Genomic DNA, 144,179 nt, shown 5'->3' with positions numbered 1-144,179 from the left:
TTGTGATTGAATAAATGAGCTAATTAAGAAGGGCAGTAACGGGAAACACACCCATATGTTGCAGTCCTGCATACCATTAGCCTCATTAAATCCCATTAAATCCCATGAGATTAAAGCAGTCTCCCAGTGTGAGGACTGCAGCCAGTGCGTAGCACTTATGGGGCGGGAGAGGGCACGACGCCCTGGGCAGAGCCACGGCGGAGGCACGGCCCCCACAGCGGAGCCACAGCGGAGGCATGGCCCGGCTGTGGACAGGGCATGGAGAGGGCATTCCATAACATTCCGGGGGCATTCTGGGGTGGGGCGGGCCCAGGCTGCACTTTCCCCTTGTTCCGCCTCTGATGGCAGCAATTGTGCTTTTTGAGAGTCGATCTCAGAGGTCTTCAAACTATGGCCCTCCAGATGTTCATGGACTACAATTCCCATCAGCCCCTGCCAGCATGGCAGGGCTGAAGGGAATTGTAGTCCATGAACATCTGGAGGGCCATAGTTTGAAGACCCCTGGTCTATCTGATGGGAAGTGCTGAATATCCCAGCTTTTTGCTCCCAGCTCACAAACAGCCAGGCCGGCACTATTTTGATTTCTCCCAAAGGATCCATCATTTTTCATTGTGAATTTTGTTATTATTGTGGTAGCATCACTGCATTTAACAGCTGCGTTTTACTGTGTCTGAAAATCTTTTGATCAGAAAAAAATGTATTCACTATTTTCCCATAAAATAATAAAAAATGCCAGAACTACACAAAAGCCGCTCCAGAAAGAAACCGTGCACATGTCAGAAGGATCTCAAACAACTTGGCTGGGCATGAATTCTGGCTGCTGCTGTACAGAGTAAAGGCACTGCTAAACTTAGCAGGTCTACTCAGAGGGGCTTATCCCGTGGAAAGTGTCCTTGAAATAACAAAGCGGAAGGGATTTTGGGGTTGCTATTTTATCTTTTATTTTAGCTGGAGATTTTTTAAACTATTATAAACTGTTTTAAATCAAGAGGAAAAGTGGCAAAGACGCATCTTAACAGATCAATTAAAATAATGAACCTGGGACTTACTTCTGAGCAGACCACTTAGGATTGCTGTAAGGAAATTAATAATCTGATTCAGTATGAAACAGCCCCATATGTTTCCAAGTTCACCGCATTATTATAAGACTTCCCAAACCAAATATACATCAGGACCTATCATCTATCAGGACTTGCCCCACCTCCCCTGGGGAGAATTTTGAAAAACGGGGTTGGCCGGACGCCTCTATTATTATTATTATTGTTATCGCTGTTTTAAAGGTTTTAGTAATCTATTTATAAGTATATTTTATGCTGTACACCGCTCAGAGCCCCTCGGGGATGGGGCGGTATAAAAGTCCAAATAATGAATGAATGAATGAATGAATGAATGAATGAATGAATGAATGAATGAATGAATGAATGAATGAATGTACAGGGGTGGGGCGAGGGGGAACTGAGTCCTGGGCACACATGCGTCCTGCGCCCCTGCCACACTCCCATCCAGCCCACCCCAAAATGCCCCTGGAATGCCCCCACCACACCCCCGTAGGGACGCGTTCCCGGTGTGTCATGCACCCCACCCACCCCCATCTCCTTGGCATTACGCCATTGTACATGTATAAGAATGTTCTCACAGTTCTGTGCAAGGGTTTTCCCACTCTAGGTATGGACTTTATTCAAAATGTCATTATTATTTTTTTAGAAAGGCAGAGGTTTTTTTAAATGCCTCCAGCTGATCTTTCATCAACCTGATTATAACAACTGAAAGGATACTAAAGGTTAAAGCCACCTGCACACAATCATAATACAACACACACACACACACACACACACACACACACCCGTTTCAGTTTGACTGCAAGAATGTAGCAGTCAAAGGACTGCTCCTTTGGAAAAAGGGTGGGCTAAAAAAAAATCTAAAAAAGCAGAGGCAGACAAAAGCAGAAGACTGGGAGCAAATGATGTGTGACCCAGGATTTCTATAGATAAGGAGGAAGAGAGGAGTAGCTTGAAACAGTTAGGTTCAAACTGAGGTTAGTCCTGTTAGCACAAAATATTTAAAAGTGACATTCATTTCAAACATCATATTATTGGCCACATATAGCAGTCAAAGGCACTGCCTCACTACTGGGTAATTAATCATAAACCACTAGTCCAAAGCCAAATTAAGAGTTTCTGGTTTCAGAAAGAACTCTCTACACCACTCCTTTCAAGATCTCCTGGAATTACAATCTCCTTAAGTACATATTATGTTTAACAACGGAATTACTGGAACAGTTACAGTCCATGATCATTTTTCCTCTCCCACTTATGAGAACGAGATTAGAAGCTGAAATTTCCACTCCTGCCCCTCTGTCAGAATCCCAAAAACTGCAACAAACTCATGTAGAAGAACAGTAGTTTATTGGCAATGAGGATCTTCCCTGGCTAAAGCCAGAACTGAGATTTGCCCTCACAAACCCCTATAGTTAAAGCAGGGTGCACCCCCCCCCCACATCGTGGGAAGGCCCGCCAAAAGAACTGCAAATGAGATAACAGTGAAGACAGCCAGGCATTGTCCTTGAGCAGCACCTGGTACAGTATAGCATCACACAAAAGACAGAGGGAAGTCAGTTAGAAATGCAATTAACCCATTCCACCACCCTCAGCACCCAGAAAGCAGCAAAAGCAAACCTCATAATAAACAGGCCTCCAGACACCCCCAAAACAGGGGCATCTTAACATCTGGGCATGCTGGCCAGTTCGCAGCGGCCCCTCAAGCATGGGGGTCCCACGCTAATCTATACGTATTGGTGACTTGCTGTCAATAAATAAATGAATACTGTACAAATACAAATAACTGTATGTACTGTCTTAGAGCAGCAATTAAGAAATTAGCATTACTTCAGCAATAAAATTTCTGCATGAAATTCTGAAACAATCAAGATACACACAATGCATGAAGAACAGCCTCGGATCGTAGATGGGTGTATATATATTTACTTAATTATCTGAATTGCATCTATAGTACTATACCATACTAAGCTAAAAATAGTTGTTATTGGAAAATGCATGCTAATTTTTATAACAAGTAGACATTGGTATTTGCTTGATTTAGTATCATGTTCACCTCTGCAACCACATGTGCAAGTATGTGTACATATCTCACACACAACATAATGTAAAAGTGTTTATGTTAGTGTCACTTCTTTTTATATATAACCATTTTTAAAAAACAGCTACACATTATAACTAAAACAATACATTCAACTCTACGGTGGTCCCCTAACACAGTGATGGCGAACCTTTTCAAGACCGAGTGCCCAAATTGCCACCCAAACCCCACTTATATATCGCAAAGTGCCAACCCGGCAATTTAACCTGAATACTGAGGTTTTAGTTTAGAAAAACCGGTTGGCTTCAAGACGCGCGTTACTCGGAAGTAAGCTTGGTGAAGCAACTGTGCACGCTTCGAATGTGTGAATCATGACCCTAGGAGGGTTTACTCAGAAGCAAGCCCCATTGCCAGCAACCGAGCTTACTCCCAGGTAAAGGATCGTGCCCAGGCCAGCCTAGGGGTGTGTGTGGGGAATCGTTCCCCACCCCCCACATGATGAACTCTGTGCACGAGTGCCCACAGAAAAGGCTCTGAGTGCCACCTCTGGCACCCGTGCCATAGGTTTGCCACCACTGCCCTAACACTTTAAAACTACTTACAGAACAACACCAGAAAGAGAAACAAAACAAAACTACTTGACTTTCCACCCAGAACCCCTTGCAGAATTAACCATTAATAGCGTACTGCTACCATAGATATCTAGACCAGCAATTACCATTTTTAAAAATTACTCATATTCAGTGGTGGGATTCAGCCGGTTCGCACCACTTCGGCAGAACCGGTTGTTAAAATGGTGCTTGTAAACAACCAGTTGTTAAATTATTTGAATCCCACCACTGGAACCAGTTGTTAAATTATTTGAATCCCACCACTGGAACCAGTTGTTAAATTATTTGAATCCCACCACCGGAACCAGTTGTTAAATTATTTGAATCCCACCACCGGAACCAGTTGTTAAATTATTTGAATCCCACCACCGGAACCAGTTGTTAAATTATTTGAATCCCACCACCGGAACCGGTTGTTAAATTATTTCAATCCCAGCACTGCTCATATTTCTGTCCTTTTCATATAAACAACATACATGGTATAACCTTATCTCTCTAACTTATTTCTTGGATTTAAAGGCAATTAACGTATAAATTCTTCTTAAACATTTTAACCCACTAGATAAATTCGTGAGACTGCTGCCTAACATTCTTTTCCCAAGGACCTATAATGCTGCTAAGATGGCCCTGTTCTAGGAGAGAAACTGTTATTTCCCTAGGAGACTCATACCTAAATCTTTTCGTCTGGCTTCCCACACTCCTACATTCCTGCTGGGTGATCCTGGGCTAGTCACAGTTCTTCGGGACTCTCTCAAGGTGTCCGTTGTGGGAAGAGAAAGGGAAAGGAGCTTGTAAGCCACCTTGACTCTCCTTATAAGAGAGAAAGGTGGGAGATAAATCCAAACTCTTCTCTTCTTCTGACTTACACAAATGGTTGCCATTTGGAAGAGGAAGAAATCAATGTCCTTAGTTAAAAACACATGTGTGAAAAACACCAAACTCAAACAACCTGATTCTGAATGGGAGGGAGGGAATGGAAGACTTAAAGCCCCTTATGCATATCTTACCATCAGTGTGCCACCCTGCAGCTGTGGGTTTCCTTGTGATTTTCTGGCTACATGCGAGGAAGCTTCACTGGTTGCCCTGAACTCAGCCAGCATTTTTGTTGAAACAATTTTTTAAAAAATAAGAAGGGGCAAAACCAAGTGTAAACCACTGCCACAGCCAGGGATCACAGAAGAAATGCTCTTCTGTGAGCAGGGGAAGGCAGGCCAACGTGAAGCAAGTCAGATAGATGTCTGGCTGCTTCACTATCCCTGCACAGGCAAGGAAAAGATCAGACATTCCCAGCTCTTTGCAGACCCAGGAAACATGCAATCTGTAAGGAGGTTAGTGCAAATGCGGGAAAAACACATTGGTCAGTAAAACTCTGCCCTGAAGGGAATGTAAGCTCACTGCAGGCAGGGCAGACGTGTAGTCCATAATAGGCAAAGAGACGGTACTTTGGTTCATTGAAGGCTTTAGTAGCCAAACAATTTCTCCATCTTGTTCAAATATTCTTCCTCTTCTCTCCTCCATGGGGAAGACGCAGAGGTGGGATCCAGCAGGTTCTCACAGGTTCCCGAGAGTAGGTTACTAATTAGTTGTGTGTGCGCAGAGGAGGTTACTAATTGGTGATTTTGCCACATGATTTTTGCCTTAGTTACACCTCTCTTCTCAGCAGTAGCGTGGAAACTTGAAGCAGTGTAGCAGGAGGTGCACGGGCGTGCGTGGCAGCCTGTGCCTGCGTGCACTGGTTTCCCACCCAAGGACCGGCACAGTGTCTGCGTCCTTGCCACAGCCCCGCCCAGGAATGCCCCGCCCCGGAATGCCCGGCCACGTCCCCATCGTGCCCCGCCCAGACCCATTGGCGCTACACCACAGTTTGAATCCCACCACCATGGGAACCTGTTACTAAAATTTTTGGATCCCACCCCTGGGAAGAAGATAAATTGACAGGCCAGCGCAATGGATTCCTATGTGTCAACAGACCAATCAAGAATGGCTTCCTAGTCAGAGAGCTCAAGGTGTGGCTCAAACGGAAGAAAAAGTCCTCTACAGGGGTGGACTGGGTTAAGCAAAGACAAGGCAGAGACTAAGCGCGTAGCTGGCAGCCTCGTGCCACAGGGCTGTGATGAGGAGAACAGGGGAGGAGAACAGGGGTGGGGTAACCTGAGCTGGTGGGCAGGACCCCATTCACCCTAGGGCCCCAGCCTCCCCTGCCAGAAGCTGGACAGGCAAGTTCACCAAGCCAGACTTAAAGGAGCAAAGTTCTTTCTTCAAAACTCTCTCTTCCCAAACAGTTGCAAAAACCAGTGTCTCCGAATGGCTGCAAGCTTTCAAATGCTAACTAGCTTCTTTCAACAGCCCCCCCCCCTTCTCTCCCTGAAAAGCCAGTGCGGTACTTATCAGACGTTGAAGCTAACAACTGCCAGCTATTAAAACCTGTTAATGCTCATTTGAGCAGGTTTCTTGCAGCAGTCAGCACCCATTCACTGAACGTCTTTAGTCATTAGCTATGCAAAGTAGATAAAACATAATTCTCTCTCGGCAACCATAATGATACTATTAGTCATTGATCCTTACACTGCAAAGGGGCTTATAACACATTCACTCAGCCTTAGCAAACAAACAGTCCCCTCGTTTTACTGGGAGGGGTCGTCAGTCTTATTGGTCTTGTGCATTTTAGTCCATCCTCTAAGAAAATTTTAGTCCATCTTCTAAGAAAATCCGCGGGGTGGGGGCGAACCAACAGTACCGGCTCCACTTCTTTTGCACGTGGCCCTTTAAGAACCCAGGGAGCTGGCCTCGATCTGAGTGCCTCACCACCCTGCCTCTGCTGCCTGACTGGGATAGCCTGCTTGCCCCAGTTCTGCCTTACCCAAGCCAGGAATGTGCGTGTCAACCTCATGGACAGCGGGATTCGCACTCTGGACAGTTCCGTTGTGGAATGGAAAGGGTTACCTTATACCAGTGATGGAGAACCTTTTCAAGACCGAGTGTCCAATTTGCAACTCAAAACCGACTTATTTATCGCAAAGTGCCAACACAGCAATTTAACCTGAATACTGAGGTTTTAGTTCAGGAAAACGGTTGGCTCCGATGCGTGCGTTACTTGGGAGTAAGCTTGGTGGTAGTCAATGTCTTTGCTTTGAAGCAACCATGCAACTCTTCCAACAGGTGAATCACTACCCTAGGAGGGTTTACTCAGAAGCAAGTCCCATTGCCAGCAACTGAGCTTACTCCCAGGTAAAGGATCGTGCTTTAGTTCTTTGCATGAAAATCAGTGGGGTTTAACAGCGTTTAACAGGGTTACCTTCACTTCTTCCCCAAAACTAGGTCTTAGGTTTAATGCTAATAATCGAGCCCAGCGGACCAGGCCAGCCTAGATGTGTTTGGGGGGGGACAACTCTGTTTGCACGTGCCCACAGAGAGGGCTCTGAGTGCCACCTCTGGCACCCGTGCCATAGGTTCGCCATCACTGCCTTATACTAAAAGAACAAGACAGCACCATATAACGATGTGCATTGAAAAGGGAAAGAGGGATTCCATTTGACCAGCCCAAAAGGCTATGCTGGGGATCATTGGAGCTGCATGCACATCTGTGTGGGTTGCGGACTGTGATGAGAAGGACAATTGCCACAGCAACGCGTGGCCAGGCCTGCTAATTTCAAATAAATCTATAAATACACATTACAACCAGCAAGACAACAGTCGACAGTATTCCGCGCCCTTGAGGGATGGGTGATGGAACTCAGTAAAAAAGAGGAGGAGTAGAGAGGGCCAGAGGGTATCATAGCTGTCTCAACTATATGCCGGGTGCATCCATCTGCAGGCCCTGAGAGCTGCTTAAGGTCTCACAGGGCTCTGGTCTCACTGGACAGAGAGTTCCACCAGCCGGGGGTCAGGACTGAAAAAGAGTTCAGGCTTGATTTGATCTACGACCCACTTATTTGTCTTAGATTTTTAACATACCAGGAGTCATGCAGGGAGAAGCCTTTATGGGAGACAATATATGAGGAGGTTCCATTTCCGATAACAAGTTATTCACATTATTTTCTCTTCATTCCTATGTAATGCTCAGAGTTGCCCTTGGGAACAACGTCCGGATCCAACCAGAGAAAATTGCTCAGGTAAGCGGTGGGTTTCTCTTTTCCTGGGCTGAGAAGAACCATCTAAAAGTCTCTCCAGCAGGAGTGGTCTTCTGTTTGGGGGCAGGTCTGTACAATGACCGGATCCACAACTCTTTCCCTAATGTTGCCAACTGCTGGGTTGGGGGGGGAATGTCCTGTCCCTTTAACAGAGGCCTAATAGGCCCTTTCCCCACTTACCCTTGTCGGAGGGTTGCTGCGCATAATTCACAGCGCGCGCAATTCCTGGCGCACGCCCCGGCTTCCCCATGACCCCGCTCTCTGTGCGGGGTCATCAAAAGGCACCATTTGAAAAGGCGCCAGGAATTACGCGTGCTGAGGGGGCGCAAGAGAGGCAGTGTCGGGGTGGCTGCATACTCGCCGCCCCTGCAGTGGGGAGTGCAGCTGGACCCCACGCTACTTTAGGAGAGTAGCGCGGGGCTTAAGGTAAGTGGGGAAAGGGCCATAGAATGGAATGTCATTTACCTCCATGCCATGAACAGCTTCACCTGCTCATTTCTATACCTTAAGCCTCCATTAAAGGGACAGAACATTTTTCTCTGCCTTCCTCCTACCATTATAATACTAGGGTTTCCAGCCCTGTGGTGGGCCCTGGAGACCTCCCAGAATTGCAGTGAATAGCCGGGCTACAGAGACCAGTTCTCCTGGAGGAAAAAGGCTGATTTGGAGGATGGACACTGTCTTTACACCCCTCTGAGGTCCTTGCCCTCCCCAACTCCCACCCCTAAATCTCTAGGAATTTCCCAGCCCAGAATTGGCAGCCCTGTCATCTGCACCCTTGACAATAATATCAAAAGCTCAGGCACGTTCCCGGATTAGCCCCAGGAGTACACACACTGTCCTTCCTGTTGGGTTGCAAAATAGGGGTTTGTAGCTAGTCTTGGATGAAAGAAAGGCCCAATCAGGGATGGGCTATGTCAGAATATTAATCCCTGCTCCTCCATTTTTGAGGAGCTAGTTGCTATGAAAAGGTCACTCTGGATCCCAGGCCAAAATCCTCTGCTGCATATTCTTGGCCCATTTTGCGGGTGCTGAACCCTGTCCCTGCGGCCATGTGGGCTGGCCAGCACTGCCCATTCGTTTCCTATTGTCCCCTCAGAGGAGTTCACATGGCTACCGTTGCCAAAATTATACAGTTTTCTACATCATTATTAAATCACTCTAACATTTAATGGTCTGTAGTTCCCCAGTAATTTCCCCAGAGCACTGCAGAAGGGCGAGTGGTGCTTTTAAACAGTTTAAAATGTTCACAGGAGGGAAGAAGCTCAAACAAAGAGAACACTGGGATGTACCTGAACGAAGAGCAGACACTTAACAACAGAGGCAATATACGAATTGATTTATGCTTCTCCAAGTGGTCGGATGGCTTCAGGTCTGGCTTTGTCAAAAGAGATCATTGGAGACTACAAGTATCCCACATTTTACACATAACGTCACTTGAGCACAGATCAGCCAAGACATTCTTAAGGTAGCATCTGCTCCCTCAGAGCAACCACATGCCTTTGGAAGCTCTCTATGGTTGCTTTTGGCCAGCTGGCTACAATTCTCCACCTTCTTTTCAGGGTTGTCCCACCTCCAGATGAGGCCTGGAGATCTCTCAACTGATCACCAGATGACTGTGATTGGTTACTCTGGAGTAAATGCTTTGGACATTGAGCACTATGCCATTATACCCCACCTTCAGTCTGACTGAAAAGCCTCAGTTAATTGCAGGGTTGCCAGTTTCCAGGAAATTTACAACAGATCTCCCAGTGATAGAGATCAATTTCCCTGAAGAAAATGGCTGCTTTGGCTGGTGGTCTCTCTACAGTGGTGGGATCCAAAAATTTTAGTAACAGGTTCCCATGGTGGTGGGATTCAAACAGTGGCGTAGCACCAATGGGGCTGGGCGGGGCACAATGGGCGTGGCCAGGCATTCCAGGGGCGGGGCATTAATAATTTCTCTGTTACTGTAAAAAACTCTTACTGTAAAAAGAAAGTTCCTAATTTCCAGCTGGTATCTTTCTGTCCATAATTTAAACTCATTATAGCAAGTTCTATCGTCTACTGCCAACAGAAAAAAACTGTCAAATACTTAATACTTTCAAATACTTCATTTTGTTTCTAGAAATCAAAAGAAGGATACTTTCCTTAAACAAGGAACTTTACCATATTTCTAAAACATGTTTTCAAAACAGCCCAACAGGGAGAATTATCCCGTTTTCTACCTTCGCTAACCAGCCACATAGGAAACAACAGGACTTTATGATTTTTGGACCTAATGGAATTTCTAACAGAAAAGCAGACCCAATTAGTAGCCCCCTCTCGGCACACACAAATAATTAGTAACCCACTCTCGGGAACTGGTGAGAACCTGCTGGATCCCACCTCTGTCTCTCTAGCAATATAAAGCTCTGATGTCCTGGAGAGTGTTGAGTGCTCTGGTGAGGGCTGTGTGTGTCCTGATTAATTAACTGTTGTGTTTCCACAATGGGGCAAAAAGCCCTGTCCCAGGGCCCTTACAGGTTGAGAAAACAAATTTGGAGACAAGGTCTAAGCTCCTTCTCTTTACATGTTGTGGTCTCGATCCTAATCAGGCCCATGCACACTTGGGGAGCATGGACTTCAGAACATGCCTCATATATGACCTGGAGATGTCCCTGGAGGAAAGCAGAGGTCCTTGAAAGCCACTTGAAAGCAGCGTCTCCTTGTTACAGGCAGCCTCTTTACTGATCGTTTGGCTCAATGTTTTACCACAGTTCTGATCTAGCAAATGGCAAGAGACCTGCCAGCCAATGTCCCTGTGAACATGATTGATATGATTGAAGTCTAATATGAATTGATTGAAGTCTAATATGATTGAAGTCTATAAAATTATGCATGGGGTTGAAAATGTTGACAGAGAGAAATTTTCTCTCTCTTTCTCACAATACTAGAACCAGGGAGCATTCATTGAAAATGCTGGGGGGAAGAATTAGGAGTAATAAAAGGAAACACTTCTTCACGCGACGTGTGATTGGTGTTTGGAATATGCTGCCCCAGGAGGTGGTGATGGCCACTAACCTGGATAGCTTTAAAAAGGGCTTGGACAGATTTATGGAGGAGAAGTCTATCTATGGCTACCAATCTTGATCCTCCTTGATCTCAGATTGCAAATGCCTTAGCAAACCAGGTGCTCGGGAGCAGGAGCAGCAGAAGGCCATTGCTTTCGCATCCTGCACGTGAGCTCCCAAAGGCACCTGGTGGGCCACTGCGAGTAGCAGAGTGCTGGACTAGATGGACTCTGGTCTGATCCAGCAGGCTAGTTCTTTAAAAAAAACAGAAAGGGGTTTGGGGTGATAACCCCGCCCCCCCCCCCGGCATTTTCTCAATTTCAATCCTTCTGTCCTACAGCTGATGTTTAATCTATGAGAAGATAGATGCTGATTTAATATGGGAACTCTATGTTTTCCCCTATGAGACAAACAGCAGTTCCAGAGGGGAAAATAAAAATGTGGGGTGTGTGAACCCATGAGCTGAAATTCAAATGGCTCCTCCTGAGCAATCGTCGATCTCTCATCGTCTCGTCTAGGGGCACCTCGTGTGTTTGTAGTGTTGCTGTGATTGAAGAGAGATAGCACGATGCAGTAGTTAGAGTGCTGGACTAGGGCCAGGGAAAACCAGGTTCGAATTCCCATTCTGGAGGATAATGAAGAAGAAGAAGAAGAAGAAGAAGAAGAAGAAGAAGAAGAAGAAGAAGAAGAAGAAGAAGAAGAAGAAGAAGAAGAGGAGGAGGAGGAGGAGGAGGAGGAGGAGGAGGAGGAGGAGTTTGGATTTATATCCCCCCTTTCTCTCCTGTAGGAGACTCAAAGGGGCTTACAATCCCCTTGCCCTTCCCCCCTTATGACAAACACCCTGTGAGGTAGGTGGGGCTGAGAGAGCTCTGAGAAGCTGTGACTAGCCCAAGGTCACCCAGCTGGCGTGTGTGGGAGTGTACAGGCTAATCTGAATTCCCCAGATAAGCCTCCACAGCTCAGGCGGCAGAGCTGGGAATCAAACCCGGTAATGAGTGATTTGGGGGCCAGTTACACACTGTCAGCCTAACCTGCCCCACAGAGTTGCGATGAGTACAAACTGAGGAGAATGATGCAAGCCACCTTGGGTCCTGATAGAGGAGAAAGGTGGGGTGTAAATGAAGTAAATAAATATTCCATTACATCCAGAAAGCTCTCCTTGTATCCTTCTATGAAAAACAGCCATAGCCTTGTTTTTTAAATTGTTATTATTATTAATTGGCTCTAGGCAGCTCCTGCCCTTTCGGTCTCAGGACGGCTTACAACCGTAATACAATTAAAATTCTGATCAACTATCAAGCATTAAAATACCAATTATAAAACTCCAATGATAGAGTTGGCCTCTACCCATGCCAGAGCTTTTATGGTGGAACGCTCTGGTGGAACTCTCTTTCTCCAGCTGTGAGGGCCCTGCGGGACCTTAGTGAGTTCCGCAGGGCCTGAAAGACTGAGCTGTTCCACGGGGCTTTCAAGGGGCTAGTCACTGAGTTACCGCCCCTTTAGGATGCTCCATGTTTCACCTGTTTGCTTTTGGCTTCTTGCCGGTCCCCTCCCAGGGTTAAAACCGGATGCCCTCTGTTAAATTGTGGGTGGGATGTACTGTATTGTATTGCTGCTACCATTTTAACTTATTTTATAGATTTTAATGTTGTATTCAATTGGTCTTTGCACACTGTTGTTTTATTTGCCTTGTACACAGCCCTGAGCCCTTTGGGGGAGAGCGGTCTAGTGAATCAAATAAACTAACTAACTTACTGTAGTTAAAACACGTAATGATTTTTCATTACTTCTCCACCAAACCATGATGGAACTCTTTGGTTCTTACCATGAGACACTCAACATTACATGGCACCCTTTGGCTAAACAACCATTTTTTTGTCTGATTGTCTGAACTGTCTTTTAAAAAAAAAAACAGTTCAGTGAATTAAAATATGTGCTTTTCTCAGACTTTCAGAGTATAATCTGCACCAAGAGAAACATGGCAGACTTCGCCTTGGCCAAAATATCTCACAATGGTTTCTATCGCCCGAGAACAGCCAATTGAAATAAAATGGCATTTATGGTCCTTTATATTAGTAACATTAGAGAGGAATGTTTTATTATGGTGCACTAGTCCAATTGCTAAGAGATATTGGTTTGACGTTAGCAGAACGGTTTACTGAATTACTGGAATCTTTGTTCAGAGCAGGGCCTTTGACATTTCTGTTATGGAAACCATACACAGAAGCTATCAAAAAGTACTCAAGTGTCTCAGCCACGGGAATCTTACATGCCAAACATTGGACAACAAGAAAGATGCTCATAATACTGGAAAAACAAGATATACAAGCATGCCACTTTAGAGAGACAAATACAGGTAAAGAACTAAAGTAGATAGAAATGAAACCAATCTACAGTGAACTAGCAGCTGTTCATTTTGGTAGAAGTATAACAAAGCACATGCATCCACAGACGTTCATCAGACACTGAATATAAATAAGTTTAAAAACTTCCTTGAAAACAGATGATCAAAGGCACCCGGTAGTTCTTAAACATGTATTATTAAATGTATTTGTCAGCTCTCTGTGTTAAGCATTCACAAGCACTTCAGAGCACAGAGTAATGGCTTTAGATATTTTTATTTTTCCTACAGTGCATTAACTGACCAGCGTTCAACAGGCTCAGATACCTTCGGGACTAAAGTTGCGTGGGAAGAGAACTGGCAAAAATTACCGTGCTGATGAGCCAGCATGGAGTTGTGCAATGCTTTTGAACAACATTGGGAAGGTTATTAAATTCCCCCGGAAAATGCTGAGCATGGAGGTTTCCTGGTTTATATTTTTAGGGGGTACATACAGTCATGAACTGAAACTTTTTCATAATGTGAATGAAAGAATCAGGTCACACAGATATGCTTTAGTTCAAGTTATATGTTGAACAGGCCATGATCTCTAAAACAGACATATTTGGCTGGGGAGTTCTGCTCACCTTCTGTCTTTGAGAGTGATGTGGCTATATGGAGGAGTCAGTTTCCAGATAGTGGTGGTTATGCGTCAAGCATGCACTGAGTTGTGACTAGGGAATAACGCAACCAGGCCCGTATCTGGCTCGAAGAGATCTCCTAAAAACATTTGTAACACATTTGCAAAACATTTTCAATCCTCTCTTCTTTTGTTTGCACTCACTCCCCAAAATGATTCCTGGCCACCATTACATAACACCCCCCCCCCTTGACGTTTTTTAAAGTTCTGTATTGAATCAGTGCTTCACAGCCAGTGCTGCACTCTGTACTCCTCGTATGCTCGATGCTTTGAAGACTGCCCCCACTTCAAAATAAAAGAACAAGCAGAGATATGCTGCTAATAAACAGGTGAGGGGGAACAGAGAGAGCTCAGAAAATGGCACAGTGGAGGGAGTCCAGGGAAGCTATTCTCGACTTACCCAAAAGCCACCGATGGTTTCAGGAGAAGCCGGAGATGTTAAAGCAGCTGGGAAACTACCTGAACCAGTGATGGCGAACCTTTTCCAGACCGAGTGCCCAAATTGCAGCCCAAAACCCACTTATTTTTCACAAAGTGCCAACATGGCAATTTAACCTGAATACTGAGGTTTTAGGTGGTTGTTGTTGTTGTTGTTGTTGTTGTTGTTGTTGTTGTTGTTATTATTATTAGGCTTAATAGACCACCCAACCCCCGAAGGGCTCTGGGCAGTATACAATGAGACATAAAACAAATACAATATAAGATCTCATAAATACAATAGCCATAAAACATTAAAATTCATTAAAATACATTATAGCAGCAATTCCAAAAATTACAGATAAAAATACAAGCACAGATGCATGCACAGATGGCGCCCAACCCAAAGGCCAGGAGGGCCAGCATTGCCCCAAAATTTAGAAGTTTAGAAAAAAACAGTTGGCTCCAAGGCACATGTTACTCGGGAGTAAGCTTGGTGAAGCAACTGTGCAACACTTCGAATGGATGAATCACGACCCTAGGAGAGTTTACTCAGAAGCAAGCCCCATTGCCAGCAACTGAGCTTACTCCCAGGTAAAGGATCATGCCAAGGCCAGCCTAGGGGTGTGTGTGTGTGTGTGGGGGCGTGATTTTCCACCCCCCAACATAATGAACTCTGTGCACATGTGCCCATAGAAAGGGCTCTGAGTGCCACCTCTGGCACCCGTGCCATAGGTTCGCCATCACTGACCTAAACCTAAAGGTTGTTGCCCTGATAGCAGTATGCGAGGCCACCATAGTGAGTCCACCATAGTGCACCAAAAGATTAACCTAATTGCTTGGCACCCATCACTTTAGGTCCCGACAAAACCAAATAGTCTTATCACTAATAATTATTTATAGACATACAAGAAGTATATATAATTTAGCACACTATTTCTATTGCTCTCTGTTTTTCCCCCACAGGTTCAAAAGAAAAACCAAAAGTTTACAATACAGAGCTCGTCAACATCCAGACTCTAGACTACAATGTCAATAAATTTCAACATAAACCATAATATGGTGTGTGAGTCATTTTTTTTAACAGCTTATCAGGTTATACACCACAAAAACATCCTTTTGGGGCAATTAACCTTCGCTAAGGTTTAGTTTCGTAAATGCTTCTTCCAGCCCACTTAAAAGGAGCTCTGTAGTGTGCTACTCAAAGCTTTATCTACACATCCTCTGATTCACTTAGATCAGTGGTGGCGAACCTTTGGCATGGGTGCCAGAGGTGGCACTCAGAGCCCTCTCTGTGGGCACGCACAAACAGAGCCCCCCCCCCGCCCCCACACATCTAGGCTGGCCTGGGCCGCTGGGCTCAATTATTAGTATTAAACCTAGTTTTGGGGAAGCAGTGTAGGTAACCCTGTTAAGCGCTGTTAAACCCCACTGATTTTCATGCAAAGAACTAAAGCACGATCCTTTACCTAGGAGTAAGCTCGGTTGCTGGCAATGGGGCTTGCTTCTGAGTAAACCCTCCTAGGGTCGTGATTCTCCCATTGGAAGAGTTGCACGGTTGCTTCAAAGCAAAGCCACCGACTACCACCAAGCTTACTCCCGAGTAACGCATGCCTCAGAGCCAACTGTTTTTTTCTAAACTTAAACCTCAGTATTCAGGTTAAATTGCCGGCACTCTGCGATAAATAAATGGGTTTTGGGTTGCAATTTGGGCACTCGGTCTCAAAAAGGTTCGCCATCACTGACTTAGATAGAGCCATAGCATGTACTAAGTTGCAGCGCTTCTGCATTTTCTAAATACTTCCAGGCTTCACCCTCCGGCTTTCTGGGACTGTGTTTTTCTCTCGTGCTTCGCTAGTGTCCTCAAAGGAAAGCACCAACATGGATAGTTGCCACAGTGGCCTGGGTTGTATGCCAATAAAGGTTTCTGAATTCTGGCCTGGCTGTTCAAGTGTTGCTCATATTCTGGACCTGCCAGTGACGTAGGTATAGATTTTTTATGGGGTGGGTTTTTGTGACTGTTCCATTCCATGCATTGTTTCAAGCAAGCCAGACATGTAATGGGAGAGTTTGACCCTGAAACCCCCCCTTACCTACGTCCCTGTGGCTGCCACCTTAATATAGCCATTTAGGCTATCCTTTAACTATTAACTTAGTCCCATGCCATAGGAAGAAGAAGAAGAAGAGTTTGGATTTATATCCCCCCTTTCTCTCCTGCAGGAGACTGAAAGGGGCTTACAATCTCCTTGCCCTTCCCCCCTCACAACAGACACCCTGTGAGGTGGGTGGGGCTGAGAGAGCTCAGAAGAGCTGTGACTAGCCCAAGATCACCCAGCTGGCGTGTGTGGGATTGTACAGGCTAATCTGAATTCCCCAGATAAGCCTCCACAGCTCAGGCAGCAGAGCTGGGAATCAAACCCGGTTCCTCTAGATTAGATACATGAGCTCTTAACCTCCTACACCACTGCTGCTCCTAGGGTGGAGGGTGGAGCCAAAGGTACCAGGCAAAATGTGTTGGCAGTATTTGGGCCCGTTTTTCATCAGATGCCTTCCCCTTTCCATGGTTCCATCCAATGTCAGAAGTTCCAGGCTCAATCAGCATTGCTTGGTATGTTTCCTCCCGCAAGCTTCGCTGCTTTGTGAGAAGAAATTCTTCACTCTTTTTACCAACTTTTTGTGGAGTGAGAATTTTCCATTCCAGCGAGAATTTGATCAGGTATTTGTAAATGTGCAGTTTCGAAACACACACACACACACACACACACACACACGCACGCACGCAAACACACACACACCTCTGTTCAGAGAGACATTCAAGTCACATAAGATATCACGTGCAAACAACTGTGGTGATAAACAGCTCAAAAGTAAACTATTACCTTCCCTGTGTTCAAGAGAAAAGAGCCGGGGCGAATAAGCCTGGTGTCAAGTCCCACGGTCCAAAAGTCTTTGTTGTGTTTTTCCTCTCCCCTCAAAGTTTCTCTGCAAAGAAACATGATAGGGGGCTGTAGTGCTTTGGCCAGGAAGTCATGCTTGTTGAGAGCCTTTGGACAAAGTACCGGCCAGCTACTTCTGGAGTTGCCATGTTGACCACTCTCTCTCGAGAACAGTGGCTTCTGTCACTTCCAGCAATAACAAGAAATAAAACCCAGACCTCTTTCCTTGGTTATTCCCCACTAACAGGTCAATTGCAGGGTGGGTCTCAGTGGGTGAGATGTGGGCCAGTTCTCCAAGCCTATGCTGTGCCAAAACCTGAGGAAACTGTGATCGACAGAAGTATGACCTATTTTCTCCCAGTTCAGAGTCACTGTGTCCTCCCTTCCTTCCGGGGTCATCTGTACAAGAATGAGAATGCCAATTCATGTTGAACGTTGTGTTCTACTCATGCCACAAAAATACAGAAATCCACCCTGGTCACCCTCAGAAAAGATCTTTGGAAATGGCAGATCTGAAGGATGGTGGCTTCAAAGTCAACATTTTTTTCCACCCCTGATAGAATTGCAGCTGGATTTGGAGAATGTTATGTTATGGCACTTTTCCCTACACTTACGAAATTCATCTGGTTCTTGGTTTTTCTGTGGATCCCAGATAGATTCTTCCTGGTAAGATGGTCCTCTGGAGGCTAAGGGATTGTCCCTTTTCTTAAAAAAAACAAAACAAAACTAACGGCCTTATTTGCTCCCGCAACTATGACTCAGATGCAGAAACAGTGTTAACACAATAAAAACAAATTCACCCTCTAACGTTAACTGAGCAAGATGCTTCAGTGATGGAAACTGCTTTAGACAAGTTTAGATCAGTGGTGGGATCCAAAAATTTTAGTAACAGGTTCCCATGGTGGTGGGATTCAAGCTGTGGCATAGCGCCAATGGGGCTGGGCAGGGCACGATGGGGGCGTGGCTGGGCATTCCAGGGGCGTGGCATTCCTGGGTGGGGCTGTGGCAAGGATGCAGCCGCTGTGCCGGTTCTTGGGTGGGAAACGAGTGCACGCAGGCGCAGGCTGCCACGCATGCCGGTTCACCTCCTGCTAGACTGCTTCAAGTTCTGCGCGCTACTGGTGAGAAGAGGGGCGTAACTAAGGCAAAAATCACGTGGCAAAATGACCAATTAGTAACCCCCTCTCGGCACACACAAATAATTAGTAACCTACTCTCGGGAACCTGTGAGAACCTGCTGGATCCCACCTCTGGTTTAGATAATGTGCTGCCTGTTATGTGTGGAGAAATTCTGAAGAACTGAGCACCATGATCAGCGAAAATCGCAGGGGTCCAGAGCCCACCTGCGAACTGAATACCTGTCTACCTCTAGACTCTATCGAGTCCTGTTACATTAAAAGTTAGCTTGTCTTACCCAGCAAGGCCTTTCGCTTTAACATACCGATTTCCACATAGAAGAAGTTTTTATATACTGGGAGAGCTTTCAAACTCATTTGATTCCTCATCAACAGAGATGTGTACTTGCTGAATTTTCCTTCACAGAACTATTAAGAGACATCTCATGTGTGGGAGGCCCAATCAGGGAACACAACTTGGCCTGAATATTCAAGAGGCTGCAGCATTAAACAACAGTTGCAATTCCCCCTATCCAGAGGTGGGATCCAGCAGGTTCTCACAGGTTCCCAAGAGTAGGTTACTAATTATTTGTGTGTGCCGAGAGGGGGTTACTAATTGGTGATTTTGCCACGTGATTTTTGCCTTAGTTACGCCCCTCCTCTCAGCAGTAGCGCGCAGAACTTGAAGCAGTCTAGCAGGAGGTGCACCGGCGTGCGTGGCAGCCTGCGCCTGCGTGCATTCGTTTCCCGCCCAAGGACTGGCGCAGCAGCAGCGTCCTTGCCACAGCCCCACCCAGGAATGCCCCGCCCCAGAATGCCCCACCGAGCCCCATTGGCGCTACGCCACAGTTTGAACCCTACCACCATGGGAACCTGTTACTAAAATTTTTGGATCCCACCACTGCCCCTATCCACAGGTGGGGATGGGGTAAGATAGGGATGGAGATTTGGGGATGGGGCTTCGGGAGGAGAGGAGTCTCAGTGGGATCCAGTGCCCCAGGGGGCACTTCCGCACATTTAGAATAATGCACTTCCAATCCACTTCCAATGCACTTTGCAGCTGGATTTTACTGTGCGAAATAGCAAAATCCACTTGCAAACGATTGTGAAAGTGGATTGAAAGCATATTATTCTGCAGGTGCAGAAGTGCCCTGAGTCCATCCTCCAAATCCTCCAGTTTCTCTAGGGGAATGGATCTCTATGGTCCAGAGATGAGCTGTAATTCCAGGAAATCCCCAGGTCCCACCTGGAGGCTCGAATCCCTAGCATGACAACACCAAGTAGGAGCACAAGTCCTTGAATGCAGTCCTCACATTCCCCCTCCCCCCCCCATGCTGGAGCTCTCTTACCCTTCTCTTCAAAGAGTGCCTTGGGGGGTAATTGTATATACAGCTATTTGACAATAAAGCATAAGATAGACTTGCGTTTGAATAAATGGACAGCAAGTCGGCCACTTTTCTTAGCTCTTGGTAGGTGCCTACTATGCTCTTGGGGAGGTTTTCTGCTCAGTCCTGCTCAGCGCTTATTAAAGATGCATAGGCCAACTGGCCAGTCATCAAAGGCAGCCCCCTGCCTGACATACCATTACAGTGCCGCGGCCTCCTTTCTGGCCAACACTTCCATCTGCTGCCACAGCAGGGGGAATGGAAGAATCTCCGCTTTGCTCTCGCAGCAGCTCCTGTGGAAACAGCCTGCCATCTGGTGTCGCCTGCAAGTGCAGTCACTCTCCGAAATGGTTTTAAAACAGCTCAGTGTTGACTGTCATTTTAGCTTGCAGATGCAAGGGATTTGTGAGAGTCGGGGAGTGTAGAAACCAAGTAGCATTGTGATAATTTTTAGTTCTGTAGGGCTGCTATGCAATCGATATTCCAGAATATCGCAGCAAATGTAAATGTTTTGTGTTTTTTTAAATCTCAGAGTGATGTTCATTTTATTAAAAAAAATACTTCTGCAGCTCATGGTAGCAAAGATTCAGCGCATGCGTTGTCCATGTTCAAACAAGGCCCCCGAAGTCGGCTTCTTGGCAGACACAAACATACATTCCTTAAAGTTAAAATTCTCTCTTCCACTCAAACTCATGTTGATTGGGTTATTTATTTATTTATTTATTTATTTATTTCTCAGTCTTATAGACCCCCCAACCCCCGATGGGCTCTGGGCGGTGAACAACATAAAATAACAGTTACATAATAGACTGTAAATAATTTAAGTTAAAATGCAGCAATTAAGAACGACTAATAACAGCAATGCCCGCAACAATCCCTGTTAAACTCTCCCAGAAGGGGAGAAAAAGAGTGGGCCCATAGATGGTAATGGGCCCAAAATGTAGGAGGAGGCGGGGGCACTTATATCAGCAGCTGGACACTCCAAAGGCCCGGTGGAACAACTCCGTCTTGCAGGCCCTGCGGAACTCACCAAGATCCCGCAGGGCCCGGACAGCTGGAGGAAGAGTGTTCCACCAGGCAGGGGCCAGGGCTGTAAAAGTCCTGGCCCGCGTGGAGGCCAGCCGCATCATTGAGGGGCCAGGGACTACCAGCAAATTGGCCTCTGCTGAACGTAGAGGCCTAGTAGGGACATATGGGGTAATGCGGTCCCTAAGGTATGAGGGTCCCAGGCCGCGTAAGGCCTTAAAGGTAAGTACCCATACCTTGAAGATGATCCAGAATTCAACCGGGAGCCAATGCAGGGTTGCAAAGACCTGAATGGTCACCATCTTTGTTAGCACATGCACATAATTTTTTTTGAAAAACATAGCTTATTTGGGTTGAAATGCTCATCAATTGCTTTGAATTTTGCATCTACACCATCCACTCACGGAGAGACAGTGTGGTGTAGTGGTTAAGACAGAGGTGGGATCCAGCAGGTTCTCACCAGTTCCCGAGAGTGGGTTACTAATTATTTGTGTGTGCCGAGAGGGGGTTACTAATTGGGTCTGCTTTTCCATTAGAAATTCCATTAGGTCCAAAAATCATAAAGTCCTGTTGTTTCCTATGTGGCTGGTTAGCGAAGGTAGAAAACGGGATAATTCTCCCTGTTGGGCTGTTTTAAAAACATGTTTTAGAAATATGGTCAAGTTCCTTGTTTAAGGAAAGTATCCTTCTTTTGATTTCTAGAAACAAAATTAAGTATTTGAAAGTATTAAGTATTTGACAGGCAGTCAATTAGAGGAGAAGTAGTTGTTTCTGTTGGCAGTAGACGATAGGACTTGCTATAATGAGTTTAAAATATGGACAGAAAGATAGCAGCTGAAAATCAGGAACTTTTTTTACAGTAACAGAGAAATTATTAACGGCCCGCCCCCTGAATGCCACACCCCCATCGTGCCCCGCCCAGCCCCATTGGCGCTACATCACTGTTTGAATCCCACCACCATGGGAACCTGTTACTAAAATTTTTGGATCCCACCACTGGGTTAAGAGCAGTAGACTCTAATCTGGAGAACCGTGTTTGATTCCCCACTCCTCCCACTGAGTGGATTCTTATCTGGTAAACAGGGTTCGATTCCCCACACCTGCACATGAAACCTTGGGTCAGTCACCCTTCTTTGAGAACTTTTTCAGCCCCACCTACCTCACAAGGTGTCTGTTGTGGGGAGAGGAAGGGAAAGCGTTTGTAAGTTGCTTTGAGATGCCTTCCAGGAGAGGAAAGTGGGGTGTACATCCAAACTCTTCTTTTTGAGCAAGATTTTGTTTAGCGTGTATCTTTTTCATTGGAGCAAATCCTCCAGATTATTCCTTGCAAGCGTTTCATGCAACTGTTCTCCACACAGATTCAAATTCCATTCTCGTTCCAGGAGGGTTTGGGGAAGTGGGGGGGACCTTTGGATTCCTAAGAGGCCCTAAAGCCACGGCTGGTGCTAGAAGGTACATTTCTGAGGGAGAAGCACCGTAAGCTACATGCACATAGCAGCACCGGCATCCACGAACCAGAATTACAAGCTGGAAAAGAATTCTTGGAAAGCCGACAACCCCCCCCCCCACCAAAAAACCCAAACAAACAAACAAACTGCTGTCTGAGAAAGTTTTGAATGAGCTCAACTAATATGAGTTATTCTTGGGGGACAGGCCAGATTTTTTTTTCTTGGAAAAAGAAAACTTCAAGGGGTTTTTAAGGGCAATGCTTACCATGGGATTAAGAGGATGGAAGTTTTTGTTATTTTTTTTCTATTCTTTTTGACACTTTCTTTATTATGACCCAAGCCCAAAGCTGGCTGATCTGCTGGTTCTAGTGGAGCCCTATTTTAAAAACTCAGAAAATAAGGAAATCAGACTAGAGGGATATGACCCAAGCCTCAGCACACTACCCCAGACCTCCTCCTGTATACTGAATTGTTGACTAGCGAGTCAGACTTTCCTAAAGGTGCAAGCACAGGAGGAAGACCGTTGGTCTCCCAAGATGTCTACTTTGATTGGCAACAGGTCTCCAAGGCCTCAATAGAAGGCTTTCACATCACTATGAGACCCTTTTAACTAGAGTTGCTAGGGCCTTTTTTAGGGTTGCTGCCTCAAGGTTGGGGGATCCCTGGAGATTTAGGGTGGGGCCTAGGAAGGGTGAGGTTTGGGAAGGAGAGTGACCTCTACACTTCAATCACTGGAGTCTGGAGATCAGCTATAATTCTGGGAAATCCCCAGGCCTGCCCCAGAGGTTGGCCAATCCTAGACCTTCTGCATATAAATCAGATGCTCTGGAACTGACACATGAGCCTTCTCTGAAAATGTTCGTTGTGAAAGAAGACAGTTGAGTCTGGTTTTGAACCAGTTTGTGGGGCAAGAAGTTTGGGGTCGATTCCCCACTGACAGAGTCGACCTAGGTTCGACCTAGGTTCAACCTAGGTATTCCCCACAGCCGCTGAGTTCAACGCAGTTCCGTCCCAGTTTTGCCCCCTCTAACTGTCAAATTTCCGACTCCACCAGGGAGGTACAACTTTTTCAGCGAACCTAGGTCGAACTCAGGTTGAAACCGGTAAAGTGGGGAATCGTCGAGGAACTGTTCCCTCCGGTCAGCCAATAACAGTTCAGAGTTTTGGGCATGTGCAGAATGGGTGATTTGTGGCAGGGAAAAGTGCGCCTTAAATTTTTTTCCTTCTTGTATACAAAACGATGGCCATACATATAAACAGCACACGTTTACACGCTACTTTTAGCTACATAGAGCACTGCTTTGTGGCTACGTTGCTGTTGTGTAAAAAAACAAAAAAAAGGGACGCCCGTTCCCGTTCCCATAGTAACACGACAGCCAATCGGGGACAAAGAGCAGAAGAGGTGCTGAGGTGATCCCGCCCTCTGAGCTTAGCTCTGGTGTGACGAACTCAGTTGCTGTGGGGTATAACAATGGAGTCGACTTAGGTCAGTTCCTTTTTAGGGAACCGTGTCAAACCTAGTCGACTCTGCAGTGAGAAATCGACTTGGGAGAAACATCTGGCCTCTAAGGGGTCGACCGCTACTCTTCTCCAATTGCAGAGTTTCACTTACATACCGCGAAAGGCTTAAGACTATGGGATCCTTTCTTTTCTGAGGTGATTAATCCTGGATTCTGGACATTTTAGCTCTTGCTGAGCTGACTGAGTAAAACAGAAGTAAACACCGCAGACAAAGAGGGTGCATTTACCTAGCAGAGAAAGCCACCCCAGCGCTTGCTGCCTCACTTCCATTCTAGAATTACTTGGTTTCCGCTTGCCCTCACGTAACACAGCTTTGTCCTGTAAATGTTCCTTTTTCTGTTTCTTGAAGATTTGGAAATCTTCCACATTCATCACTTTAAATAAAGACCAGGCACCACTGTGTTTGTGTAACTACAAAGTCCACAAAGCTATGCGTGGTTCCAAAAACTGTTCTGGGCCTCTAATATTCAAAGGTCGGAGACAGGATATGATGAAGAAATCATTAAACAAAAACTGGGAAATCTGCAGCCAATTTCCATAAAGGAGGGCCATGATTCACCCCTAGCATCCAAGACCCAGGATTTTATGTATACCAGATGCAGAAAGCCTCTCCTCAGTTTGCCATTTTTAGCATTCTATAGTAATCCAAAGTCATAAGAACTTCATAGTTAACATAACTTTCTATGTTATAGAGGTAATGTGATAGCTTCCTGCCCTTATTTAGCTGTGAGGTAAACAGTTTGTGAGAAAGAGAGAGCCTACATTTACTGAGACCGTGAAGTTAACAAAGACCTTCCAAGGTTTTTGTTTTCAGGCTCAGAGAGGCCTTATGTTTGAGATTCTTGTAACTAAACGGACTACATTGTAAGGCTTTTTACTCAACATTATTCCAAGTATCGATTAGACAAGATCTTTTCTCCATAGCCCATTCTCTAATGATGGGCTTACAGTGTAATTTCCTAACAGAAAACATTAGTGCTATTACTGAGGAGTGAAGAAGAAGAAGAGTTTGGATTTATATCCCCCCTTTCTCTTCTGTAGGAGACTCAAAGGGGCTCACAATCTCCTTGCCCTTCCCCCCTCACAACAAACACCCTGTGAGGTAGGTGGGGCTGAGAGCCAACCCCTAGTTCAGTATCTCCATCTCCATTGGTGGACAAGGTGACTGCAGAAGTCAAAGGACTGTGTGGAATGCTTCAGCCGAGCCCCTGGCATTCTTAGATTTATGTATTCTCAGTCTTGAAGCCATAGCAGCACGTTATACTGACTGAAAAATTTGGATGCAATTTTGTACAGGGCTAACTCGCAGCGCTTCAAGTCTGATCGCCAGCTTACAAGGAAAACCTCAGCTATCTCGACCATTGAAGAATGGTGGGTGAAAAAATTAGAATAGCCAAACTGAGATCATATATATATATATATATATATATATATAAATAAATAAACTGCTGACTAGTGGTTTTGAAAGTTAATGAACTTTTAAAATTGAGAATAGAGAAAAGTGTGACGCTTCTCAATTTGCAGAAATGTTTATAAAGATATAACTTTGTTTAGGCTACTAAGGACCACAAAGTATACCTATTTACAATAAATACTTGATGCAGACGAAGATGGAAGTTACTACCATAAATGTATCTATTTGTATTTGTAATCTTTGTGACTTTGTTTGGTTGTCAAAGTGTTTTTAGGCATGAATAAAATTTTTGAAATATAAGTTTGAATCCTCCACCCATTTCTCAAAGGGTTAAGAGCTTGACAGTGTTCATGGACTGAGATTTGGAACCCAAAAGAAGCCGGCACAGTGGCCAAGAGGGCTCTCCATCTGCACCCTTCTGCTAGCCAACTCTCCTCCTTTCTTACATGTGGATGGCCTGTCCATACAGATGTATACTGCTGGAACATGCTCTGCAGGGCCACCATTGAAAACAACCCAGAAATTGCAACTTGTTCAGAAAACAGCAATCCAATCACTGCAAGGGGCTAACTGATTTTGCCTCTTTGAAAAAACATCTGCATGGCTGGACGGTTTGCTTCAGAACCTTTGAAGCCTTTTGGGATCTAACCACATTATCAGAAGGAGGCATCCTCCCTCTGTCCTCAAGCACCAACTGCAATCCTCTGTCATGTTCCAATTGGGAAGAATGGCTGCATTGTATAGCCCCGTCTCGTCAGATCTCAGAAGCTGAGCAATGGTTGTACTTAGTGTAAGGTAATGGCAAATCACGTCTGTATTTCAATTGCCTAGAAAGCCCTTTGCTGGGGTCACTGTGAGTCATTTGTGACTTGACAACACTTATGAAAGCATCACGTTCTGCTTGTTCCTCTGCTTAAGGTTGTCAGTCACCCATCAAAGGTAGTCCCTGTTCAATAGTGACTTCTACCCAGTGGTGCCTGCTTCCCAGGGAAGGAAGGACATCATTCTCAGAAGTTTTTAAAGATGTTTTTATTTGCTCTGGTTTTTAATAGGGTTTGATTTACAGGCATTTTTGCAGGGGGTGTTATGGGCTCCAGGCATTTTTAAAAGTTATGAGCTACAGGTTTTATGGCGTCATGAATGGTTCTAATTTAGGATTGGAAGCCACTTTGGAGTCACAAGAGAAAGGTATTTTAATAAACAAATGTATAATACAACACGATGCCATAATTCTCAAGGAGACCAAGACTGTGTTGTAGGTGGAGGCCCATTCAAAACGATGTACTACATTTCTAACATCAATCATAACTTGACCCTTGAGCCGGTTTTTAGAACGGACAGAGAAAACGTCATACACAACACAACGCGTTTCTCCTCAAGGCAGAAGTAGAGGTCAACATGTGAGGAAAACGTTTGGCACATCAAGAATAAACCCATTTGACCCCTGCTTCTGAGGAGCCCATGAAACACAGGACACTTACTTTCAGAAATGAGACAGCAAAACAAAAGGCATTTCATGTTCAAAATCCAACATGATCCTTTCCCTCGTTGTCAAGAGAGGCCTGGAGCAAGTGAAGTCTGTCGAACAATGTGCCTGCTTCGTCCATGTGTTCATCTCCATGTGGTTGCAACAGCCTTTGAAGCCCATTGAGCAATTTCCATTATTTAGGCCTAACCAAAATAATGCCTGGAATTATTTAGCATCTCCGTCAAGGCAGCATTTTCACGCCCCGCAAGCAAGAAGGAATTGTGAACACGCACAACTCTGTTGCCCAGCAAGAGATGCTTTGGGTGCCTTCAGTTTATCGACCCCAAAGTAGCTTGAAAAGCAAACTCCAGTTCTGCTTAACTAAGGGCCTTTCCCCACTTACCTTAAGCCCCGCGCGTCCCCCGGCACTCCCCATGGCAGGAGCCGCGACAGCGCAGCCGCCCCGACGCTGCCGCTGTCGCGCCCCCTCAGCGCGCAGCATCCCTGGTGCTCTTGCAAACGGTGCCTTTTGATGACCCCGTGTGGGGTCGTGGGGACTCCCGGGCGCGTGCCAGGGATGCCGCGTGCTGAGAGCAGCGCGTGGCATAGGGGGGATCACGGTGAGCAGGGAAACGCCCTAGGAAATGTTTGAGAATTATGATTGTTATAACTTTACTCACACTGGACGTGGTGTTTCCCGGGGTTGTTGTAAAGAGTGGCTTCACAGCATCGAACCTGGAACTTCAACAGGCAAAATACACTCAGTGCAACATTGTGACTACTGACAAGAAAGGCTCTTCAGGGGGCACAAGGGAATCTGCCTTCTGCAGCTTCCCATTCATTTCAGGGAGAAGGGGAGGAAATAAAACATCCAAAAGTATTTTGCCCAAGAGAAGACAAATAATTGCAAGGGAGGATAGAGCTTTTTCTAGACCTTCTCTAAGACAGGAGTCCCTGGCATGGTACCTACCATGTCATCCTCCAATACTTCTTCTGGTGCCCACCAAGAGTTTTTAGGAAGTGAGTGGGACCAGGTAGGGCTTTTGCCCAGCAAAGCTCCTGATTGTCTGAATGGCTGTGCAGAATTTTTTTTAACAAAACATTACTTCGGCAGAAGCTGTCCCTACAGCACAAGGACCTACAATGTGTTATAGGAGTTAAGCTGTGGCAATTAATTTGTAGCTCTGCCTCCTGCTACAGCCATTCCAGGGTAGCCATCTTGTTGCTGCGCTCACCATGTGGTGTCTGAATTCCAAAAGTGCCCACAGATCCAAAGCCCACCCCCCCAGTGGTGGGATCCAAAAATTTTAGTAACCGGTTCCCATGGTGGTGGGATTCAAACTGTGGCATAGCGCCAATGAGGCTGGGCGGGGCACGACAGGGGTGTGGCCGGGCATTCCAGGGGCGGGGCATTCCTGGGCAGGGCTGTGGCAAGGACACAGCCACTGCGCCGGTCCTTGGGCAGGAAACGAATGTATGCTGCCACGCACGCCGGTGAACCTCCTGCTAGAGTAGACTACTTCAAGTTCTGCGCGCTACTGCTGAGAGGAGGGGCTTAACTAAGGCAAAAATCACGTGGCAAAATCACCAATTAGTAACCCCCTCTCGGCACACACAAATAATTAGTAACCTACTCTCGGGAACCTGTGAGAACCTGCTGGATCCCACCTGTGGACACCCCCCCCCCCTTAAGCCTACTGAATGTTCTTTTCAAATGAAAATGTGAAGACTTATCTTATTGGAGTAAACATTTATATAGATTCAGGTGGACAGCCCTGTTAGTCTGTGGCGGAAGAGCCGGATTTGAGTGCAGTATTACTTTCAGATTTCCAGGGTATAAATTGTCAAGAGTGAAAGCTCCCTCTACCAGACTGGAATCTTGCATTTATATAGCATATCACATATTCAAAACCTTTTGTGAACATCGCTTCAATGGGCACACCAGTTCTGTACAGCAGGACAACGGTCACATCAAGTTGCAGTATGTGGATGAAAGAACCATGTCTTTCTTCAGGTCCCCTATTGACTTCCTGGATTAAAACTCCCACCAGTATTGCAATACTGCAAGGTGTATTGATATCCCTTCTATTTTGAGACCCAGTGGACTCATATATTTGGCAGGGTGGCTCACACAACAAAATGAGCACAGCACTGCCGGATTAGACCAGTGGTCTGTCTGATGCAGCATTCTGATTCACAGTGAGCTGAAACTTCATGTCAACTAACAGAAGCTTCTATTGGTGGGAGGAATGTCTGATCCAGGAAATGGGATATCTCCTATTCTGGCTGGAGTTGCACTACCCCTAAAGGAGAAAGCTCCTAGTTTGAGAACAGGCCTATTGGATAAACAGATGCCAGGGGTAGCTAGGAGAGCCTTTCACCAGCTTTGGCTGAGTGGGCCTTCTTACAGGAACCCGATTTACATACTGCTGAATGAACTCTCCCTGGATGGCTAAAACTCTCCTTAGAAGCTAAAAGAAGAGTTTGGATTTATTCCCCCCTTTCTCTCCTGTGAGGAGTCTCACGGCAGCTTACAACTCCTTTTCCCTTCCTCTCCCCACAACAGACACCTTGTAAGGTTGGTGGGGCTGAAAGAAATCTGAACAAACTGTGACTAGCCAAGGTCACCCAGCAGGCATCATGTGTAGCAGCAGGGAAACAAATCCAGTTCGCCAAGTGAGAATTCGCAGTGCATGAGGAGGAGTAGGGAATCAAACCCGTTTCTCCAGCAATCCACCTGCTCTTAACCACTACACCATACTGACTTTTCTCATGATGTGACCAAAGTATGATAACCTTAGTCCACAAAGATAGGAAAAGTGGAAGGTTGAAGGAAAAGAGGAAGACCCAGGATGAGATGGATTGTCTCTATCAAAGAAACCCTGGCCCTCAATTTCCAAGACCCAAGCAAGGCTATCAACATGTTAGTCAGAGGTGACTTGATGGCACTTAGCACACAACGCGGTGGGGACTCTTGGCATGGAGACATGCTCCAGCTGCTGCCTCTTTTCAAAAAGTCAGCCAGCACCATCTTTATAGACCTTCTAGCATCATCTGAAGACATTTTCTGGAAGGTCCTTGAATAAGAATTGTTTGTTACTACCCTGACATGTCAACTCTGTTTTATTCATGTTTCAATTTGCAAGGACTACTTTCTGAATTGCTAGTCACTGAGGGTGTCCATTGAACATAAAGAGGGTATAAATCAACCAAATAAAAGGTTGAGGCATAAAAAATTAAGGCAGAATTCACAGGAGTGCAGGCACAATTCTTTCCATGCTAAGTAGCAGGGGGGCTGCTACTTTCAAGAGAAGCTACAAGCAATTATCTGCCAATTTCCATATTCACCGAAAGAAAGAATTTAGAGCTTAAAAGTACAAAAGACATGTGTGATTTTTACCTTTCTGGCTTGCAGGCAGCACTGCATTTCTCGGTCAGCAACTGATGCTCAGGAAGGCCGCTTTAGTATGAAGGGTGTTGAATGTCACCTTTGGATTAGCTACTGGGAAGCCAGCAGGCTGGTATTGTCTGAACCAAGCTAGATCTATATCTTGGAACCACCAGTTGTTCTCTTCTATAAGTGTGTCTTCTATAACTAACACCTACTCAATTTTATTTATTTGGTTTATAGCCTGCATTTCCCCAAAATGGGCCAAAGGCAGCTAGCAACAGTGTGTCATAATAAACACAATAAAATCAATAAATGGTAAATTCCAATTCAACACCTTGGCACCATATACTGATATCAATGAGAGAAGAATAAAATCATAATCAAAGATCTAATAGGCTGTAGTGAGTTTCTGGGCTGTGTGGCTAGTAGTTTTTGGTCCTAATGTTTCTCCTGCATCTATGTTTGGCATCTTCTCTTCATGGTACAGTGTGGAGAGACTGTATGATGGGGTGTATATTCTGTCCACTTCAGGGGCACATTTTATGGCCAGAATGTGTCCGGTTGGAGTTCATTTACAGTTGCACAAGGGTGAAACATTAGGAGCAAATACCACACTACAGTCACACAGCCCAGACAAACTGAAACAGACAGTTGATTCCAGCTGTGAAAGCCTTTGGCAATACAAAAATCTAATAAATAGTCAAGGGAGAATCTCGAGAGATTAATCTTGTTCAACTGAAGAAGTTTTATCTAAACACTTTCAAATGTGTGGTTCCAGTGTATACGGAATTCATTCCCAATAACAATTGGCTTGCAGCGTGGGTGGGATGTGTGGAACGGGGGCTTCTAGTCTTGCATGGCGACTTTCAGCATGGGTGCTCTTCACATACAGAAGGACCAGATATAACAAGCCAGAGTTCTTTGTTTAGTTCTCAATCTTTGTAAACTTCTCTACTCTTAAACGTTAAAAAAAATTCTGGGAGATCACAGTGATCACCTTCCCTCAGCAGAGAATGCTATACCTGGCCCCTCATGGTTTCCCACCTCCGGTCAGCAATTGTTGGCTCCTGAACTGGACAGAAAGTCAGCATCATTGAAGTCCCCAGGGCCTCTGAACTGTAATTTCCAACAATGCAAAGAGGCTGAAAAATATAATTTCACTTCTTGTTCCTTCTAACAGCAGCTACTACTCATTCATGTGCTTTGCTCCTGATTTCACTTATTCTTCAGTATTTATCACATGTCCCTCATGGCTGGGTACATTTCCAACCAAATTTTCCTTTTTTTGTTTCTATCCCATCTACAGACCTTTTGGGGACCTCACATCTACCCCAGCGATCTTCCTTCCCTCCTGATTCCTTGCCCAACGGCTACCCTTTCCTCAGCCTGGTTATTTGAACCCCCCGCCCCCCCAGTCCGTGGTTTCTCTTCCCCCTCCTTTTGTACATAAGCTGCTGCCACAGACAGGTATGAATCAGCCTTTGGATACATCTTGGAATGGACTAGGAATGAGTCCAACCCACAAGACATGTCCCTCCATGTTCCAAAGGATGATCAATGCTCTTTGAAGCTAAGTTCCATTTAGGATAGGATAAGCTAGACCTGCAAAATTACAATATTACAGTGCTGTCAACACTCATTGGCTACAGCCTAGGAGCAGTTTTTCCATATTGTGAGTTGACATGAAAAGACAACAAGACTATGTTCAGTAAGCAGTGTACCAAGGGGGTTATATAAATTTATTCTTTCATGTAACATTTGATTAGTTTCAGAAATTCCCATTTGTAAATGCTTTATTCCATCTTTCATTTATTTATTTTTTAAAAAAAGAATCATTAAAAAAGGACCCCTTTTCTCCCCAAATACAATCTGTATCTGCTCTATATTTACAGATAACTGGTCACTATAAAGGCACAAATTTAAAACTAATGTTTCAACAATTTTGTGCATTAATACCAGATTGACAATACAGAATACTGCACTGCCATATTCCCTTTTGTGGAATCAAAAGGAGTGAGAAAAAAAATGAAATTTTCCAGTGTGGTGTGTGAGATTGTGTGAGAGAATGTGCAGTTCTATCTTTATTCTTATACCTGGAAAATTCTTCACTTCAGCATAGATCACAGTAGTTTAATTGCAGTTTCTGGAATAATACTGTCGTAACACATGACATTTTAAATAGAAAAAACAATGAAAAATGCAATATCCACAGTTCTTAGGAGGAAAAGAATGTTTACTTGGGAAGTGGGGCAATATAAGTCTAGAAGAGACTATTGGTGCTCTTATAAGTAACCGCCCCATCCGAAACCCAAGTTTCATTTTGGTTAACAATAACTTACACGGGCAAGCAGAGATTCTGATCTGTTAACACAAGTGCTTAACTTTACAACACAGGAACAGACTCATACCGAAGTGAGTACTCGTGATTAAAAATTTAGTGTTTTTAGTATCAGGATCTCTACGTTAACTGCAAATGCAGAAGTACCTGCTACGTTACAAAACGGGAGTTTGGGTTACCAGTTTGAACGAATGAGTTCACACATACCCCCGAAGTCTCTCTGCGGCCCTGCAAGCGCTCACTTGGCCTGTGGAAGGCAATGGACAGTTGTTTCAGAAGCAGAAACAAACTGCTCTGTTGTACGGCCACTGGCAAAATTGGATAACAGATTACTACTGCATCTATGCTCTCGCTTTAAAAAAAAAATCCCTTTTGTGTGTATGTTTTTCCTCACCCTAGAAAAGAATTATCTGAAGAACGTGTCACAGCTATCTCTCCCCACCAGGTGTTGCATTTTTTTTTTAAAAAAACACTATGATAAACCAATTTAAGTCTAATGCCTTCAGTTGTGAGTGGTTTACATCCACTTTAAAGGGTCTGTACATTGTACATAAATAAGACATTACAGTACAAGTTAATTCACAATACTTGCTATGGGAACGTTTTCCTTTCATAAATTCATGTTTGGACAATATTGCATCGCAGAGAGGCACTCCACACTATCCCTTTCACTTTATAAATCTGTACCTGGTCGTCTTGCAAAAAATGACAGAAATAGCATAAACCAGATTTCTTGACCTTTCACAGTATAGAACACAATGGTTAATTCTAGCCATGCGTAACATGGACTCTTTCCAGGGATAGTCAACACAGGGTTTTGGAAGCTGCTCATTTCAAAACTCCCATAGCTGACAATAATGTCTTTGAATTGACTAATACAACTGGATGTCTGGCAGCTGTTGGGAATGTGTTCTTCTATCGCCCGAGGAAGAGCCATGCAAGCAATATCCTTCTCCACCTAAATGCAACAGGTCTGTCTTGTCCCTTGAAATAAATGCTCTGTTTAAGCACAGTGATGGCTCAGAGCTCTGGTTTGATGAAAATCCCCTCCCCGTTCTCTAGGATCAACTTTTTAGTTGACTGAATCTCCGATGCATGCTACGTGTACAGATTCTAAAAAATAAGACGTTTGCTATAAATAAAGTGTCATTTAGTGGCAGTATATACTAAAAATAGTCCTTTGCGTTGAGACAACCATTAAAATCAGTTTTAGCATTACTGGCAGCAGTTAAATAGGGTTAAATGGATGGCAATAAGGTCCATTTTGGTCTTTCGTTGCGTCTTTTTGCAGTGCGCTTGCTCAGCTGCAAAAATCTGCTTTCCCAAAAGTGAGAAAACAGGGTAGGCTCCAAGTACCAAGGCATCTGATTATGGAAGACTTCTTTACACTTAAGGAGTGGGGGAGAAATGAAGAAATAATCAAAATTTGATTTTGCCTGTACCGTTTATGGGTAAAGATTTTTCCATCTGATGTGGGAACACACGTGACAAACGTCGATTAGTGCCAGACAATAATTGTTTTTTTCCCCCCTCTCCATGGAAATTAGAGGGAAACCAAATTTCCACAGGACAAGAAATCAGAAGACATAAAGTGCAGAAAGACCTCAATTAATTAATTATTAAGCAGTACCAGAAATACCTTCTTGCTAAAAAAAACCGCATGCTATGCCCCTCTGGTATCCCAGCCCTTCACTCTTCGTTCAAAGAAGTAAAAAAAAAAATTTCAGTGCATACAATAAGGTTATTATAAGTAATAAAATACTAAGGAACCCTATATTATATTGCAAATTCTGTCCGATCTACATGAGTAAAACAATCCACATTTTGGTGCTTGGAAAGAGAAAACAAGTGATTGCTCTCTCTCTATTTTTTTGGCACAAGGATTTGTGCAGACAACGAAAGGCTTTGGTCCTCGGTACCTAGACTCCCAAAGTGCAGAAGGTGTGTGCGGTGATGGCTGTCCACAGGATCGCCATGTCAGGTTGCGCAGTCAACGGCAAGAGCTTCCCTTTCCTGCTACCAGCGGCCGCTCACACTAGCAATGTCCGAGTGATACTGACGGGGCAGCCGTCCGCTGGCGCCGCCTTCCAGGAACGAGGCACGGATGCTGGAAGGCTCAAACAGTTTTCTCCGGTTTTTGTTCAGTTCTGTGTGAGGAAAAGGCCGAAGGCTCCCGTGAAACAAACAAGCAAAACCAGCAGCTGAACACGGACAAGACAGGCATGGTTTAATTAAACAAGTTAACAAATGCGGTTCATTAAACAAATGCAGAGGTGCACGGGCAGATTTGGCAACGCAAACTTGTTTCTGGTTGTTTAAAGTATTCTTTTGCATATACGCAGCTCTATTCGAGGCTGCGAGGGAGCGCACGGACGACAGTCCCTCCCTTTGCTGTTGCCGGCATCGAAAGAGGGTGGTCCCTGCCGACGCAGCTCTTATAGGCTGCCTGGCCCCAGTCACGTGCTGGTACCCGGCCACGTGACTGCTTCGGCCGGCTGGCATGGAAGGGAGGCTTTCACTCCTTTTTCCCCTGCTGCGACGGCGCCGCCAGGCTGAAGCCTGGGGCGCGATTTCTGGTTGTTTACATATATGCAGCTTACCTTTAGTAGTGACAATCCTTGCACAGGGTGGTAGCTGCTGCTGAAACGATGTTTCTTTTTTAAAATCTGTGCAGCCAATCAGAAGCCCAGCTGAGCAAAAGTCCTATCTAGCCCCACCCACTTTCTAAAGCCAGCAAAGGTGTCAGCAGGGACAATGGTGCCTCCTGGAATCACGTTGGGGAACCCCAATTTAAGTCTTCAATTTGTTGAACTACATTACAGGGTTTTACATGTCCTTGGCCCCCAAACCATCTAAGACCATTAGTGTGTTGAAGAGGTTACAGTATATGACCAGGACAGTGATGGTGAACTTTTGGGGCTTGGCGGGTCAACAATTCAGAAAATGCCTGAGTTGACTCTGCTGGTGTTTCACCCTCCTTCCCCTCAGAACAAAAGAGAAACAATTCTTCACGTATTCATTTGTTTTTAAAATACAGTCTGGTCACTTACAGAGCTATGTATTAAATAAAGAAATCTGAAATAATTACAAACAGGGATTCAAACAGGGAGAATAGTTAATGTTGACTGTTGGTGAACGTCACCCAAATTGTCATGGCATGCCATCATTGATATACATGTCATAGATTTGCCATCACTGGCCTAGGACTATGAGGCCTTGGTTCCAGTCCCCACTTGGCTACAGAACTCTCTGTCCTCACTTGGCCTATCACTCTCTCCTCAATCTCACCTACCTCATAGAGTTATTCTCAAGACACAGCTGGTGAAAATCACAAACACCACTCTGTTCCATGCAGGAAGGGTGAGACAAAAGTAGTATTAATGGATAAGCTCAACGCAGTGTAGCATAGTTGCTAGGAGAGCTCTGTGGACGTTCCAGTCAAATGTTATTTCATCTGTGAACCTTTTAGTGGGCCTTTGGCCAGCCTCAGGTTTTCATGTTCAGTGTGAGAATGATCATATTATGGACCAGCTTTTCACAGAGTGGTCAGAATTAGTGGGTTAACATATCAGAAGTTCCCAACATGGTGCCTGTGGCTGCCATGATGCCTGCAGACACCTTTCCTGGTGGCAGCCAAGTGGTTTCAGAGAGTGGGCGGGGCCAGAAAGAGCTTTTGCGCAGCAAGGCTTCTGATTGGCCACTAGACACTTGATTGGCTGTGCAGATATTTAAAAACATTGCTTTAGTGGCAGCTGCCAGTGCAGTGCAAGGATCTTCCCTGTGTGATTGAAGGAAAGCTGCAGGGGCCATTTTGTGACTGGCTCCACCTCCCGCAGCAGCCATTTTGTACTGTATTAGAATTCCAGAGGTGCCTGCAGACTAAGAAAGGTTGGGGACCCCTGCACTACATCAACACGAAGCACTATCACCGTTATTGTAGCACCCTGACAGACCAAGAAATGAAGAGCTCTTGTATGAGATATATAAGAACTGCTAGGCTTATTTACCTGAGATTGCAAGCAGCATTTTCCTTCGTGCTCCAAAAGTAGTAATCCCAAGCTCTTTCAGATCCTGATCTGTGAGAGTTAGGAACGTCTGAAGATCAATCTAGGGGGGAAAAAACCAGAAAGAATATATTGTCTGGTAATTTAAGACTAATCCTTAAAAGGGACTTTTGCTATTTTGCAATGAAACTATTCACATGTGGTCTTGATAACTTTATTGAAGAAAAGTGCATTTCCTAACAAGAGAGAACACAGCAAAGTAGGAGACTGAAGACCCATAAGCTGAAGCATGATTCACAGCGGCAAACAGAAATGTAATAGAACCAGGGGGGAAACATTGAAAATGCTGGGGGGAAGAATTAGGACTAATAAAAGGAAACACTTCTTCACGCAACGTGTGATTGGTGTTTGGAATATGCTGCCACAGGAGGTGGTGATGGCCACTAATCTGGATAGCTTTAAAAGGGGCTTGGACAGATTTATGGAGGAGAAGTCGATCGATGGCTACCAATCTTGATCCTCTTTGATCTCAGATTGCAAATGCCTTAGCAGACCAGGTGCTCGGGAGCAGCATCAGCAGAAGGCCATTGCTTTCACCTCCTGCATGTGAGCTCCCAAAGGCACCTGGTGGGCCACTGAAAGTAGCAGAGTGCTGGACTAGATGGACTCTGGTCTGATCCAGCAGGCTCGTTCTTATGTTCTTATGTTCTTAAATGCAAGCTTGTTTGCTGTTAGGATTTTTATATTTACAAAAATAGAGGTAAAGAGGTTGCCTTACTGTCCACCTCAAACATGGTTTGTGGGGTATTATAACTAGGTGATAGTTAAAGAATACAAGATCTAGCAAATTTGCTAATGCTAAGCAGGTGTCAGAATCCCATGTGTGTGTTCTACTGATGGAAAGCCCTTCTGTCTAAGGAACATCTCTATAGGACACAAATCAAGAAGTGGAAGAGTCCATACAAGATTATGTCAGGCCTTGACAAACTTTTTCTGACTTTATGAGCCACATGAAACATTTAGGAATCTCAGAAAGAAGTTTTCAAGTGAATTGGCACTTCAAAAATCCTGAACCATTTCACACCCACTCTACTTGCTTTGGCATTGTCTTTCTGGAGGGCAAGAGTTGAGCACCCCTGCTTTATGAGAAGCATGGTGTTCTGAACCCATGGGATCTGAAGCTGGATCTTCCTACTTTCAAAGAACATAATGGATGGTCTTCTAAGACTAGTCAGGGGAAGAACAACAGCTAGTAGCCATTTTGAATGGTTTGGTTTGGAAAGTAATCAAAACACTCCAGCAAATCAACAATAGAAAAGATTCCTTGACACTGACCTAAGGGACAAGATCTAACTTCAACATGAAATTACAGACTAACACTGTTACTGAATAATAATTACAATAATAATTATAATAATTACAAATTATTTACAATGATCTCAGCTGAAAGACGTTTTGCAAGAATTTATTGATGAGATCGGTGTTGGTTTTTACCTAAAAGACAACTGAGGGACAATGTTACAACTGTGTTAGATATTTTAGAATATCTGGAAGAACATGATGAAAAACAAGCTGTACTGATCTTCTCAGGTGTGAAGAAGGCATTTGACAACCTGAACTGGAATTTTCTGTTTATAATTTTGGAAGATATTAATTCCTTTGGGTCTACTGGACAAACAGCTAAAAGAGCCACGAAACTTTGCTTTTTATATATTTCTATGGCAGTGAGATTATTATATGCTCATTACTTAGAGTAATAGTTGATGAAGATGATGGAATTTGCAGAGATGGCTAAACTTACTTCAATGACCAGAGAAAAGGTCAATACTTACTGGAAAACCCTTATCCATTTTTTTGCATGAAACAGAAAAAAAAATGAACTGATGATTTGTGGATTTGATGATTAAGAACAAAAAATAATTTGATAATCCAAAAAAGAGCTTGTTTCTTTTTGTAATTATAGAGAAGTGTTAAGTTTGTAAATAACTGTCATAGAGAAAACTGGAAACAAAACAAACAGGGTACACGGCAAAGAACAGCAAACAAATCACCAAACTGTGTGTAAACAACATATAATTTATGTGCATAAATGACACACAATGTAAATCAGTTCTTGCACATGACCCAATTATGTACAGCGTATATTTCTTTGCAATTCAATGTATTTATTTGTAAGACATTGAATTGCAAAGAACTATATACCATACATAATTGGGTCATGTGCAAGAACTGATTGACATTGTGTGTCTTTTAACAATGTGCATTTTGCTTTGGTGTCTTGTTTGCTGTAGAGAAAATAGGAGGCGTCCTTCCATATATCTTCTGTTTTGTTTTATTTCCCCACCCATCTTTTACCTTTTTTTCTTCTTAGTTCTTGTGAATTTTTCTTTTTCCCCCATATGTAAAAAAATCTTGCAATTAACAATAAAATACAATGGAGATACTGACCTCTTGTTGCTGGAATATGTCTGTGTATTTGCCCAAGCCCAGTTTGCTAAAAAGCTCAGGCAGGTCTGATCCTTTAAATAGACTGTTCAAGTTACAGCCGTTGCTTCCGGTCAGCGAAGAGATGCAGTCCATGTAATTGCTGCTGCTGAGATAATGTTCAGCTGGAAGTTCAGAGAGGAAGGACCTTTGAGTTTCCAATCAGTTTGCACTTCTCTTTAGAGAAACAGCCCATTGAACTTCCTTAATGGCGCATAAGACACTTTAAGGGGCAGCCATAGTTAGTACGGGAGGATCCTCCAAAAATCTGCATTTATTGTATTTAGTTTATGGTCTATAACTCCAGTATCTGAAACCATGGTTTGGAATCAGAGACGGGGGGAGGGGGGGGCGGCGGCAGGGAGAATGGTGCCCAGGGCAACACCTGCTCCAGGTACCCCCCACTGCCCCCGCACCCCACTTACTTTAGCTGGCAGGAGCCTGCCACGGGCTGCCCCTCAACCTGGCCCTGCCAGGCTGCTCCTTCAGCTGCCGGAGCCTCCGCTGGCTGAAGGATCAGCCTGGCGGGGCTGGGTCGAGTGGAGGGGTGTGGGGGCGATCCTCTGCCCCCCATGTGACCAGCTGGCGTGCGCCCAGGGACATGTGACCCCACATGTCCCCATGAGCGCTCCACTCATCACAGTTTGTCCACTCAGCAGAGTTAGGCCTTGGCTACCCTTATGCATGATGTATGGACATGTTCTGCCTTAACACCACTGCACTCCCCTGGGCTAGTGGGAGGCCTAGCCAGGAATGATGGCCTTAAAACCAACATTTGTGGCATGACTGAAGACCTACTAGAGCCACTCAAATACTAGTGCCAGAAATTGAGGAACTAGATAGTAGAAAACCAAGACTGCTGATGAAAACGGCAGTCCTGTATCAAGGTCTCTCCCCTTCCCTTCCCTTTACAATATATGCTGCAATATCACACCAAATATTTCTCCACCCAAACCACAGTGGTCCAAGATGTGGTACAGAAACACTCAACTAAGTATTTAGACCCTAGAGAAGATTTGCAACCTGCGGCTCTCCAGATGTTCATGAACTACAATTCCCATCAGCCCCTGCCAGCATGTGGCCATGCTGGCAGGGGCTATAGTATGGATTCATGAGCACACATCTGAAGAGCTCCCACGAATTCTCTAGAAGATTGTGCTGGATACTTCATCTGGTCCGGCATCCTGTTTCCTAGAGTTGCCAACCAGGTACCCCAGAAGGCCCACAAGGAAAACTTCAAAGCCTCCTCACTATCCTCAGTGGTACATTGTTTCCAGAGATCCCATCCAGTCATTGCTGGTGTAGTGTGGATAACAGCGGTGGGCTCTAATCTGGAAAACCGGGTTTGATCCCCCACTCCTCCCCAAGAGTGGCGAACTCTAACCTGGTGAACTGGATTTGTTTCCCCATTCCCCCACGTGAAGCCTGTTGGGTGACCTTGGGCTAGTTAGTATTTGTTGAGAGCTCTCTCAACCCCACCTACCTCACTCTGTTGTGGGAAGAGGAAAGGAAAGGAATTTGTATGCTGCCCTGAATCTGCTTACCGGAGAGAAAGGCAACATATAAATCCAAACTCTTCTTGACTGCAGCTGATAGCTATTGACATAAATAAAACTGAACTACGTATTGTGACGGAGAGAGCGCTCAACAAACTGCTGGCATTCCAGGAGCTTTGCGTTTCTAACATTCTACTCTGTCCCAGTATCCCAGCACAGTATCATTCATAAGGCATATTTTGTGCTTCCAGGCTTGGAACAAAATTTGATCTAATCCAACATTATTGTATTAGTTCAGCCGTACCCCAATTTTTTTTAGAAAAGAAGATGTCATAAGTCATTACTTGATTTGTTTTGTTTCCGTTTCGGGCTGCCAATGGATGAGACAAAATTGTTGGGAGCCACAGGGCCAATGCCATTATGATCCCTCCAGTTGCCAGAGTCGTTACTGCTTCCCAGGTGCTCCCGGCTATTGGACCGCGAGAGGGACATTGATGAGCCCTGTAAGAAAGGCCAGAAGGGGGAAAAAAGGTGAGGTGAAAACTGACAGGCAAAGCTGCTATAACCAGCGTTTGATAAAGTCACACAAATAATGACTCTTGATGCAGGAGGGGCTCAGTAGTAGAGTATCTAGTCCCAGGTTCAATCCCAGGCATCTCCAGCTAAAAGAATCCGGTAGGAGATGATATGGAAGACCTCTGCCTCAGACGCTCAAGAGCTGCTGCCGGTTGAGTAGACAATTTTGACCAGCAGTGGCATAGGAGGTTAAGAGCTCGTGTATCTAGTCTGGAGGAACCGGGTTTTGATTCCCTGCTCTGCCACCTGAGCTGTGGAGGCTTAAGAACATAAGAACAAGCCAGCTGGATCAGACCAGAGTCCATCTAGTCCAGCTCTCTGCTACTCGCAGTGGCCCACCAGGTGCCATTGGGAGCTCAAATGCAGGATGTGAAAGCAAGGGCCTTCTGGGGAATTCAGATGAGCCTGTACACTCCCACACACGCCAGCTGGGTGACCTTGGGCTAGTCACAGCTTTTCAGAGCTCTCTCAGCCCCACCTACCTCACAGGGTGTTTGTTGTGAGGGGGGAAGGGCAAGGAGATTGTCAGCCCCTTTGAGTCTCCTGCAGGAGAGAAAGGGGAGATATAAATCCAAACACTTTTTTTTCTTCTTCTTCTTGATGGACCAACTGTCTCATCTGACCAACAATAAAGCGCGAAGAGATGGAACGTCCAACTACAAACCCTCCACCAATAAGGGAGAAGGAGTGAGTCCTGCTGTCTTATTGGTAGAGGATTTGTCATCAGACATTCCATCCCTGCCCTGGAGCAGTGGCACTCTGGCGCTGCTCCTTGGGGGCTGCAACAAGCCTTCTCGCCTCCCCCTCACCCCCAGCAAGCCCTCCTGGCCTTCTCCACACCCATAGCGACCACCCCAGCCCCAAACAAGTTCCCCCCCCGCCCAGCCTCTCCCACCTCCAAAAGACAAGGCATACTGAGGCTGCCATGAGCCTTTCCATCCCTCTGCCCACCCTCTCCCACCTCCCAAAGACAAGCTGGGAAAACCCAGTCCCCTACCTGTCCTTACCCCCTGCCCTATCTAGGCCTGCTGTAATCCTTACTGTTGAGCAGGCTTTACTGCTAGTTTCAATACAAGCCTCTTCATGAATGTGTTTCAAAGCAGGCTTCCAAATAGGTCCGTGGTGGCGAACCTTTGGCACTCCAGATGTTATGGACTACAATTCCCATCACCTGCCAGTAGGGCCGAGTGGCCTTGCTGGCGAGGCTGTCAGAGGTAGCCAGTCCACTGGAAACAGAACCGCCACCACTGATATAGGTCAATAAAGCAAACATGCATAGAAAAAAATAGGGTGGGATAACCCCACTTCCGGCTGCACGGCTCAACACTTCTCCAAATCAAAACTACACATGTGACTTCAAGGAGAAGGCTGAGCAGCAATCCTTCTCCCTGACACCACCTTCAGACGTGGTTGGAGGCAAAATAAAGCTTGTTAACAACAGACACTTTTACCCGTACAGTGGTCAGTTGCCACCTCATTTATTTCTATAGAGCACAGTAAACCAGTCCTGCACCCAATATGGATGGGCATTGATATTTGCTCCTGCATAGCATAATCCACATGACTGACTGGAAGAGTAACTATTATATTATTTGGATGCTGTTTGGCCCTCTTGTTCCCCTAACTGGTGCTTCTTGGAATCATTATTTAACCTCAACTACCCCAGCTTCCTTCACACGCTCACTCTGCCATTTAAAAGGTAACCCTCATGTTTTTGCTGATGGCACTACAGATGGCCATTAAGCAGACCACAGTGGCTACCCCAACCTGGCTCAGTAAAGTGGGAGTAAGGGCAGAGAGTGGTAAAGGCAAGGGAAGGCACCCAGCACCAAGGAACAGCTGCTGTCCAAGGAACAAGAGGTAACAGAACTGTATTAACCAGTGCACATGTGCTTGAAAACTACTAAATGGGGGTGGGGGAAGACATCACAGACACATGAATGAGATTAGGGTGAAGTCCTCAGTAACCAAATTAAGTCCCAATGCACACATGTCCTGAATGGATACATTCCACAGACCCCTCCTGCTTTACAAGCAGGTCCTGTGGAGTATACTTGGTGCTAATTAATACTTAATTTTAAAGGGCAGCCCGCTGAAGAACAGAGCTCTCCATCCCTGGACCAGCTTCCACAAGGCAGAAGAAGAGGAAGAAGAAGAAGAGGAAGAAGAAGGAGGAGGAGGAGGAGGAGGAGGAGGAGTTTGGATTTATATCTTCCTTTTCTCAACTGTAAGGAGACTCAAAGGGGCTTCAGACTCCTTTCCCTTCCTTCCCCCCACAACAAACACCCTGAGAGGTAGGTGGGGCTGAGAGCGCTCCATAGAAGAAGAAGCAGCAGCAGCAGCAGAAGAAAAAGAAGCAGCAGCAGCAGCAGAAGAAAAAGAAGCAGCAGCAGCAGCAGAAGAAAAAGAAGCAGCAGCAGCAGCAGCAGCAGAAGAGTTGGGTTTATATCCCCCCTTTCTCTCCTGTAAGGAGACTCAAAGGGGCTTACAGTCTCCTTTCCCTTCGTCCCCCCACAACAAACACCCTGAGAGGTAGGTGGGGCTGAGAGCGCTCCATAAAGCTGTGACTAGCCCAGGGGTAGGGAACCTGCGGCTCTCCAGATGTTCAGGAACTACAATTCCCATCAGCCCCTACCAGCATGGCCAATTGGCCATGCTGACGAAACTGATAAGGTGTAGTTCTATCTGGAAAACGCAAATTCTGAACTAACAAGGTCACCCAGCTGGCATGTGTTGGGAGTGCACAAGTTAATCTAGTTCTCCAGATAAGCCTCCACAGCTCAAGTGGCAGAGCGGGGAATCAAACCCGGTTCTCCAGATTAGAGCACACCTGCTCTTAACCACTACGCCACTGCTGCTCTCACATAATACATATGGAGAAAAGACCTAAAGACTCAGAGCATGAGTCAGATTGGGGAGGGGGGGGGGCGCTTAACAATGGTTGGAACATATGACTGCAGGCTTCCATAAACGGCATTTCATAGGCAATAAGGTTTGCACTCAAAGTACTGGAAAACAAAACGTGGAGCAAACAGACAGCGTCAAAGAAAGTCTCCAGTGAGTGAAAATTAAAATACTCACGAGACAGCCTCACCAAAAAACACAAAAACACAGCTGCGAATAAAAGGCACTTGTCTGGCCTCTGTAAAACTAAGCTTGTATGACAGTGTTTTGCTTTCTGCAATACTTAAAAAAAAGCAGGAGGGAAAGTCTTATCAACACCATGGAACTTTTTGTGTGCTCAGTGTTAACACAGGCTTGAAAGTGAATCAACTCTCCAGTAATAGTTTCTTTCGCCACCCTGTGCCCCCAAATCAGCAACCTGGTGACCTCACCCACAAGCACCTCTCGGCTTATTGATAAACCTTGCTTTATCAATCTGGGAAATGACGCAAGGTACCACAACGGAGTGCTTTCTAAGACCATCAGGAGCACAGGAAATCGCCCAAGACATGGAGAAAAACAAAGGGACCTATGGTGTTTTTGTAAAGCATTATTTTCCCCACATGTCCTAAAGCTTGGCGCAAACAATAAGTGCTGGAGTCTCTGAAGAAATCGTCTACAGAGCAAAGAAGCCCGCGGCTGTGGTTTGCTTCTGGGCTACAGCCAAATGACTCAGACACAGAAAACATTTTTAGTCTCTTAATAAACTGCAACCAAAAGGGGGGAAAAAGGAAGCTGGAGTAAAATGGCTGGAAGATAATGGAAAACACACGGAACGCGATATCTAAACTTGTTCCTAAGGAAAAACCTACTTTGTTTTATCACTGACAACTCATTCAAAGATTTGCAGATGGTGTACATCCCATTTAATGCAATGTTTTGACTTGGCAAGAGTGAAGGAATCCATAAGAGTATACAGCGTCTGCCATGGTTTGAACTAAACAAAGAGTAAGTCACCCTCCGACCAATGGTCTGTGTGCCTGTGGTCTCTAGAGACAAATGACCCCTCCCTCAGCCAAATGGCAGCCGGTCTTGGGATGAGTAAATAACATGGGATACTGGGTATATTGGGTAAGGATTGCTTTTTCACAAGGTGAAGGCTCATTCCGCACACGCAAAATAATGCACTTTCAAGCTGCTTTCACAACTGTTTTTGCCATTCCGCACAGCTTCAAAGAGCCCTGAAAGCAGCTTGAAAGTGCATTATTCTGCGTGTGCGGAATGAGCCGAAGAGAATTTTGCAATGCTAAAGGGAGAGAGGCGACTGGAAGAGAACAGGGTATGCTATTCTGACCACAAAGGCCAAAGCAGAGTCCTGAAAGAATATTCCTAGTTCTCCTCAGTGCTACACACCAAAAAACACCACGGTCTCACTGTCACAGTAGGCCACAACAGGAGGAAGTCAAGAAACGCAAACAAGATTGTGGTATCCTGTGTGAAAGTGAGGCGCTGCATGAATCGTGGGATGACATTCCTTCATACAGCAAATTGTGGAGGAATGGGTAGAGAAGATAGGTAGCATGACACTTAGGGCAGTGAAGCCTCTTTGTCCTGGAAGGGGGGACGACTGAAGACCGTCCCCCCAACCCAAACAGTTATCATCCTAGCATCAGAGACAGCTAAGCCTCCCTCGGTTTTTAGAACATTAAGTACCTTTCATTCTGGGAGAAAGGTTTAAAATATTTACTCAGTAAGGGAGATGAATAAATTGAAGAGAGACTGTTAATGAATTCTTAAAGCAAGATAAAGTTGTTTTGAAAACTGTGCTTTATTTTATTTATTCACTGGATTTCCATGCCACCTTTTCCCCGCTCACATCATGATAGAACAGGATAAACATCTAAAACAAAATAAACCTTCACAATAAAATAGAATAGCAATAAATGCATCTAGTAATTACAACAAGATGGCCATCTTCTGATATTCAACCCTGTAAGAGTTAATGGTGGTAAAACACTGGAAAGAGGGAGGAATAGAGAAGAGGGAAGCATATCATAGCTGCCTCAATTGTACGCCTGGTGGAACAGCTTTGTCTTGCAAGTCCTGGGATACCGCCCTAAGGTCCTGCAGGGCTCTGGTCTCGTTGGACAGAGCATTCCACCAGACTGGGGCCAGGTACGAAAATATGAATTCAGTAAATAAGCCTTACCTTGTCTGAGGTTGGCACATTTTTTATTTATTTATTTATTTATTTAGTTTTTATTTGTTTGTTTGTTTATTTGTTTGTTTATTTATTTATTTGTTCAACTTGTTATACCGCCCACCCCCGAAGAGCTCTGGGTGGTGCACAGAAGATAAAATGATTAAAATAGTCACACTCTAGCACTGAAAACTAAATTAATTTAAATACAGCATCAACAAAAACAGAAAAACCTAACGTTAGATGGCAACCCGAAGAAACCTCCTATCCCCGTGGGAGGGACCGGGCACAGCACGTGGCGGCCAATTATGATGGTATGTGGGGGATGGCCGACATCCCCTAAAATTTCTCTGTACACATTAGTGAAGGATGGAGTATGGTTTGTACTGTGGGTATTCCATGCAAGTTAGCTAATTACATGAAGCATGTTCCTGCCACGGGCAGTTGCCAGCAGAGAGAAAGATCTCTCCCTCATTCTTCCAGTTCAGAAATCACAAAGCCTTGAGCCTTTGCAAGAACACTTCACTTCTGAGTTGCAGTTGAGGGAAGGGGCAGGAAGAAGATAGAGTATGTCGGTCAGAGAATTCCGCCCCCCTCCAGATTCATTCCTATGGCATCAAATAATGGCTTGCCATTGTGGGGAACGATGACCATGCCCCACTATCTGTGGCAAAAAACATGGGACATGCATAAAGCTGCTTTATACTGAACCAGATCCTTGGTCGATCAAAGTTAGTACCGTCTTTTCAAGAGGTGTCCAACTCTGGCGCTTCAGATGTTCATAGACTACAATTCCCATCCATCCCAACTGGCCATGCCAGCAGGGGCTGATGGGAATTCTAATCCAGTGGCCATGCCAGCAGGGGCTGATGGAAATTCTAGTCCATGAACATCTGAAGTGCCAGAGTTGGAAACCCCTGGTCTACTACGATTGAGAACAGCTCTCCAGGGTCTCAGGCAGAGGTATTTCACATAGCCGACTACCTGCTCCTTTCAACTAGAGATGCCAGGGATTGAATCTGGCACCTTCTGTATGCCAAGCAGATGCTCTACAACTAAGCCACAGCTCATATGCAAATTGATCACCACTACCTACGTTGGGGCATTTGACAGGCCACAGGAATTGGCTAGAAGCAGTTTGGAAGTGGTCCACCACAGACACACTCACTCTTTATATTTCTTGCACATTCTTTCTGTTGTATAAAGCCCAGAATCTGCAAAACGTCCATCAAACAAGTTTCGAATACCCACTGGTATTAAGGAGGACCTCAGCTGCTAATGACAGGTAAGGCAAACCCACAGAGTTCAGAGGCCTAATCTTCCCTGCATCTTAATGTCCTGAAAGACCTTGTGTTTTACTCCTCAGATGGGCAAGCAGCAGGAGCAAGTGGAGGTGGATCTTCTCCACCTTTGTCGAAAAACAGGAGATCCTTGTAAACACTCGCAGAATAGAGGCTAAGGGAGGAGCAAGGAAACAGGCAATACCATTGGTACAGAACGAGGCAGGAAGAGGCGAATTTCCTCACTTCCTGTTTCTCACTACAATTCTCATGTGGAAATATATTTCGTTTAAGAGAGATCCCCTCCTGCTCTGGTACGACCCACTCCCTCGACCACTGAAACCTCTCCACCGTCCAGATCTGCACACATGCAAAATTAAAACGTCTCCTTTGAAACCACTTGCCTTTCTCTCGGCTTTCTCTCCCCCAATATGATGGTCAATGATTATACTGATGTGGACATGATAACAACTGGATGGATGTATTTACGGAAATTACAAGATTTTACAGATTTTACAAATTTTGATAATGTCAATTGCTTTGCAGTGTTACTGGTCTTCGTGCTGCTCTGAGCCCTGCTTGGGGGAGGGGAGTCCAGAAGACCAATGAACAAACAACTAAATAAACATATCAGTACTTCGCACGCACATTTTACCTTCTCAAGAAACCTTTCCTAATGGTTCAACATACCTCATAAGTTATCGTCATAGATGGCTTGTATGACACGTGGTTAGCTCGTCTTAGTTCCTTAATTGTTTCAGCTGGCATCGATTTGGAGAAGCCCAGGCCACTCCAAGTGTTGGTGGGCGTCCTCACCTCTGTGACAACGGGCTTCTTCAACATAGCTTGAGAAAAGACAAAACAAACAATGCTTATTAGTAAGCCTTAATCCCGTAAGCTGTTGGATAAAAGGAACCGCATGCTACCGACTAGCTAACGTACCACATGCAGGACATTAGGTGCTCATAGAAATCTACAGTTCCCTTTCAGTGTTTGCCTTCTCCATCCCAACCTCCCTGAAAAAAGGGTCCAAGAGACCTGCACTTTTCCAAGAATCAGTTCACACTTCAGCTGGGGATGCTGTATGTGTGGTGTGAGATTCTGAGACCTATGCTACACAATGCCAGTTTATCTAACTCAGTGGTTCTCAACTTTCCTAATGCCAAGACCCTTTAATACATAGAATAGAATAGAATAGAATAGAATAGAATAGAATAGAATAGAATAGAATAGAATAGAATAGAATAGAATAGAATAGAATCTTTATTGGCCAAGTGTGATTGGACACACAAGGAATTTGTCTCCGGTGCATATGCTCTCAGTGTACATAAAGAAAAATACATTTGTCAAGAATCATAAGGTACAACACTTAATGATTGTATAGGTCTAGTAAGCAATCAAAAAACAATCAGTAGTACTAAAAACATAAAATGTAAAGTCATAAAATAAATAAAATGAAATGTCAGCACAATCATAAGTGGGAGGAGATGGGTAATAGGAATGATGAAAAAAGTAGTGCAGTAATTATATAATAAATATATAATAAATAGTTTGACATTATCGAGGGAATTATTTGTTTAGCAGAGTGATGGCATTCGGGAAAAAACCTTGTTCTTATGTCTAGTTGTCTTGGTGTGCAGTGCTCTGTAGCGGCGTTTAGAATTAGAAGTTGAAACAGTTTATGTCCAGGATCTGAGGGGTCAGCCAACTATTTTCACAGCCCTTTTTTTGACCCACGTGCAGTATACAGATCCTCAATGGAAGGCAGGTTAGCAGCAATTGTTTTTTCTGCAGTTCTGATTATTCTCTGAAGTCTGTGTCGATCTTGGGTTGCAGAACCAAACCACACAGTTATAGAGGTACAGATGACAGACTCAATGATTCCTCTGTAGAACTGTATCAGCAGCTCCTTGGGCAATTTGAGCTTCCTGAGTTGGCGCAGAAAGAACATTCTTTGTTGTGCTTTTTTGATGACATTTTTGATGTTAGGTGACCATTTTAGGTCATGAGATATGATGGAGCCTAGAAATTTAAAGGTCTCTACTGTTGATACTGTGTTGTCTAGTATTGTGAGAGGAGGTAGGATGGGAGGATTTCTCCTGAAATCTACCACCATTTCTACGGTTTTAAGTGTGTTCGGAATAGCCACGAGGCTAGTTGTTCAACCTCCCGTCTGTATGCGGTTTCATCGTTGTCTCGAATGAGACCAATCACTGTTGTATCATCCTCATTTTGTGGTGACCCCCAACCCTAACATTTATCCATTTTACAGATGGAGAACACTGATGCAGAGAGTCTTTGGCAACCCCTGTGAAAGTGTAATTCGACCCCCAAAGGGGACGCGACCCCCAGGTTGAGAACCACTGATCTAACTTCTGGAGATTTTCCTCTATGCGCTAGGGAAGGTTCCCCCACTTGCATGGAGCAGCAGTGATGTAGTGGTTAAGTGCAGGTGTACTCTAATCTGGAGTAACCAGGTTTGATTCCCCTCTCTGCCGCCTGAGCTGTGGAGGCTTATCTGGGGAATTCAGATTAGCCTGTACACTCCAACACATACCAGCTGGGTGACCTTGGGCTAGTCACAGATCTTCTGAGCTTTCTCAGCCCCACCTATCTCAAAGGGTGTTTGTTGTGAGGGGGGAAGGAAAAGGAGTTTGTCAGCCCCTTTGAGTCTCCTTACAGGAGAGAAAGGGGGATATAAATCCAACTCTTCTTCTTCTTCTTCTTCATATTATGCCCCCACTTTAACTGTCATGCTCTGTGGTGTGGGACGTATGAACTTACGACTCCACCTCTGTGCAATCAGGACGCCTGGCATGGGACTCTGAACTGGGTGCTCAAACAGTCACAAAAAGTGGATGAATGTTTTAAGCCTAATTATGCTTGAGGAAAGCACAATGACTTCGTCTCCTGAAAACCCAGTGGCAAAAACGAAGCACTAGAGCTGGAAACGAACCAGGAGACGGTTTATCCTAAACACCTGCCCCAAGAAAGAACATCGCAGGCCAACTGAACAGCCCTTTATGCTAAGATGTTTCAAGTTTACAGGGTTCCCTTGTCATATAAAATGTAGCGGCAGATCCAGGGTTTTTTACACAGATGCACGCTTGGAGTGCAAAACCTGTTGTCCTAAGATACAGTTTCTCCATTTTAGCAACCAAACAAACCAAATTGGTGGTTGGGGGTGGGGGGAAGAGCAAGCACAAAGGCAGAAACCCTTTTTCACAACACTATTAACAAGCAGATATAAGCTAGAAGTCATGAGCTGTCCCACATACCTTTGGTTGCCAATAGCTTCTTCTGTTCATAGTCAAATGCCTAAAAATGAAAGCACACAGAAGGCAGCTCAATCACGGCCCCAGCTAAATGTCATGCCAGGCTCTCTGCTTTCCAAGCCACAAAGATTTTGAACACAATCCATGCAGGAGTGCTAAGTAGTAAACAACAATGTGCCAGCAGGCCCACAAACTTCCAATCTTCTCTAAATTTTTCACCAAAAGTTAGCTAATTGGGGCAGGAACGGTTTTTCAGTGAGTTCAGGTTTAGCAATAACCCAGATCTGGAATGTTCAAACACAACTTTTCTCCCAAAACCATTTAAGATTTTAGATGAAAGTTCTGTTAGAACAGCAGTGCCCCAAACTTTGATCGTCTTTACACACACGTACAGTCATTGCCCCTGTGGTTTCTCCCACACTGGCCCAGGAACGATGAAAAAATCCTGCGTGCTGAGCTTTGCTTTATAGCATGCCTATATAACTTGCAAGTTAACACCCACCCTCTTCAAAGGAGATGCTTGTGAGTTAGGAAAACACGTCCTAAACCAAAATCGCATGGAGCTATTGGAGACACCCGTATATCCCTGTGTTTATTTAAAAGGGGGGCTCTTGTGTTATGGGACGTCCTAAACCAAAATCGCATGGAGCTATCGGAGACACCCGTATATCCCTGTGTTTATTTAAAAGGGGGGCTCTTGTGTTATGGGACGTCCTAAACCAAAATCGCATGGAGCTATCGGAGACACCCGTATATCCCTGTGTTTATTTAAAAGGGGGGCTCTTGTGTTATGGGACAGTATGGTTTCTGGACCTCCCCATTTTCATAGATCACTGTTATACATAAAAACCTTTATTAGGCATAGAATAGATCACTGTTATGAAACAGCCAACTGCTTAAGGTAGAACTCTTTCAACTCTCTGCTGTATCTGTGCTGAACTTAGGGAGAAGAGCTGTCAGGCCCAAGCAATAAAAATCCCGTAATTCCCCCTGCGTCCTGAAATGTGACAGGCTGGGAAAAGACTTGCCACTTTTCTTCTGCTTGTGTTCACTGGCTCCTAATTTGGCGTACGCATGATGTCCTTTTGACACACGGAAAATATTGGCTGCATACACTTTTCTACCCTGTTCATAACGAGGAAAGGGAATTTGCATCCACCCACGTTTCTGAAACTCTGTCAAACAGCCATGAATCTTTAAGATGACTGAAATCTTCTTGATTCTTCAGACTCCCATTGTAGGCTGGCTTCAGGCCTCTAAATCATAGGTGTCAAACTTGCGGCCCTCCAGATGTTATGGACTACAGTTCCCATCATCCCCTGCCAGCACCATGCTGGCAGGGGATGATGGGAACTGTAGTCCATAACATCTGGAGGGCCGCAAGTTTGACACCTGTGCTCTAAATCATTGAGATGGGCACCCAAGCAAGGCACCCAAGTGTAGCCCCCACAATTAGGTGACAGTAATGTAAGGGGAAATATCCTGAATTTATCACAGGCCTTCACGAGTTTCAGATCTTAACAATGTGTGTCATCATGCTTGAGATGCAGCTTCCAGCCAGAAACCCGTCCTTTGCTTTTCATTAGTTATATTTGCAGATGCCTGAGAAGTGAATAATGCCTACAGGGAGGAGGGCCCGAAGTCACAGAACATCAAGTCAGCCACTGTGACCAGATGTTTCTAGCCAGTCCCTTGCGGCCGTCAGTAAGTTTATACCAGGAATAGCTAACATCTGAATTCTTGGAGGCCACCTTATTCCCCAGATGGTGGGCCTGGCAGACAGAAGAGGATTTTGTCACCCAAAACTGACTCACACATTCCACACAGATACACACAAGTTGGCCACGAGTTGGAATCACAAAAGAATTATCTGGTGGTTTCAGCACAAGCAGAGGTGGGATATCATAAGCGCCACCCAAAGAAACGTTACATTTCAGGCGTGGATTTCTCCCCGCTGTTCAGAAAACAGTTTTCTTCCGTTCACCAGAGCAACTGTAAAACGATTTAAAATTCGCAAAGGCAGCTGGGGAGAGATTAAATTGCTCTGAGAGACGCCTGTGGGGCCACCCCTGATTTATGGGCCACTGTAGGAACGAGCGGCTGGCTCAGTCCACACCCAATACCTGCATGTTCACATACGACGTCCGTGGAGCGAGACGTGCCCTTTCGGAATTCTGCTGGGCGGCTGCAGCCCTCTCAGCCGCTCGCTCGCTTCCAGGGGCTTTTTTATCTGCCACAGGGCCCTCCGAAGCACTCAGCTCGGAATCTGACAGCAACCTCTCTGCAGTGCTGTAAAAAATTAAATATATATATATATATCACAAACTTAAAGGAAAACAGAATGTAAGGGCAAGGTGGATTAAGCACGTATCTTTAGGAAATGGGCTATCAATCCTTCGGTGCATATCCCTCCAGAGCTTAAGTTTGCTTTTTAAGCAGATGACGTAGCAGGCAATCTGCTAATGTTTTGCTCCGGTGTCCATGGCCACCGCAATTGCATGCATTCACTTCCAGTAAATTCAGATCAAAGAACAGACGGAGTTGGGAGTCATTCTCCACAATCAGCATTTCCTTCCCCGGATAAATAAATACATGCTACAAAAATCACTGAGGAACAACCGAAGTGCAATGGTAAGAAGCAACGAAAGCTTAGCTTCTTTTGCAAGCAGAGACTTCTTTTGCACTTTTTTTTTAAAGTGCTCGGAACAGCTGCAATCGATTACAAAGGCGAACACAATATAAAAATAAAAGAAGCGTGCATCGTCGGCAAAGAGCAAAATGCAAAACTTAAATTTAAAAAAGAGTAGCATCCAAAGCTTAAGCAGTCCTTCAGGTATCTGAATCCTACGCTATTTTGACTCCTATAGCATCATCATCAACCTTTTATTGGCATGAGTTTAAAATACAACAGAGAGGTTGAGGAGAATCAAGTTAAAATAAGTAGGTTCAGACATTTCCAGCAGTTAAAACAATAAATAAATAAATAAACTAAAATCTGTGGCGAATCTGTTGTGCCAGCGCCAGGAATTTGGCAACGTCTAGGGATCTCTGAGGAGACTGATCACAAAGCAGATAGAAAGATTTGACCTTGTCTGATGAGTAGGCATAGTTCTCAGTATATGGGTCTATATATTGTCTTCTAGATGAAGCATATAGTTCGCAATCTAGGAGGATGTGCTCGATTGTTTCGATGGCTTTTTGTGAGCAGGGACATGTTCTTTGTTGGTATGGGATCTCTGGAGAAATCTGCCGCTCAGGACTGCTGAGGGTAGGACGTTCAGTCGGGCTAGCATTAAGGTACGTTGGAGGTGTGGCGAAGAAATATTATAGAAATACCTTGGTAGCCCTTTACTGAAGTGGGGAAGGTAGGAGCCCTCTGGTAAAATGCCCTTCATGTGCTGAGTAGAAAGCAATTGGTTTTCAGCGTCAAGTAGCCTTAGCGACAGAAGTTTGACTATTTGCGCTTCGTCCATGTTTATGAAGAAATCTAATATCTACACACACTGAATTTCTGAATATTCTTTGAAGCAGCCCCATGTCCAACAGTTTTACAGAGATGATAAGATAAGCCTGAATGGCTGCATACAAGATCTCTAATTTGTAAGAGGATTCTCATGTTACTTCAGCAAGATGGCTGCCACTTCAGTCCAATTGCTTCCCATGCCATTCTGGGTTTAACATGGGACATAAAGATCATCTCTGAGGGTCGTATGACAGGGCTGAATCCCACAATGCCACTTTGACCTCTTTACATTGTAGACTGCTTCCCACATAGTTTCCCAAGCTCATGTTTTGCCAGAGCAACAGCCACATGGAAGCAGCAACCTCAGATGTGAGGCGACATAAAAGTAACACAAGTTACATAAAAGTCAGCCCTCGTAGTTTCACACGGTTGCTTTCCTGGCTAAGAACACCTTTGAAAACATATTTCCTCTAAAGAGTTAAAGTAGCGGGTAACACAGCAAATCAGAAAGTCCTTGATTTCAACCTCGCCTCAGGCATGAATTCACAGCAGGAGTCTTTTATTTATCCCCATTGGCAATATTGGGATAATATCTGGGTTGTTAGGATTACCAGGTAGCATTTGAAATTTCTGTTTGTTTTCAGATTTCTGCCGTGCAGACCGTATCGTATTGCTCCCATCCTGTTGACTGCACTTGATTTAGACTTTATAATCCGCCCTGCAACTCAGAGGGAAAGGGGGATGCTAAATAACCAAACAACTACGTACATGAACCACTTTGAGCACAGAGTTCTACATAAGTAGAACTCTGTGCTCAAACAATATTCGACAATACATTCTACATAAGTGTTAAGCACCAGGACACAGAGCTTCAACTAGGACAGTGATGGCGAACCTTTTCGAGACCAAGTGCCCAAATTGCAACCCAAACCCCACTTATTAATCGCAAAGTGCCAACCTGGCAATTCAACCTGAATGCTGAGGTTTTAGTTTTGAAAAAACAGTTGGCTCCCTCTTCCTCTGCCCCACCCGCTCAAGCAGGGGCCAGCCTGCTCTAGCCTCCACAAGTCCCACGAGCACTGCTCTGTGCCTCTCTAGCATCTCTGCCTCCTCTGCCCACCCCCCCCCAGGCAGCAGTCACCCGGAGCACAGGCACCAAGCCTGCCAGCCGAGTCCTCCCTGCTCACTGCGGTGCGCGCACATCATGCTCGGTGGCCCAGGGCAGCCTAGGTGTGTGTGGGTGTGATTTTTTGCCCTCCACAGAACAAACTCTGTGTTCGCATGCCCACAGAGAGGGCTCCGAGTGCTACCTCTGGCACCCGTGCCATAGGTTCGCCATCGATGAACTAGGAGTACCTCACTCAGGGGTATCACATATGTAGCCATTCCACCCCACGCAGAACTGGCAAACAAGCGGGTGGGCAGGAAGATGTGAGAGTAAAGAGCCTGGTGGCAAGCAGGGGCGCTTTTGCCAGCCCCTCCCCCCCCCAAAAAAAAACAAAAAAACCTGGGACCAGGCCAGGGCCCATGGGTGGAACACAAGGATGAACATTTGAGGATCATTAATGACTGAGCGGCAAATCAGGCAACTTAATGCCCCCCTGTGTTTCCTGTGGTCGTATACTTATGAACGCAACGTACTGTAAGTGCGAGTTTTTGGTGCCTTGCAGCAATTCGACCGTCTGCCTCTTGGCACAGGGCGGCTTGGAGGAACTGATCATTTGCTTCAGATCACTGGAACTTGCGGAATGCGACGGGCTCCTTGGCATGCCCACTTCCACAAAAGCGTCATTGCAACCTGCAGAGAACAATGAAAAACAAGGCACATGCGTATCGCAATGGGGATCCCATCACAGATGATCGAAGCCTAAGGAAAATCCTACCTCTAACAGGGGCAGGGGCACAGCTGAGTGAAACAGTGCCTGGGGCTCATCCTGGGTGCCGTGGTCCCCCCAGCTACACTCTACCCCCTCACAACTGCACCCCACACATGACCATAGAGTCACCATAGAGTCATGCCACCTAGCTATGCCACTGAACACAAGAGACTAGTTCTTTCTATACTACTGAAGCCATGAAGCTTAGGTAAACTGTTCATAAATGAATTAATGTTCTACCTACGATCAGGGCAATTGACAGTATGATTACAGCATGCATAAAGAGCGAAATTTCAGAGAAGAGCTATCATTAGCGAAAAGGAAGTTGACAGCATTTAAGACTCTGAGAAATGGTATGTCTGACTAACTGAGGTGGCAAAAGGGACTGGGGAGGCATCTAGCCATTACCTAAGCCAGTGTTTCCCAACCTTTTCGAGGTCAGGGTACCCTTGTCCTCACTCTTCATATCTCACGGTACCCCTGCTGCCACCCTCCACCTTCCCCTCCCATTGCCCCTGCTTGCCACACCCCCCACCTTCCCCTCCCAGGGTGAAGGGTAGCACTGGGGGTGGTGGTGGCTGCTGACATGGCAGGCCTGCGGGCAGCTTTCCCATGTCCTTACTTTTCGCACCAGTGGGAGACACCACAAAATGAGAGTGTTGGTGTTCTGCTTTGCTTGTTGCCCTGGGACATGCTCCACGGCATCCCGATTTTCCACCGGAACCCTGGTTGAGAATGGCTGACCTAAGCAATGCATTTTGCTAGAAGTAGCAGAACTATGTAGAGTTCGATATACGAACATACTTGATTGGTATCATTTACACACAGTCGCAAGAATTCACCTTCCCTTCATGTCGACCATGTTAGCTAGATCTTTTTTTTAACCCTCTAAGACAAAAGGCTCTCCAGCCATGAATATAAACCTATGGAATCGGCAACATGCATTTACTTGAAGTGGTTTATAATCCATGAGGATTATAATCCATGGGGATTATGGTCTTCTGATTTATGGCTACTTTCCCATCATTCTTACATTGGGAAATTAACAGAACGTGAATTTCTAAGCTCAGGATAAAGACTTCCAGAGACTCATGTGGATCTAATCTGAAAGAACATCATACTGACCTTCTATGGCTCCCGCACACAAAAAAAATTGATCTTGGATCCTCAAATCAATTTCCCAAGACCATAGAGTCTCAATTTAGTAGGCAGCTCATCCTTAATTTCTAGGATGCCACTTTCTCAGCTAGAGTTTAGACTCCCTCGTCACCTGTTCGAGCATATCACCTATCCTGAATTTCCTAAGAGGGAAAGCTGACTCTCCAAAAGAAAAGGCGAAACATCACTGAGAACACATAATGCTTATTTTTGATTCTACCTTCTCCGGAGTTCGCCTTGGTGGTCACTTGTTCGGAGGCATTATGGCTACTCGACTGCCGAGATGGATCATTGTGGTTTGAACTTAATACGTTTTCACCAAGTGATGCAGCAGACAGAGCCGAATACTTAATAGCTGAGGTCTGGAAGCGGTGTAAGAATGTTTAAATCATCATCTTGGATTTCAAAATATTTTTATTGAAACAACTGATTAAAAACCAAAAAAAAAAAAAAATCCCCACCGCCAAACCATGTATCACTTTATCCCATTTTTATTTTTCAACTAGCAAAACTCCTGTAACAATACATGCTAAGGCTAAAAGTTGATATGGTTTAGCACCTTGGCAGCTACACCAAGTTGTTGGAGAAGGGAGGCCTGCCAGTAATGGAACTGAGGAGCAGATTTTGTTCTAAGACAACAGTGTGTCACAATACCTCATTTTTATACACACACACACACACCCACACACACCCACACACACACACCGCAGATAGGAGTGGATTGCAGCAATTCACTTAGAAGGGAGTGTTTGCTCTCTGTAACTGGTGATGCAGGCGTTGACACTCCCAATTAGTCACAGCTAACTGCAGCTTGCTCACATTCTCTTGAACCAAATGGAAACCCCCCAAGAATCAAGCCTGACCCCATCTCTGAAGCAGGTTTTGTTTCCCAGTACACAGCCTACAATGCCTACCAGAACAAGCACATATTGATCATGGTTTTAAAATATTTAATTATTGTGCAATGGAAAACAAACAAAATAGCTGAAGCTGTTTGAAAGAAATGACCACTCATGGGAGTTTGAGATTTCAAAGGGGCTCTGGCATAACTATATTTTGGAGAGGGGGGGGGATCAGAACTGCAGTAAGAACCACCCAATCTTTTTTACCCATAGCCCGCAGTGCACGAAGGAAAATGTACAGACTGAAGTAGACTCAGCACTGTTTCTTCTCGAGTGGGTTTCCTCATTCACTGAAAGCATGAAAGACACCATCCTTGGCAGTTGTTCTGCTTTCCATGTTTCACATCATACCTTCCTAGATTAGACATAGGCCCTTTCCGCATGGACTGAAATCCTGGTAAAAGACAGTTTTGGCAGGGGCTCTTCGCACAGGCGCTGCTGCCAAATCGATGCAGCGGCGCTCTGTTCCCACCAAAATGGTGTTTTCAAACCTCACTCGGGGAGCGAGGTTTTTAGCAAATGCCGGCTTTCATTCGGTGCCATGCGAACGGCACCAAGTGGAAGCCGGCATTTCTCCCTGGGCCCTCCCAAACGTTGCGTACCTCCGGTCTCCGTCACGTTGTGGAGGCCAGGAGACACACCTCCTGGCCTCTGACTCCAGCGTTGTTGCTCTGACCAGGGGGGGGGGCATGTCCCCTGGCCTCCACAATGCGACGGAAGGAGACCGGAGGTAAGCAACATTTGGGAGCGGCGCAGCCTGTGCAAAGGCTGCGCCGCAGGCAGTGCTCCCAGCGGGACCGTCTGTGCGAACGGTCCCATGGGGGTGCATCGGCATAAACTATGCTGATGCACCCCCGCAAGCTGGCCGTGCAGAAAGGACCTTTGTGTTTATACTACTCTGCCCTCTTCTACAGTTAGAAATGGGATCCTTACTCACCTACCACAGTAGCTGGCTATTGTTTCAAACTGGTGTTTCTTTCTAACATCTCCCCAAAGCGGCCTGTTGCTTGCAACCCCAAGAATAATTGTTAGGGATACTCCCTCCATGACTGAGCCACGGCACACAAAGACTTCCATTGGAATACACTTCATAGACTTCAAGGTGCCAAAGACTAAGATGGCTGCTTCTTGGTTATTATGCTCAAGTAGTCTGACCCCAACCTTTCACATACCCAGATACTCATATTTCGTAATTATTAGGTTAAAATCTCAAAATATTTTTGAAAACTAGTACAGTCTGCTGCCTTAACCATGGAACTTCTCAAACCAGTGTTTTTGATGAATTAATCTAAACTAGCTGTCATTTTTCAGGCTGAGTGACCAGACAACCCATAACAGCTAGCAGATTCTACCAGTGAAAGTCTCTGACAAGTACAATTCACCTAAACTTTGCAAGGCTTGATTTTGATCGCTCACAAAATAAATTCACGATATTCACCTTTACGTGGCCATTCAAAGAAGTTTGGCTTTTCTTGCTCTCCGTTTGAATGCCGTTGACGTGGATATCGACAGGGGTTAAGCCGGGAGGGGGAGATGGAGTGTTCTGGCTATAGTTTGGCACTCCTGACAAAAGTATACTAGTTAATGTGGCCTGAGCCGTAGACGGTATCATCAGATGGGGAATAGCAGAGAACCCTGTGAGGAAGAAACAGAAGACCCTCTAGTTCAAGACAAGGGCATCTTTTGGTATTTGAAACAAACAAAAAAATCACACTGCAGATATTTTTACTGCATACTTTTTAATAGTGTGAATAGATATGTACTTGCCTGTGGCACTTGTATTGGCAATGGAAGAAGCCCATAATGTTGGGCTGGGCGTGCCTGAACTGGGGCTTTGCAAAGGACTAACAGAACTGTTAAGGGCATTTAGGAGAGAATTTGGAGTAGTGGATGTGTTGACAGACAAGGCAGTTGGACCCAGGAGACCTGAATCAAAAACAAACAACAACAACCAGTTACAAATGCCTGTGAAGAAAAGGCTGAATATTGTTTTGAAATTTTAAAAAAGTAATGTATTCAATTTATTTCTGTTTTGGTAGGAAGCCAGTGCAATGTAGTGCTTAAGAGCGGTGGACTCTAATCTGAAGAACTGGGTTCGATTCCCCACTCCTCCACCTGCAGCCTGCTGGGTTACCTTAAGAACATAAGAACTAGCCTGCTGGATCAGACCAGAGTCCGTCTGGTCGGCGCTCTGCTATCATAATCTGGCCCCACCAGGTGCCAGGGAGCTCACGTGCAGGATGTTAGAAAGCAATGGAGCCTTCTGCTGCTGCTGTCACAGAGCAGCCTGGTGCTGAGGCGGTACACATCTGAGGGTCAGGGAGGATCAAGGTGACCTTGGGCCAGGTCAACTTCTCCTCCGCCAAAATCTGTCCAAGCCCTTTTAAAGAAACTACCTCACAGGGTGTTAGTTGTGAGGGGCCATCACCACGCATATTGTAAACACCAATGCGTTGTGTGAAGAAGTGTTTGTATTGTGAGAAAGAGATCCAAAATCCTTCTAGTGGCGAAAGAAACCTCTTCTTCTTCTAGTCACAGTTCTCTCAGAATTCTGCCAGTCACCCCTACTTTACAAAGTGCCTGTTGTGCGAAGGGGATGACTGCAAGCTACTTTAAGACTCTTTGAAGGGAGATAAAAATCAGGTATAAAACTCAACTCTTCTTCTTTTGATACCACATGGAAGGATACCCAATATTCTTGAAGTGTTCTCCGCCAAAATCCACTCCTCTCAGAGTAGTGGATCCTCCCACTGAGTACTAGAACTCAGAGAAGTGGTAGCCAAGCGGTAGACCAACTGGTTAGCACACAGAAGGCCCCAGGGTCATGCTCAGGCATCTCCAATTGAAAGGGTCAGATAGTATGTGATGTGAAACATCTCAACCCAACGCCCCAGAGAGCTGCTGCCACTCTGAGAAGATACAGACTGTGAGGGACTGATGGTTTGTCATGCCCTTATATAAAGCAGTGGTGCGACCGCACTTGGGAGTCCTGTGTCCAGTTCTGGTCGCCATACCAAAAAAGGATATTGAGGAGATAGAAAAAGTGCAGAGAAGGGCAACAAGGATGATTGAGGGACTGGAGCACCTTCCCTATGAGGAGAGGCTGCAGTGTTTGGGACTCTTAAGTTTGGAGGGCGGCTGAGGGGATATGATTGAAGTCTATAAAATTATGCATGGGAGGGTAAAAAATGTTGACAGAGAGAAATTTTTCTCTCTTTCTCACAATACTAGAACCAGGGCATTCATTGAAAATGCTGGGGGGGGAAGAATTAGGACTAATAGGAAACACTTCTTCACGCAACGTGTGATTGGTGTTTGGAATATGCTGCCACAGGAGGTGGTGACGGCCACTCACCTGGACAGCTTTAAAAGGGGCTTGGACAGATTTATGGGGGAGAAGTCGATTTATGGCTACCAATCTTGATCCTCTTTGATCTGAGATTACAAATGCCCTAACAGACCAGGTGATCAGGAGCAACAGCTGCAGAAGGCCATTGCGTTCACATCCTGCATGTGAGCTCCCAAAGGCACCTGGTGGGCCACTGCGAGTAGCAGAGAGCTGGACTAGATGGACTCTGGTCTGATCCAGCTGGCTTGTTCTTATGTTTGATTACTGTATAAGGCAGTGGTTCTCAACCTTCCTAATGCCGTGACCCTTTAATACAATTCCTCATGTTGTGGTGACCCCCAACCATAAAATGATTTGCGTCTCGGTTCCTAATACCATCGGAAATATGTGTTTTCCGATGGTCTTAGGAGACCTCTGTGAAAGGGGTTGCGACCCACAGGCTGAGAACCGCTGGTATAAGGCAACTTTATATGTACCTCATAAGAAATGGGTTGAGAGCTGTGGTCCGTCTCCCTGTCCTCCTTGCTGCACATTTTATTTCGACAATTCCAATCTTAACTGCTGACCTGCCAACATATGCCTTTAGGTCCTGTTATTTCCCATGTCTAAGATGAACAGAATTACTTCAATTTCCCCTGTTGGGTCTCCTGCACATAGCTCATTTTTTGCAACTCATTAGGCTATGTTTTGAAATATTATGAACACAAGTATAATGGTTTGTACCGAGTCCAGTGAGTCCGAGCCCAGCTGAGGATACGATATCCAAGCCAGGACATGAGAGGCCAACAGGACAGGAGACTGTGGACGGGCTCGTTGCTATGGCAACTCCACTACTTTCAAGGCCCAGGAGACATTTCCGTGCCTCGTACATGTTTAAGGCATTTCGCTCGACACTTTTTACAATTACAGACTGTAAAAGAGGGAAAAAAAGAAATATACAATCATGAGAGTGTAATAAATATTTCAAACAATTTGATTCAGTTGGCAACAAAGAACGAGGGGAACTGCTTACGAACCTGCTCTTAAATCAAAGTCAACCTCGGGCATGCAGGAAAAAGGACACCTACCCTCTAACACATCTGACTTTTCTATATATTTTTTCATCAAACTTTTAGAACATGGAAACACTAAAATGCAGCTAGCTTCTTCCAACAGTTACAGGATAAAATATACAGTTATTGAATCAGAGTTTACGTTTCGTAAGACTTCAAAAGGAGGGAGTAAATTGACATTTAAACAAAAATCCATTTCTTCTGTAAATATCACTTAGAATTATGTTCAGTTATCTGATATCTGGCCAATTCTTGGCGAGCAGAGCCAAGTGAACCGCCTCCTCCTTGAATGGTCTGTCCTTGATACTCCACAACACAAGACTGTCTGTCAACCTTTTCTATATTTGTTCCTCATTCATAAAGCAAGATTAACCAACAAGATGCTCTAGAGATGCTCAATATGATGCACCTGTCCCCCTGCATCTTGAAAAGACAGTGGCATCAATTGCCATCTTATGATGAACGGTTGTTAAAGGCTCAAGATTACAGAACAGCGGACAAACTGACAATAATACACAAAAAATGGCTTGATCCTTTTTATAAAGTGTGGGATCCTTTATTACATTACCTATACAATTCTGGCCCTCAAAATAGAATCCTATCTGCATAGCTTAAGATTGCTATTAACCTACTTATTATTATTTTGTATCCACGTAGGTGTGTGGGTGAGTGTGTGTATGTATATATTTCGTACTGTATTTATGTACTAGAATCTTAAATCACTTTTTAAAATGTAACTATCACTTGCAAATGTTACGTACATTGTTTATAATTCATGTGGCAGATCATGTTCTGTTATTTCTGGAACCACTTTAAGTCACATTGTTTGACAATATGTATTCCTAAATGGTGAAATAATTAAAAGATATTCTTTAAAAAGACAGTGGCATCATACAAATGCAGGAGCAGCAGTGGCGAAGGAGGTTAAGAGCTCGTGTATCTAATCTGGAGGAACCGGGTTTGATTCCCAGCTCTGCCGCCTGAGCTGTGGAGGCTTATCTGGGGAATTCAGATTAGCCTGTACACTCCCACACACACCAGCTGGGTGACCTTGGGCTAGTCACAGTTCTTCAGAGCTCTCTCAGCCCCACCCACCTCACAGGGTGTTTGTTGTGAGGGGGGAAGGGCGAGGAGATTGTAAGCCCCTTTGAGTCTCCTGCAGGAGAGTAAGGGGGATATAAATCCAAACTCCTGCTGCTGCTCCTCCTCCTTCTAATGATTCCATTTCCAAGTTGAAGGATTTCCAAATTCTATATCCCACATCAGGAATGTTTATTTACAGTTTATTCTCTTTTAGTTAACCATGGTGTCATACTGCAATGTACGACAACACAAACCATGGCTTCCTTGTAAACTACCTATTGATTCTATGGTTCAAAAAAACTGGGTTTGTGCAGCGAAGAACCAAAGTTAACATTGAGAATGGAAAAGATGTGAAGGGGGTTGCTCCAACAGGAGGAAAGGGAGCTCATTTTCTAAGCACATCCCTGATTTCTAAACCACGGTTTGCAGGGGGAAGGGGTTAAATCCACACAGCCCCGTTGCCCCTGAAGGGGGCAAGGACGGGAAGTACTATTCCAAGTCTTCACACATACTGTGGATATTCTGTAAACTTAACATGAGTACACATTTCGTTCTCTGAGACTGTTAGTACTCTGGAGGATAAGTGCCAATTCACAACAGCCATTTCCAAGATTACATTCAAATTCACGCTAGCCTGAACTGAAAGTACACACAACTGAGCAGTGTCCAAGTGCTGTATCACAGGGCCTGCTTCACCTTACCACTGCAATGCTTTTGGAAGATCAGCATCGTGGAGAGAAACACAGGTTCTGGGCACATGGGGGAGGACTCAAATAATATTTCTGCCATACAAACTTATAACCCACAGGAGCGAAATAAATCTCCCGGCACCATTTGTAGGCTGTGAGTAAACCAGGCCAAAGTTTAGTAAAGATGCCTGCTATCGTTTACGGGACTGTTAAAACATCTGGCTCATTTTTTAAAATCCTTTTAACTTGGGATTTTGTATTTGCATTTTTTGCATCTCTAAAACCACATTAAAAAGAATTACGGGCTCTGCATTTGCTTTCCTTGGAAGCCTTTATTACTAAAAGTTTTACTGGGAGATCAAGAAAATAAATATTGACTTTTGGGGGGCTTTAGGGCAGGTAATGAGACTGAAACCACAGTATAGTACAGCCAGTTCGAATAAAGCCAGATACAAATTTGGTAATATTGTAAGTTAAAAGCTGGATAATAGTAGATATTATCTGATTGTAACTGGATAGGATGCTGCCATATTGAACTCTTGTTCCTACTAATGTCTCCAAAATTCTGCAAAATGTTAATTTTATTTTCCTTTCCTTAAGACAGATTGGCAGAAGAGCTGCAAAGTTGTGGAATCAAGTATCAAATGCTCAGAATCCAAACAAACGATGAGCCACCTGTTTAGATATGTACACCTTTTGCAGAAGCACTGAAACGGCAAGCAATTCCTTGTGTTTTTCAGATCTCAACCAGTGAGTTTTTGCACCTGACACATCAAAGTAAAAGGTATGTTTTGTCCCCATGAGAGAAGTAGATGCATTCCCTGCTAGTATGGATGACATCCACCATAGGAGAGGAAACGCAAGTCACTCACGCTTCCTTTCATCACTTCTGTTCAAGGCACCTAAATATGTTCAGACAAATGTCAACCAAATCAACAGCTTCTTTGTTGTGGAGAGATGAACACTAATTTCAACCTAAGAAACTCTTTTCAAAAGAGAGGAAAGTCACTCAGGAAATATTTAAAGGTTCATTTTCTTACCAAACACTTTAAAGCAACAAGGACCGGGGAAGATACTTAATGCGTTACAAGCTCTTATTGCACAGTGAACTTAACCCACTTAAACCTTGACAAAGGCCAAGGGCATGCTAAGTTCATGGACAATGAATTGTGGAATTTACACATGTAACAGACTTCCCTTTGTGACACACCTCTGAAGATGCCAGCCACAGGCAGGCAAAATGTTAGGAACGAGATCCACCAGACCACGGCCCCACAGCCCAGAAAACCCACCACAACCAGTCGAATCCGGCCATGAAGGCCTTCAACAATACATTAATCCACTTTGTACTGATCTCTTTATCCAGAACCTAGGTCTAAATTCTTGAATAATATACCAGCTGATTACAGTGGGTATATATTGGCCTGCTTCTGTCAAATACTGACCATTCTATTATGCATAAAATATCGCTTTTTGCTCTGCAAAAAAAAAGTTAGGGCTAGATTTGCAAGCAAAGAAGGTACTTCTTTTTAAGAGTTTTAGAAAGCAATTTTATCTCTGTGTTGTTTGCTATGTTGCTCTAAGTTTGTATACAATTTCTTTTCTTTTCACTAAGATTTGCACAGCTATATATATATATATGCAATTATCTGTTTTACATGGATTTCTTTTTTCTTTATGCAGGCATACACACACGTGCATTTTGTTTTTATATTACAATGGCTTGCAGCTACATGCAGTAAACAATGACGGACTAAAGAATCCACAGTGAACTTGGATGGTACTATTTAATTGCACTTCTGCAGCAATTAAGGAAACAGACTGGGAGTAATGTCACCGTGACCGACTGAAGATGCAACGATTACCCATAGTTGGGGATCAAGAGTTGACCACAGGAATACCACTCTCTTTGACCTTGGTACCCACTTAGTTTCCTGACTGTGTGAGAAGCTCAGGGTGGGATGGCACAGAACTTCTGAATTACTGAGAAGTATAGTTCTCAGAAATTCAAACTAGATCGATCCCTTAAAAATACAGATTGTATTACTCTGCTGAAGCAGAAAACATGAGGTACTGTTGCTAAAAAGCAAAATGTTCCAGTTATATACACAAGAGTTTGTATATTTCAGAGATACAGAGATAAAGCAAACCTCCTGGAGGAAAAAAGAAAAATCACATTTCTAACCAACCTTGCTGGGTTGCTTTGGCTTTGGTTTAATGCTAATGAAGACATCCAGCTGTTCCATTAGCTGAGTTATAAAGTGTGGTTCTACATCAATTTCTTCCTTCATATCGAACATCAGCACAAGAGGAAGGCAACCCTGAAAGATTCATTACAAAATCCAATTTCAAAAAAGCTAGATGGTAAATATCCTAAAACACATTTCAGGCCACCTGGACAGCAACACGCACACTGGAGTTTGCCATCAATAGGAAACATTTGTGTTGATTTCCACTTTCATATATTGTACACAAGTGAGGATCCCACAACTTGGACCTGGACTGCAAACAACATCAGCTTTGGAAAATGTCAATAGCTCAGTAGGTCCAAATGAAAATGTATGTGTCCCATCCCCCCGCCTCGCCTAGGATTTCTTGCATTACAAAATTGCAGGTGAACAGAAATCCTGCAAATAAGACTTGAGAGGCGGGAACCACTTTTCCTTCTGTTTGTACTGAGCAGCAGTGGCGTAGTTGGTTAAAAGCAGGTGCATTCTAATCTGGAGGAACCGGGTTTCATTCCCCGCTCTGCCGCTTGAGCTGTGGAGGCTTATCTGGAGAATTCAGGTTAGCCTGTGCACTCCCACACACGCCAGCTGGGAGACCTTGGGCTAGTCACAGTTCTTCTGAGCTTTCTCAGCCCCACCCCCCTCACAGGGTGTTTGTTGTGAGGGGGGAAGGGCGAGGAGATTGTAAGCCCCTTTGAGTGTCCTGGGGCACCAGCCACGGCACCCACTGTGTGAAAGCCCGAGTGAGAACCAACTATAGTTTGCTCCACCCAAGAACACCTTAGCCCAGGGGTAGGGAACCTGCGGCTCTCCAGATGTTCAGGAACTACAATTCCCATCAGCCCCTACCAGCATGGCCAATTGGCCATGCTGACGAAACTGATAGAGGTGCTCAGGCTGAAAGAACACGTTCTACTAGCTAACCATGCCCCCCTGCAGAGTGGCGACTATTTCCGGGTTTTGCCGCTGCAGAGCTGAGGGGCGGGCAGATGCCAGTGAGTTTGCTCCTGTACTAGAGGGGATGCTCCTTATTCACTGGAGGGGCAACCGTGCTGGTACAAGGATGTGCCACTCCCTGAAGCTCTCCCCACCGCCCAATGGGGCTGCCAGAAACAAACTTCTGGCCATAAAAACTAATGGGATTAAAATGCTAGAATCTGACCTCCCTAGACTTCAATAGCATGGCAATTAAAGCATAGTCATTAACAAACTTATCAGGCTAGTTCATCTTTGTCAATCTGCCGCCAGGTCTACAATGGCACAGTTAGTGAAACGACCAGCATTCAGATATAGCTAGCTTAACCATTAAACCACAGTTTTGTACCATGTCTGATCTCAGGCTCACCAAAATCATCCTTTATCAATAATGGTAAATGTTTAAATGCTAACTAAAAGACTTAGGTGGATATAACGAAAAATGAAAACTATGAACAGACAGCTTCTCTCAAATGCAGATGCTGAATGAAACAAAAATGGAAAAGGGCAACTGAACTTTGGAAGAACGACAAACTCTTTAATAACACCAAGAATTTTACTGGGATGGATCCCACCTAACAATTTCCACAGGCAGACAAGGAAGATAATTTTTTCCCAATTCCCATCTCCCATGGCAGAACGCCAATTTCCTCTCTGTGCCGTTTCTGGAGGTCCCCCTTCCTCAAGGAACAGTCATTTGGGAGGAATTTGGGGCTATAGGAGAGAAAGTCATATTCCGCTGACACAAACACTTTCATTAGAGATTATTTTGGGTGGGATCAAAAACATTTCGCATGTTTGTTAGAATACACACAAGTGAAAACATTTCCATTATTTCCTGTGCTTGAGGTGAAAGAAAACAAATCAATGGGTTATGATGGACTTCAGATTTTAAATTAGTTCTCTTCTATTGTATTTTAACCACCTTTACATGTACTCAAGATTTAAGGAGAGCTCAGTATCATCTGCAAAACAGTGCTAGGTCTTTATCTGCTTGCTATTGTTCAGTATATTTAAGGAATATCAATTCCTTGCAATGCAAACAAAATTAGTTTTTTTTCAACAACTCTAAAAAGAAATCTACTGTGTCCATTTTATCATGGACACAGGATTAAAAGACCATGGTTCTAGATTAATTTCTTCCTCCACACTGAATGCTACTAGGTGGATTGTTAATAATCACAAATTATAGAGATAAAACGGAACCATGTCTTACCATTCCATTATATGTACACTTCCCTGCAGCATTGAGAGAAAGAACGGCCATGTTAGATACTATCAGAAGATACATGTGAGAAATTACTGTGACACAAATTAAGAGTAACTTTTGTTTTCAGGACTGCAAGAACAGAAAACTCAATTATTCTCTGTAGATTGACGGCTCAGAAGACATTTTAAAGATTTTACTAGCTTACTCCAAAATTAGGGGCTAAAATAAGCAGATTTTTTGCAAAATTTTGAACTGGGACATGAAATCCCAATATTTTTAGAATTGCTTCAGATTTAAAGCATGCACTTTTCAGTCTCATTGATTTTAATGGGAAAGATTCAATTCTCCCATAGAAATAAATGGTACTTGGAAGTACTTTAAAGCTCACTGGATCACACTCACATACTTTAGATGTTTTATATGCCCAAAGAAGAAATGTGTGAATGAAACACAGAATCATGTACCACCATATGTTCTTAAAAAGGTATGATTGGGGTCAATGACAAACTAGCACTTCACAGACAAAACCTCCCTTTATGTACAGTCCTAGATTTTGGAGCCATCTCCTAGGAGCAGCAGTGGCGTAGTGGTTAAGAGCAGGTGCATTCTAATCTGGAGGAACCGGGTTTGATTCCCCGCTCTGCCTCCTGAGTTGTGGAGGCTTATCTGGGGAATTCAGATTAGCCTGTGGACTCCCACACATACCAGCTGGGTGACCTTGGGCTAGTCACAGCTTCTCGGAGCTCTCTTAGCCCCACCTTCCTTACAGGGTGTTTGTTGTGAGGGGGGAAGGGCGAGGAGATTGTAAGCCCCTTTGAGTCTCCTACAGGAGAGAAAGGGGGGATATAAATCCAAACTCCTCCCCCTCTTCTCAACATGTTAACTTTTTTAATGGGTAATGTTGCACAGATGAGTATTCCGTTATGGGAGGGCCTACAGTGTAGCCAAGATTTAGGATGACTGTCTCATACATCTAGTAAAAGCAGTAGTGTCATGCCAAGGGTACAACTGATGGTCAAAACAGAGCCCAACCTATCATCACTGTGATCACACGAACACCCCTCCTCCTTGTCTGATATTTTCTTGCCGCTTTCATTTAAATTATTTACCATGAGATACTGTCTGGCGAGACAAACTGACTCAATAGTGCCCTGGAGGTAGACTGTAGATTTCTTCTGCGGGTTATTGGGATCGGGGAAATGGATCTGAGCACCAGTTCTCTGCATAATGTGCTTGATGTTGCTGCCGTTTCGACCCATCATAAAGAGATGATGCTGAGCTGCTATATCGAGTTGTGTGCTCACAGGGATCGCGGAAGCCAAGCTGCCAGCCAGATGCTCCAAAAGCATAGCTGTACCTTCCTGGTTTTCCAAAAAAAAGAAGTTAAATGTTTACAATCAGGGAATTCACTGGACAGCCTGCAAGACAAAAGTAATTCAATTCATTCGAACTAAAAGCAATGTGATACAAAAATGCTGTCCCCCAAAAGGGGGCATTAATAGGCATTTCCAGAACATGTGCTGTATAGCCATGTTTTCCGTACAACCTGAATAGCCCAGCTTAGCCCAGAACTGTTAGACCTTGGGAGCTAAAAAGCCTTAGCTATGGCCAGTCCTTGGATGAGAGACCACCAAGGAACACTGGGGTTACCTGAAGGAGGAAGGCAATAGCAAGTCACAAACACTCATCTAGTGCTTGGAATGCCCATGGATGGGTTTCACCATAGGTCCGTTGCGACTCGACTGCATGTTCTCAGAGTCCAGCATCTTATACTATCTGCACTATCACAATCACAAATGCATTTCAAGCTCAAGTGAAATTAACAATAGCATCACATTTCTGGAAATGTTTTCCCAACTCTAGTCCCTTTCCTGATGTAAAGGGGGACAACCAATACATTTCCACCATTGTCCCTTAATCTGGAGATTAAACAAGAGTTGGCATATTCTTCCAACTTGTCCTTTTAATAGCGATCCAATAACAATTCATATTCTTTTGACTCAACAATCCCTACTTAATGCTGTTTGTTCCATAGGTCTCGGATGGAAAGTACTGAAGGAAAAAAATGGATGGTACCTCATTTTATCTGACCCTTACAGGATAAAATTCCATCTTCCAATCAGGAAGTCATTAACTGGTATTAATTTTTGCTAAGATTAACAGGTTAATTCTCCGAATAAAATTCTTCGCTATAAAATATCAGTGCTAAGTCATGGACTCAAAACATCTGTTTCTTCCAAACTGTACAGTTGCTTGGTTTTAGGCAGGTTTAAACTGAATGTGGTTGGATCCAGCCAACTTTTCAACATAATCCTGCCGATTCTCCCACTTACTACAGCCCCTGACACACAGCTTTTGTCCATACATGAGCTACATCAAGGGGGATTCTCTTTCCTTTTTCACCAGCTGGAAAGGTGGTTGGAATCAACCTAATACATGAAGGTTATCTAACTGAAAACTTATCTGTACAAGATTACTACACAGCTGCAAACTGAAGAAAACCTCCAACTGGGCTATTTCTATTACGTATGTTGCATATTCTTGAAAAAACCTGTTGTATAAATTTATACCTCCCTCTTGTTCAAAAGTCACCCAGGGGAACCTGCGAAATGAATCTTATCAGTTATGATGCAAGATTTAGGATAGTAACAATACTAGTTGGGATCAACTACCAGTCAGACACAGCCAAGCAGAGATTGCCAGACACCAGCCAAAGACACCTGACAACTTTACAACAATTACAATGATTTCAGATATTACCTTCACAGCACTAGCATTATTCTGAGATCCTCTGATGATGACTGTAGCACCATAAGTCCGAGAACGTTGTTTAAAAGACACTGAAATGTTATATGTCTGAGATATATGTTGAATGGTGGGAGAATTGGGATCGGGGATGGGTTGAAGGATTCCAGCTATAGGTAATTCAAACATCAGGACCAGCGGGAGTAGCTCCTAGAACACGATCAAATCAAACACACACAAAAAACCACTCAGCACAAATAATAACATATTTAGCCTATCACAAAGTTGTACATTTTGGAATTCTAGGTGGAAAGGGCTATTTTCCATGGTATACAAACTTGCTTCCTAGAATCATGTTGCATAATCATTGCTAGAACAGAGCAGGATTGTTACTCTTCTAAAAGCAAACTTACCCATTGGAATGAAAACTCAGCTCTAAAACTGTTATGCACATAGTTCTAATGATCGCAATACACTAACATTAAATGTTAAGGTATAATCAAGATCAGCTTCAATCAGAGGTTCAAAAATAAAGCAAAGGTAAAATATTACAAATGGACATGAACAATTACTGAAGGCAAACTAGACAGCAACACAAAGCTTTTATCAATCCCGCATGCTTACGTATTTGGTGGACTTCCCCAGATAAGCTGTTACATAAAACCAAAGTTGTAGATAGGAAAGCTCAGGAACACCTTTCCTCTGCTCCCTGGCATGGAAAGAAGACTTAAATTGGGCAAGTGACTTTAAGCATACCGTGTTTCCCCGAATATAAGACATTAATTATATTATATAATTATATAATATTATATTAATATTTGCTCTGTACAACCTGTACAACCTTATATTAATTTTTGCTCCCAAAGATGCGCTATGTCTTATTTTCAGGGGATGTCTTATTTTTCTGTGTTCTGTTCGTCGGGCATGTTTCCAAACAAAAACTTTGCTATGCCTTACTTTTGGGGGATGCCTTATATTTCACACTTCAGCAAAACCTCTACTACGTCTTATTTTCTGGGGATGTCTTCTATTCGGGGAAACGGGGTAGCGAACATGTGTACTAGGGCTGGCAATTAGGTAAAGCCCAACAGGGAAAAAATTGCCCCAAAAGGTATTTCAATTTTTTTTTGTGTGTGTGGGTTTTGCTCTGAAAAAAACTCAGGCTATTTGGTGTCGAAAAAACCAAATAGATTTCGGCTTTTTCAGCTTTTGTAGTACCTGGGCAGTTGAGTGACCTGAGATCCGCCAGCCGCTCTCCCTAGAGCACAGGTGTCAAACTCGCAGCCCTCCAGATGTTATGGACTACAGTTCCCAGCATGATGCTGGCAGGGGATGATGGGAACTGTAATCCATAACATCTGGAGGGCCGCGAGTTTGACACCTATGCCCTGTAGCCTGCGAAGGCGATTGTAGCTTTGCAAGTGGTAAGGCAGCCAGCAGGCCTACAGGGGAGTTGGGGTAGGATCCCCCCACAGGCAAGCCTCCCTCGCTGCTTGCGAAGGCTTTGCAAGCAGCAAGGTGGCCAGCAGGGCTGCCGGGGGGTGAAATTCCCGATCTCCCCAGGAAACCCTACTTTGCCATTTGTGAAGTTGGTCACAGCTGTACAAATAGTGAGGAAACCCCGCACAGCAAAATGTGGGCATCAATTCAGCCGATCCCTGTATTCATCTGTGCAGGGTTGGTATTTTTTTCTGGTTTAGTTTTAAATGTTTAATAGGTGGTATATTACACCAAAAGATACAGCAAAAGCTAATAAAGATTATAACAGTAAGTGCTGGAAATGCCAAAATACAGATGCAGCATTTTATCACATGTGGTAGACGTGTAAGAAAGCAAGAAAACATCTCACAGTGAGATGCAGAAGATATTCAAAATCAAATTAGTATAAGAAAAGTATGTTATTAAAATACGTTGCCAAGTAATGCACCAAAAAGATACAATATAAGGTGACTGCTATCAGAGTACTATATGCCTCAAAAGCAGGGGTGGGCAATTATTTTTTCCATGGGGCGGCATAAGAAACAGAAAATATTGTGGAGGGCTAGGCCAACAGTGGGTGGCATCTTAAAGCTCACAGAAGTCGTGTCAAGGCAACCGGGTTTCATGGGTTTCAAAGGCTTCCAGAGGCCGAGGCACTTTTGAAAGCCCGCCCAAGCCGGCAGCCCAGGCAACGGCTTCTCTTGAGGGCACAAGCACCGCTTTCCAACTACGGCAGGGGCACGCAGGGGCCAGTCAGGGTCATCCGGTGGGCCAGATGTGGCCCACGGGCCATATAATGCCCAGGTCTGCTCAAAAGCAAACAAATTCCTTACTTGAATGAATGGAGAAGTAAACAGAATATCCAACAATGGAAAATTAATGTATTCAGTGCATAATAGACCAATTATAGAATTTCAAAATAAATAGAATATGTTATTAACTTACATAAATTTGCGATAAGAAATTATAGAATTAGAAACTTACAAATAAATGATTAGTGGGCACAAATAAAAGCATATGGTAGATACATATTAGATGGCTAAAATGAGGTAAAAAAGTTTCTTAAACTTGTGAATATATCAAAAATTTAATAAATATGAATTATAATAGTTGAAAAAAATGTAAGATGGCAAGTTCCATGTAATTTTTTTGTTTAATAGATGTATGATTTGTATTGTTGGTTTGGGTTTTGTTTTTGAAAATTAATCAAAAAATAGAACCAGCCCTAAACTTTCAGGGATGCCAAAAAAGCCGAACCCAAAAAATACCAAAAAAGGTGGCCATCCCTAGTACGTACCCTTTAATTAAAGGAAAATCCACAAGGACCCATCATCATATTTCTCCAAACTGAGAAATGAAATCTGGGAAGGTGGGAGGAATATTGCAAAAACATGTTTGGTAGACAGATCTGAAATGTTCTCCTCAAATCAAAATGCTTCACCGTATTATTATTTTAATAACACTGTACTATTATTGGACAATATGCTTGAATAATATTGAGTAGGCATCTGATATCCTGGAATCCCAGGGAATGTAATTGTGTATTGCACTGGAAACAAAACAAACAAAAGTGAAGATGTGCAATCTGTAAAAAAAAACCTGTAGCTTTGAAGAATCCCACATAAAGCTGAACTACGGAAGGCCCTGGCTTGTTCAAATATCCTTTATTCAACCCTTTTCACTTATAGGGATACCATCCTGAATTCTCTGGTCTATGCAGGGAGCAAAATAGAACACGTTCAGCTACAATGGTGATTTTAATGATCCAGTTTGTAGAATGTGTGACCAATATTGTTTTTGTTACATGCAAGCAACACTATTGGGGAAAAAAATGAGGGCTTGAAATGCATTTCCTTCAACCACAAGCCTCCAAGTAATTAGAATTAGCAGATACAATTAGAATTGGCGCAAAATTATGATGCATTTCAAGTGTCTTACAGAAGATTGTGTCAAATTTGAATCTCATAGTTACCCGTATTCTAACTCTGGCAGACTCAACTCCAGCTGGCTGTCCTGCAATAGACACCTGTGGAAATCAGAAAATTTAATTCTAAATATGAATATGTTGTTCTGGTTCAAGCTGCAACTTTATTGGCACCCTTAACATTTCAAAACATGATTAAAATGCAGTTGACCCTCTTGAAGCCCCAATATCTTGCAGAACAAATTTATAATGATAACATTTCTCATATGATTAATAAGCATTCAATATTAACCCACACAAAGGACATGAACACAGGACATGAAAACAGAAAGAAAAGTACTGGAAGAATGTGCTTATATTGAAGTATCAAAACTATTTTATGTGCAAAAACAAACTAGGTCCTAAGCAGTTTTGGAAGAATTTAGAGAGCTTCATTCATTTTTATTTATATTTTATTACAGTGATTCCCCCACCCTCCACTGCTCACAGCTATGGTAGGTAATGGGATCCCCAGCCCCAACCTTGACAGCCCTGCAGTTTACACTGTGTAAGTCACTGCAATCAACAGAACAAAACAACATCTAGAACAGGAATAGGGAACCTGCGGCTCTCCAGATGTTCAGGAACTACAATTCCCATCAGCCCCTACCAGCATGGCCAACTGCCCATGCTGACAGAGGCTGATGGGAATTGTAGTTCCTGAACATCCGGAGAGCCGCAGGTTCCCTACCCCTGATCTAGAAGAAGAAGAAGTAGAAGAGTTTGGATTTATATCCCCCCTTCTTCTCCTGTAGGAGACTCAAAGGGGCTTACAATCTCCTTGCCCTTCCCCCCTCACAACAAACACCCTGTGAGGTAGGTGGGGCTGAGAGAGCTCCGAGAAGCTGTGACTAGCCCAAGGTCTCCCAGCTGGCGTGTGTGGGAGTGTACAGGCTAATCTGAATTCCCCAGATAAGCCTCCACAGCTCAGGCGGCAGAACTGGGAATCAAACCCGGTTCCTCCAGATTAGATACACGAGCTCTTAACCTCCTACGCCACTGCTGCTCCTAATAAGCAATGTAATAGGACTGCAAAGATCTGAAACACAGCTTAAGTATTAAACTTTAAATGTTAAAAAAAATGCCAGAAGAGATATTATATAAGTGGAGAAAGATAAAAATGTAGAGCAAGGGATAACACACATTAGCAATACAGTTCTATATTCTCGTTCCTCTACTGAAGCTTCTTCCTGAATCCTTCCATTATAACGCAGACTTATTTCCTTTATAAAAATGTCCTTCTGGAACAGTTTTGTTTTACATAATTTGTACCCCTCTGATGGTCAATCGACACATTTGGAAAAGGCACCAGAGATGGCCCTCTAGAGGTGATACCAGTCCAAAAATGCAAGTGAGTGTGTTTAATGTGCTTGAAACGGCTAAAGTTATTTTTGCCATGCAGTGGAAATTGAACACAATCCCAGAAGATGGAGAAATTGGATAACTACAATTCTGGCGAACAGCCACCATAGAAAAGTGAGAGTATGCGCATATATAGTCCAATTCAGGAGAGAGAAGCTATGGAAGACAACAAGAACCGGATAAAATGTGCTATATTCTGTAAAACCGCATCTGGCTCCCAAAAATGTTGACCACGTTTTTTTAATATTCTGTAACATTTTGTATGTTCTTGTTTAGAAATACAAATATAGAAACTCTAAAATAAACAGTTAGACACGCAGATGAATAATGACACAATAAAATAATCCAATAGATCCAAAAAATGTCTGTGGAAAGCCGGTATATCAGAGAACAAAAAGCTTTAAAGTCAACTGCCTGACCTGTTCTTGTTTTTTAAATGCAAGGAAAACTTACAGGAAAGTATCCAAACCAGCCATTCTCAACCAGGGTTCCCTGGTACCCTGGGGTGCCGTGAGCATGTCCCAGGGGTACCGCAGCAACACTACCGCCGGCCCCCCTCATTTTTGTGGTGTCTCCCACCGGCGCCAGCAAGGACATGGAGCTGGCCCATGGGGCAGGGCCTGCCACAAGGTCAGCAGCCGCCACCACCCCCAGAGGGGAAGGTGGAGGGTGGCGGCAGGGGTACCGTGAGATATGAAGAGTGAGGTCAAGGGTACCCTGACCTCGAAAAGGTTGGGAAACACTGATCCAAACAATGATAACTCTCTTAAAACACCATCTCAGGAGGACTGGACGACACTTGCCTCAGTCCTATTTGAGGACCACTTCTGAATAGGATATAAAACAAATCCTGACTTATGATCGTGGATATGATGGATAGTAAGTCATGAAGAACACTCACCTGATTGCTCTTCTCTGCTTGGTTATTTCTATTAGAGTCTGGAAAATGGATGTGGCAGCCCGTTTCCTCCATCACTTTCTTAATATTATTTCCTCCTTTGCCAATCACGTGAGAGTGCTCTGTGTGAGACACATCCATCTTCAGGGTGACTCGATTACTCTGCAGAAGGGTTAAAGCATCCCACCGATATAAAGTAAATATTAAAGTTACCTTTGCCTCATACTTCATAAAACAGCGGGATTATATACAAAAGGGTTCATTTTCAATACCGTCCTCCTGGGCCCCAGTTTCTCATTTCCCCTTTTCGGAACAGCGTGAATTTAAGCCAGCGAAGCTTATGAAGCCAAATGAAAGTTTAGTAAGAAACAAAAAACCTGCGGCACCATAAACATGGTAAAGGAAGTTTCTTGGGTTCTTTGTCAAATCCTCCCTGATGGAAATCTGAAACGCGCACTCAAGATTTTCACTCCGGAAACCTATGCATTTCCTGTGCTCCTTAGCAAAATACTAGATATGCAAACGTGGAAGAATAAATAAGCTTTTAGGAAAACTACAAGCTCTGAGCTCTTGAAATATTGCTGATTTTTCCCAGTGAGCAGCATTACAAGTGAACCTTGAAATTACTAATCAATACCCTGAGGGAAGAATTTGGGAGAAGATAGGACATGAGAACCAATTTTAGATTGTACTATGAAACTAATTCTGTCATTTTTCCTATTAACGTGATGGTATCAATTCCTTAAAGAAAAACCCTTTGACAAATTCATGGAGCACAGCAAGACTATTAACTGTGATAAGATAACTAAACTAAATCTCTGTTTATAGAGGCAGTATACCTTCGGATGCCACCAAGGCTAGGACAAACATGAAACGGCCGAGGCCATCTCAGCCACCGCTGTGGGGGGAAAAATGGACTGAATCGACTTTGGTTTGGTAATTCTCATGTTTGGTTTGGTAATTCTCATGTCATGTAATTCTCATGAGACGTCTGAGGGGGGATATGATTGAAGTCTATAAAATTATGCATGGGGTAGAAAATGTTGACAGAGAGAAATTTCTCTCTCTTTCTCACAATACTAGAACCAGGGGGCATTCATTGAAAATGCTGGGGGGAAGAATTAGGACTAATAAAAGGAAACACTTCTTCACGCAACGTGTGATTGGTGTTTGGCATATACTGCCACAGGAGGTGGTGATGGCCACTAACCTGGATAGCTTTAAAAAGGGCTTGGACAGATTTATGGAGGAGAAGTTGATCTATGGCTACCAATCTTGATCCTCCTTGATCTCAGATTGCAAATGCCTTAGCAGACCAGGTGCTCAGGAGCAGCAGCAGCAGAAGGCCATTGCTTTCACATCCTGCATGGGAGCTCCCAAAGGTACCTGGTGGGCCACTGCGAGTAGCCGAGTGCTGGACTAGATGGACTCTGGTCTGATCCAGCTGGCTTGTTCTTATGTTCTTATGTGTGCACCCACGTTGCGCGAGTGTCCAGCTTCTTTTCCCTCACTGAACCAGTGATGCCTTTAATAGCATCCAGAAAGAGGAAAAACACTTTACATACTAAATTTATATTCACCTAACTGCTGTTCAAGATGCTGAGGCAGCATCAGAAAAAAAGCAGTAATCACACATTTCCCATAAAAGTTGGTGACTACCTCTATTTATCAGAAGCCAGAGATTTAAGCATAATCCACACAAAACAAACCACAGTCCTGGGAATGGCATGTGGAAATCTTGAAGCCTGTCCTCTTCGCTTCCTGCCATGGCTCAGAAATTCACCTCTTCATGGCAAACTATCGCTTGTTGTTATGCTTCAGTCACAAGTTACTGGTTTGTTCTTTTGGCTCCAGAAGTATCACACTAGCTTGCTATGGAAGTAGAAATGATTGGCTTCCAAGTTCCACATGAAGAACAGGAGGAAGATCAAGTAATTCTAGTACATGTTCCCCAGTATAATCTGCGGTTTGGTGTTACACTGTGATCAGGCTATTAAATGGATTACTCTGGGATTGGAGTTTTCACTCTGACCAGGTTGAAGCGTCCACCCTACCCTTCCTTGGTTACACTTCTTGAGTCTACCAATTCCTGCTGCACCTCTATAGCCATGGCAACCTGCTCTTCCAAATTCAGGTCACAATTCTTAGATTTCTGGGTGTCATTGGCCAAATTTTAGAGGTGTAAATTAGAACTAATCTATTGTTAATGGTTAAAATAACTCCAAAAAGACCACACTTCTCTTGAAAATCCACCAATCACGGAATCAGCCAAACAGACTAAAGTACATCCATGATAGGGTGCTGTGTGGTTTCCGGGCTGTATGGCTGTGTTCTAGCAGCATTCTCTCCTGACGTTTCGCAGTGATTCCGGGTGTGAAAGCCTTCGACAATACATCCATGACACTTCAAGGTCAAGCCACACTAATGGATTTAAAAATTTTTTTTACAGATTCTTTACTAAGTTCAATGACATTCAGATAACTAGCATGCATCCAGTGATGTTTTGGTTAAAATTATATCTGCCCTAGCATTTTATGCTCTATATCTGCCTCCTGATTTCTGCTGTTAACAGAGGAATTATTTCATACTTCTTTTTTTACTATGTATATATGCCATCTGATGTTCACATACTATTGTCACCACACTATGGCCAGCTATTCTCACACTTTACCCTTCCACCTGGCTTTTCTACTGGCATCCCCGAAATGTGGTCAAATTACCGTATATACTCGTGTATAAGCTGACCCGTGTATAAGCCGAGGCACCTAATTTTACTGCCCAAACCTGGGAAAACTTACTGACTCGGGTATAAGCCAAGGGTGGGAAGCCGGCAGAGGGAGCTCCTTATTTGGGCAGTGACATCAGGGGGAGTCACTGCCCAAATAAGGAGTTCCCTTTGTCTGCAGGCTAGCTGGGCTTTGTCAAATCCAGTTGGCAGGCAGAGGGAGCTCCTAATTTGGGCAGTGCTGGGCTTGGTCAAACCCAGCCTGCCAGCAGGCAGAGGGAGCTCCTTATTTGGGCAGTGACATCAGGGGGAGTCACTGCCCAAATAAAGAGCTCCCTCTGCCTCCCGGGGTTTGACCAAGCCCAGCCAGCCAGGGTGCCTCGGGGTTCCCCCTTCACCCTCCCAGGAGGGAAGCAACAAGCAGCTTCCCGGGGGCAGGGAGGTTGTCCCGCCCCCGCCCCCAGCCTCCTTGTGATGGATAGAAAATGGTGATTCTCGTATAAGCCGAGGGGGCTTTTCTCAGCCTTTAAACAGGGCTGAAAAACTCAGCTTATATGCGAGTAAATACGGTACTCCAAAATAATAACAATGCATAATTTAGCATTTGAATACCTACCAAAATATTATATGATCTTTTGAAATGGTTCTGCTTTTACCAAAGATGCACTTGTCTGCCCCACCCTGATTCACACCACAGACGAGAGCGACTGGGTTAGCACATTTGTGTGATTTTGTTTTGACAAAACTTAGTGGTGTTCCCTCACCTCCCCCCACCCCCACTTCTTCTATGCAAATGTAACCAAATAGGACGTAGATTTCTACTTTAGCTGTAGCAAAGCTGTCTGTGGTTTGAGGTTTGCACCAAAGCAGTAAAAAGAGGCTAAATAGGATCAGGGTGCCCATGATAAAAATGCGGTGATATTCTCATATTACAAAACCCCAAGATCTCCAAAGTACTTGCAGAGGTTCTGTAAGATGCTGTCAGTGATTTGATTTATGGCATGTAAAGGTGAACTACTTGAAAGTGTATTGAATTTAACATGGAAATAACCACTGGTGCATTTCAATGTTAATACTGGAATTCAGTGAAAATGTTTGCTTTGTAATGCAACCTGAGATGGTCCAGGAACTCCAATATGCTGACACATTCAATACTGCTGTGTCTCAAAAATCAAAAGCCCAAGACTTGGGATTCTAGGCTTGAACGAGGTATCTGATTTTCATCTTACTTTTGTGTCCAAGACAGACATGATCCTCTCCTTTGCTTCTTTAACATTTTCCTTTTTCCCAGAGACTTTAATATGGGGATCTTGAAAAGAAACAGAAAGATTGAGTCAGCTATACAAACAGCTTAGCAAGTTACTGATATTTTGAACACAAGATACAAACCTGCACAGTCTTGGACACATTTCAGCCATCTATCGCTTTACGTAGACTGCAAATTCACAGTAAAAACTGAAAGTATGCGCACGCTCCATTAGGGGCTATAGCTTCTTGACAAGGAGTTTGTTTGCTACTTTACAAGCACCCTTCCCAAAGGTCAGCAACTCAATTTAATTAGAGAATGTTATGAGACTCTGCTTTAATGAAGCAGAATTTCCAGGTTACATATTAACGCTAGGAAAATGCAAAACTGACTTCACCAGGCAAAGAACAGCTTTGGTAAGGATCAGAGATACTCTCAAATTAGCTGAAGTCACGAGAAAATTATTTGCTATAAGGAAAACTTCCTAGCCCACACAATGCTAGCAGTGCGTCGCTGGGGGCAGTTCTTACAACATATAATCAGACAACTTGGTGCTGAGAAGTTGGCTTGAAGTTCAGTGATATCTACCATCACTAGATGGTCAAGCTAAGGTCCAATGAAACCTACAGGAAAGAAGTACTTCAATCAAACTTCGGGATTAGACTTGACATGCCAGTCAGCTAGCTGACGGATCAGCTGGGGTGAAACAGTCTATAAAGTAAGGAATAACCTTGTGAGTACTGTGGTCGCCTTTTTCAAAAAACACTTTATAGTATTTATGTAATAGCAAAGGAGAAGCTCTTTTTATCCTGCAGGTCTGTACGTGCCCTTCCCATTAAGGAAATCATATCCCATTGGTGGCGAACCTATGGCATGGGTGCCAGAGGTGGCACTCAGAGCCCTTTCTGTGGGCACGTGCAAACAGAGTGCCCCCCCCCCCCACATCTAGGCTGGCCTGGGCCGCTGAGTTTGATTATCAGCATTAAACCTAAGACCAGGTTTTGGGGAAGCAGTGTAGGCAACCCTGTTAAGCGCTGGTAAACCCCACTGATTTTCATGCAAAGAACTAAAGCGCAATCCTTCACCTGGGAGTAAGCTCGGTTGCTGGCAATAGGGCTTGCTTCTGAGAAAACCTTCCTAGGGTCATGATTCACCCGTTGGAAGAGTTGCAAGGTTGCTTCAAAGCAAAGCCACTGACTACCACCAAGCTTACTCCCGAGTAACGCACGCCTCAGAGTCAACCGTTTTTTCTAAACTAAAACCTCAGTATTCAGGTTAAATTGCCGTGTTGGCACTTTGCAATAAATAAGTGGGTTTTGGGTTGCAATCTGGGCACTCGGTTTCAAAAAGGTTCGCCATCGCTGTCATTTCCCATCTGTCCAACACTATAGCCATGCAGAAACACAGATTGTGGTCTATTACACTGGATGTGTGTGTTTTGTTTAATTTCAAAATAGGGTTTTAAGGCTTTGGGCTTTTGGTGCCAGGATTAAAAAATCAACACCATCGTATTGGGACAACTGTTCATAAATAACTTTTCATAGATAATGTTTTATGATCCTTTGGGTTTGTTCCACTAACGTGAAGATCATAATTCTGGCGCAAGGAGTCTTCCCTCAATGCAAGAAGCTCTTCCGTCAACATCAGAGGGCAGGCAGCTTATATTGGATAAAAGGGCGGAAGTGAATGGAAAAGGCTCATGGGAACCAATACAATGGCTTAGAATTAAGAACATAAGAACAAGCCAGCTGGATCAGACCAGAGTCCATCTAGTCCAGCTCTCTGCTACTTGCAGTGGCCCACCAGGTGCCATTGGGAGCTCACAGGCAGGATGTGAAAGCAATTCCACTATTCCCTCTCCAAGAGTTATTTAAGCCCCCCTTTCACTATAACCAAACATTTGATCCTATCTGACCAATTCGTTTACCGGGTATTTTAGTGGCAGTGGGTCACCACTACACAACACATACACCGTATTCTAGTCTAGGCTATGTCCCACCACACATGCGCAGTCTGAAGGATCGTGGCAGTCTCAGGTTAGATTAAATATGGTGCTCTGTGAAAAGGCTGTCTCACTCCCTGCTCAGTTGAAGCAACACTCTGTACACTGCCAAAGCCAAAAGGAGGGAAGAACTGAGAAAGCAACATTAACAAATAGGGGCTTAATTAGAACACTTCCTTGGCAGCTCCTACTCCACAAAGAAAATGCACCCTGCTCCCCAAAGAACATGGCAACGGTCTGAAAGCATGGGACCATTTCTTCAAAAGGCTGCTTTAGTTCAAGCTCTTCTGGCAGTGTTTTTGCCTGGCGAACTGGATGTGGAAGAAACTTAAGCAAAATAGAATGTGGAAGAAACTTAAGCAAAACTGGATGAGGAAGAAACTTAAGCAAAATAGAAAAATGCAGGAATGGGACATGAGACTTCAAAGGACGGCACCATCTGGTGTTTCTGCTCAGCTCCCTCCCACATAACTATCCAGGTATTCTACATTTTGAGTGAAGCTTTGTTGTCCCGGCACTATCTTTTGCATTGAAGCTGTGCATTTGTGCAACAGATTTTCCACTCATGTGGCAGATGATTTCATGACATGGTAATGTCTAGAGCCGGGATTTTGCGGCTGAACTCCATCCCACAACACAACCAAGAATTCTTCCTTAGCCAACTGAAAGATGCTTATTAGCACCATCCCCCTGAAGTCCCGCCTTTCCACCAGTTGCCCCACCAATCGTTCACAAGATTTTTTAAAAAAAATGCTTCAGCTTGCTTACAGAACACTCTTCGACAACCTCCACATGAGTCTAACAAAGTGATATCCAATTATGACAGAGATAACATAAGGTGTCTTATTGGTGTCAAGGGATTCCAAAGAAGAGCAGTTCACACAATCAGTTGCCTAGTTTGACATACAGTGCAATTGTATTTAAGAAGCACTGTTAGATGCTAAGGATGAAGAATACAAATGTATAAATTTTTTAAAAAAATGAGACAAGAAGCTCACTTACATTGAATCTGATCACTGGTCAACCAAGTCAGTACTGTCTACTCAGGTGGGCAGTAACTCTTGAACGTCTTAGGTTGAGGAGTTTAACCTCAACTGCACCCTTTAAGCTGGAGTAGTTGGGGATTGAACTAGATCCAGTGGTGGGATCCAAAAATTTTAGTAACAGGTTCCCATGGTGGTGGGATTCAAACAGTGGCGTAGTGCCAATGGGGATGGGCGGGGCACGACGGGGGCGTGGCCGGGCATTCTGGGGGCGGGGCATTAATAATTTCTCTGTTACTGTAAAAAACCCTTACTGTAAAAAAAAAGTTCCTAATTTCCAGCTGGTATCTTTCTGCCCATAATTTAAACTCATTATAGCAAGTCCTATCGTCTACTGCCAACAGAAACAACTACTTCTCCTCTAATTGACTGCCTGTCAAATACTTAATACTTTCAAATACTTAATTTTGTTTCTAGAAATCAAAAGAAGGATACTTTCCTTAAACAAAGAACTTTACCATATTACTAAAACATGTTTTTAAAACAGCCCAACAGGGAGAATTATCCTGTTTTCTACCTTCGCTAACCAGCCACATAGGAAACAACAGGACTTTATGATTTTTGGACCTAATGGAATTTCTAACGGAAAAGCAGACCCAATTAGTGACCCCCTCTCGGCACACACAAATAATTAGTAACCCACTCTCGGGAACTGGTGAGAACCTGCTGGATCCCACCTCTGACTAGATCCCCAAATATGCGCTGTTCTCAGAGCTAATATCCATTTTATGCAGGTTTAACAGCTCATAAGGCATGCACCAGGAAAATATTTCAGAATTAAAAACAGAAAGGAAGAATTCTGCCTCATCAACCACACATGTTTTACAAAAGCCACTAGAAACAACAATAATTTATGGATATTAGAAGTGGCAGAATTTTTAACGATTTCGCAAGAAATTTCTCCCTGGCAAAAGCGTATTTGGAACAATAAAAGAAATATGTGACAGTGAAGCAATATTTGACAAAGAACAATAACAACAAAGTTGTTCGAAGGAATCGCAGCAAGATGCTCCTTCATTCGGGCTGTAGGTAATGCATTACAGTGGGCAAGAACAGATGGAGAAAAGAAGAGTTTGGATTTACATTTTCTCAAACATAAGGAGTCTCAAAAGCAGCTTACAAACTTCTTTCCCTTCCTCTCCCCACAACAGACACCTTGTGAGGTAGGTGGGGCTGAGAGAGTTCCAAAGAACTGTATCTAAACAAAGGTCACACTGCTGGAATGTAGGAGTGGGGAAACAGATCTGGTTCACCAGATAGGAGTCTGCCACTCATGTGGAGGAATGGGAAATCAAACCCAGTTCTCCAGATTAGATTCCACCTGCTCTTAACCACTACCCCACGCTGGCTCTCATGACTGTCTTAATTTGGGTATCCTCAGCACATAAAGATAGGATGTTAATTCTGATATGGCTAAAGTATTGGATTTTCAGATGGAGCAGGGAACATTTCTGTCTGGCATCTTTATTGAATACGTTCCAGTCTTGATCGAAATGCTTCTTAATAATTAACATTCTTTCCTTCTCTACCAAAGGAATCCAAGACTTTAAAGGGGCCAGTTGTGCGATTTAAAAACCACAATTGTATTTCACCAGGACCAACGTCCTCTCCATCTGCCAATCTAGCAAGAGCCGCAAGGTTTCCAGCACTAAAGAGCCTATATTTAAAATGGACTACGGCTTTGCAAAGTAGAAATTTTGGAAAGACTCAGTTCCAAGCACACAACTTACAATGCTACACATGGAGTTAAGGCAAGAATTTCACAAGGGGAAAAAAGAAATCTGAAGCTTGTCACATAAATCAACTGGGCTTGAAAACCAGATTTGAGCGCCATATAGCATGCAAGTTAAACTAGTCGCCAATACGCTCTCAACAATGCTCGTATAAATTGAGCACCTCGGATTTAAAAAAACATATTTCTTAAGTGCTAACAATTGCTGTTCAATTTTATATTTAACATACTGAATATGTTTTGGGTGCTGTATGATTTCCGGGCTGTATGGCCGTGTTCTAGCAGCATTCTCTCCTGATGTTTCGCCTGCATCTGTGGCTGGCATCTTCAGAGGATCCTCTGCCAGCCACAGATGGCAGGCGGTGAAGCGCCGAGTGAGATACTTTCGCTAGATAACGGCCAAGCTTCAGACACCACAGCACCCGCGATTCCGGCCGTGAAAGCCTTCGACAATATACTGAATATGCTTAAGCAGGATAAATCTGATCTGCAGACAATCCCCAAACTCATTGCATCTAATGCATGCCACTTATCCAGCTTGATGGATCACTTTTTAGGTTGTGCAAAAATCATAATTTTAGATTTGTCGTAATGGATCTCCAAAAATTCGTCACTGCAGCACTTCAGAAAAGCTTTTCCAACCACACTCCTCTCTGGACCGAAATTTGGTTAGATACAGAGCCTAGATTGTCTATGCTGAATATACAATGAATTCCCAGAATAAAGGTTCATAATTAATTTCAGCAGTCTAGCACGCAAACAGGCAGCATAAAGCTTGTTCCATAAACATGAGTGAGAGACAGAGTCAAAGCAGATGAATGTCGAATGTAAAGAGCCAAGCGCAGCTACAGAATATTTATATAGTTTTTTAATTCATAAAAACATAATAAGAATATGAAACAAGTTAAACAAACATTGAAACAGCAACAGTGAAACCTGGCTTAATTACAATTCTAAATATAAATATGAAGGGCCAGTGTGCTTATAAAATGATGTCTCTCCACAGGCATATAATGTTCAACTGATATTAAGTCAATTATTGTATTCGAAACATTTTCTCCCAAATGATGGAATATACTGAGTTATGAGCTTCCTCTGTCCTTATACACGACTGTAGAAGTAGATATTTGCAGCATCTGAATGTTTCTGTCTGAACAGCCTATAACTGTATTTTGGCCTTCCTGCACCCAGAATTGAACCAGCTCTTATTACGGCTGAGAGATACCAGATTTTCAAACTGGCAAGCTGCTTAAAAAAAAGCCTGAATCGAACAGATGAATGCTGTCTTTCGCTCTGACAATTATTTCCTTTAAAGGGCTTCCGTGCAAGTAAATATTTGTGCAGCAGCTTAACTGGATTCCCACGTTATCTTCACCTAGGTCAGGGGTCTGCAACCTGCGGCTCTCCAGATGTTCATGGACTACAAATCCCATCAGCCCCTGCCATCATGGCCAATTGGCCATGCTGGCAGGGGCTCATGGGATTTGTAGTCCATGAACATCTGGAGAGCCGCAGGTTGCAGACCCCTGACCTAGGTGGATGCATCTTGAGCTTGGGCTGATCAATATCCTGCTCAATTTCAGTTCCAATATTTATCTTGAAAGAAATAAATTGTTGTTTACTGAGTGGCCAAACAACTTACTCAAGCACTTTGGAAAAGTGAGAATCATCAATTAACAGGTAGTCAAAGGCACCTCTAGGCGGTTGATGGTGCAATTCCCATTATTAATTGATAACATAGCAATAATTTAGAGGTCAAGTTATCGAATTGATCCCAGCATTATCAATACTCTTATCTCTGAATCGATGAGTCCCTGGCCTGCTTTTCAGAGCTCAATATTTCAGTTAGCCAATGGCCGCTTTCTCACAGCAGAACGAATTAGAAATGTGAAGGCCCGGACTCAGAAGTCAAAGGTAATTCCATTCCTCCGTCCCACATAGTTATTTTTCAAATGGGGGGGGGGGGAGGAGGATATTTTCTTTACTTTATTTTCTATACTTTCAAGCCCCTCCAAACTCTTTCTTGGAAAAAGAGTGGCTAAATTTTTCTGTGGGCCAAATTTGGATACTGTGTGGAGTATCCATTAGGAAAGATATGCTAACATCTGTACTAAGATATGTCACTTGCTGGGAAAGTTTTCCCACTTCAGGCACAGGGAAAACCTAGATTGATAATTCAGCTATTCTGATAGCAGCATGCTGGTTAGCTGACTAAAATTCTGAGAGAAGAGATAATTCTAGGAGACAGAATCCAGATGGGATCCTGACGAGGATTAGAGACTGGGCAACAAAGTTACATAATGAAGTGGTTTCCAAAAAAAACCTTTTGCGTTGCCAGATCTACATTTAACCAGGAGTGCCATTTTCGAGCTGAATAGGAGTTGGGAAGGAAAACCACCAACAAGGTAAGCATTCATTATAGTAGTAGTAGTAGTAGTAGTAGTAGAAGAGGAGGAGGAGGAGGAGGAGGAGGAGGAGGAGGAGGAGGAGGATTTTGGATTTATACCCCACCTTTCTCTCAAGGTGGTTTACAAGCTCCTTTCCCTTCCTCTCCCCACAACAGACACTCTGTGAGGTAGGTGGGGCTGAGAGAGCTCTGAAGAACTGTGACTAGCCCAAGGTCACCCAGCAGGAATGTAGGAGTGCGGAAACACATCTGGCTCACACGTATCTGAAGATGCCAGCCATAGATGTGGGCGAAATGTTAGGAGCAAACACTACCAGACCACAGTCACACAGGCCAGAAAACCCACAGCAACCACTAAGGTAGAGTTTGAATGCCTCATGTAGACAAAAATGCTGAAGCTAAATCAGCTGGTTCTTTGGCCGATTCAAAAATGTACACCTTATTTTCTTTGGAGGGCAGGAGGGTGAGATGTAGGTATGAACTGTTAATGTTATGAAGTGACTGGGAGAAAAAAACAACAACAACTGCAGTTGGTGTACAGAAAATAACCAAAAAATTTAAAAAAGCGTGATATCAGGCAGTCACTCAATGAGATTGCTTTCAGGTCGGTTGAAGTTCAATGAACAACTTTTGGCAAGTTGCACACAGTAAAAACACTTATGCCGGATGCCTGAAAAACACATCGCGACCGAAACAAAACAAGAGCAGTAATCCTACTGTTCCTCCTTTGCAACGAGCCCACCTTCCCCTTCACAGGACAGATTTTCAAATAAAGCAACATATCTGTGTACATTATCTGGAGTTTTGATTGCACTCTATGGAACTGGTACTTGCCAACATTGTAGCAGCCGTTAGAATCAAGTAATGGGATTTTCCCAATGCAGGCAAACACCGACCTTTTCCTCTAATTTGCCAGGAATCCGAACCAGAATGAGGGCACCATGTTTGCCTTGGGTTCTTTTCCCCTCCCACAGAGCAGTGCATTCCTCCTTTTCTTCACTCACTCATTACCCATTCTGCTGCCGGCTCCCTCGTTTTCGTCTCAGCATTCCCTGTTTCGTTGCTGCTATGGGTTGGTCTGGATTGTGGATCCCACCTTTGCAAAAAAGGGGGGGAGTCAGCAGGGTGCCTGTGAAGGAACTCTCCCCATCTCTATAGGCACCCCCTTCAATTTTGGAAAGCTGGATCCTGGCTTTGCAAAGTGGGGGAGCTGGCAGGATATCTCTGAAGCTGGGAAGTGTTCTCTCCATCTCCGTAGGCACCCTCCACATTTGCAAAGCTGGACCCCAGTTTTGTGGGGGGGGGGGGAAGAGCCAGCAGTGTGTTCTGGATAGCCTTTGGGATAAAAGTGTTGAGTGTGTCTCAGAAAGATCACAGGACAGTAGAACCTAGAAGATTTGATACAAAAATTCCCTTTTCCAAAGACACAGTTGATGCAGGAGGACTTGGAACACTGGTGAGAGGAGACTCTGTGGATGGCCCAGGACCAGCGCAAGATCCTCTAACCCTCCGGTGGTAAAATAGTAAGGGTGCTACTCAACTCTCCATGCGCACATGTGCCTGTAACCAAGGTAAGAGTGTTGGTTCAGGATCATGCTTAAGCACTGCTTCAACTGCATAAAATTAAAAAAAAACAAAATCCATGATCAACGTCACAGAAGAAAATTATGCATGGGATAGAAAATGGGATAGAAATTTTTCTCTCTTTCTCACAATACTAGAACCAGGGGGCATTCATTGAAAATGCTGGGGGGAAGAATTAGGACTAATAAAAGGAAACACTTCTTCGCATAGCGTGTGATTGGTGTTTGGAATATGCTACCACAGGAGGTGGTGATAGCCACTAACCTGGATAGCTTTAAAGAAGGGCTTGGACAGATTTATGGAAGAGATAGATCTATGATGATTACCAATGTTGATCCTCTCTTTGATCTCCAGATTGCAAATGCCTTAGCAGACCAGGTGCTCAGTGAGCAGCAGCAGCAAAGGCCGTGGGCGCTTTCATCCTACATGTGAGCTCCTAAAGGCACCTGGTGAGCCCTCACTGCGAGTAGCAGAGTGCTGGATAGATCAGGGGTAGGGCATAGGCTCTCCAGATAAATTCAGGAACTACAATCTCCCATCAGCCCCTACCAGCATGGCCAATTGGGCCATGCTGACAGAGGCTGGTGTGAATTGTAGTTCCAGGCTATCTGAGAGCTGCAGGTTCCTACCCTGGACTAGATGGACTCTGGTCTGATCCAGCAGGCTAGTTCTTATGTTATTATATTCTTAAGAAGTTGGAGACTAGGGGCATCAAAAGCCAAATCCTCTGTTGAGAGAAACTGATGCCCGCAACGGATTCAAGGATAAAAGCGAGGAAAAGAGAAGTGCAAAATTAATCCAGATGCCCTGGGGAAAAAATAATCAGATCAACTGAATGTGGAACTCGCAGGGAGTCATAAGTAGGCAGATGGCCACAGATTCATGTAAAAATACAGGTTAGATACACCAACCTGATATTCAGCTCATCTTGACTACAGGGGTTCAACGTTCAGTTGGTAAAGGAAAGTGTCATGTGAAGGCAAGAGGGTTGGAGTAGAATGAGTGATCTTCATCTAGTCACTCTCAAATAGGGTCACCAGCTCTGGGTAGGGAAAATACCTGGAGAGGATGAGGAGGGTGTGGTTTCGGGAAAGGAGGAACTTCGATAGGCTATAGTGCCATACAGTCCACCTTCCAAAGCAGACACACTGATCTCTATCACCTGGAGATCAGGTGTAATCCCAGAAGATCTCCTGCCATCACCTAGAGCAGTGGTTCTTAACCTGTGGGTTGCGACCCCTTTGGGGGTTGAACGACCCTTTCACAGGGGTCACCTAAGACTCTCTGCATCAGTGGTCTCCATCTGTAAAAGGGGTAAATGTTAGGGTTGGGGGTCACCACAAATTGAGGAACTGTATTAAGGGGTCGCGGCATTAGGAAGGTTGAGAACCACTGACCTAGATGTTGTCATCCCTACATTTGTGGCACCCAGACTTTCGAACTCCATCCTCAGAGAGATTGTGTCTGTCTTCTTTTATTGTTTTCCATCAGTGGATGAAGACTTTTTTGTTTGGTTTGGTATTCCCCTGTTAACCCCCCTCCCTGCTGGTGTGTTCATTTTTATGCATTCACATTATATTTTATTGAATCATTTTAAATATTACACGTTTTGTTTTAATGTTTTATAGTTTACTACCTTGAGGACCCTGAATTAGGTAAAAGACAATATATAATATTTAAAATAAACAAAATAAACCTCTGTAGCCAAGCGGCTACTGATTTTATATGGGGCTTACAATTTCCATTGTGAGTACAGGGACTGCAAGAAAATTCTGATCGGTGGACACGAACTCTACCAACAGTGACCGATTTCAGTGTTGCTTATGTTTTGAACAGGATGGGAGCAAAGCAGTTTGTCCTATTACATAAACCGTTAGCAGAAGAAAAAAGTGTTATGTGAACATGATACGCACAGCATCTTTCAACCTATCAGAGTTTATTATGCTGCTTATAAAGCATTCCACTAGAAACATTCAGTTGTGTTTCTAAAGAGTTTTGGCAAATGCTGTTACCAGCTAGCAGCCAAATACCTTAACATCTTTGTTCCAAGAGATTTATTACTTTTTGGCTCAACAAGTTTAAGATCGTCCAGTAACTGCAGAAGACAAAAACTGTTGTAGCAATTACACTAGAAGTCCTGAGGCATGGAAGCAAAACTCTTTCCACACAAAGAATCATGAGTGTTAAACAATTTATTGGACACAGACAAACAAACTCAGAAGGGTCTCAAAAATATCCTTCCTGTGTCCACAGTAGGGATCCTAGCATCCAGAGTGAAGTACAGACCTTTAATAAAACAACATTAAGTGTGGATTTAACATTTTTACAAAATGGCTTCCACTATACTCATATGGAGGTAAGGAACATGCCAGATAAAAATGAACCCCCAGTTAATTTTTCCAACCCAAATCAACACAACTCAAACCTAGAACAGGATATGTGCACAGAAATGTGGTTAGTTTTAACAGCAGCCTGGTATCTTCTAGATTTTTGCTTAGTAGACCTATTAGCCAGTTTTTCTAGTGACTGACTGATCAGTATTTCCGTTTCCACGCCTTTTCTGCAAAAAAAATATTGATGCATATAATTGGTGAGAATGAAGCTTTCTACACTTTTCTCAAAACAGAGTTGGTAAGTTAGCAGAACTTCAAAGACAGGTGATCAGCATCAAAAATCAGAATTCTGAAGGGCAAAGAATAAAATATGCTAGATCGCATAATCGGCTATGTAGTTTCATTACTTGAAAAATTACTCTGAAACTATCCAAAAGAATCACTCGTGAGCATTCTAAGTGCTCCAGAGGAATGAAATATTTATCTAAAGTTTTATGACACTAGAGCACCTAGATGAGCCATATGCCACCAGTGGAGTAGAGAAATGTGCTGAAAGAGTAACTTTTCTGGTAAAAACATAAAGCGAAATCAGATCCCTCACATAATTCCTTGTAACTGGTATAAGATATTAAAGATTAAACTAATTGGTTGAATCAAGTCTCTTTCTCCCCCTCCCCTAATTCAATTATGCCCAGCCTTTCTCTCAGTGGGGACCTAAAACACCATTCTGCTACCCTGTCCTCCATTTTATCCTTACAAACCCTTTTGTGAGATAAGTTAGGGCTGAGAGTATGTGTGATTTGTGCAAAGGCACGGAAAGGATGAAAAGGAAGATGCAATATGGCAGAACTTTGGAAATAAGCTCAAACTTGAAAGCATTCAGACAGGTTCAAGAGAAATGGAGGGAAAATGGAGGATAAATTTGCTGGAGAGATCTAACTTGGCTGCTCTCGCTATGCGAGGCAGGAATAAAAGTGAGACACAAGTTCCCACCTGGGAGACAGAAAGTGGAAAGTTTTAGTTCTGCCTCCCTTAGCAGCCAGTGGGAAACATCTTTACTTCAAGATGCCCTCCTAACTCAGAGCAAGAAGAGAACTCACCACCCAACCCTGCACAATTCTCTAGTTTGTTATTTTACTTCCTAAACAACTTTATGTTTGGTACTGCTGTTATTTCATTTTGGTGTTTGGTTCTTGGGTTTTTATTTTGTTCCTCCTGTTTTCAAAAAGTGACAACCACAAGTGCTGAAAAGACTGGAATCTCTTTAATGTTAGCACACATCAGCAAGGGTGTACCATAGGGTTTTTGAAGAGGTGTGCAAATCCATGCTCACTGTAACAGAAGCAGTAAAGTATAGAACATGATAGCACATCAAGATTACGCAACATAGCGTACAGTCAGAGCAGGATCTGGAGATTCAAGTTCAAATCCCCACTCTGATGTGGAAGCTTGGTGGGTAACCATGTAGCAGTCACATTTCGTCTAACCTACCTTGCAGGGTTGTTGTGAGGATAAAATGGAGAACAGAATAATGTAAGCTGCTTTTTGCTCCCCCCCTTCCCCCCAGTAGAAAGGCGAGAAAGGTGAGGCATAAATAATGTAATACATAGTTAACAAGTTTCAGGTGGACAGTTAACCGCAAAGAACAAATTTGAATACAATCTCTTACAAATGAACGAAAGAGTGTTCAAACAATACAGCACAAATGTTAGTACCAAGACCCTCCCATATTGAATAATATCCAAACCACAAAATGTATAATGGAAACTGTAATTAAGAAGTGGAGTTATACTTGTTGCATAGATGACAACTGGCACAATGGCTCATAAAGAGGCTTTGCTTGAAACTGAAGTCCGAGAGAACACATATGCTTCAGATCAGCAATGTCAGACACAATGCCTCTGGCCAGATTCACAGGGCAGTCCTAAACAGAGTCACTCCCTCCTCAGCCCGCTGACTTCCATTGGTTTAGGAGTGTGCAACTCTACTTAGGACTGAGATGTTAGTCTGAAGACCAAGTCAGTGCTCCGCTTTTTAGCTAAGCTCGTCTCCCACATTCCTGGCAAGTCTGCAAGCATCAGGCTGACTCTTGGCCAGACTATCCTCCTACTGGGTCAGGAGACAAGAACAACCTGGTGCAACCACCTCTGTCCACAGCTGCCTTCTATGCAGGCCTCACTGATCTCATTGACACCCAGGGCACCCACTGCAACACATTCTGCAATATCCAGCTTCTGGTGATTAGTATTTGTGCCATCTCAAAAGGAGTTCTGCATGCTTGAGACCCAGTTCTTGAAATCAGCAGTACTGTCAACCTGTATAACAAGAGCATTTTTAACCATAGCACATCAAAAACCCTCGGCTACTGTCAGCACATGGTAAGTCATGTCATCTTCCCTTTTGTGGTGTAACTCATCCAGACAGTAAGTACGTCATAGTTTAATGGACATAACCAGTCAGCTAGTCATAGTGGCGTAGGAGGTTAAGAGCTCATGTATCTAATCTGGAGGAACCGGGTTTGATTCCCAGCTCTGCCGCCTGAGCTGTGGAGGCTTATCTGGGGAATTCAGATTAGCCTGTGCACTCCCACACCGCCAGCTGGGTGACCTTGGAGGCTAGTCACGGCTTCACCGAGGAATACTCTCAGCCCCACCCACCTCACAGGGTGTTTGTTGTGAGGGCAAGGTGAGATGAGAGCCTTGAGTCTCCTGCAGGAGAAAGGGGATATAAAATCAAGCTCTTCTTCTTCTTGGCTTAATAAGCATAACCAGTCAAGCTCTGATCCAAATCAGCTCCAAAGCAGAATCTGGCAAATGCAATTCTAATTCTGGCTGAGGATCACCTAATTTATTGAGGAGAACAGAAGGGAGAGAAGCAGACATCCATCTGGGATGAGTGGGGGAAGAACGGCTTCCCACATGTTTACGTTTTCCTTTACTACCTTAGTAAAAGTATTCCCTTCTTCACAAACGCTGAGATATGCTGTTCCAGAAATAGAACCTTGACTTGTTAAAAAGTGGCATGGGCTGTAAGGTGTCATAAGAAGCTGGGAATCTCACAAGCTTTTGTTCAGTTGAGCTTTCAAATTTTGTTTTCTTTAACCCAAGGATCCCAATGATGTGCTTGGGGGCACTACGGCACCCTCCAACCCCTTACCGGCCCCTCCCCCAATGTTTTAGAAAGTGGGTGAAGTCACATGGCGTCTGATTGCCCACTGGAGTTCTGATTGGCTGTGCAAACGAAAAATAACATTTCAACGACAGCTGCTGCTGCAGTGCTGGTTTCATTCTTTCCCTAACTCCCCTTTCCTAGTGTATTTTTAAAATGCACTCCCTTGTCCCCTGTACTTGGGTTCCTTTGTGTGGGTTTCACCTCCCACCATGGCTATTTTTGGAATTTTGTGGCTATTTTGTGGCCTATCTCAAAAAGGCTGGAATCCCTGCTTTAATTCCTCCTATTCTGACTATCTTACAAGGTCTATTTGATGATGATGATGATGATGATGATGATGATGATGATGATGATGATGATGATGATGATGATGATATAGTCAAGGACAGCTACAATAATTAACTGTACAATCATTTTTGTCTTCCCCAATCAGCCATGTGTTTGATGCAGATTGGAGTCTCTTAAAAAACCAAATTCTGGATTTGGGATTATATAACCCTCCTAAGCAAATCAACTTCATGGGTTAAAACATAACTGAAAATTCTGCTGTAAGTTAAATAAGTCGTTTCCAGTTCCTCCAGTTCCTGTGTGGGGCATTAGAAAGACTCTCATCTCCACTAGCTTCAGACACTAGCTCATCTCTCTTGGGTCATCTCTAATGCATATCTGACCTGTTCGGTTTGCACTACCACATGGAAATGGATGTAGGCATACTGAAGCATGATGCTGGCCCAGCACTGAGAATCAAAGGGTAAACGTCAGTGCTTTGCATTGCTGTGTAAAGCCTGATTTGAATGTGAAGATTTTTGTACACGCCCAATGTTTGGTTCTGCATGCACAACGTGTTCAAAGTACTGTGTTGGCATGCAAGTGAAAAGCCAATCCGAACTACCTTATTGCGATTTAAGACATTGGGTGCATACAACACCACACTAGTAAATTTCTCTTACTCCTCGGCATTGTTTTTAAATCTGGCCTTACACTTTGGTGAATGGATGGAAATATTAACTGTCCACTCAAGAGTTTAGTACTCGTTACTATTCTTCTGAAAGGGAATGGTTCCCCACGTCTAGCACAGATTTGGCTTTGATGACCTGGAAGGAGTTGTGGACACAGGGAGAACAGAAACTAAGACACGAGCAGAGTGCTGAGCGAGTCCAGTTCCTCAGAATAAGCTGATATAGATGTATTTCTAATATGGAAGCGCTGATCTAAGCAGACAACAAGAAACAGATGTGTTGTAAAAGGCAATGGAAAGCATCAATGGATCAACCATGATTTAACTTTTGGTACGACATCCAGCAATATACTGGCAACAATTCTGATATTCAGCTTTGTCTTTTCTTTATGTACGCTATAGTAAGATATGATGCAGTACAGGATTTCTGGAGGTAGTTTGCTGTTCATTTTTCAATGGTACTGGTTTCCTACAGAAGTCTGACTCCAGTACATCCCAAACACATTCCTCCAATGAATGATCAACAGACTGTCCCTTGGGGACCTAGTAAACACTCCCCACTCCCCACCTGCTGCAAATTGGGCTTTCCAATCTCAACGGATTCACCATCGCTCATTCAGTGTCATGCAAACTTTCCTGCCAGAGTTGTACATTAAGTTAAACATGATCCATTCTCCTCCTCCCCCAACAGTTCAACTTCTGCTGGTAGCTCGTTCCTTGGATAACCACGGAGAATTTACTGCAAGTCTCACCTATGCATATCGAAGGTCCCATCTGCTGTGCAGTGAAGGAAACTGGCAGACGTACCTATTCGCTCATCTGCTGTTGCCGCTGGCTATCGTTCCAACTCATCCTGCTCCATCCCCCACCATAATTTGTTTTGGAAATGTTGCCGGAATTGCCCAAAGGGCAATCCAGCTCTTAATTATCACAACAAACCAGATGATAGCATGTACCTTATTAGAAGTTGCTAGTTCAGCAAAGGTTCCTTGGAGAGGTGCCTATAGTTAAAAATACCAGACCAGTTTTATTTCCTGTTGAGGAATTTCCTAACATGTCAAGCAATCCCCCAAGCAGCAGGTTTGGCAACGCCGAATAATGTAAACAAATTATGCACAATTAGCTGCAACTAACTTGAATGTTTCTTTGAGAAAGCGATTACTCGACACTATTTATTTACCCTGCCTTTCTCCCCAACAAGGATCCAAAATAGCTGGCATCACTCTCTGCTCCCTCATTTTGTCCTCACAACCACCCTGTGAGGTAGGTTAGGCTGAAGGTATGTGTGACTGGCCCAAGGTCACACAGAAAGTTTCCACAGCACAGCTGGGATTTGAACCAGAGTTCTAGATCCCAGTCTGACATGCTAATCTAGGGGTGGCCAACCTATGGTGCTCCAGATGTTCATGGACTACAATTCCCATCAGCCCCTGCCAGCACGGCCAATTGACCATGCTGGCAGGGGCTGATGGGAATTGTAGTCCATGAACATCTGGTGCACCATAGGTTGGCCACCCCTGTTCTAATCACTTCAATCAATCAATCAATCAATCAATCGATCGATCAATCAATCAATCAATCAACCTTTATCACGGTCATAGATAAGCATAAGGTAGATAAGATACAAATACTTCACAGGATAAAGTATATTAAACAATAAATATGTATTTCCAACATAGTTCACTCTGGTTTCAGGATTAGGACCATTTATCAGTGCCTTCTGCCAGCATACAATTGGCCATGCTGACAGGGGCTGATGGGAATTGTAGTTCCTGAACATCTGGAGAGCCGCAGGTTGCAGACCCATGTTCTAAAAGAATCTGTGGGGGGAAAATGGGAACACAAGAAAGATATAGGGACATAAAGGAAATGGGATAAGAACATATTAAAGGAAACTTGGGGCCTGGCAGATAGAAGACTATAACTATCAAATCACAGTACACTCTGGTAGGACAACCTCAATATTCATTAAGCCTGATTTATGGCACAGACCATCCTACAACGTATTTCAAAGGCTGCTACACAAAACCTGGAAACACTGTATGTTATATCAGGATTCTTTATGCCTAATAAAGGTTTACTGTACTGTACTATATCAGGATTCAAATCTGTAAAGAGCAAGGAAGAATAAAATTGTCTGGTGCAACGTGAAAATCTGTGGTGGTGGTGAAATAAAACTAGCATGTATATTTTTTATAATACTGACATTGGAGAAGCACCTGTGCTATTGTTTCTATGTGTTAAGCAAGGATGTATACTGGTCCCACTTTTATTTAACTTCCATATTAATGATAGGGTGGGCTATCTTCGGAACATGGACTTTCACCTCCCCAAACTTGCCGGAAGGGCACATTTCAATCCTGCTTTATGAGGAAGATGCAATAATCCTTTCAAGAATGCCTACTGGTCTCAAAAGAGCACTGAAAGCACTAGCATTGCATTGTAAGGAGGGCAAATTAGAACTTAATTATCAGAAAACCAACATCATGGTGTTTGCCAAAAGGTCCAAGAACCATCCATGGAACTCTGATTGTCATAAGATTGAGCAGGCAGTTTAGGGGGGAAATAGTGCACTTTGAAGTGTTTTTTAAAAAGGTCTTGAGCAGAAATAAGGCATCCTAAGGACATCCTTCCCGGGATGCCTTTTTTTGCTTCCTCAGGATGTCTTATTTCAGCTGTGCGGAATGGACCGCTGTTGTTTTTTTTTTAACAAAAATATTGCAACACATAGATGCACTCTTCCCAGAATCCCCAATTCTCCTTTGTGAAAGTATGCAGAATCTTCACAGATACTGAGGGGAGAGAGAGAGAGATGTAGCTTAATAAGTTTAAGAATATAAGCCCAGAGCAAAGCAATACTCGTTCTCATCATACAAAAAAGCAAACATAGGCATGAACTGGCAAATGAACCTGTGCAGAGCTTGCTCGTGCATATGAGTCAAAGAGAAATCAGCTAAGTTTAGGGGAACCCATGCCCAAAAGTCCAAAAAAGTTTGTGTTCCTATTTCATTAAAGGGTAGTGTTTTTGCGCAACATTTTACAAAAACACACATATTTTTCTAACAGATGAACAACATGTTTCTTAATTAGAGAGAATGTCCTAACAAAAAGCAGATGTTGTTTCTAACATACGGCTCCAAACATACTGTAATTCATGCGGCATTCTAAACAATAAACACGTTGGCAGGAAAACAGTACTCTACAAATCTCGATCAGACCAGCGAGAAGAACTAATGGTCTTAATGACACTAAGCAAAATATTTAAGGTTTACAAGGGATTCTTAAAGTCATGACTCTAAAAAAATATATCGTGCTGTCTGTATTTTGTAGTCTTTCTTTCTTAAAACAAAATCTGTCAAAAAGCAACTGTCTGGAGCCACAATAGCTAGAACTAGAGTGCAGATTCTTTCTGTTTACCCACAAGCCAATAATCAAATACAAACCACATTGTTATTGACCCTCCCACACCATGATGCTGTAGCCATGATGGGAGGGACCACCCATTCACAAGAGAATCTCCTCATTCCCAGTTCTTCGGGGCACACACCAAGCAGAGGCATCCGTTATTGGCAAGTAAGAAAGTCAAGCAATAAACATCTCAGATGCTTGAGGATTTGGATAGGACAGAAAACACAAGTCAGCATTACAAACATGGCTGCAAAACAAATGAGATCGAGATGAATTTGATTTTTTTTGCTCTGAATGTGGTTTCTCAGGGGCAGCATCTCATCAGATTAAAAAAATATTCAGGAGACAAATGGAACGGAGTTGGCAGGGAAATTGATTTTTTAAAAGAGAGGGTTTTTTGTTATAAAACTTTGCTTCCTGTTCATGCTAGATGATTTGACAGAGCCTACTTGGTACCCTGTTTCCCTGAATATAAGACATCCCCGGAAAATAAGACGTAGTAGAGGTTTTGCTGAAGTGCGAAATATAAGACATCCCCCGAAAGTAAGACATAGCAAAGTTTTTGTTTGGAAGCATGTCCGACGAACAGAACACAGAAAAATAAGACATCCCCTGAAAATAAGACATAGCGCATCTTCGGGAGCAAAAATTAATATAAGACACTGTCTTATATTTGGGGAAACACGCTATTTCCCAGATAACTCAATCAACAGGAGTACAGTGGAACCTCGGTTTTCATTGCCTTCGGTTTCCATCGGTTTTGGTTTTCATCGATTTTTTCAGTGAAAAATTTGTCTCGGTTTTCATCAATTTGCCTCGGTTTTCATCGATTTGCAATAAGGGGCAGGGGTTTGTGGAGAAAAGTCACCCGGACAAAGCTGTTGCAGGCTGTGTCTGCAACTTGTTTAATGACATTGTCTTGCCTCATTTCAGACAAATCTTAAACAGGCGTCAGAAACAGACACTCTTTAGACAGCTTTCTGGTGCAACATTGGTCCACTGGCTCTGAAGCTGGTCCTAGTGTTATTGTTTGTTACTGTTTTCAGCATTAAACACTATGTTTATTCACCAAAAATGTGTTTTTGGTATGTTTTTTGGAGTGCCTAGAACGGATTAATTGGATTTACATTGATTCCTACGGAAAAGTTTGCCTCGGTTTTCATCGGTTTCGGTTTTCATCGATTCTTTTTGGATGGATTACCAATGAAAACCGAGGTTCCACTGTAGTGTGGCAGTTGTTGATCAGGTTTGTAATCAGTGTTTCCAGATAAAATATGGATTATTCTCGCCGCTACGGGCCAATTGGCCATGCTGGCAAGGACTGATGGGATTTGTAGTCTATGAACATCTGGAGAGCCGCAGGTTGCAGGCCCCTGGGCTTGACTCTGGAGCATTTGGGAGTCAATATCCTCAGGTCAAATCCACACTCTGCCACGAAGCTTGCTTGGTGACCTTGGACCAGTCCCGCTCAGTTGAATTTATCTCATGAGAAGAGTTCCCAAGATGGGGCCTGGATCTTCCTGAAATTATGACTGATCTCTAGACTACAGACTGATCTCTAGAGATCAGTTTCCCTGAGAAAATGGCTGCTCTGGTTGGCATTACACCCTGTAGAAGTCACTCCGCTCCTCAAACCCCACTGCCCAGGCTACGTTTCGAAATCTCCACGAATTATCCAAACCACAGTCAGCAATCTTACTCACAGGGCTGTTGTACGGCTAAAAGGAAAATCAGAGCACAACAAAAAAATATACTGACCCCAGCCTCCTGTTTCGTGGTGATTTAGGAAGAATTCCAACTCAGCATCTTATAAATTCTATATATTTTAGAAACGAGCACCAAGAGAACTGCTGTTAAAGCCAAATTCCAACTGCCTTTCAGCCAAGATCCCAACATCTCAAACAAACTTGTTTTCAAGTTGCTTTACGATTTAGGGAAAGCCATTTCTGGAGTCACTGGGAGTTAGCAGATGCTGCTGGCATTTCCATAAAGGCAGCTTGTTCCAGTAATATATTTTAATACGCAACATAAATGCAAGCCCTTCTGCAGATTTATTTCTCCCTCTCCCCCACTCCACAGCACGGCTGCGCTGTAAAAAAGATTATTAATTAAACCAAGAAGAACCACAGAGTGTTTCCTCATCTCCTAGAGCATGTGCATTTGCTAATATCTGTGGTATTCAAGGTCTATTGGCCCTTTCCAGAAGGGTCTTCGCTGAATAGGCACGGCTCCAATGTAGCTGCAGGCCATCCCGGATCAACTATTTATGACCCCAGAAGACAGTACATGATGTCAATGAAAACAGCTAGTCGAACTCAGTTACTGTGGCAGTGGAATGTGCCCCCAAAACAAGAATGGCTTGTTGTCTCGAACTCAAACAGTGAGGCAGCAAAGAATCACTCCCCTTCCCCTAATCTTTGACTCGCAAGAGAAGTCCAGTAGCGTTCTGCCAAAACACCCAGATAGCTTTAGAAGAGCTAACAAAAAATAACAATTGAGGTGCTGTGCCACACAATAGCGCAAAGTGTATGTTCAGATTTTTCCCTGCACTGTATTAGGCCTAAGTGGCAATGTCTGGAACAGTGTTTCCCAACCCATTCGAGGTCAGGATACCCTTGACCTCACTCTTCATATCTCACGGTACCCCTGCCGCCACCCTTCACCTTCCCCTCCCATTGCCCCTGCTTGCCACACACCCCACCTTCCCCTCCCAGGGTGAAGGGAAGCACTAGGGGTGGTGGTGGCTGCTGACCTTGTGGCAGGCCCTGCCCCATGGGCCAGCTCCATGTCCTTGCTGGCGCCGGTGGGAGACACTACAAAAACAAGGGAGAGGGCGCGGTAGTGTTACTGCAGTACCCCTGGGACATGCTCACGGCACCCCAGCGTACCAGGGAACCCTGGTTGAGAATGGCTGGTCTGGAAGATGCAATCTTCACAAAGGACTTCTTCAGACCTTACTCACTAGACATCTAAAACAGTTATATCAGATTCATGCACACAGTATTCTTCACCGCAGAGGAACAGCCACCATCTGTTTCAAAGTTGCTCTAAGTTTATTTAAAGGCCTGGCCTGAAATATGTGCTCTAGATCTTCCCTAATTCTTTCTGGGAAAAGACAAAAGTACAAAGAAGCCACATCGCGACACAGGCGTCAAGGCTCTTCTAAATCCAGTGCCTGCGAGCACAAGTGTTGCAATCTAAACAGGTTAACAGCAAAAGGTAAGCATTTCCTCAAACTGAATATTAAGGACGTGAATATTTATCAAGGGGAGAAATGAAAAAAGTAAACATCGTGGTCTTTCAACCATCAACGCTAGCAAGAAGCTACTGGGATATTACTATCTGGTGCAAACTTCTTTTTTTGGAAGTGGTTGGAAATTCGGTTTATAGATTTATGAATCACTCAAATGGGGAATCAAAGAGTCATCTTTACATGCAAAACTGACTTTTAGCAGGCAGAGATACTATTTTCTCCTGCATATGTAACAGCACTGCATCAGGATAATTGGGGGGGGGGGGGAAGAGATCCTAAAGATCTGTTGTCCAAGTGCAAAATGTTTTTGCCTGGTTAACTATTCCCCTGCATGCCTAACATTGCACAACTGCTTGGGCAGATGCATCTGTGGCACAGAGAAACCAGAAGAGCTTCATGCAATGCAGACATCTGGGCTGCAGCTGCAGGCTGAGAAACCGCTCACAGCATTCCATGTTTCAGGTCCTGCAAGTGATAAAGCAAGAATCAAAATAATCAGGCTCACTGAGACAACCCCCATTTCAAACAGATGAAGGCTCAGCAAAAAGAGAATGTTGGAAAGCCGTCGTCTGAACTCCTGTCTCCTCAAATTTCCACTGGCAGTACTGCTCCACCATGAGTGAAATGGGAGGAAGAGTAAAGAACTCATCCTGACGTGTCACAAATTCTCCAGCATCTATTCCTCACTGGAAGCTGCGCCAGCCAAAACAAAGAAAAAAGAATCTCCAATAGTAGCACAGCAGATGAGATATCACTGGAATGAGCGAAGGAAAGTTGACTGAACTGGAGGATGAGCCCTTTATTTCTTTCACAGGCGAACGACAGGAGCAGCACACGTAACAGTGCTCTAAAGAAATCTCTGTACTAAAGTTCTTTGTATGGAAGATATTTCGAGCAAAGAATCAGAGAACCTCAAAACTTTCTTGGCTGTTCCAAATGACTGTCCCAAAACAGGACTCCCGCTTCCATCGGGGGCTCAAGTGCACATTGACTACCTATGCCCTCTCAAGCAACTTGTTACACCAACTAGAACAAGGATTTCCAATATGGTACCTGAAGGTGTGTACAGAGAAGGGCAACGAGGATGATTGAGGGACTAGAGCACCTTTCTTATGAGGAGAGGCTGCAGCATTTGGGACTCTTTAGTTTGGAGAGGAGACGTCTGAGGGGGGATATGATTGAAGTCTACAAAATTATGCATGGGGTAGAAAATGTTGACAGAGAGAAATTTTTCTCTCTTTCTCACAATACTAGAACCAGGGGGCATTCATTGAAAATGCTGGGGGAAGACTAGGGATCAATAAAAGGAAACACTTCTTCAATGCAACGTGTAGATTGGTGTTTGGAATATGCTGCCACAGGAGGTGGTGACGGCCACTAACCTGGATAGCTTTTAAAAGGGGCTTGGACAGATTTATGGAGGAGAAGTCGATCTATGGCTACTCTAACTTTATCCTCCTTTTGATCTGAGATTGCAAAATGCCTTTAACAGTCCAGGTGCCCAGGAGCATGTTAAGTAGCTGCCATTGCTTTCACAGTCTGCAGGTGAGCTCCCAAAGGCACCTGGTGGGCCACTGCGAGTAGCAGAGAGCTGGACTAGATGGACTCTGGTCTGATCCAGCTGGCTTGTTCTTATGTTCTTAAGGTGCCATGGTAGCTCATGGTAGCTGCCAACACGTTTCCTGGCAACCACCATGCGTTTTTAGAAAATGGGGATGTTGCCCAGCCGGGCTTCTGATTGTCCACTGGAGAGCAGATTAAAACAAAATTTCAGTGACTGCGGCCACTTCAGTACTGCTTTTATTAATCTCACTTTTCTTTCCTGGTGTATTTTAAAATTACCCCTCATTTGTTTTGCATTTGGGCGGCTTCTGTATATGGGGTTTCGCCTCCTGTAGCAACTTTATTGTGGTTGTGTTGTGCCCACCACCCTGTGTCAGAATTCCAGTGGTGCCCACAGACTCAAAAAAGTTGAGGACCCCTGAACTACAAGATGCACAAATGCACTGATCATGACATTATTTCACACTTGTACTATAGGAACAGGAGCCACGTGGCATAATGGTTAAGTGTTTGAACTGCCATTCACATGGTCAGGAGTTCGAACCCCCTGTGGATCAGATATCCTGGCAGAGTACCTAGCTCATAGCTAGGGGGTAAAGAATAGCCGGGGAAAGCAATGGCAAACCACCCCATAAAAGTGGCTTGCCTATAAAATCACTGCTTGCAGTGGTACCCCAGGGTCGGATACGACTGAAGGGGAAACTTACCTTACTATAGGAACAAGAGAAACGGTCAGTTTGTAAAAGCCAGCATTACCCAGTTATCAATCGGTCCAGTTAGTTTTCTAGCCCGGCCACTGAAATCTGCAAGCAAAGTAGCATTCCTAACAGAACTCTGCATATGAACCAGGATTAAATATCTGGAAGCCGACCAAGATCAAGTCTAGCACTGCTATCTCACTGCGGACCGAGATCAGCCAGGGCAACACCAGAAACAGCGACTGAAGCAACACAGAAGGTACAACTGAAAATATGAAACGTAATACTGTTCGGCACTTGGTGCCATTTTTCAATGCGCATGAAACAGCTGGAGTCTGTTTCTGGGGGAGAAACATCTGGAAGTCATTAGGCTCAGCTATGCGCTCCCAAGTGAGGCAGAGATCAGTGGTACACTCAAGAGCTTATGAGCATGCCAAAAGCAAATTTCTCTTATCAATTGTGAGTCGACTGTGCTGGTGATCTATTATTCTATTTTGCCTGTCCCATGAACCTTCTGGAGAGCAGGCTCTGCAGATGGTGGCAATCGCCCAGACTAAGCTAAGCAAGGCTGTATGCCAAAAACTGACGCTGTATGACCTTGCTGAACATACCCAGGGGCGTGGGGGTGGGGGTATTGTATCTGTTCAATAAGAGATAAGCTAAGAAAAAAATTGACTCAGTCTTAAAATCAAAAGTATCTCTTGCGCCCCATATTAGATCAGTCAACTCGGCAGTACAACTAAAGTAGCTCCCGACCTCCAGAGATTTACTAGGCCTGAACACATCATTTATTATCTTCTGACAGTAGTGCAAAACCTGGAACAAGTATTATCTATTTAAGAGCAGAAAACCAAGAGGACCCTGCCAAATAGTCCTGGGGGAGACTTCCAACAATAAAGCAGAACACTCAACAGGACAGAGCCACCAGTGATGAACAACAGCACTGCAAAAGGAAACGTTCAGCAATGCAGCGTCAGGTGCTACCTGATCACATGTTGGTTCCAATCACAGCAACAGACTCAGAACCTATGTCCCACAACACTGCCCCTTTACTGCTCCTTGCTTTGGGGTGCCCCCTTACTGCCCCTTACTGCTCCTTGCTTTGGGGCTGTTACATCAGGGTCCCCTCATATTGAGGGGCCCGCCGTCCCCCTTTTTGGGGGGTAGGTTTTAAATTGGGGTTTTGGACGCCCTGTCTATTTATGTATTAACTGTTTTCGCTGTTTTTATGAGTTTTACGTTATTTTATTGATGATATGGGATGGAGCCTACGTACTTATATTTTATGTATGACTTGCTCCTGGCCTGATGTTGAATTGAATTGTGTTGTTCACCGCCCGGAGCCCTTTGGGGATCGGGCGGTATAAAAAGTGAAGCAATAAATAAACAAACAAACAAACAAACAAACAAACACAGTCTCAAAAGAGTGATGCCAAATGCCATTTAGAACAGGGCTCCCCAACATGGTGCTCACACTGTGTTGTCAGAAAGTAGGCGAAGCCAGGGGCGGCTTTTGCCCAGCAAGACTTCTCATTGGCCCTTGGGGAACTAATCGTCTATGCAGATTTTTAAGAAGTTGCTTTGGCAGCAGCTGCCACCCCAGCACAAGGATCTTCACTGTATGACTGAAGATAAGCTCTGTGCATGCAGGAAAGTATCTTACAACAGTTGCGTTCATTTAAGACATCCGGTTAAACAGAGCTTCTGCTGGAAATATTGAAGAATTTGAGCTGAAGAGTTACGTTTTACAACTGTCTCCACCTCTTGTGGCAGACATTTTGTAGCTGGTTCCGCCTCTTGAGGCGGACATTTTTTTATTGCACCCAGTGTTATTGCACTCAGTGTAAAAATTCCAATGATGTCTGCAGACTCAAAAGGGTTACATGTTCGATACGTTGCATATTTTGGTTACATGTTCGGTACGTTGCATTAGTGGTGGAAGTGCCATGAAGTCATAGCTGACTTAAGGCAATCCTTTATGGTCCTCAAGGCTAGAGATGTTTGGAAGTGGTTTGCCATCACCTTCCCCCATGTGGACAGAGAGTTCTGAGAGAACTGTGACTGGCCCAAGGTAACCCAGTAAGCTTCATGTGGAAGAGTAGGGAATCAAACTTGGTTCTGCAGATTATAATCCACCGCTCTTAACCACTACACCACGTTGGCTGCCTTTGAGGGTATGAAGTTCATCTCCATTGCCAAGCAATGTGACTGTTGAGGTGGTAGTAGATCATATAGACTAGCTTTGAAGCAGCCCACTGCTCAACTTCAGGGCTCCATAAGGGAGGCATGTGGAAGTTGCCCGGGCAGAAAAATAGCATACATCTCCAATAAATTTCTTGTGGAAGGTTACTCCACATAGCATACCCAAAGAAATACTAAGCAGAGAGACAAACTCTATGAAAAACACATGGAGGCCTGCAGGCAGAACAATGTTCTTTAGGTTCCACCAGCCCAAGTCTGATCTACAATAAAGTCAGCTACTCCTGGGAAGATTGTTGCAGAAGTGGGCTTGGGATTTCCCGCAAGGGTTGGCCCTATTTCTCTGAAACCATGAGAGGAGCTAGAGGTATGAATCATCCACAGAACAGTAACAATATGAGGGAGAAACACTGTCTGCCACGCTGCCATGGGAAGGGCCACTACAGAGATGGCCATGTCCCTAATAGCCCCCCCTAACTTCACCTTGTGATGACCCACAAAACAGTCCAACTACTGCCAAAACTATAACTCAAATCAAATCCTTTATTGGCATATCCATATAATATCATAGACGGAAAAAATCATTCAAATCAAGCACACACAAGAAAAGGATACATTAATCAGATTTTCCCTTGGAGTGCTGAGTTATAAGAGAATCAAGAAATCTGGCTACTGAGTCAGTTACATCACTACTAGTGTTGCCTAGTGAGAAGATAATCTTCTGCAGGTTAGAAGCATCTTCTCTGCTAGCCAACAACGGTGATAACAGTTTTGTTCTAGTTACTTTATAGAAGGGGCAGTAGAGTAAAATATGTGCTACAGAATCTACGTAGTCCACATTACACGCACATAGCCTTTGATGGTAAGGGATTTGTGCAAATCTCCCTGCTGATACTACTGATGCATTACAGCAGGCCAGCATCATTGCTCTACGTAACCTGGGCGAAGTGAATTGATAGAGGTATTTAGCCCCCCTACTTTCTATAAAGGGGATACCCAGGGAAAGAGAGGAGCATGACCTAGTGGCCTTTTTGATTAGAAATTGGTGCTCCTGGTCTAACAGCCTCCTTTTCAGAGACTGAAATGTCTCCTTGGATGAAAGCATGACCAAGGAGAAAACTATAACTCTATAGGCAGGTTCACAGAGGAACAAATGATCCTTTAAAGACCTTGATTACGAGTTATAAAGGGCTTTGAAAGATCTGGGCCCAAAAGAAAACCAGCAGCCAGTACAGAGCCTACCATATGGTAAGATGTACTTCCTGTAACAACTGGAGCTCCTCTAGCTGCTGCGTTTGGCACAAGTTTGGCACAAGAACCTCGGTTTTTGTTGGTAATACGTCCGAAAAGAATCGATGAAAACTGAAACTGATGAAAACCGAGGTAAACTTTTCCGTAGGAATCAATGTAAATCCAATTTATCCGTCCTAGGGACTCCAAAAAACATACCAAAACACATTTTTGGTGAATAAACATAGTGTTTAATGCTGAAAACAGTAACAAACAATAACACTAGGACCAGCTTCAGAGCCAGTGGACCAATGTCACACCAGAAAGATGTCCAAAGAGGTCTGTTTCTGATGCCTCTTTAAGATTTGTCTGAAATGGGGCAAGACATTGTCATTAAACAAGTTGCAGACACGGCCTGCAACAGCTTTGTCCGGGTGATTTTTCTCCACAAACCCCTGCACCTTACTGCAAATCGATGAAAACCGAGACAAATTTTTCACTGAAAAAATCGATGAAAACCGAAACCGATGAAAACCGAAGGCAATGAAAACCGAGGTTCCACTGTATGTGCTATCATTTGAATGCACAAAAGCTCTTTCCATCACTGAAGGTTTTAAATGTACTCAGTTCTTTTTGTGTATAAGATAGGATAAAAATGTAAAAAATAAACAGAAAAGCCAGCCAGGCAGAAACCCCAGCACAACTATAGGGGGGGAAAGAAAACACACGAGGGTGGGAAGCGAGAGCTGGCCAATGTGCCAGACTACTGGAAAAACTCACGTGCAATTTCCAAGCATGACATATTTAAGACTGTTTCCAGAAGTGTGACAAGTTCTGAAAATGCACAGTGCCTTTCCAAATTTTCATGATATACATTTACAGATACTACCGCCAAGGGCATTAACAGCAATTTCCTCCTATCACCACCCAAATGGGAAAGGCATGTTTATTCCCTTTCAAATTAATGCCCCGCTATTCCTTCAGCTACATGTGGAGTTCAGACACAAGCAGCGTAAATCCTAATTTCCTGACAATGCAGACTGGAAGTCTTAGCACAGTGATGTTTATGAGGGGCACCTTAAGCGACAGGTGTCGCCCTTCCATTAAATCCTACTGATCAGGCGATTCTTCAGATGCTAAGCAAAACTAGTTAGTACAGAAGAGGGGCTTTTTTGGTGGTGGCTCCATTTGTGGAATTTCCTCTTAAGCGATCAACTAGATCAGGGGTCCCCAAACTTTTTAAACGGGGGGCCAGTTCACTGTCCCTCAGACTGTTGGAGGGCCGTACAAAAAAAAAAACTATGAACAAATTCCTGTGCACAAATGATTGTAAAATGTTTGATTTCACCTTTCAGCCTTTCTGTCATGGTCTATTTTTAGAACAGTGACCAAAGTATGTCAAGTACAGGGTGGGCTCCAAATATTGTTGGGGAGGCTGTGGAACACCTTCCCCTGTAAAAAAAAAAAAAAAAAAAGCAGAACTCTCCCAATGAAGCATTCCATCTAACCCAGGATCAGGTATCTTCTGGGTTCTTTCCTCAGCAGCCAGTGGTAGATTAGCCAGCCTGGCTGATGCCAGTGAACAGAAACCTAGGAAGCAACACATGGGTAGCCAAGAGGGAGAGAGTAGGGCAGGAGTTGCCATGGCAGGTTTCCAACTCTGGGTCAAGAAAATTCACGTGGCTTGGAATTTGTGCCATCGTGTAATTGCAATCCAACTTGGCCGTTGGAGACGGGTTCCTCCTCTCCCTCGAGCCCCATGAATGGAGCCATGCATAGCCATGCCATGGCCGGGCGGATAAATGTACCTTCGAGGGGCCACATTTGGCCCAGACGTGTTAGGGGACCCCTGGCAGCTCAATCTCTTCTAGGTCTCTTAAAGGAACATTTAAAAGTTTCTTATTCTGCAATTTAACTCCTCTCTCCCCTCAAAACACTCTAGACCAGTGGTGGCGAACCTATGGCACGGGTGCCAGAGGTCGCACTCAGAGCCCTCTTTGTGGGCACACGAGCTGTCGCTCCAGTTTGGGCCCTCGGCAGTGGCATAGCACCAAGGGGGCAAGGGGTGCGTGACATACTGGGTGCGCGCCCCTGCGGGAGTGTGGGAGGGTGGTCCGGGGGCGGGATGGGGGTGTTTCGGGACATTCCGGGGGCATTCCAGGGCAGGACAGGGGCATGGAAGGGGCACAGGGCGCACGCGTGCCCCAGGTGTAATTTTCCCTTGTTCCGCCCCTGGCACTCAGTTTCTAAAAGGTTCGCCATCACTGCTGAGATTGAATTCCCTGTCTTGGACATTATGAAGGACTTTACTCTAACAGGGGCAGAGCAGGACAACAAGGGGTGGTGGTGGTTGAGAAGTATGCCTAACTCCTGCCAGAGGTGTGGCTTTAAAGACCAACAAGGTGTCCGGGCCCTCCCAACTCAGCTCCTCCGGCATCCTGTGTTTTTTGCTCCCCAAGATAATAAATTCCACCCCATCGCCCCTCCGTAACCACTATCCCCCTGCTCGTTGTGTTTTGTCTACTGGCCCTTCCAGCCATGTTCTCCCTTGCCATATTAAGTCCAGCTTCACATGGGCTTGGCGTTTCCTTTCACTCCCACGGCTTGAGCTCGGGTACAAAGTGCAGAGCATGAGCGAGTCTCCTCACCAGCCAAACCACCTTTCCTCAGCCAACATACAAAGGAGACAAACAGGCAGGTTGTATCAGATTTACTGAAGCCCCTTTGCAGAGGGAAAAAAAATGAGTCATTCCCTAGCAATGAGACATCTGCTTGCGATCATCTTGCTGGGGACTAGGCATTTAGTTGAGCTTTTTGGCTGTCTTTAATCAGGACGCTCATCTTATAGGAGATCAGCCAGACAGACTTAGGCATAGTAACACGCTAAAGGACTTTTGATTCAATCATCTACTTTATTTAAAGCTGAACTTTGAGGAGCTGAAAATTTTAGCAGCTAAAAAGCATGGTCTAGTAGTTCTTATTACTGTTATGGTCACGTTTAAGAGGCAAAAACATGGAAGCTGAGAAACGTCTTGAGAAATATAAATGGTACAGAAATAGGCTGCTCCAAGGCTGTTTGATACAATCCAGTTAGAAACTGGGGACACAACACAGGAATGCCAAGTTACTTGGAAAAGAGAAAGAAAATATACTAAGACACCATACTAGATGACAGTAATAGACAGGACATGTCAGCAATAAAGAAAATCCTTAGGGAACTTGTGATGGATTTGCTAAGGAGGTGTATTTCTTTCTCTCTCTTTTTGCCATGAGCAAGCGACAGCAGGGGTAAGCGCCGCCCAGCGTTACGCACAGGCGCTGCTGCAATACCGCTTAGCGCCGATATTCTTTCGAAGCGGCGTCAGGCCGCCCAGCACCAACCCTTTAAGGGTTGTTGCGAAGCATCTTCCAGCCAGTTAACCGCCGAAGAGCGCTGTCTCTGCGTCCACTCACCTTGTCCCTGTAAGTACGCCTGCGGCCCGTGAAGCCCATACGCTGTCCCTCCGACCCCTGGAGGCCGGAGGGCAGTATTGTCGCTGGGCGGCTGGCTTCCGTGCGGAAAGACGCCGCCTGCGTTACCCGTCTACTGCAGGAGCCGCCAGCATCTTGCGATGCATCGCGAGCGACCTTGCCTCGCCACTCCACGCGCCCCGTGAGAATTCTACCGCCCGGTGTGGAGGCGACAGGAGGCCGTCGCGGAAGCTGACTATCTTTTGCACATCCCTGGACTTACAGCGACCCCCAGTAAGGAGAGCCAGTGTGGTGTAGTGGTTAAGAGTAGCTGGCTTCTAATCTGGAGAACTGGGTTTGATTCCCCACTCCTCCACCTGAGCGGCAGAGGCTTATCTGGTGAAACAGATGTGTTTCCGCACTCCTACATTCCTGCTGGGTGACCTCGGGCCAGTCACAGTTCTTTGGAAGTTTCTCAGCCCCTGCTACCTCACAAGGTGTCTGTTGTGGGGAAAGGAGCTTGTAAGCCACCTTGAGTCTCCTTACAGGAGAGAAAAGCGGGACATAAATCCAAACTCTTCTTTGTCAAAGCAAGAGATATTTGGAGATGGTTTGCCATTGCCTGCCTCCACCCCACGACTGTGATATTTCGTGGAGGTCGCCCTTCCTACTAGCCAGGCTGACCCTGCTTAGTTTCTGAGATCTGAGAAAATCAGGATAGCCTGGGGCCATCCAGGTCAGGGGAGGTGTATGTGTATTCAGTACATGTGAGTTTAATTCTGTCCCAATACTCATTAGTCTCATACTGCCTAAGGAATTTTTTAATTGGCTGACATGTCCTGTCCATTATGGTCATACAGTATATTTGTCTTTAGTATTTTTTCTTTCTGTTTGCATATAACGAGTTCCCCTTCGGGTGCTGTTTAGGGTGCCACTTAGAAAAGGCTAATATACTTTTAAATATTTCCTAGGCAGTTTTATCCCTTACCACCTGTTTTGTACAACTAAATGCAAAACATCAAGTTGCAGCAAGAACTGATATTGGTATACTAGTCTAGCAATAGAAAACACAGCATATGGTTAAAGCATAACATTTCAAAATATTGTTCAGACTCATAGAATTATAGAATTGGAAGAGACCCCAAGGGCCATCAAGTCCAACCTCCTGCCATGCAGGAACACACAATTAAAGCACTCCTGAAAGATGGCCATCCAGCCTCTGTTAAAAAACCTCCAAAGAAGGAGATTCCACCATATTACGGACTCTTTTTTTAAAACAAAAAAGCGTTGTTTATAATAATTATTTAAGATCTCTTCACTTAGAACTGAGGAAGAGAATACATTTTCCAAATACAACTAATTAACAATTGCTCAGTTTGGAGACGGGCAGCCCCATCCAAACTGCGGGATGCTTGGTCGTGGCACTGAAGGCGTGCCGCCCCGTTGTTCCCAAGAGGCTTTCTGGAGGGAGGGGAGGGACTAAAAAGGCAAAAAAAAAAATCCCTGCCGTGAAAAAGCTCTCTGTAGGGTTCCCATGGATCTACATCACCAAAAAGGTGGCACAAGTCCAGGAACCAGGCAGTGGTGTGTCCAGTGGCAAAAGAAGAGATGGAAGCTGACCAGCATTGGCTCCTCCCCCAGCCAAACCCCCAAGCTGCCCCTCCAATGCCAGTGGCAGTGAGGGCACAGGGACACTGGTGCAGCATCCAGCAACATGCTCCACCGCCAGGGATGGCGATGGCTAGATTACGGTCCTTCTGCAAAAAATCATGGGTGGCAGGCACCATTTTAGGAGCTGGCCTCTGGGTGCAAAAAAGCTGTTCTCTCAGAAATTTTACAATTGCCTTTCTTCTGTACACAAGCCCCCCATATTGCCAGTGAATGCAGCCTGTACTTACCTAATATTGGTAGCTGAAATATATTTCAGAGGCCCTCTTCTTTCGCCCTCCGTTCTCTGATGTGAGACGGGCACTGGCAAGAGCTGGGGCCTTCTCAACGGTAACATCGCAATAGTGAATTGCCTGTGCAACACTCCTTTGACAGGGGCTGTGTTTAAATTTTCAGTGGAGACGGCATTCTCTGCTGGTTTGCATTTTGTGTGTTGGCCTTCTCACTGGAGTAAGAGATTTCTTTTTCTTTTAACCTGCCATATTTTAGCCAACTTTCTGCTGATCTGATGGATCTTCCTTTTTTTGGCTAGTCTTTGTGCTGGTCTTTGTGCTGTTGTTTCTGGTTCTGATTAGATTTCATTTGTTGCTCTTTCAATCTGTGTTTAAACGGGCTTTGCAGGTTTTTAATAATGTTTTGTTGGTGTTTCACAAATGTAAGCATCCTCCAGAGCCGGACTGTTGTTTGAATATTTGTATGGTATAAATTTTTGAAACAAATAGCTGTTTAAGAACTAGCAATGGGTATTTATAGTTCTTACTTTGTTTACCCGATGGTCCCAATAACTCTGATGACTCTGGATGAGACCAGAGGGAATTTGCCAATCTCATTTGATCCAGGACATTTTGATCGCTGCTAAGCTGCTAAATGGTTTTCTGTTGCTCTTTTTTGATATTGTAAGGTGCTTTGGATTGACAGTGCCTAAACAAAGAGCCAGCCTATGACTGGAGTGATCCCAGCTCAAAATCTTGTTTTCTATTAAACTTTCTGGGTGACCTTGGGCTGGCCAGTCACTCTTAGCCTAGCCCAGTGATGGCGAACCTATGGCATGCGTGCTAGAGGTGTCACTCAGAGCCCTCTTTGTGGGCATGCGTGCTGTCACTCCAGTTTGGGCACTCGGCAGTGGCATAGCGCCAAGGGGATAAGGGATGTGTGAAGAACTGGGCGCATGCCCCTGCGGGGGCACGGCAAGGGTATTTCGGGAGTGTGGTGGGGGTGTTTCAGGGTGTTCCAGGGCAAGTGGGGGCATTGCAGGGGCGCAGGACGTACACGTTTCCCCTCGCTCTGCCCCTGGCACTCGGTCTCTAAAAGGTTCACCATCACTGGCCTAGCCTATCTTGAAGGATTGTTGTAGGGTTAAAACAGAAAAAGGAAAGAACTATATGTGACATTCCAAACTCCTTGGGATAATATCACACTCAATAGGATGCTGCAGCCAAATTGCGGCTCCCAAAGAAGTACATGACACATGAAAGTGTTATTGATATTATAAAGTTTAACAGGGGGGCTACTTCCCATATTATGTGGCAGCAAATCTAATGCACCAACAATGACTGTCTGCTGATCTCATCTCAGTTATGTATATGATTCTCACATTTCCTACCACTTTTATTTACCACATTTATGTCTCATACTTGTTGGCAAAACATCTTTTTAAAAAAAGAATGTGGAACGAGAGCACAAGAAACAGCATTTAAGTTACACAGTTTCAAAGATTTCGTGCAGGTCTCAAAAGGGCTGAATTCTGGCTCCAACCTTCTCAAGAGTACCCCCTCCCCCCAAATCTGAGAAAGCTTTCAGGATTCATCAAATCTTGATGAAAAACCAGGGAAGGAAACACCTCCTAGTCTTTAGGGCAGCAAAATTCCTTTCTGTAGTTTTAAAACACTGTGCCACCCTCTTAAACAGCTGCAGACCTAGTTTCGGGAGACCCTCCCAGTCCTCAAAGACTATACAAGAGCGCAGGATAAAATGTTTTCCATCTTTTTTTCTCTCCTTTGGGCAAGGAAAGGTCCAAATGAAACCAAGGAGGAATTCTGCTGGATGCATAACCCCATCGCAAAGCTGACAAGTAGTTCAGTCGTCATGGGGACGGACGAGGAAACACAGCTAAAGGCCAATATTCACACACACACACCAGCTCAAGATGCCTGGGCGAAATGCTATAAAAACCAGACCTACAACGTTATACCTTGGGAAACGAGAACTTTTGAGCCAAGGCTTTCAATAAAACCCTGCTGACAAAGGCACACAGGCCCCACAAAGCGGCAATCCTGAATTCCCCTTCCATTCGAGGGTTCTGGGACTCCATCAAGACATGCCAAGCAAGAAGGCCGAGCTGCTTAGCAGATAGCCATGGAAACCGAGAGACACCCGGCAAGCACGCAGTAAAAGCGGGAGAGATAAGACTGCAAGCACGCAACTTTGGCTTGTTTTCACAGCTGCTGTCTTCTTGTTTTACTTCATTTCTGGTTAAAGCAGTAAGCAGCGCCCTTCCTTTTTTAAGAGCCTTGGAAAATATACAGCTCAAAGACAAAGGGAATGAGCATTCATAAACACAAAGTTAATGAGATCATCTCAGATGCATGGGAACTCAAAAACTTGCTTTATTGAGTTCATGTGATGTTATCTCCCCTTCGAGCATTTGTTCCCGTTTCATGTGGAGAACAGAAAACAAAGCCATCTTTGCTTGGAGGTTACTAGCCAGGCTACCGACACGCTGCCTTACACACATTTGGGTTACTGGTTTACTTGCCCAATGCTCTTAAAAGGGGTGTCTAGACTCATTACAGAGCACGGGGGGAAGGTTATGTAATATGGGTTAGCCTCTACACAAACAAAACTGACGTTCCAGGGTCAAAGCCCACAGCCACACCCAGATCACAAAGATACTTTTGTGAAACTTGGGTTTATCCATAAAAATGTGTAATTAGAGAGGTTGGCTGACGTGAACTGACTGTGAATATTGTTCACTTAAATGGTAGGCACATGGAATACCCTGGTAACAGCTCCCTGTTCTATACAACAGATTGCACCTGTCCCACTGGCTGCTGATGCTCAATACAGGGTCCATCTATTTGTTCCCCGGCACTCCCTTCCTTCATCCCCATATGAGATCCTAAGCCAGTGGTTCTCAACCTTCCTAATGCCGCGACCCTTTAATACAGTTCCTCATGTTGTGGCGACCCCCAACCCTAACATTTATCCATTTTACAGATGGAGAACACTGATGCAGAGAGTCTTCGGTGACCCCTGTGAAAGGGTCGTTCAACCCCGAAAGGGGTCGCAACCCACAGGTTGAGAACCACTGTCCTAAGCGCATATTTTCAAAAGGGTACTTTAAAGCACATGTGACCCCCATTTTGAAGGGCTGCCATCTACAGGCTGTAAAGGAATTTCCCATCAGATTCCTGTACTATACGACAAATTGTTTACTCCTTTTCCTGTTTTTAATAACATTTTTTATTTGTATTTCAAAAATCAAAATCCGAAACATACGCAGAGACAAAAATTCACCAAATTATAATGTACTTATTTCATAGAGACTTACAGTTACTTCTGCACTTAATATTAACCCTTAAATCCTAAACTTTTAGCACTTGGCCATAAAGCTTCAAAATGAAATTAAGTCTTTAGCATTGTTGTTGATCTAAAATTTCACTTTTCTCTTATTTTAACAGTCCTTAACCTTCAAAACAGTCATCAATTATTATTTTTTTCTATTTAGTCTAAATATTTTATCAAAGTTTTCCAACTGACCTTGAACTTAGTTAACTTCTTCTCTTTAGTAGCAAAATTAAGTTGGCCAACTTGGCCAGTTCTAATACCCTCACCCCATTCTTCAATTGTAAGTATAGCTGGAATTTTCCATTTCTGCAAATATAGTATTCTTGCTGCTGATCTTTTACCTTTTCCAAAAGTCCCAAATGAGTGACTGCTGTACAATAAAGCAATAAATTTCCTAACCTCCCCTCTACTCTTTTTATGGGTGTTGTGGATATAAACCCATTACTAATGGAATCTGGAAGTTTGGGTAGTAATTGGCTAGCATGCCTTTCTCTAATAAGTTCTTGTCACTATGGGTTGCTACCAATGGAGCGAGGTCTTCTTAGACGCTACTATGGATTCCCTGTTTTTTCATTCTGAACAATGGGGAGGGGGGAGATGACAGAAACAAAAATCTTTTCTAACCCACCTGAACACCACAATGCTACAATGAACATAATGCCCATGGTCTTGTTGCACGTGCTAGGAAGAACATAAACTGAAGGCCACTATGCATAACTGCTGATGCTAGTGGACTTGGCTGATCACGAGATAACCCAGTTGTAGTACTAAGGACCATCTGGGGATGGGAGGAAGATAAGAGATATATACTTTGTTTCTGCACATGCCATATATTTACAACCAAAGAGTTTCAGGTTTCATGTTTGTTTTAAGCAAGCCAGTTGGGTAGCTGATAGTCAGGAAGACCCTCTGGGGTGAGCACCCACAGCTATCTTTAGAAGTCAGTACCGCTGCAAAAGGAAGCCATTTGTTTAGCAAAGCACAGAACTTTAATGTGTACTTAATACAACACAGGAAACAATCGAGGAAGTCCGAGCCAAAATAAATGAGCGGTGGAAATTCAAACTCATATCGGGAGCCTGAGACAGAAACAATTGGACAACTGTAGCTAAAAGGCTATCTGCCATATATAGCAGCAAAAAAGGCCTTATTTTTTCTCTCAACACATTTACCATTTACACAAACTATTTTCCCACTATTTTGTAAAGCTGAAGCAGAATTTCTGACAGAAATTACTGCCACTGGAAGGTCCTTGAAATGGATGTAATGGGTGGGGTAGGGGGAACAGCCACACATCATTTTTCTGTCAAGGACCAAAAACTACTTTCTCGTAAAGATGTAACAACCACTTCCTTCAAAATACTTTCCAACATGCTAATTTTTACAGAACCCAACTGTGTGTGGCCTGAGAGATTTATCTGTTCTGAAGAAAGCCGATCAGTTTGGAGCAGTGGCATGACAGAAGAAAGTGATCTGATTGGATGAGACTGCAAAGTGAAAACTTGGTTCGGAGAACGGTTTGATGTGGTCCAAGATGACCTCCCAACAACCACCCAGAGCTCTGGCTATTTCCAGGTTTGACAACACAAATATTTCCAAACTCAAGCTAGTTTTTGCAACAGCGGGATTATTTTCTCACGAATATATTTCACAAACTGCTCTGTTGCGATGCACGAGCGGCAGAATTGTAATGCTCTCACGTATTTACAGTGTGGTTTGGTTTCATGTGAAAAAGCCAAGATCCCTGAAAGCACACCCCATTGCTCAAGATCATCCAGCTATTTCCTTTCAAAACCTTTATTTTACTTTAGCTGCAGCATTCAAAGCTGCCAAATTCCTTGGAACGTTTCATTTTACAGAGCTGGATTCCACAAACCCGAGTCCCCAAGGTGGACAGAGCCTTTGACTTTTAAAAATAAAGAATCATCCAACCGAAAGCCCATGCCGAGGGCTGAGATCCTTAACAGCATAGAAAGCTTTAAGGAAACTCTGATGGCAGCAAATAAAATTGCTCATTTGAAAGCCTCTCAGCCAAAAACTCCTTTTAAAAAGACCTCACAATAACACACATTATCTCAGTATCAAAACAAGAGATCAGCCTAAAGTCATCTGTATGTAAGCATCTTTCTTTTTTCTTCAATCACAATATGGGATAGCATTTATGCAGGCATAAATAATTAGATTCACAACAAGGAGAGAGAGAGAGAGAGAGAGAGAGAGAGAGAGAGAGAGAGTGTGTGTGTGTGTGTGTGTGTGTGTGTGCCATCAAGTAACAGCAGATTTATGACAGCCTTATAGTTTTTCAAGACAAGTGGTCTGCCATTACCTGCCTCTACGTGGGATCAGAGAGTTCTGAGAGAACTGTGAACTGGCCCAAGGTCACTCAGCAGGCTTCATATGGAGGAGTGGGGAATCAAAACTGGTTCTCCAAATAAGAGTGCACCATTTTGTACTACTATACCACACTGGCCCTCTAGATTCCCAATACTGGTGGCATAATTTGATCCTAAAAAAGCCAGCACACTCGGAAGCAGAGTTTGGAAGAAGAGTTTGGATTTATATCCCCCCTTTCTCTCCTGCAGGAGACTCAAAGGGGCTTATAATCTCCTTGCCCTCCCCCCCCCCCAGAGCAAACACCCTGTGAGGTAGGTGAGGCTGAGAGAGCTCCGAGAAGCTGTGACTAGCCCAAGGTCACCCAGCTGGCATGTGTGGGAGTGTACAGGCTAATCTGAATCCCCCAGATAAGCCTCCACAGCTCAGGCGGCAGAGTGGAGAATCAAACCCAGTTCCTCCAGATTAGATACACGAGCTCTTAACCTCCTACGCCACTGCTGCTCCTGTTTTCTTTTTAAAAATTCCCTATGGTTATCACCTGGTTTTATGTTAAGATACGTTATATCTCTGCCATGTCATAGGGACTTGAAACAGAAGGCCAGCTGTGAGTTTTTCATGGGAAGTATATGAATAACTAGTACAGGGGGGTGATTCAAATGGGAACTACAGTATGTGGATGTGTGTGTGGGGGGGGGGGTATCTGCCCAGGTGGGTTTCCAGTACAAGCATTCAGTCCATGTGCATCTCCCTGACGGGGCAAATCGTGCTCCCCAGGGCTGTTTTTTTTGGGTCAGAGAAAGAGTGGGGGGGAGGGGGAAGTAGAGCTCCTTGACACCCCCATGCTGAACTGGCCCTGTGCAGCACTTCTGAAACTCATCGCTGTTGTATGGCTGCAAATTGCCATGGCAATCAGATGGGAGATCCCCACCCCCCCCCCCCCCCACCCCCCCCCCCCCCCACCCCCCCCCCCCCCCACCCCCCCCCCCCCCCACCCCCCCCCCCCCCCACCCCCCCCCCCCCCCACCCCCCCCCCCCCCCACCCCCCCCCCCCCCCACCCCCCCCCCCCCCCACCCCCCCCCCCCCCCACCCCCCCCCCCCCCCACCCCCCCCCCCCCCCACCCCCCCCCCCCCCCACCCCCCCCCCCCCCCACCCCCCCCCCCCCCCACCCCCCCCCCCCCCCACCCCCCCCCCCCCCCACCCCCCCCCCCCCCCACCCCCCCCCCCCCCCACCCCCCCCCCCCCCCACCCCCCCCCCCCCCCACCCCCCCCCCCCCCCACCCCCCCCCCCCCCCACCCCCCCCCCCCCCCACCCCCCCCCCCCCCCACCCCCCCCCCCCCCCACCCCCCCCCCCCCCCACCCCCCCCCCCCCCCACCCCCCCCCCCCCCCACCCCCCCCCCCCCCCACCCCCCCCCCCCCCCACCCCCCCCCCCCCCCACCCCCCCCCCCCCCCACCCCCCCCCCCCCCCACCCCCCCCCCCCCCCACCCCCCCCCCCCCCCACCCCCCCCCCCCCCCACCCCCCCCCCCCCCCACCCCCCCCCCCCCCCACCCCCCCCCCCCCCCACCCCCCCCCCCCCCCACCCCCCCCCCCCCCCACCCCCCCCCCCCCCCACCCCCCCCCCCCCCCACCCCCCCCCCCCCCCACCCCCCCCCCCCCCCACCCCCCCCCCCCCCCACCCCCCCCCCCCCCCACCCCCCCCCCCCCCCACCCCCCCCCCCCCCCACCCCCCCCCCCCCCCACCCCCCCCCCCCCCCACCCCCCCCCCCCCCCACCCCCCCCCCCCCCCACCCCCCCCCCCCCCCACCCCCCCCCCCCCCCACCCCCCCCCCCCCCCACCCCCCCCCCCCCCCACCCCCCCCCCCCCCCACCCCCCCCCCCCCCCACCCCCCCCCCCCCCCACCCCCCCCCCCCCCCACCCCCCCCCCCCCCCACCCCCCCCCCCCCCCACCCCCCCCCCCCCCCACCCCCCCCCCCCCCCACCCCCCCCCCCCCCCACCCCCCCCCCCCCCCACCCCCCCCCCCCCCCACCCCCCCCCCCCCCCACCCCCCCCCCCCCCCACCCCCCCCCCCCCCCACCCCCCCCCCCCCCCACCCCCCCCCCCCCCCACCCCCCCCCCCCCCCACCCCCCCCCCCCCCCACCCCCCCCCCCCCCCACCCCCCCCCCCCCCCACCCCCCCCCCCCCCCACCCCCCCCCCCCCCCACCCCCCCCCCCCCCCACCCCCCCCCCCCCCCACCCCCCCCCCCCCCCACCCCCCCCCCCCCCCACCCCCCCCCCCCCCCACCCCCCCCCCCCCCCACCCCCCCCCCCCCCCACCCCCCCCCCCCCCCACCCCCCCCCCCCCCCACCCCCCCCCCCCCCCACCCCCCCCCCCCCCCACCCCCCCCCCCCCCCACCCCCCCCCCCCCCCACCCCCCCCCCCCCCCACCCCCCCCCCCCCCCACCCCCCCCCCCCCCCACCCCCCCCCCCCCCCACCCCCCCCCCCCCCCACCCCCCCCCCCCCCCACCCCCCCCCCCCCCCACCCCCCCCCCCCCCCACCCCCCCCCCCCCCCACCCCCCCCCCCCCCCACCCCCCCCCCCCCCCACCCCCCCCCCCCCCCACCCCCCCCCCCCCCCACCCCCCCCCCCCCCCACCCCCCCCCCCCCCCACCCCCCCCCCCCCCCACCCCCCCCCCCCCCCACCCCCCCCCCCCCCCACCCCCCCCCCCCCCCACCCCCCCCCCCCCCCACCCCCCCCCCCCCCCACCCCCCCCCCCCCCCACCCCCCCCCCCCCCCACCCCCCCCCCCCCCCACCCCCCCCCCCCCCCACCCCCCCCCCCCCCCACCCCCCCCCCCCCCCACCCCCCCCCCCCCCCACCCCCCCCCCCCCCCACCCCCCCCCCCCCCCACCCCCCCCCCCCCCCACCCCCCCCCCCCCCCACCCCCCCCCCCCCCCACCCCCCCCCCCCCCCACCCCCCCCCCCCCCCACCCCCCCCCCCCCCCACCCCCCCCCCCCCCCACCCCCCCCCCCCCCCACCCCCCCCCCCCCCCACCCCCCCCCCCCCCCACCCCCCCCCCCCCCCACCCCCCCCCCCCCCCACCCCCCCCCCCCCCCACCCCCCCCCCCCCCCACCCCCCCCCCCCCCCACCCCCCCCCCCCCCCACCCCCCCCCCCCCCCACCCCCCCCCCCCCCCACCCCCCCCCCCCCCCACCCCCCCCCCCCCCCACCCCCCCCCCCCCCCACCCCCCCCCCCCCCCACCCCCCCCCCCCCCCACCCCCCCCCCCCCCCACCCCCCCCCCCCCCCACCCCCCCCCCCCCCCACCCCCCCCCCCCCCCACCCCCCCCCCCCCCCACCCCCCCCCCCCCCCACCCCCCCCCCCCCCCACCCCCCCCCCCCCCCACCCCCCCCCCCCCCCACCCCCCCCCCCCCCCACCCCCCCCCCCCCCCACCCCCCCCCCCCCCCACCCCCCCCCCCCCCCACCCCCCCCCCCCCCCACCCCCCCCCCCCCCCACCCCCCCCCCCCCCCACCCCCCCCCCCCCCCACCCCCCCCCCCCCCCACCCCCCCCCCCCCCCACCCCCCCCCCCCCCCACCCCCCCCCCCCCCCACCCCCCCCCCCCCCCACCCCCCCCCCCCCCCACCCCCCCCCCCCCCCACCCCCCCCCCCCCCCACCCCCCCCCCCCCCCACCCCCCCCCCCCCCCACCCCCCCCCCCCCCCACCCCCCCCCCCCCCCACCCCCCCCCCCCCCCACCCCCCCCCCCCCCCACCCCCCCCCCCCCCCACCCCCCCCCCCCCCCACCCCCCCCCCCCCCCACCCCCCCCCCCCCCCACCCCCCCCCCCCCCCACCCCCCCCCCCCCCCACCCCCCCCCCCCCCCACCCCCCCCCCCCCCCACCCCCCCCCCCCCCCACCCCCCCCCCCCCCCACCCCCCCCCCCCCCCACCCCCCCCCCCCCCCACCCCCCCCCCCCCCCACCCCCCCCCCCCCCCACCCCCCCCCCCCCCCACCCCCCCCCCCCCCCACCCCCCCCCCCCCCCACCCCCCCCCCCCCCCACCCCCCCCCCCCCCCACCCCCCCCCCCCCCCACCCCCCCCCCCCCCCACCCCCCCCCCCCCCCACCCCCCCCCCCCCCCACCCCCCCCCCCCCCCACCCCCCCCCCCCCCCACCCCCCCCCCCCCCCACCCCCCCCCCCCCCCACCCCCCCCCCCCCCCACCCCCCCCCCCCCCCACCCCCCCCCCCCCCCACCCCCCCCCCCCCCCACCCCCCCCCCCCCCCACCCCCCCCCCCCCCCACCCCCCCCCCCCCCCACCCCCCCCCCCCCCCACCCCCCCCCCCCCCCACCCCCCCCCCCCCCCACCCCCCCCCCCCCCCACCCCCCCCCCCCCCCACCCCCCCCCCCCCCCACCCCCCCCCCCCCCCACCCCCCCCCCCCCCCACCCCCCCCCCCCCCCACCCCCCCCCCCCCCCACCCCCCCCCCCCCCCACCCCCCCCCCCCCCCACCCCCCCCCCCCCCCACCCCCCCCCCCCCCCACCCCCCCCCCCCCCCACCCCCCCCCCCCCCCACCCCCCCCCCCCCCCACCCCCCCCCCCCCCCACCCCCCCCCCCCCCCACCCCCCCCCCCCCCCACCCCCCCCCCCCCCCACCCCCCCCCCCCCCCACCCCCCCCCCCCCCCACCCCCCCCCCCCCCCACCCCCCCCCCCCCCCACCCCCCCCCCCCCCCACCCCCCCCCCCCCCCACCCCCCCCCCCCCCCACCCCCCCCCCCCCCCACCCCCCCCCCCCCCCACCCCCCCCCCCCCCCACCCCCCCCCCCCCCCACCCCCCCCCCCCCCCACCCCCCCCCCCCCCCACCCCCCCCCCCCCCCACCCCCCCCCCCCCCCACCCCCCCCCCCCCCCACCCCCCCCCCCCCCCACCCCCCCCCCCCCCCACCCCCCCCCCCCCCCACCCCCCCCCCCCCCCACCCCCCCCCCCCCCCACCCCCCCCCCCCCCCACCCCCCCCCCCCCCCACCCCCCCCCCCCCCCACCCCCCCCCCCCCCCACCCCCCCCCCCCCCCACCCCCCCCCCCCCCCACCCCCCCCCCCCCCCACCCCCCCCCCCCCCCACCCCCCCCCCCCCCCACCCCCCCCCCCCCCCACCCCCCCCCCCCCCCACCCCCCCCCCCCCCCACCCCCCCCCCCCCCCACCCCCCCCCCCCCCCACCCCCCCCCCCCCCCACCCCCCCCCCCCCCCACCCCCCCCCCCCCCCACCCCCCCCCCCCCCCACCCCCCCCCCCCCCCACCCCCCCCCCCCCCCACCCCCCCCCCCCCCCACCCCCCCCCCCCCCCACCCCCCCCCCCCCCCACCCCCCCCCCCCCCCACCCCCCCCCCCCCCCACCCCCCCCCCCCCCCACCCCCCCCCCCCCCCACCCCCCCCCCCCCCCACCCCCCCCCCCCCCCACCCCCCCCCCCCCCCACCCCCCCCCCCCCCCACCCCCCCCCCCCCCCACCCCCCCCCCCCCCCACCCCCCCCCCCCCCCACCCCCCCCCCCCCCCACCCCCCCCCCCCCCCACCCCCCCCCCCCCCCACCCCCCCCCCCCCCCACCCCCCCCCCCCCCCACCCCCCCCCCCCCCCACCCCCCCCCCCCCCCACCCCCCCCCCCCCCCACCCCCCCCCCCCCCCACCCCCCCCCCCCCCCACCCCCCCCCCCCCCCACCCCCCCCCCCCCCCACCCCCCCCCCCCCCCACCCCCCCCCCCCCCCACCCCCCCCCCCCCCCACCCCCCCCCCCCCCCACCCCCCCCCCCCCCCACCCCCCCCCCCCCCCACCCCCCCCCCCCCCCACCCCCCCCCCCCCCCACCCCCCCCCCCCCCCACCCCCCCCCCCCCCCACCCCCCCCCCCCCCCACCCCCCCCCCCCCCCACCCCCCCCCCCCCCCACCCCCCCCCCCCCCCACCCCCCCCCCCCCCCACCCCCCCCCCCCCCCACCCCCCCCCCCCCCCACCCCCCCCCCCCCCCACCCCCCCCCCCCCCCACCCCCCCCCCCCCCCACCCCCCCCCCCCCCCACCCCCCCCCCCCCCCACCCCCCCCCCCCCCCACCCCCCCCCCCCCCCACCCCCCCCCCCCCCCACCCCCCCCCCCCCCCACCCCCCCCCCCCCCCACCCCCCCCCCCCCCCACCCCCCCCCCCCCCCACCCCCCCCCCCCCCCACCCCCCCCCCCCCCCACCCCCCCCCCCCCCCACCCCCCCCCCCCCCCACCCCCCCCCCCCCCCACCCCCCCCCCCCCCCACCCCCCCCCCCCCCCACCCCCCCCCCCCCCCACCCCCCCCCCCCCCCACCCCCCCCCCCCCCCACCCCCCCCCCCCCCCACCCCCCCCCCCCCCCACCCCCCCCCCCCCCCACCCCCCCCCCCCCCCACCCCCCCCCCCCCCCACCCCCCCCCCCCCCCACCCCCCCCCCCCCCCACCCCCCCCCCCCCCCACCCCCCCCCCCCCCCACCCCCCCCCCCCCCCACCCCCCCCCCCCCCCACCCCCCCCCCCCCCCACCCCCCCCCCCCCCCACCCCCCCCCCCCCCCACCCCCCCCCCCCCCCACCCCCCCCCCCCCCCACCCCCCCCCCCCCCCACCCCCCCCCCCCCCCACCCCCCCCCCCCCCCACCCCCCCCCCCCCCCACCCCCCCCCCCCCCCACCCCCCCCCCCCCCCACCCCCCCCCCCCCCCACCCCCCCCCCCCCCCACCCCCCCCCCCCCCCACCCCCCCCCCCCCCCACCCCCCCCCCCCCCCACCCCCCCCCCCCCCCACCCCCCCCCCCCCCCACCCCCCCCCCCCCCCACCCCCCCCCCCCCCCACCCCCCCCCCCCCCCACCCCCCCCCCCCCCCACCCCCCCCCCCCCCCACCCCCCCCCCCCCCCACCCCCCCCCCCCCCCACCCCCCCCCCCCCCCACCCCCCCCCCCCCCCACCCCCCCCCCCCCCCACCCCCCCCCCCCCCCACCCCCCCCCCCCCCCACCCCCCCCCCCCCCCACCCCCCCCCCCCCCCACCCCCCCCCCCCCCCACCCCCCCCCCCCCCCACCCCCCCCCCCCCCCACCCCCCCCCCCCCCCACCCCCCCCCCCCCCCACCCCCCCCCCCCCCCACCCCCCCCCCCCCCCACCCCCCCCCCCCCCCACCCCCCCCCCCCCCCACCCCCCCCCCCCCCCACCCCCCCCCCCCCCCACCCCCCCCCCCCCCCACCCCCCCCCCCCCCCACCCCCCCCCCCCCCCACCCCCCCCCCCCCCCACCCCCCCCCCCCCCCACCCCCCCCCCCCCCCACCCCCCCCCCCCCCCACCCCCCCCCCCCCCCACCCCCCCCCCCCCCCACCCCCCCCCCCCCCCACCCCCCCCCCCCCCCACCCCCCCCCCCCCCCACCCCCCCCCCCCCCCACCCCCCCCCCCCCCCACCCCCCCCCCCCCCCACCCCCCCCCCCCCCCACCCCCCCCCCCCCCCACCCCCCCCCCCCCCCACCCCCCCCCCCCCCCACCCCCCCCCCCCCCCACCCCCCCCCCCCCCCACCCCCCCCCCCCCCCACCCCCCCCCCCCCCCACCCCCCCCCCCCCCCACCCCCCCCCCCCCCCACCCCCCCCCCCCCCCACCCCCCCCCCCCCCCACCCCCCCCCCCCCCCACCCCCCCCCCCCCCCACCCCCCCCCCCCCCCACCCCCCCCCCCCCCCACCCCCCCCCCCCCCCACCCCCCCCCCCCCCCACCCCCCCCCCCCCCCACCCCCCCCCCCCCCCACCCCCCCCCCCCCCCACCCCCCCCCCCCCCCACCCCCCCCCCCCCCCACCCCCCCCCCCCCCCACCCCCCCCCCCCCCCACCCCCCCCCCCCCCCACCCCCCCCCCCCCCCACCCCCCCCCCCCCCCACCCCCCCCCCCCCCCACCCCCCCCCCCCCCCACCCCCCCCCCCCCCCACCCCCCCCCCCCCCCACCCCCCCCCCCCCCCACCCCCCCCCCCCCCCACCCCCCCCCCCCCCCACCCCCCCCCCCCCCCACCCCCCCCCCCCCCCACCCCCCCCCCCCCCCACCCCCCCCCCCCCCCACCCCCCCCCCCCCCCACCCCCCCCCCCCCCCACCCCCCCCCCCCCCCACCCCCCCCCCCCCCCACCCCCCCCCCCCCCCACCCCCCCCCCCCCCCACCCCCCCCCCCCCCCACCCCCCCCCCCCCCCACCCCCCCCCCCCCCCACCCCCCCCCCCCCCCACCCCCCCCCCCCCCCACCCCCCCCCCCCCCCACCCCCCCCCCCCCCCACCCCCCCCCCCCCCCACCCCCCCCCCCCCCCACCCCCCCCCCCCCCCACCCCCCCCCCCCCCCACCCCCCCCCCCCCCCACCCCCCCCCCCCCCCACCCCCCCCCCCCCCCACCCCCCCCCCCCCCCACCCCCCCCCCCCCCCACCCCCCCCCCCCCCCACCCCCCCCCCCCCCCACCCCCCCCCCCCCCCACCCCCCCCCCCCCCCACCCCCCCCCCCCCCCACCCCCCCCCCCCCCCACCCCCCCCCCCCCCCACCCCCCCCCCCCCCCACCCCCCCCCCCCCCCACCCCCCCCCCCCCCCACCCCCCCCCCCCCCCACCCCCCCCCCCCCCCACCCCCCCCCCCCCCCACCCCCCCCCCCCCCCACCCCCCCCCCCCCCCACCCCCCCCCCCCCCCACCCCCCCCCCCCCCCACCCCCCCCCCCCCCCACCCCCCCCCCCCCCCACCCCCCCCCCCCCCCACCCCCCCCCCCCCCCACCCCCCCCCCCCCCCACCCCCCCCCCCCCCCACCCCCCCCCCCCCCCACCCCCCCCCCCCCCCACCCCCCCCCCCCCCCACCCCCCCCCCCCCCCACCCCCCCCCCCCCCCACCCCCCCCCCCCCCCACCCCCCCCCCCCCCCACCCCCCCCCCCCCCCACCCCCCCCCCCCCCCACCCCCCCCCCCCCCCACCCCCCCCCCCCCCCACCCCCCCCCCCCCCCACCCCCCCCCCCCCCCACCCCCCCCCCCCCCCACCCCCCCCCCCCCCCACCCCCCCCCCCCCCCACCCCCCCCCCCCCCCACCCCCCCCCCCCCCCACCCCCCCCCCCCCCCACCCCCCCCCCCCCCCACCCCCCCCCCCCCCCACCCCCCCCCCCCCCCACCCCCCCCCCCCCCCACCCCCCCCCCCCCCCACCCCCCCCCCCCCCCACCCCCCCCCCCCCCCACCCCCCCCCCCCCCCACCCCCCCCCCCCCCCACCCCCCCCCCCCCCCACCCCCCCCCCCCCCCACCCCCCCCCCCCCCCACCCCCCCCCCCCCCCACCCCCCCCCCCCCCCACCCCCCCCCCCCCCCACCCCCCCCCCCCCCCACCCCCCCCCCCCCCCACCCCCCCCCCCCCCCACCCCCCCCCCCCCCCACCCCCCCCCCCCCCCACCCCCCCCCCCCCCCACCCCCCCCCCCCCCCACCCCCCCCCCCCCCCACCCCCCCCCCCCCCCACCCCCCCCCCCCCCCACCCCCCCCCCCCCCCACCCCCCCCCCCCCCCACCCCCCCCCCCCCCCACCCCCCCCCCCCCCCACCCCCCCCCCCCCCCACCCCCCCCCCCCCCCACCCCCCCCCCCCCCCACCCCCCCCCCCCCCCACCCCCCCCCCCCCCCACCCCCCCCCCCCCCCACCCCCCCCCCCCCCCACCCCCCCCCCCCCCCACCCCCCCCCCCCCCCACCCCCCCCCCCCCCCACCCCCCCCCCCCCCCACCCCCCCCCCCCCCCACCCCCCCCCCCCCCCACCCCCCCCCCCCCCCACCCCCCCCCCCCCCCACCCCCCCCCCCCCCCACCCCCCCCCCCCCCCACCCCCCCCCCCCCCCACCCCCCCCCCCCCCCACCCCCCCCCCCCCCCACCCCCCCCCCCCCCCACCCCCCCCCCCCCCCACCCCCCCCCCCCCCCACCCCCCCCCCCCCCCACCCCCCCCCCCCCCCACCCCCCCCCCCCCCCACCCCCCCCCCCCCCCACCCCCCCCCCCCCCCACCCCCCCCCCCCCCCACCCCCCCCCCCCCCCACCCCCCCCCCCCCCCACCCCCCCCCCCCCCCACCCCCCCCCCCCCCCACCCCCCCCCCCCCCCACCCCCCCCCCCCCCCACCCCCCCCCCCCCCCACCCCCCCCCCCCCCCACCCCCCCCCCCCCCCACCCCCCCCCCCCCCCACCCCCCCCCCCCCCCACCCCCCCCCCCCCCCACCCCCCCCCCCCCCCACCCCCCCCCCCCCCCACCCCCCCCCCCCCCCACCCCCCCCCCCCCCCACCCCCCCCCCCCCCCACCCCCCCCCCCCCCCACCCCCCCCCCCCCCCACCCCCCCCCCCCCCCACCCCCCCCCCCCCCCACCCCCCCCCCCCCCCACCCCCCCCCCCCCCCACCCCCCCCCCCCCCCACCCCCCCCCCCCCCCACCCCCCCCCCCCCCCACCCCCCCCCCCCCCCACCCCCCCCCCCCCCCACCCCCCCCCCCCCCCACCCCCCCCCCCCCCCACCCCCCCCCCCCCCCACCCCCCCCCCCCCCCACCCCCCCCCCCCCCCACCCCCCCCCCCCCCCACCCCCCCCCCCCCCCACCCCCCCCCCCCCCCACCCCCCCCCCCCCCCACCCCCCCCCCCCCCCACCCCCCCCCCCCCCCACCCCCCCCCCCCCCCACCCCCCCCCCCCCCCACCCCCCCCCCCCCCCACCCCCCCCCCCCCCCACCCCCCCCCCCCCCCACCCCCCCCCCCCCCCACCCCCCCCCCCCCCCACCCCCCCCCCCCCCCACCCCCCCCCCCCCCCACCCCCCCCCCCCCCCACCCCCCCCCCCCCCCACCCCCCCCCCCCCCCACCCCCCCCCCCCCCCACCCCCCCCCCCCCCCACCCCCCCCCCCCCCCACCCCCCCCCCCCCCCACCCCCCCCCCCCCCCACCCCCCCCCCCCCCCACCCCCCCCCCCCCCCACCCCCCCCCCCCCCCACCCCCCCCCCCCCCCACCCCCCCCCCCCCCCACCCCCCCCCCCCCCCACCCCCCCCCCCCCCCACCCCCCCCCCCCCCCACCCCCCCCCCCCCCCACCCCCCCCCCCCCCCACCCCCCCCCCCCCCCACCCCCCCCCCCCCCCACCCCCCCCCCCCCCCACCCCCCCCCCCCCCCACCCCCCCCCCCCCCCACCCCCCCCCCCCCCCACCCCCCCCCCCCCCCACCCCCCCCCCCCCCCACCCCCCCCCCCCCCCACCCCCCCCCCCCCCCACCCCCCCCCCCCCCCACCCCCCCCCCCCCCCACCCCCCCCCCCCCCCACCCCCCCCCCCCCCCACCCCCCCCCCCCCCCACCCCCCCCCCCCCCCACCCCCCCCCCCCCCCACCCCCCCCCCCCCCCACCCCCCCCCCCCCCCACCCCCCCCCCCCCCCACCCCCCCCCCCCCCCACCCCCCCCCCCCCCCACCCCCCCCCCCCCCCACCCCCCCCCCCCCCCACCCCCCCCCCCCCCCACCCCCCCCCCCCCCCACCCCCCCCCCCCCCCACCCCCCCCCCCCCCCACCCCCCCCCCCCCCCACCCCCCCCCCCCCCCACCCCCCCCCCCCCCCACCCCCCCCCCCCCCCACCCCCCCCCCCCCCCACCCCCCCCCCCCCCCACCCCCCCCCCCCCCCACCCCCCCCCCCCCCCACCCCCCCCCCCCCCCACCCCCCCCCCCCCCCACCCCCCCCCCCCCCCACCCCCCCCCCCCCCCACCCCCCCCCCCCCCCACCCCCCCCCCCCCCCACCCCCCCCCCCCCCCACCCCCCCCCCCCCCCACCCCCCCCCCCCCCCACCCCCCCCCCCCCCCACCCCCCCCCCCCCCCACCCCCCCCCCCCCCCACCCCCCCCCCCCCCCACCCCCCCCCCCCCCCACCCCCCCCCCCCCCCACCCCCCCCCCCCCCCACCCCCCCCCCCCCCCACCCCCCCCCCCCCCCACCCCCCCCCCCCCCCACCCCCCCCCCCCCCCACCCCCCCCCCCCCCCACCCCCCCCCCCCCCCACCCCCCCCCCCCCCCACCCCCCCCCCCCCCCACCCCCCCCCCCCCCCACCCCCCCCCCCCCCCACCCCCCCCCCCCCCCACCCCCCCCCCCCCCCACCCCCCCCCCCCCCCACCCCCCCCCCCCCCCACCCCCCCCCCCCCCCACCCCCCCCCCCCCCCACCCCCCCCCCCCCCCACCCCCCCCCCCCCCCACCCCCCCCCCCCCCCACCCCCCCCCCCCCCCACCCCCCCCCCCCCCCACCCCCCCCCCCCCCCACCCCCCCCCCCCCCCACCCCCCCCCCCCCCCACCCCCCCCCCCCCCCACCCCCCCCCCCCCCCACCCCCCCCCCCCCCCACCCCCCCCCCCCCCCACCCCCCCCCCCCCCCACCCCCCCCCCCCCCCACCCCCCCCCCCCCCCACCCCCCCCCCCCCCCACCCCCCCCCCCCCCCACCCCCCCCCCCCCCCACCCCCCCCCCCCCCCACCCCCCCCCCCCCCCACCCCCCCCCCCCCCCACCCCCCCCCCCCCCCACCCCCCCCCCCCCCCACCCCCCCCCCCCCCCACCCCCCCCCCCCCCCACCCCCCCCCCCCCCCACCCCCCCCCCCCCCCACCCCCCCCCCCCCCCACCCCCCCCCCCCCCCACCCCCCCCCCCCCCCACCCCCCCCCCCCCCCACCCCCCCCCCCCCCCACCCCCCCCCCCCCCCACCCCCCCCCCCCCCCACCCCCCCCCCCCCCCACCCCCCCCCCCCCCCACCCCCCCCCCCCCCCACCCCCCCCCCCCCCCACCCCCCCCCCCCCCCACCCCCCCCCCCCCCCACCCCCCCCCCCCCCCACCCCCCCCCCCCCCCACCCCCCCCCCCCCCCACCCCCCCCCCCCCCCACCCCCCCCCCCCCCCACCCCCCCCCCCCCCCACCCCCCCCCCCCCCCACCCCCCCCCCCCCCCACCCCCCCCCCCCCCCACCCCCCCCCCCCCCCACCCCCCCCCCCCCCCACCCCCCCCCCCCCCCACCCCCCCCCCCCCCCACCCCCCCCCCCCCCCACCCCCCCCCCCCCCCACCCCCCCCCCCCCCCACCCCCCCCCCCCCCCACCCCCCCCCCCCCCCACCCCCCCCCCCCCCCACCCCCCCCCCCCCCCACCCCCCCCCCCCCCCACCCCCCCCCCCCCCCACCCCCCCCCCCCCCCACCCCCCCCCCCCCCCACCCCCCCCCCCCCCCACCCCCCCCCCCCCCCACCCCCCCCCCCCCCCACCCCCCCCCCCCCCCACCCCCCCCCCCCCCCACCCCCCCCCCCCCCCACCCCCCCCCCCCCCCACCCCCCCCCCCCCCCACCCCCCCCCCCCCCCACCCCCCCCCCCCCCCACCCCCCCCCCCCCCCACCCCCCCCCCCCCCCACCCCCCCCCCCCCCCACCCCCCCCCCCCCCCACCCCCCCCCCCCCCCACCCCCCCCCCCCCCCACCCCCCCCCCCCCCCACCCCCCCCCCCCCCCACCCCCCCCCCCCCCCACCCCCCCCCCCCCCCACCCCCCCCCCCCCCCACCCCCCCCCCCCCCCACCCCCCCCCCCCCCCACCCCCCCCCCCCCCCACCCCCCCCCCCCCCCACCCCCCCCCCCCCCCACCCCCCCCCCCCCCCACCCCCCCCCCCCCCCACCCCCCCCCCCCCCCACCCCCCCCCCCCCCCACCCCCCCCCCCCCCCACCCCCCCCCCCCCCCACCCCCCCCCCCCCCCACCCCCCCCCCCCCCCACCCCCCCCCCCCCCCACCCCCCCCCCCCCCCACCCCCCCCCCCCCCCACCCCCCCCCCCCCCCACCCCCCCCCCCCCCCACCCCCCCCCCCCCCCACCCCCCCCCCCCCCCACCCCCCCCCCCCCCCACCCCCCCCCCCCCCCACCCCCCCCCCCCCCCACCCCCCCCCCCCCCCACCCCCCCCCCCCCCCACCCCCCCCCCCCCCCACCCCCCCCCCCCCCCACCCCCCCCCCCCCCCACCCCCCCCCCCCCCCACCCCCCCCCCCCCCCACCCCCCCCCCCCCCCACCCCCCCCCCCCCCCACCCCCCCCCCCCCCCACCCCCCCCCCCCCCCACCCCCCCCCCCCCCCACCCCCCCCCCCCCCCACCCCCCCCCCCCCCCACCCCCCCCCCCCCCCACCCCCCCCCCCCCCCACCCCCCCCCCCCCCCACCCCCCCCCCCCCCCACCCCCCCCCCCCCCCACCCCCCCCCCCCCCCACCCCCCCCCCCCCCCACCCCCCCCCCCCCCCACCCCCCCCCCCCCCCACCCCCCCCCCCCCCCACCCCCCCCCCCCCCCACCCCCCCCCCCCCCCACCCCCCCCCCCCCCCACCCCCCCCCCCCCCCACCCCCCCCCCCCCCCACCCCCCCCCCCCCCCACCCCCCCCCCCCCCCACCCCCCCCCCCCCCCACCCCCCCCCCCCCCCACCCCCCCCCCCCCCCACCCCCCCCCCCCCCCACCCCCCCCCCCCCCCACCCCCCCCCCCCCCCACCCCCCCCCCCCCCCACCCCCCCCCCCCCCCACCCCCCCCCCCCCCCACCCCCCCCCCCCCCCACCCCCCCCCCCCCCCACCCCCCCCCCCCCCCACCCCCCCCCCCCCCCACCCCCCCCCCCCCCCACCCCCCCCCCCCCCCACCCCCCCCCCCCCCCACCCCCCCCCCCCCCCACCCCCCCCCCCCCCCACCCCCCCCCCCCCCCACCCCCCCCCCCCCCCACCCCCCCCCCCCCCCACCCCCCCCCCCCCCCACCCCCCCCCCCCCCCACCCCCCCCCCCCCCCACCCCCCCCCCCCCCCACCCCCCCCCCCCCCCACCCCCCCCCCCCCCCACCCCCCCCCCCCCCCACCCCCCCCCCCCCCCACCCCCCCCCCCCCCCACCCCCCCCCCCCCCCACCCCCCCCCCCCCCCACCCCCCCCCCCCCCCACCCCCCCCCCCCCCCACCCCCCCCCCCCCCCACCCCCCCCCCCCCCCACCCCCCCCCCCCCCCACCCCCCCCCCCCCCCACCCCCCCCCCCCCCCACCCCCCCCCCCCCCCACCCCCCCCCCCCCCCACCCCCCCCCCCCCCCACCCCCCCCCCCCCCCACCCCCCCCCCCCCCCACCCCCCCCCCCCCCCACCCCCCCCCCCCCCCACCCCCCCCCCCCCCCACCCCCCCCCCCCCCCACCCCCCCCCCCCCCCACCCCCCCCCCCCCCCACCCCCCCCCCCCCCCACCCCCCCCCCCCCCCACCCCCCCCCCCCCCCACCCCCCCCCCCCCCCACCCCCCCCCCCCCCCACCCCCCCCCCCCCCCACCCCCCCCCCCCCCCACCCCCCCCCCCCCCCACCCCCCCCCCCCCCCACCCCCCCCCCCCCCCACCCCCCCCCCCCCCCACCCCCCCCCCCCCCCACCCCCCCCCCCCCCCACCCCCCCCCCCCCCCACCCCCCCCCCCCCCCACCCCCCCCCCCCCCCACCCCCCCCCCCCCCCACCCCCCCCCCCCCCCACCCCCCCCCCCCCCCACCCCCCCCCCCCCCCACCCCCCCCCCCCCCCACCCCCCCCCCCCCCCACCCCCCCCCCCCCCCACCCCCCCCCCCCCCCACCCCCCCCCCCCCCCACCCCCCCCCCCCCCCACCCCCCCCCCCCCCCACCCCCCCCCCCCCCCACCCCCCCCCCCCCCCACCCCCCCCCCCCCCCACCCCCCCCCCCCCCCACCCCCCCCCCCCCCCACCCCCCCCCCCCCCCACCCCCCCCCCCCCCCACCCCCCCCCCCCCCCACCCCCCCCCCCCCCCACCCCCCCCCCCCCCCACCCCCCCCCCCCCCCACCCCCCCCCCCCCCCACCCCCCCCCCCCCCCACCCCCCCCCCCCCCCACCCCCCCCCCCCCCCACCCCCCCCCCCCCCCACCCCCCCCCCCCCCCACCCCCCCCCCCCCCCACCCCCCCCCCCCCCCACCCCCCCCCCCCCCCACCCCCCCCCCCCCCCACCCCCCCCCCCCCCCACCCCCCCCCCCCCCCACCCCCCCCCCCCCCCACCCCCCCCCCCCCCCACCCCCCCCCCCCCCCACCCCCCCCCCCCCCCACCCCCCCCCCCCCCCACCCCCCCCCCCCCCCACCCCCCCCCCCCCCCACCCCCCCCCCCCCCCACCCCCCCCCCCCCCCACCCCCCCCCCCCCCCACCCCCCCCCCCCCCCACCCCCCCCCCCCCCCACCCCCCCCCCCCCCCACCCCCCCCCCCCCCCACCCCCCCCCCCCCCCACCCCCCCCCCCCCCCACCCCCCCCCCCCCCCACCCCCCCCCCCCCCCACCCCCCCCCCCCCCCACCCCCCCCCCCCCCCACCCCCCCCCCCCCCCACCCCCCCCCCCCCCCACCCCCCCCCCCCCCCACCCCCCCCCCCCCCCACCCCCCCCCCCCCCCACCCCCCCCCCCCCCCACCCCCCCCCCCCCCCACCCCCCCCCCCCCCCACCCCCCCCCCCCCCCACCCCCCCCCCCCCCCACCCCCCCCCCCCCCCACCCCCCCCCCCCCCCACCCCCCCCCCCCCCCACCCCCCCCCCCCCCCACCCCCCCCCCCCCCCACCCCCCCCCCCCCCCACCCCCCCCCCCCCCCACCCCCCCCCCCCCCCACCCCCCCCCCCCCCCACCCCCCCCCCCCCCCACCCCCCCCCCCCCCCACCCCCCCCCCCCCCCACCCCCCCCCCCCCCCACCCCCCCCCCCCCCCACCCCCCCCCCCCCCCACCCCCCCCCCCCCCCACCCCCCCCCCCCCCCACCCCCCCCCCCCCCCACCCCCCCCCCCCCCCACCCCCCCCCCCCCCCACCCCCCCCCCCCCCCACCCCCCCCCCCCCCCACCCCCCCCCCCCCCCACCCCCCCCCCCCCCCACCCCCCCCCCCCCCCACCCCCCCCCCCCCCCACCCCCCCCCCCCCCCACCCCCCCCCCCCCCCACCCCCCCCCCCCCCCACCCCCCCCCCCCCCCACCCCCCCCCCCCCCCACCCCCCCCCCCCCCCACCCCCCCCCCCCCCCACCCCCCCCCCCCCCCACCCCCCCCCCCCCCCACCCCCCCCCCCCCCCACCCCCCCCCCCCCCCACCCCCCCCCCCCCCCACCCCCCCCCCCCCCCACCCCCCCCCCCCCCCACCCCCCCCCCCCCCCACCCCCCCCCCCCCCCACCCCCCCCCCCCCCCACCCCCCCCCCCCCCCACCCCCCCCCCCCCCCACCCCCCCCCCCCCCCACCCCCCCCCCCCCCCACCCCCCCCCCCCCCCACCCCCCCCCCCCCCCACCCCCCCCCCCCCCCACCCCCCCCCCCCCCCACCCCCCCCCCCCCCCACCCCCCCCCCCCCCCACCCCCCCCCCCCCCCACCCCCCCCCCCCCCCACCCCCCCCCCCCCCCACCCCCCCCCCCCCCCACCCCCCCCCCCCCCCACCCCCCCCCCCCCCCACCCCCCCCCCCCCCCACCCCCCCCCCCCCCCACCCCCCCCCCCCCCCACCCCCCCCCCCCCCCACCCCCCCCCCCCCCCACCCCCCCCCCCCCCCACCCCCCCCCCCCCCCACCCCCCCCCCCCCCCACCCCCCCCCCCCCCCACCCCCCCCCCCCCCCACCCCCCCCCCCCCCCACCCCCCCCCCCCCCCACCCCCCCCCCCCCCCACCCCCCCCCCCCCCCACCCCCCCCCCCCCCCACCCCCCCCCCCCCCCACCCCCCCCCCCCCCCACCCCCCCCCCCCCCCACCCCCCCCCCCCCCCACCCCCCCCCCCCCCCACCCCCCCCCCCCCCCACCCCCCCCCCCCCCCACCCCCCCCCCCCCCCACCCCCCCCCCCCCCCACCCCCCCCCCCCCCCACCCCCCCCCCCCCCCACCCCCCCCCCCCCCCACCCCCCCCCCCCCCCACCCCCCCCCCCCCCCACCCCCCCCCCCCCCCACCCCCCCCCCCCCCCACCCCCCCCCCCCCCCACCCCCCCCCCCCCCCACCCCCCCCCCCCCCCACCCCCCCCCCCCCCCACCCCCCCCCCCCCCCACCCCCCCCCCCCCCCACCCCCCCCCCCCCCCACCCCCCCCCCCCCCCACCCCCCCCCCCCCCCACCCCCCCCCCCCCCCACCCCCCCCCCCCCCCACCCCCCCCCCCCCCCACCCCCCCCCCCCCCCACCCCCCCCCCCCCCCACCCCCCCCCCCCCCCACCCCCCCCCCCCCCCACCCCCCCCCCCCCCCACCCCCCCCCCCCCCCACCCCCCCCCCCCCCCACCCCCCCCCCCCCCCACCCCCCCCCCCCCCCACCCCCCCCCCCCCCCACCCCCCCCCCCCCCCACCCCCCCCCCCCCCCACCCCCCCCCCCCCCCACCCCCCCCCCCCCCCACCCCCCCCCCCCCCCACCCCCCCCCCCCCCCACCCCCCCCCCCCCCCACCCCCCCCCCCCCCCACCCCCCCCCCCCCCCACCCCCCCCCCCCCCCACCCCCCCCCCCCCCCACCCCCCCCCCCCCCCACCCCCCCCCCCCCCCACCCCCCCCCCCCCCCACCCCCCCCCCCCCCCACCCCCCCCCCCCCCCACCCCCCCCCCCCCCCACCCCCCCCCCCCCCCACCCCCCCCCCCCCCCACCCCCCCCCCCCCCCACCCCCCCCCCCCCCCACCCCCCCCCCCCCCCACCCCCCCCCCCCCCCACCCCCCCCCCCCCCCACCCCCCCCCCCCCCCACCCCCCCCCCCCCCCACCCCCCCCCCCCCCCACCCCCCCCCCCCCCCACCCCCCCCCCCCCCCACCCCCCCCCCCCCCCACCCCCCCCCCCCCCCACCCCCCCCCCCCCCCACCCCCCCCCCCCCCCACCCCCCCCCCCCCCCACCCCCCCCCCCCCCCACCCCCCCCCCCCCCCACCCCCCCCCCCCCCCACCCCCCCCCCCCCCCACCCCCCCCCCCCCCCACCCCCCCCCCCCCCCACCCCCCCCCCCCCCCACCCCCCCCCCCCCCCACCCCCCCCCCCCCCCACCCCCCCCCCCCCCCACCCCCCCCCCCCCCCACCCCCCCCCCCCCCCACCCCCCCCCCCCCCCACCCCCCCCCCCCCCCACCCCCCCCCCCCCCCACCCCCCCCCCCCCCCACCCCCCCCCCCCCCCACCCCCCCCCCCCCCCACCCCCCCCCCCCCCCACCCCCCCCCCCCCCCACCCCCCCCCCCCCCCACCCCCCCCCCCCCCCACCCCCCCCCCCCCCCACCCCCCCCCCCCCCCACCCCCCCCCCCCCCCACCCCCCCCCCCCCCCACCCCCCCCCCCCCCCACCCCCCCCCCCCCCCACCCCCCCCCCCCCCCACCCCCCCCCCCCCCCACCCCCCCCCCCCCCCACCCCCCCCCCCCCCCACCCCCCCCCCCCCCCACCCCCCCCCCCCCCCACCCCCCCCCCCCCCCACCCCCCCCCCCCCCCACCCCCCCCCCCCCCCACCCCCCCCCCCCCCCACCCCCCCCCCCCCCCACCCCCCCCCCCCCCCACCCCCCCCCCCCCCCACCCCCCCCCCCCCCCACCCCCCCCCCCCCCCACCCCCCCCCCCCCCCACCCCCCCCCCCCCCCACCCCCCCCCCCCCCCACCCCCCCCCCCCCCCACCCCCCCCCCCCCCCACCCCCCCCCCCCCCCACCCCCCCCCCCCCCCACCCCCCCCCCCCCCCACCCCCCCCCCCCCCCACCCCCCCCCCCCCCCACCCCCCCCCCCCCCCACCCCCCCCCCCCCCCACCCCCCCCCCCCCCCACCCCCCCCCCCCCCCACCCCCCCCCCCCCCCACCCCCCCCCCCCCCCACCCCCCCCCCCCCCCACCCCCCCCCCCCCCCACCCCCCCCCCCCCCCACCCCCCCCCCCCCCCACCCCCCCCCCCCCCCACCCCCCCCCCCCCCCACCCCCCCCCCCCCCCACCCCCCCCCCCCCCCACCCCCCCCCCCCCCCACCCCCCCCCCCCCCCACCCCCCCCCCCCCCCACCCCCCCCCCCCCCCACCCCCCCCCCCCCCCACCCCCCCCCCCCCCCACCCCCCCCCCCCCCCACCCCCCCCCCCCCCCACCCCCCCCCCCCCCCACCCCCCCCCCCCCCCACCCCCCCCCCCCCCCACCCCCCCCCCCCCCCACCCCCCCCCCCCCCCACCCCCCCCCCCCCCCACCCCCCCCCCCCCCCACCCCCCCCCCCCCCCACCCCCCCCCCCCCCCACCCCCCCCCCCCCCCACCCCCCCCCCCCCCCACCCCCCCCCCCCCCCACCCCCCCCCCCCCCCACCCCCCCCCCCCCCCACCCCCCCCCCCCCCCACCCCCCCCCCCCCCCACCCCCCCCCCCCCCCACCCCCCCCCCCCCCCACCCCCCCCCCCCCCCACCCCCCCCCCCCCCCACCCCCCCCCCCCCCCACCCCCCCCCCCCCCCACCCCCCCCCCCCCCCACCCCCCCCCCCCCCCACCCCCCCCCCCCCCCACCCCCCCCCCCCCCCACCCCCCCCCCCCCCCACCCCCCCCCCCCCCCACCCCCCCCCCCCCCCACCCCCCCCCCCCCCCACCCCCCCCCCCCCCCACCCCCCCCCCCCCCCACCCCCCCCCCCCCCCACCCCCCCCCCCCCCCACCCCCCCCCCCCCCCACCCCCCCCCCCCCCCACCCCCCCCCCCCCCCACCCCCCCCCCCCCCCACCCCCCCCCCCCCCCACCCCCCCCCCCCCCCACCCCCCCCCCCCCCCACCCCCCCCCCCCCCCACCCCCCCCCCCCCCCACCCCCCCCCCCCCCCACCCCCCCCCCCCCCCACCCCCCCCCCCCCCCACCCCCCCCCCCCCCCACCCCCCCCCCCCCCCACCCCCCCCCCCCCCCACCCCCCCCCCCCCCCACCCCCCCCCCCCCCCACCCCCCCCCCCCCCCACCCCCCCCCCCCCCCACCCCCCCCCCCCCCCACCCCCCCCCCCCCCCACCCCCCCCCCCCCCCACCCCCCCCCCCCCCCACCCCCCCCCCCCCCCACCCCCCCCCCCCCCCACCCCCCCCCCCCCCCACCCCCCCCCCCCCCCACCCCCCCCCCCCCCCACCCCCCCCCCCCCCCACCCCCCCCCCCCCCCACCCCCCCCCCCCCCCACCCCCCCCCCCCCCCACCCCCCCCCCCCCCCACCCCCCCCCCCCCCCACCCCCCCCCCCCCCCACCCCCCCCCCCCCCCACCCCCCCCCCCCCCCACCCCCCCCCCCCCCCACCCCCCCCCCCCCCCACCCCCCCCCCCCCCCACCCCCCCCCCCCCCCACCCCCCCCCCCCCCCACCCCCCCCCCCCCCCACCCCCCCCCCCCCCCACCCCCCCCCCCCCCCACCCCCCCCCCCCCCCACCCCCCCCCCCCCCCACCCCCCCCCCCCCCCACCCCCCCCCCCCCCCACCCCCCCCCCCCCCCACCCCCCCCCCCCCCCACCCCCCCCCCCCCCCACCCCCCCCCCCCCCCACCCCCCCCCCCCCCCACCCCCCCCCCCCCCCACCCCCCCCCCCCCCCACCCCCCCCCCCCCCCACCCCCCCCCCCCCCCACCCCCCCCCCCCCCCACCCCCCCCCCCCCCCACCCCCCCCCCCCCCCACCCCCCCCCCCCCCCACCCCCCCCCCCCCCCACCCCCCCCCCCCCCCACCCCCCCCCCCCCCCACCCCCCCCCCCCCCCACCCCCCCCCCCCCCCACCCCCCCCCCCCCCCACCCCCCCCCCCCCCCACCCCCCCCCCCCCCCACCCCCCCCCCCCCCCACCCCCCCCCCCCCCCACCCCCCCCCCCCCCCACCCCCCCCCCCCCCCACCCCCCCCCCCCCCCACCCCCCCCCCCCCCCACCCCCCCCCCCCCCCACCCCCCCCCCCCCCCACCCCCCCCCCCCCCCACCCCCCCCCCCCCCCACCCCCCCCCCCCCCCACCCCCCCCCCCCCCCACCCCCCCCCCCCCCCACCCCCCCCCCCCCCCACCCCCCCCCCCCCCCACCCCCCCCCCCCCCCACCCCCCCCCCCCCCCACCCCCCCCCCCCCCCACCCCCCCCCCCCCCCACCCCCCCCCCCCCCCACCCCCCCCCCCCCCCACCCCCCCCCCCCCCCACCCCCCCCCCCCCCCACCCCCCCCCCCCCCCACCCCCCCCCCCCCCCACCCCCCCCCCCCCCCACCCCCCCCCCCCCCCACCCCCCCCCCCCCCCACCCCCCCCCCCCCCCACCCCCCCCCCCCCCCACCCCCCCCCCCCCCCACCCCCCCCCCCCCCCACCCCCCCCCCCCCCCACCCCCCCCCCCCCCCACCCCCCCCCCCCCCCACCCCCCCCCCCCCCCACCCCCCCCCCCCCCCACCCCCCCCCCCCCCCACCCCCCCCCCCCCCCACCCCCCCCCCCCCCCACCCCCCCCCCCCCCCACCCCCCCCCCCCCCCACCCCCCCCCCCCCCCACCCCCCCCCCCCCCCACCCCCCCCCCCCCCCACCCCCCCCCCCCCCCACCCCCCCCCCCCCCCACCCCCCCCCCCCCCCACCCCCCCCCCCCCCCACCCCCCCCCCCCCCCACCCCCCCCCCCCCCCACCCCCCCCCCCCCCCACCCCCCCCCCCCCCCACCCCCCCCCCCCCCCACCCCCCCCCCCCCCCACCCCCCCCCCCCCCCACCCCCCCCCCCCCCCACCCCCCCCCCCCCCCACCCCCCCCCCCCCCCACCCCCCCCCCCCCCCACCCCCCCCCCCCCCCACCCCCCCCCCCCCCCACCCCCCCCCCCCCCCACCCCCCCCCCCCCCCACCCCCCCCCCCCCCCACCCCCCCCCCCCCCCACCCCCCCCCCCCCCCACCCCCCCCCCCCCCCACCCCCCCCCCCCCCCACCCCCCCCCCCCCCCACCCCCCCCCCCCCCCACCCCCCCCCCCCCCCACCCCCCCCCCCCCCCACCCCCCCCCCCCCCCACCCCCCCCCCCCCCCACCCCCCCCCCCCCCCACCCCCCCCCCCCCCCACCCCCCCCCCCCCCCACCCCCCCCCCCCCCCACCCCCCCCCCCCCCCACCCCCCCCCCCCCCCACCCCCCCCCCCCCCCACCCCCCCCCCCCCCCACCCCCCCCCCCCCCCACCCCCCCCCCCCCCCACCCCCCCCCCCCCCCACCCCCCCCCCCCCCCACCCCCCCCCCCCCCCACCCCCCCCCCCCCCCACCCCCCCCCCCCCCCACCCCCCCCCCCCCCCACCCCCCCCCCCCCCCACCCCCCCCCCCCCCCACCCCCCCCCCCCCCCACCCCCCCCCCCCCCCACCCCCCCCCCCCCCCACCCCCCCCCCCCCCCACCCCCCCCCCCCCCCACCCCCCCCCCCCCCCACCCCCCCCCCCCCCCACCCCCCCCCCCCCCCACCCCCCCCCCCCCCCACCCCCCCCCCCCCCCACCCCCCCCCCCCCCCACCCCCCCCCCCCCCCACCCCCCCCCCCCCCCACCCCCCCCCCCCCCCACCCCCCCCCCCCCCCACCCCCCCCCCCCCCCACCCCCCCCCCCCCCCACCCCCCCCCCCCCCCACCCCCCCCCCCCCCCACCCCCCCCCCCCCCCACCCCCCCCCCCCCCCACCCCCCCCCCCCCCCACCCCCCCCCCCCCCCACCCCCCCCCCCCCCCACCCCCCCCCCCCCCCACCCCCCCCCCCCCCCACCCCCCCCCCCCCCCACCCCCCCCCCCCCCCACCCCCCCCCCCCCCCACCCCCCCCCCCCCCCACCCCCCCCCCCCCCCACCCCCCCCCCCCCCCACCCCCCCCCCCCCCCACCCCCCCCCCCCCCCACCCCCCCCCCCCCCCACCCCCCCCCCCCCCCACCCCCCCCCCCCCCCACCCCCCCCCCCCCCCACCCCCCCCCCCCCCCACCCCCCCCCCCCCCCACCCCCCCCCCCCCCCACCCCCCCCCCCCCCCACCCCCCCCCCCCCCCACCCCCCCCCCCCCCCACCCCCCCCCCCCCCCACCCCCCCCCCCCCCCACCCCCCCCCCCCCCCACCCCCCCCCCCCCCCACCCCCCCCCCCCCCCACCCCCCCCCCCCCCCACCCCCCCCCCCCCCCACCCCCCCCCCCCCCCACCCCCCCCCCCCCCCACCCCCCCCCCCCCCCACCCCCCCCCCCCCCCACCCCCCCCCCCCCCCACCCCCCCCCCCCCCCACCCCCCCCCCCCCCCACCCCCCCCCCCCCCCACCCCCCCCCCCCCCCACCCCCCCCCCCCCCCACCCCCCCCCCCCCCCACCCCCCCCCCCCCCCACCCCCCCCCCCCCCCACCCCCCCCCCCCCCCACCCCCCCCCCCCCCCACCCCCCCCCCCCCCCACCCCCCCCCCCCCCCACCCCCCCCCCCCCCCACCCCCCCCCCCCCCCACCCCCCCCCCCCCCCACCCCCCCCCCCCCCCACCCCCCCCCCCCCCCACCCCCCCCCCCCCCCACCCCCCCCCCCCCCCACCCCCCCCCCCCCCCACCCCCCCCCCCCCCCACCCCCCCCCCCCCCCACCCCCCCCCCCCCCCACCCCCCCCCCCCCCCACCCCCCCCCCCCCCCACCCCCCCCCCCCCCCACCCCCCCCCCCCCCCACCCCCCCCCCCCCCCACCCCCCCCCCCCCCCACCCCCCCCCCCCCCCACCCCCCCCCCCCCCCACCCCCCCCCCCCCCCACCCCCCCCCCCCCCCACCCCCCCCCCCCCCCACCCCCCCCCCCCCCCACCCCCCCCCCCCCCCACCCCCC

General features: G+C 52.3%; 1 protein-coding gene across 2 annotated transcripts; it reads right to left on the bottom strand.

Annotated features, from left to right (window-relative positions):
- Nucleotides 1-31,719: 31,719 nt before the first annotated feature.
- On the bottom strand, nt 31,720-81,025 carry BICC1 (BicC family RNA binding protein 1). 2 transcript variants are annotated; one of them, XM_048506406.1, is made up of 16 exons: nt 80,934-81,025; nt 76,983-77,141; nt 74,729-74,782; nt 71,293-71,487; nt 69,642-69,893; nt 66,309-66,440; nt 62,019-62,205; nt 59,714-59,872; nt 59,385-59,581; nt 57,265-57,406; nt 55,651-55,807; nt 52,670-52,835; nt 50,550-50,589; nt 47,962-48,116; nt 40,677-40,833; nt 38,749-38,961 (listed from the first exon to the last, which is right to left on the bottom strand). In XM_048506406.1, exons 1-16 carry the CDS (start codon nt 80,952-80,954, stop codon nt 38,771-38,773), a joined length of 2,364 nt encoding a protein of 787 aa, XP_048362363.1. In that variant the 5' UTR covers nt 80,955-81,025; the 3' UTR covers nt 38,749-38,770. The 2 variants fall into 2 exon arrangements, with proteins under 2 accessions (XP_048362364.1, XP_048362363.1); XM_048506407.1 differs by lacking the exons at nt 69,642-69,893; nt 71,293-71,487; nt 74,729-74,782; nt 76,983-77,141; nt 80,934-81,025 and adding exons at nt 31,720-34,495; nt 36,356-36,455; nt 68,539-68,556 and having other exon boundaries at nt 38,801-38,961.
- Nucleotides 81,026-144,179: the final 63,154 nt, after the last annotated feature.

Source organism: Sphaerodactylus townsendi, linkage group LG08, assembly GCF_021028975.2.
Source record: "Sphaerodactylus townsendi isolate TG3544 linkage group LG08, MPM_Stown_v2.3, whole genome shotgun sequence".
Lineage (NCBI taxonomy): Eukaryota > Metazoa > Chordata > Lepidosauria > Squamata > Sphaerodactylidae > Sphaerodactylus > Sphaerodactylus townsendi.
The sequence above is the reverse complement of the archived record's forward strand: the minus strand, read 5'-3'. Positions and strand labels throughout refer to the sequence as shown.

Excerpts from the sequence above, each read along its gene's own strand:
- BICC1 (XM_048506406.1), bottom strand. The coding sequence starts at position 80,954 with ATGTCTGTCTTGGACACAAAA. Across the intron at positions 66,441-69,641 it reads TCGCCAGACAGTATCTCATG|GGTTGCCTTCCTCTTGTGCT; the intron begins GTAAATAATTTA and ends TGAATCTTTCAG. Across the intron at positions 38,962-40,676 it reads ACGGAAACAAAACAAATCAA|CTGAACATTATCTCAGCAGC; the intron begins GTAATGACTTAT and ends CTGAACTTCCAG.